This window comes from Phalacrocorax aristotelis, chromosome 13 (assembly GCF_949628215.1).
Source record: "Phalacrocorax aristotelis chromosome 13, bGulAri2.1, whole genome shotgun sequence".
Classification (NCBI taxonomy): domain Eukaryota; kingdom Metazoa; phylum Chordata; class Aves; order Suliformes; family Phalacrocoracidae; genus Phalacrocorax; species Phalacrocorax aristotelis.
This window is the reverse complement of record NC_134288.1, coordinates 579493-705004: the sequence shown is the minus strand read 5'-3', so window position 1 is coordinate 705004 and position 125512 is coordinate 579493. Positions and strand designations below refer to the sequence as shown.

The window sequence follows — 125512 nt, the reverse complement described above, 5'->3', positions numbered from 1 at the left end:
CAGGGATGGAGACTCCACCACCTCCCTGGGCAGCCTGTGCCAGTGCCTGACAGCCCTTTCAGTGAAGAAGTTTTTCCTAATGTCCAACCTAAACTTCCCCTGGTGCAGCTTGAGGCCATTTCCTCTTGTCCTATTGCTAGTTACTAGGGAGAAGAGACCAACCCCTGCCTCGCTACAGCCTCCTTTCAGGTAGTTGTAGAGAGCGAGAAGGTCTCCCCTCAGCCTCCTCTTCTCCAGGCTAAACCCCCCCCAGCTCCCTCAGCCGCTCCCCAGCACACTTGTGCTCCAGACCCTTCACCAACTTTGTTGCCATTCTCTGGACACGCTTCAGCACCTCAATGTCCTTCTTGCAGTGAGGGGCCCAAAACTGCACACAGTACTCAAGGTGGGGCCTCACCAGTGCCGAGCACAGGGGCCCCATCCCTGCCCTGCTCCTGCTGGCCACACCAGTGCTGACACAAGCCTAGGTGCTGGTGGCCTGCTTGGCCACCTGGGCGCTGCTGGCTCATGCCCAGCCGGCTGTCAGCCAGTACCCCCAGGGCCTTTTCCTCCAGGCAGCTCTCCAGCCCCTCCTCCCCAAGCCCGTAGTGTTGCACGGGGTTGTTGTGACCCAAGTGCAGGACCCAGCACTTGGCCTTGTTGAATCTCATACTGTTGGCTCCGGCCCAACAATCGAGCCTGTCCAGGTCTCTCTGTAGGGCCTTCCTGCCCTCCAGCAGATCGACACTTCCACCCAGCTTGGTGTCATCTGCAACCTTACTGAGGATGCACTCAGTCTCCTCATCCAGATCATCAATGAAGGTATTGAACAGGTCCAGCCCCAGCACTGAGCCCTGGGGACTCACCCTCTCAAATTAACCCATGATATTTATTCTTGTGGCTCTTGGATAATAATCACCGGAAATTATTTTGCCTTAAATAATGCTGCAGTGTTCTGTTGCACAGCAGTCTGTTTCAGCACATACATGGCACTGCCCTTTCTTTCCACATTCTTCCTGAAAAGCGATATTTCTGCTGTAGGTAGACTTAAGAAGAGCCTCTTGTATGTCCAATACCAAAAATATAGTACTCTACTTGCCATAAAATAATTCAGAAATTATCACCCGCTCTCTTGCCCTTATTTGCAGCTATTCCCCCAGGGCTGGTGAGTATGAAGTGATCAGCTCTGATTAAAACTGGAGTTTCTCAAAGTCAGTCCAGCGTCTTCCAACAGCGGCAATGTGTGCCTGCCTCTGGGACAGTGGTATTTGATCTGTTGTCTGCAGATTCCTCATGGCATGTGTGCTATTTCTAAGGTATCTGCAAGAGGGAGCCTAGAAAAGCGTGCTATTGCCAGTGGGCTTGAATTTGTTCTATGGGAGTTAGCCACCTATGCTGGGAAGACCTTAAAATGAAAAAAAGATTTAAACCACCTCATCTTGAGTTATCTTGGAGACAAAATAAAGATTTGCCATAGGATCTTCTCTGATCATAGCAGTCCTGCCATCTGGTCTGTTGTGTAGAATGGTAGCTGAGCCAGGGGCTGCTATTCTGGACAGCTTACCTTCCTTTTGCCACTGGGGAGGCGTGTAAGCAGCTCATAGCTCCTTGCTACTATGGCTAATGATTTTTGGTGTTTATGGCCCCTTTGATATAGTGGACTATACTCCTTGGCACTGACTCCAGGTCTCCTCCTCTTAGCGTATCTCAGTATGTAGAGTGAGAAGCTGCTTCCCTTTTGCCACCTCACAGGGTTCTGTTCTTAGGTATAAATGGCAGAGAGTCTGATTACTGTTATTGGTGTTAGCATGTATTCATCAAGTGTGAAATGAGTAAAGCTGAAGTTTTCCTCTTTTTTTTAATTCCAGTTGATAGGCAGGAATTCTGGTTTATATTGGTGATCTTGATGCTGGTTACATGTTAAAAATTGCTTAGAGGTAAACAAAGAAAAAGAATCCAGTCTCTGTGTAATCCAGATCGTTAAATGGGTACAGTGTGGTATGGGTACTGATACAGTGTGATATACCAAAGAGGATTAGAGACAGACAGCAGAATAGGTATTGCTAACTGTAATGTGTGATCTCTTACCAAAGTTGCATTGAAGCTTGGGAGGGTGGCAAATGTGATACATGTTCTAAACAAGGGTTTGTGGGAAGTCTAAACTAGTAGATGGACATATGTAGAAGGAAAACTAAAACTATAATGAAGGATGGAATTAGCAGAAACATGGATACATGATATTATGAGAGTATAAAGGTGTTTTATTGGCAAGTCATGTCTTACAAGGTGTGTAACAAGAACAAGAGTTCTTCAAAGGAGCCCATAGGGATATGGAGAAGGTCTGTTGTAATGTTATGTGTATTTCTGAAAGCATTTGGCAGGTTTTTGTGCCAAAGGCTTCTAAGGACCCTGGGTGAGTGATCCCATGAATGAGAGGGAAGCCCTTTTACATGCTTGAGGATGGGGGGAAATCAGAGTAAATGGTTGGATTTTTCCAGGAGTTTCACAGGGAGCTCCACTGGGAGCCACAATGTTCAGGAAAGGCAGTGCATTAACGCAGGGAAGTCTGCCCATACTGACTTATTCTGACTAGTAAGGACAAGGACTGACTTATGGGTTGATAGAAAGGTAAATGCAGCGAGCTGAACACGAAGTGAAGCATATTGTGGTTAAGAATCCAAATTTCACACCTGTAGTGATAAACTCTGAGCAGTGCAAGAGCACATTCTTGGCCTGAAGCTGTGTATTTGAACAAAGACATGTGCTCAGTCTTCATAACAGTCAAAAAAGCAAACAATATTTGGAGTTAATTAAGAAAAGAAAGCCCAAACAACTCATCATTATCCGTGAATCCATGATGCAACTTTATATTGAGTGCTATGTGTAGATTAGATGGAAGCATGGTACAGTGGTTACCAAGCTTTTCTGCAAATACAGAGTCCCAGGTTGGAAGGGACCTCAGGGATCATCTAGTTCAACCTTTCTGGGAAGAGCACAGTCTAGACAAGATGGCCCAGCACCCTGTCCAGACGACTCTTGAAGGTGTCCAACGTGGCCGAGTCAACCCCTTCCCTAGGGAGATTATTCCAACGGTGACTGTCCTCAGTGTGAAAAATTTCCCTCTGGTGTCCAGTCGGAATCTCTCCAAGAGCAACTTGTGTCCATTCCCCCTTGTCCTCTCCATGGGACTCCGTGTAAAAAGGGAGTCTCCATCTTCTTTGTAGCTACCCCGTAAGTACTGGTACATGGGGATGAGATCCCCCCTGAGCCTCCTTTTCTCAAGGCTGAACAAACCCAGCTCTCCCAGCCTGTCCTTGTATGGCAGCTTCCCAGTCCTCTGATCATCTTGGTGGCCCTTCTCTGGACCCTTTCCAGCCTGTCCACATCCTTTTTGTATAGCAAGGACCAGAACTGGACACAGTGCTCCAGGTGTGGCCTGACAAGCGCTGAGTAGAGTGGGATGATGACTTCTTTCTCTCTGCTGGCGATGCCCTTTTTGATGCAACCCAGCATCCTGTTGGCCTTCTTGGCCGCAGCAGCCACTGTTTGCTCATGTTGAGCTTTCTGTCCACCAGGACCCCCAGGTCCCTTTCCACAGAGCTGCCCTCCAGCCAGGTGGATCCCAGTCTGTGCTGCACTCCCGGATTATGTTTTCCCAGGTGCATGACCTTACACTTGTCCTTGTTGAACTTCATAAGGTTCTTGCTGGCCCACTCTTCCAGCCTATCCAGATCTCCCTGCAGAGCAGCTCTCCCTTCTGGAGCATCTACTTCCCCACCCAGTTTGGTGTCACGAGCAAACTTCATCAGGCTACACTTGATGCCGTTGTCCAGATCACTTATAAAGATATTGAATAACATTGGGCCTACTATCGATCCCTGGGGGACTCCACTAGTGACAGGTTGCCAGTTTGAGAAAGAGCTATTTACCACCACCCCTTGGGTGCAGCCTGTCAGCCAGTTCCCCACCCACTGCACAGACCGCTTGTCTAGGCCGTAACGCATCAATTTCTCCAGGAGGAGGCTGTGGGGGACCGTATAAAAGGCCTTGGAGAAGTCCAGGTAGACAATGTCCACTGCCCACCCCATGTCAACCAGGCAAGTCACTTTGTCATAGAAGGCCACCAGGTTTGTCAAGCACGATCTGCCTTTAGTGAAGCCGTGTTGGCTTTTCCCAATCACGTGCTTCAATTGACTTGTGATGGCCCCCAGGAGGATTCGTTCCATAACTTTCCCAGGGATTGAAGTAAGGCTGATGGGCCTATAGTGACCCGGATCCTCCCTCGAGCCTTTCTTGTAGATAGGGGTAACATTTGCCTTCCTCCAGTCCTCTGGGACATCCCCCGTTCCCCACGACTTCTCGAAGATCATGGAGAGTGGCCTTGCGATGATGTCAGCCAGCTCTCTCAACACCCTCAGGTGGATGGCATCAGGGCCCATAGATTTGTGGGGGTCAAGCTCCTGTAGTAATTCCTGTACTAACTCTTCCTTCACTGATGGTGGGTCGGTGTTTGGATCAATCGGCAATTTCATTCCCAAAGCCTGGGGCACAACAGTGCTGGTAAAGACAGAGGTGAAGAAGGTGTTGAGGACCTCTGCCTTTCCAGCATCGTTGGTGACAGACTTTTCTGTTTAACAGTGGGCCTATGTTTTCCTTCTTCTGCTTATGGTTGACGTACCTGAAGAAACCTTTCTTGTTATTTTTGACATCTACAGCCAGTTTCAATTCGAGTTGGGCTTTTGCTTTCCTAACTGTGTCTCTGCACGCTCTGGCTATGCCGTTGTAGGTCTTGGTGGATAATCCTCCACTTCTCCATCTCTGGTGTGCTGCCCTTTTGGATTTGAGTAGACCCAGGAGGTCATGGTTGAGCCAAGGGGGCCTCTTGCTCCGCTTACTTCCCTTTCGTTTGTAGGGGATAAATTGGCTTTGTGCTTCCAATAGAGAGTTCTTGAAGAACTCCCAGCACTCGCTGGCTCCTTTGTCTTCCATGGAAGCCTCCCATCAAATCTCTCCCAACTGAGCTCTGAGCGAGCTCATGTTTGCTCTTCCAAAATACATATTTTTGCATAATGCCCATCTACATTAAATTTTGGTTCTTCTGTAAACTAAAAACTCCAAAAGAAGCTGGGGAAAGGAGGAGTGAGATTCTCATGCTATTGCTGATTACTTCCCATAAGAACCTGCCTAGCAGTGTCAGAGCTTGCAGGTGTGGGGCTATGAGGTTGAGACCATGAAAATGACTGTGAAACAGTAAGGGAAAAATGACAACTCAGGTGAAGGGTTACAGAACAGCAGAATTAGAAAGGGCAGGCCCTTGGCATTCCACAGTTTGAGGTACCTGAAGCACTGCAACACTTGACTGACCCTTTTTATGTGCTTTATCTCAAAGGTGGCACTCTCCAGTGGCAATGCCAAAAGGTGTTACGGAATAGTCCATAAAATCAAGTTGTATGTCCTAGTGCTGGGTATTGCTATGCGGGGTCTCAGGATTCTTAAAAATAAAATTGCTGGACTATGAAGCTGTGGGTTACATACCACTGCTATATACCACCTTTGCTATCAGGCAGTAGAAGGCAGCATGTGACTGGGTATTATCAAGGGTTGTAGATATAGATCTGTGGAACTATAGCTGATTCCAGCTGTGCTGGACAAATAAGTCTGAGAAGTTGGAATCAAGCTCTGGGATGAATGTGACTGGATGGAGAAGAGCTGTCCAGAGGTTTTGGGGGAGCTCAAGGTTCACTGAAGAAGTCATAGGGTGTGTAGCTTTGGCTGCCGTAGTGTGCTTTGCTGTCCAAAATCTTTTGCCAGGATCCTTCATAGAGGTTTTTAAAAACCTGAGTCCTCATGGTGTGAGATGGAAGATCCCTTGAGGTTTAATGACTACTTATAAGTTAAGAACAACTAATCCCTTTTTCAGTGGAGGACAACATCTGTTCTGACCATAGCGATTGTGTATCCCAGCACATTTCAAACTTACCTGTAAAAATGAGTCTACTTTACTGGTCATGAAATTATTGAAAGTAGTCAAAAACTGGAGGGGAAAAAAAAAGTTTAATTAGAATATAGTGTATGTAATGGGCTGTTCGCTGGAGAGGCTGCAACTGCTGCTCTCAAGATGAACATGTGCCAGGACTCCCCTCTGGCTGTACAAGTGGCCTGTACTGCAGGGTGGTGTGCATCACACCAGGGGCATGCCTTGAAGAGCCTCTTGCTTATGGGATTGGAGTTGAGTACGCACTGCTGTTCCCTATGCCCCTGGGGTGGCAATGTGTCCTGGTGCTGCATTTCTGGACAGGAACTGGAACATGGCCACCTGTCCTTGCAGATGTTTTAGCCATGCTAATGGGAAGCAGACCGAGTTGATACTCTGCCAATCAGGTGCTGTGTTCCTATAGCCTGATACAGGACCCCAGCAAAGCGCTCAGCTGTGGGAATATTAAGGTACTGTCCCCTACATGAATGCTGATGTTTGTGCCTAGATCCAGGTCACCCGAGGACTGCACAGGTGCTAATCTTAACAAAAGAGAGATGATGTCAATGTGAGTAGGATTGTACTTGGGGGAAGGGAGTCAACTGCTCACCTACCTGCCCCAGCCTCCCCAGTGCCAACACTTGTAACTGTAGGTGGCCATTTCTCAGCCACTTAAACACCTACACAAATACCTCGCACCTCTGCAAAGCTCAGATATGCAACATCTGCATAGGAGCCAGTTACAAAGCAGTTAGAAAAGGCACCAAACTATTTCTCTGGTTCTTCGAAGCAGTAGCTCTTTGAGGAAGGCTGAATTTTGGTAATACAGGGCAGGCAGCCTGCCTTACTGCAGTGGGGTGCCTGGCTCTGCAAGGCAATACACAGCTGTCTGAGGAAACGGCTCAGCTTACTACGGACCCAGGCATTGTGCTGCCTGTACAGCTTGTTACTCAGTATAAGATTTTGAAGAGACCAAAAATCTACCTTTGGGCAGGAGGAAAAAAAATACAAACAAGACCAGGCATTTCTCTAGGTTGTAAATTTTTTTTTTTTAATGATGGCTGTTGGAAGTTCCTCAAAGGTTTGGGCTGTCACAGTCCCAGAAGAGTTGGCAGCGTACAGATGAGTTCGATGTGCCATGTGGCTGTGGCGGTCATAGTATGCATTCTACCACATACATAGTACACATAGCAATGTACGGCGTAGCATGGGGGGGCTAATTAGTAGCTCCGATTTCATTTGGTCCTTTGCACTCCTTCACCCATCATGAGACATTATCATATTTTTTCACTAACATTCAAAGTTTTGCATCTACTAGCTTCTCATTTTGTAATATTTTTTATGTTTAAACACAATAAACAGCTTGGCTATGGAAATCAATTATGAAGGACAAAATACAATTTGAGACCACATGTTATGCAGTCCTAGTGGGCTTCACTAGAAGTATCTATTTGTCTATCCTGCTTCACCATAGCAATATTTGAGCACTAGTTAGAAATTTAGAATGCTACAAACTGCCTGCTTCTTCATTCTTCATCACTGTTATTAGGAATATTTTTAGCATGGTTGTCATCCTTCAATTTTTTTTTCATACCTGACGCTATAAACCTGTACTTTTTCTAGACTAACTGGACATTCTGTGCATTGCACTTCCATTTCACTGAATAGATTCGGTTGTAGACAGAGAACGTACGCTAATCACCTATTCCTTACAGTTAGCGTGCAAAGCAGTTAATAGACTTACATGAATGGCACTTCTGTACAGGGCTGGACTTCACCATTACATTGCATTGCAAGAAACTCTTCTTCCACTCTTATTTAACATGGCAGAAATATCAGCATCAACAACAAAATGGGCTAAGTGTGTGGTTAGGACACAGCATCCTAAGCCATTCACAACTTTAAGAGGGATAAGCAGAGGCTACTGTTGTAGGAAGAGACTTGTGAAAAGTTACTAGCCGAAAGTTCAGATATTTATCCAGCCTTTATCTTATTTTTATTTTTCTGTCAAATGTGGCTAGTGATAAACTCATTCTACTGTTGGCATGCTTCCTTTGGTCCTTGCCAAATATTTGACTGTGACAAAGTGAGCAAAACCAAAAAACAATTTTCAAAGGCATAAAACGTTTGTCACATCTACATGGATTGGATTTAGTTTTATAAACAGGCCTAATTCTTACTGCGTCTTGACTATTTCAGCAAAATATAATGATGATCTCACTCCAAATAAACATTTCCATTCTCCTGAAACCCAACATACAGATTCCACAATCTAGTTATACATGCCACGTAACAACAATTCATCTTTTCCCAGCATCTTAACAAGGGCAGAATGCAGTCTACATCTATACATATTTTTCAGTATATCGGTAACCATTGCTTCATTGTTTCTTGCTGATGGGAGCTTAAAACAACATCATATGACATTTAAATATTTCTTTAATGAATGGCTCCCAAATCAAAAACATGTATTCCCATAACTGGTTTTTTAGACCCAATTACTTTGTCTTCAGATTGTCCCAACCTAGGGCTTGATGTTGCCAGGTAACATGGTGTCTGGGTTGGTGCTGCTTGAGCTTCTGCTCTGCACTCATTTACCTCTCTGAGGGCTTAGTAGTTCCTCATGCACTGTACTAAGTGGCAGCATTGATTAAGTATGAATGTACAAAACATCTGACCAGCAGGTATTGGAAAATTGTATCCAGGTAATTCCCTGGATTTTGTAATAAACTAAGAAGATCTTTGAGACTGGTTCAGCATCAGAATGTCTTCTGCTTATGATACTGAATTGTTCCTGTTCATAGGTTTCATGATCTTAATTAATTTATGAGACAGCTATTAAAAAAATGGTTCTGTTCAGAGGTGGTTTAGCTACACTGGAGAATGCTGGGTTTAACAGGGAGCATTGGTGCAGGGAGCTGAAGGAAGTTTTCCACGTCAGTTGAAACCAGTCTTGAAGCCTCTGATGTTAGTAGGGTGAGCCTGTGGAGGATGGCACACCGAGAGTGACGCACAGCTGAGGCAGTGAGAAAGAAAGAGGCTCCACAGTGCAAGGCTGCCTGTATTTTTTTCCAGTTTTCCTGCTTCTTTCGGTCCCTGGCTGTCCAAAACTTGTAGGTCACTGAAGTAGTTTTGTTTGGTAGTCTTTTGAATGCATTTTTTTCCCTTTGTTTTTTTTTTGTCCATAATCCTCATCAGATCAATGAGTTGAAATGTGCAGCGGACTGTGTCATACCCATTCCTGGACAGGTCTTTTGTAATACACAACATTTTGCTGCACCTCTTTGTTTTTAAATTGGAAGATTGTGTATACCAGGACAAGGATACACAGCGACAAAATGCAAGGGATCACAACTGCGATTGCATTTACAGTGCTAGGCACATCATTTATTGTCACCATAATATCCACATCATCATGGGGGAGGCGTCTGTCTTTACTTCGTTCAACATCCTTCTGGTTACAGCCCATCCAGTCTTTGAGGATTGACCTGGGGTAGCCTGGCTCCACACTCAGCCGTTGGTTATCGAACTTCCAATATTCCTTCCCTTTGTAAAAGTAGGTATAAACTAGGAGACAAAACAGAGAATATTTCTCACCACACCACTTCCAACTTGATAAGCTGTGCTTGTGTGAGGCTGTGCAGAGAGTATGAAAGGCTGGAGGTGGTAGCTGCCTTGGCCAATAAAACACATTAATCCAGGGCATCCCAAAACCACTGAAAAGTGAAGGTGGTTTTGGAGCTAGGAGGTGGTTTTTGGAGCTGGGCTTTAAAGGAGAAGCCATAACCCTGGCTTGTGGGTGCAGTGTTGCCCACAGAGTACCATTCCCCTTGGCCTAGACAAGCTGTGAATAAAAAAAACCCAAACCTAACTAACTTTAAAGTGTTCTGCAGTGAGATATTTTTTGTTAAAGCATGTGTAAATATGTGCTCATCATACCAAGCAGTTAACATAATTTAGCAATGATCTGGATAAGGGGATTGAGTATGCTCTCAGTAAGTTTACAGATGACACCACATTGGGTGAGATCTCTAGCTGCTCAAGGGTAGGAAGGCTCCACAGTGTGCCCAGGTGGCCAAGGAGGCCACCAGCACCCAGGCTTGTGTCAGCACTGGTGTGGCCAGCAGGAGCAGGGCAGGGAAGGGGCCCCTGTGCTCGGCACTGGTGAGGCCCCACCTCGAATGCTGGGTTTGGGCCCCTCGGGACAAGAAGGATATTGAGGTGCTGGAGCGTGTCCAGAGAAGGGCAGCGGGGCTGGGGCAGGGTCTGGAGCACAAGTGTGCTGGGGAGCGGCTGAGGGAGCTGGGGGGGTTTAGCCTGGAGAAGAGGAGGCTGAGGGGAGCCCTTCTTGCTCTCTACAACTCCTTGAAAGGAGGCTGTAGCGAGGCGGGGGTTGGTCTCTTCTCCCAAGTAACTAGCGATAGGATGAGAAGAAATGGCCCCAAGTTGCATCAGGGGAGGTTTAGATTGGATGTTAGGAAAAAAATTATTTTCTGAAAGGGTTGTCAGGTATTGGAACAGGCTGCCCAGAGAGGTGGTTGAGTCACCATCCTTGGATGTGTTCAAAAAGCGTGTAGATGTAGCGCTTCAGGACATGGTTTAGGAGGCCTGGTGGTGTTGGGTTGACGTTTAGACTTGATGATCTTAGAGGTCTTTTCCAACTTTAATGATTCTATGATTCTATAATCTGCAGAATGACAGTGTGTGCCTGGGTGCAGTAGTGTTCAGAAGAATACTTAAGGTTTCTGTTCACCCAGCCTGAGGGAGTAGATGCTGAAGGAGTCCTTTTCACCAACAATCCAGAAGATTTGGCCTTTGTTAAGGAGCAGTCTTGTCCTGCTGCTAATAAAAGGCTGATGGTTTATGCTACATGTTGTCTGAAGTACCCCATGTCTTCCCAGATTTCTCCTTTTCACTCTCAGGTGATTAGGGGAAAAAAAACCCAAAGAGAAAAGGAGAAGGGAACAGTGGTGGAAGCACTGGTTTCCCCGCATCTGTCCTCCACCTTGGCTGGCTCTCACTGCAGTCCTCCGGCCTAGCCCAGCCCTACACCCCTTGTCTCACACCACAGCCCCAAATTTAAACACTGCCTGAATGGCACAAGCCTCTTCTGTTAGTTCTTTCCCCATCTGGAAGAGGAAGGAATCAGAGAAAGAAACGTGTTGGAAGGAGCCTCTGGAGATCCAACCCCCTACTCAGAGCATGGCTAACTTCAAAGTACATCAGGCAGGTTGGAACATGTAACAGTGACTGAGCTAGCTTCACGTAAGAAACTAGGCGGAAAATAGAAGTTACGGCATCCTTGAAGTCAAGGCCAAAAAAAATTCAGGTAGGGACTGTTGTGACTGCAAAACCAGAAAAAGTCCCCTTCCCATCCCCCAGAGCTGGCATTACAATATGTGGTTTAGCTGTTGAGGAGGTACCTGGGGGTCAGGAAGGATCTCAGACTGCCGGTGCTCGCAGGTGCCTAGGACTTCTGAGACATGATTCCTATCTCAGGAAATATTTGAAACACCCCACATACAACCACCTAACCCCCAAGGTAGACAAGCTATTACCGATCTAACAGGCATAATGACTGCAGATACATACAGCCTTCTTTGCTGATAAAAGCTCCCTGGGGAGCCTGAGGGATTCCTCTCCACACTGTGATGGGCTTTGGGTATCCTGGATCTGTTACTCTCTTGTCCTCGTTGTACCTCCAGTACCTGTCGCCTTTGAAGAAGTAGGTTTTGCCTACTGGCTCCCAGCGCAGAGCTGTGTCGATGCCTTCCCGGGGCAGACAGCTCCCCAGTTCCACTAGACTGTGTGGGTAGCCTGGCTCTGCCGTCACTTCTTTAAAAACCCAGTATTTATCTCCTAGAGATGAATGGGGACACAAACAACAGAGGTGCCCAATTAGTCGTTGAATTGATATAAATGTAAAATAGCCACAATGAACCCACAGCATGTTGAGGACTTCCAGGCTTAAATGTATTACGTGAAAAAGATTCTCCTCCTCTTCATTATGAACCTGAAACCTCCTGATTTCATTTGATGCTCCTCAGCTCTTGTTTTGGAAGAGATAACAACCCTTTCCCATTTACCAGTCATGAGTTCAAAGATTTCTCTCATACCCCATCTTTGTCTTCCCTCATTCAGGGTGAGGAGCTTCTTGCAGGACGTCAGCCCATACTTTTTGATCCATTCTGTTGCCTTTCTCTGAGCCTTCTCAAGTCCTAATACAGTTTAGGGAGCTGAGGGAGTGAAGCTGCAGACATAAATTCAGATGACCAGATACTGTGTTTTTGATGGGGGCATGCTGATGCTTTCCAGCCACTCTTCTTGCTTACAACTTCCTCTCAAGTTACAGGATCCTGTTCAGACACTGCCACAGTGCAAGGAGCGAATGTGGCCCCCAGTGTAAGATTGGTCCTTTTGTCTCTTTAGGAGACAATTGCCTAGAAATATGGTTTGGGAGCGCCCTATACCTGGACAGGCCCTAATACCCTGCTGAAACATGTCAAGGAGATAGGCAGGAGACTGACATGCCCTGGGAAATAAGAGCTATTTCTTATTTTCACATGGAAGCCAACTGCCACTAATCAGTATTAGCTTTATACTGGCAGCTTTATACTGTCCTGGCAAGGCCAGCCCGCATTAAACTATATTTTAAGGATTAGGGGCTGCTTGGAGTGTCCCCTTGGACAGGGATGCAGTGTACCTGTTTTCACTATCTTCATGCCATAAAAGTGTGATGTGAGGCAGGTAGGCTTGTACTGAAATGTACTGTACCTTTGAAGAAAACAAATTTTCCATCAGACCGTTCATAGGCTGCATCAATCTTTGCAGGGAGGCCTTTCCAAAACCGCTCAATTTGCATGGGATATCCCTCCTGCACTCGGTTGTTGCGCAGACGCCAGAACCAACGATCCTGAGAAAACCAGAAGCATCTTCAGGCTGAGCATTTTTATCTTTCAGTCAAATTAGGCTGGAAATCTGGCAATAAGCATTACTAATCCCTGCCTATGCCCCTAACCATTAAAGACAGAAGTCCTGGTTCAGATGGCAGCCCCAACCCAGTCCAACACTGCATCCAGTGAGGGAAGCACTTCATGGGGAATATAGCAGCCAAAAGGGTGAGAAGTTGATTGCTGGTGCTGTGAAAGAGGGTGGAAAGGAAAGGGAAAAGGAGCAGGGGGAAGCAAGTCCACAGTTACAAGCGCTATGAACTCATTTGTGTATGACCTCTCTTGTGTGTCTCATCACTGAGGTGTCACACTTGTCCTGGTACAACTGCTGCTCAACTGTCAGACCCCTGGAGAGCCATACAGCTGTAAAATTACCTGGTGACTGTATAAAGCACTCAAATGTCCAAAGGCTCAAAGGAGCTATTAAACAACCCTTTAGATAGGAGATCATTAGTTAAAGCTGTAGTGGATGCTCAGGGATGAGTAAGAGCAGGACAGAGCCTGTAAGACTTCTCCCAGATACTGTCCCAGCCTGCAGCTCTTTTCAGTTCAGGAATTTTCTGCAACTGATGTGGTTTGTCCATTTAATGACCTTCAATATATCCCTCTCCACATTCACAGCCATTGGGCAGAGTGAAAGCTACAGGTATTTTGGGAATGGGACCATGGATTTCCATATTCAAGGCACTCTAACATGGGTTATTGAGCAAAGCCTCGCCTTCCTCCATGACAAGCAAGATTGACTCAAATTCCCCAAGAGCTTCAGGTAGGCTGAGTGCTCCCTGAAGCCCAGGGTTCGATGCATGCCATCTCTGAAGGCAATGAGGCTTAATCCCTGGTTAGGTACTGGTATTGCTTTCTGGCTTTCCAGATGGCTCCTCTCTGAGCTTGATGGTGTCTGAATTCTCTGCCAGTCCATCCAGTTCACACTTTGGTGCACAGTCTGCCGGGCATTTTGTGAATCCCATCAGGCACTGTTTCCAAATATTACAGAGCTAATCTGCTTACATTTTCTTCTAATATTGCTCATTTATCAGCCTCCTAGGAACAGAGCTATTTTCACAGACATTTCAAATCTCACTACCTTACATTTCTATTAATCTTTTCCAGCAATAAAACTAAAGAAAGACCCACGGGTAAGCAGGAATTCTTAGTACCTTGAAAACAAACATTTCTCCTCTAAAGAGAGCCACTGTGTTAAAGTTGCCATCACAGATGTTTGGTTTTGTGCCAGGAGGAGATGGCCTATCACCCAGAGGAGGACTAGGAGGTCTTGGCTGTCTCTCATGTTTTCTTTCTGAAGTGGAGTGAATTCGGCGAACAGGAAGAGTCGGTAAAGGTCTGGTTGGCTCCAGGGGCTCAACAGGAGGACCTAGAAGTGAAAGAAAAATGTTTAGCAGTGTCAACAAATTTGTATTTTCTGTGCTTCCCTTGTATGTTTTAAAAGGCAACAGGCTGGATGAATAGCAGTGTGAGGACTTTACATGCTCCTTATGCAGAGCTCATTCCCTAGAAATGGGGAGCAGAACAAGATGCATCTACATGTGAAAGATGTCCCAAAACAGATGAGCAATAAGAACTGAAGAAAAGCCAGTATGGTTTTGTAGGTGTTCCCAAGGAGGCTAGAGCTAAAAGGAAGGAGGAGCCACACCAATGACGTTCCCAACTGAAATGAAAGGTAATAACCCTTGAATAGAAATGTTTAGTAGACCATTAAAAAAAAAAAGCCAAACCCCAAAAACCAAAACCAAACCAAAACCAGAAAAAAGTTAGGGTGTGAAAATCAGTGCCACAATCTAAGGGGAACTGCAGGGGAATTTAGAAATTAGAAAGCAATTTATTACAGGTTATTCACCAATCTTTACCTTCAGAACACTATGGGAACTCTGATGAACAGCCATGAGGGACCATGGTCTCATTCAAATGATGCCCACCACAAGCATAGCTCTCCCCTTTGATCCTTACCCAGCTCCACTTTGAGATCTGACAAGGGCTGCAAGAATGTAAGGCGTTATAAAAATACAAGTGACTTAGACTTGGAACAGAGGTCTGCTTTTAAATCGACTCTGCCATAGGACAAATTCATTAACAGTTAGTGACAAAATCTTGACCAAATCTAATTAAGAGAGTCATAGATTTCTTGTTGCTTCTCAGAGAAGGCAGTAAGTTAAGTATGGCAATAAGCAGAGGCTACTAGAACCAGGAGATTTTTGCAAGTTTCATATCTGATGTAATCAGATGGGATGTGATTGTTTGTTTGCAGGGATTATGGTTTCAGTCTCCTTCTGAACAGTGCTTTTGAAGGGACTATGTAAAAAGATTGCAGGACAAACCGCCACCAGTGGGCAGAATGGGGACTGACTTTGATGGTTGCTGTGTCAATCTCACTATTTTAGGGGTTCAGCAGCACTGCTGATGTGCTTCGCACCAGCTGGTATTATTGAACACTTGCACTGGACAAGGCTTATCCTCACAGGCTGAGAGAGAGTTACTCTGTTGTGGGTGATTACCTTGCCCATACCCAGAGAAGGAATTAATGAGTAAGGATTTAGATACCCACGGAAGCTACGCACCAGAGGGATTAGAAGAGGACTTTTGCAAATTTTGAACATTTTGAACTATGCTTCCTAAAATGCTGGTTAGATCCCAAGTCCCTATAAACTTAGCTCTTAAATGTTACATTTTCAAAGGGTTCCTATAATGAATGAGTGCTTAACACATCCTGGAAGAGTGATTGGGTTAGTGAAAATCATCACAGCTAGTGACAAAGAAGTAATTAGAGAAAGCAATAATATTTAATTAAGGTTGTAATGGTAAGAACCTTGTATGTAGGTTTCACAGATATTGTGCTCAGAAAGCATCACTTAGATATAGTCCAACTTCCTGCAGTACCAGGTCAGAAAACTCCTCCTGTAAGTCCTGTGATGAGCCTGGTGTTTCTGGTGCATGTACAGCACATTTTCCAGTTTTCAAGCCATAGAAAATCCTCTATAATGCACAGCAAATTGTTCCAATCATTAAGACCTGTCACTGCTAAAGTCCTACCTATTTCTGAGTTTGTGCAAATTTAGATTCAGTATTTGTTTTTCTTATCTCATCTCTAGTGTCTCGACATTTAACTATTTACAGATCTTGATGAGGATGCCTTTAAATAAATAGGCCAGTTCCTTCTGTCTGTAGCTGCAACTTCTTTTGGTTTTAAGATCTTAAGACTTACTTTTACAGCTCCTTTCTATAACTTTTCAATTGTATCATTTTACTTCTTCAACATGACTTGGCCTCATAATGTGATATTTTGTGCCATATGCAATTTTTATTAGCAACTATTTTTATTTACTTTTATTCCAGAACTTTAATAAAAGGCATCAAATACTGCTCAGGAAATCCTTTACATGAGGATTCTCTGTCGATAATTATGCTTGGAAAGCTTTCTACATGAAATGGATAAAAATATTATACTGATACTGTGTATCTCTCATTTCCCTCCATTCTTAGCTGTTCAGTGCCCAGTATCTTAGCAGACCATAACATTCTTTTAAAGAAAATTCCCAAACTGTGACACTTCTGCTAGTGATCTGTGACTTTTCCCCAAATGGTATGCAGCAAAGGTCTCCAGACATTGCCTGTCATAGGAGCAACACGGTTGGACACCCTAGTTAGCCAGGCAACATGGATGCATCTACACTAGTGATTCAGTTTAGCTCAGGAGTGTGCTTTTGAAAAGGTGCACTGTCTTTTGCAATTTCTGTGCTTTGATTCACACTGAAGTTCATGAATTGCGTTCTTTTTGGACAAAGCTAAACTTGAAGATGCACTTCTGGAGCGCATCTAGGATACTATAGCTGCTAAGAGGCATCATAAGGCACAACTAGAGCTACTCCACAATAACCATCTCTTTCCCCAAAATACATACAGAGTAGGTGTCAAGTCCTCAGCACTCTCTTTACTTAACACCATCCCTAATTACTGCTGTATCTACAGATGTGCTACTATTATTCTTGCTAGCAGCCATTGTTTGCTAATACAGCCATAAGCAACTTACTGTAGTGTGAAGCACATGAGCTGTGCAAAGGCATCTCCTCCAACAAGCGACACACTAGCTAGCACTTCTGGTTCAGGCTGGAAAGGTAATGGAGGTAGGATTGAGTTGGTACAGTGGGATATGCTGCAGAGGACAGTATGGGAATGGGAGAAGAGGTCCCAGACAGATCTTACACAAAGAAAGCTGGGGATCTGGTTTGTTCAGATGGGACGTGGAAGCAGAGTGTTCAGTTCGTGCTTTGGCAAATTAAAGGAGCAGGAAACTGGTAACAAGTTTTGGCTGCCAAAAATGGCACTTGGTGCCAGTTATAGTACCAGAATAAATTAAGTTTGAAAACCAGCAATTTACATACTTGGTGAAGACAGGAAATGCTTGCATTAAGGAAAGGAAAGTCTTGACTGGGATCTAAGCAAGGAAACAATAAGCAGTGACTTACTGCATGCTGCAGGTCTCAAACAGCAGTGTGATCCTTTTACTCTTATGCTGCCACCCACATGGCTTCAAGTGGATGTGTTTTGTAAATAACATTGAAAAAACTCTAGTGCATGTCCTATATGATAGTGTTCCCCTGCCAACCGATACAAGGGTCTTCTTTGTAAATGAGACTACAGCATGTGGCTACAGAAGCGCAAAAGAGGTGTGGTTGTTCCTTCCCTCCCCTTTGCAAGATGCTAATGCTGTCATGCACTGACCAAATGAGATGCATTTCTGCTGCCATATATGGATCAGAAAAGCCTCTTTCGTGGTCCATTTAATTAATACAGTGGAGCAATTTCATCAGGCAGCTATTTGGTAGTTTGCGGAAGACCACCACCAGTTCCAGCACAGGATAGATCCCTGTTGTGAGAGACTGCTAGAAGCAAATTCACAACATGATAGTAAGGAGGACACCAAGGACCACAGCTGCCTTTAAACAGGGTGAAATGTGTAGGAATCTGCAATGCAGAGGCACACCTGCTGTCAGAGGGAATTGTCTGGGAGGGACCCAAGAAGTCACTGTGTGTTATGTATTCAAACTGCTTGCTGGAGAAACACAGAGTGCCAAATGGTGTGATTGCCAAGTTGGGGCGGTTCTGCTTCTCAGACACAGCAAACAGATACTCAAATCAACAGCAGTTCTGGATTTCCAGAAACAACAAGCTAAAACCTCCACACCTTGAGAGGGGAAGAGGCCAAGAATAAAGTTTTATAGAGATGACCATGAGCAGTAATATGAGGACATGACATAAATTCTTTCCCCCTCTCTTTTAAAGGAAGAAAGACTGAGACAGCAGTAATATCTAAAGAAAATTATGAAGAATGTGTCTGGTATGTCACAAAGACCCAGAGAATCTGATAGTAAGGTGCAGAATAGGGACTATAGTATTGTTGTCATGTGCTAGGAATTTAACATTTCGTGCATGATTAGTTATTAAAGATTCACTCTCTCTTCACACAGGAGTACCACTCATATACCAGGTTACAGCCCGCCCTGCCCCTGCTGCAGGACAGCAGTCATGTTCAACTCACTCACGTTTAACTTAAGTGCCCGAAGTCTGTCACAGTCTCCTGTAGAGAAGAGGAAAGTTAAAATAGCACCTGCAACTCAGGGGACTAAAGTAAAGCCTTTAATTAGCCCTAAGATGCCCCTGAAACAGAATGCAGTAAACGAGCAAGGCAGCAGTTGTACACACCGCAGGCAGGATGGTGCAAATTAGCAATGATTCAGATGAACCAGAGATCTGCATTAACTGAAACATTTGCTAGTGCAGTGGAAAGGCGTCACAGGTCAGGACTGTCAATAGAAGCTGGGCCACCGTCCATACTCACTGCTTTCAGTGGCCAAACTAGTGGTGGCATACTGCTCTGAAGGAGGTACCCAGCACTGACAAGGTTTTCCACATGTTTTGCAGGTGGTCCTGCAACTTGCTTGGATGCAGACTTTGTAATTTCACTTAAAATATTTCTCTTACTGTCTTTCCCTGCCAGCAATGGATTTTTCCTTGCTATCTTTTGCTTCCCTTCTTGTTTTTATGCATTCTGGGTGTTCTAATTTATCCTAATTGAAGTCTTGTCTCCTCCTGTGGTTATTCAGATTACATTTTTATTTTTAATTGCTGCCTTAACTTTCTCACTGAGTGAGGGTGAACTTACAGCTAAAGATGGAAGAATATCCACCTGTCTAGAAGGGGCAAGAGAATCTTTGTCAGCAGGCTGGCTAACTTGGTGAGGTGGGCTTTAAGCTGCAGGACTCAGGGGGCGGGGGCCAAATGGCAATGCTAATGCCATCACATCCAACAGGCGATTAAGACAGGCCAGCCAGACAGCGAGAAAGGTGCCTTAGCTGCCTCACAAGATGACAATCAGAAGACCAACCACCTCAAGGGTGTGCATGGCTATAGTGGGTCCTCGTGCACCCCTCCAGGGAAACCTGCGTGCACAATTACCTTTCTGAAATGCCTCTACACCAATGCACGCAGCATGGGGAATAAACAGGAGGAACTAGAGATCTGTGTGCAGTCGCAGGGCCACGATCTCATTGCAGTTACAGAGACATGGTGGGATAGCGCGCATGACTGCAGTGCTGTCATGGATGGCTACCAGCTTTTTAGGAAGGAGAGGCCAACAAGGCGAGGTGGGGGAGTTGCTCTTTATGTGAGGGAGCAACTGGAATGTATTGAGCTCTGCCTAGGGGTGGAGGAAGAATAAGTTGAGAGCTTCTGGGTAAAAATTAAGGGCCAGGCAAATATGGGTGACACTGTTGTGGGCGTTTGCTACAGGCCGCCTGATCAGGAAGAGGAAGTCAACAAGGCCTTCTACAGACCACTGTAAGTAGCCTCACAGTCGCAGACCCCGGTTCTCATGGGAGACTTCAACCACCCCAATATTTGCTGGAAAAGCAGCATGAGGCGTGCACAATCAAGGAGGTTCCTGCAGAGCATCGAGGACAACTTTTTGATGCAAGTGGTGGAGAAGCCAACAAGGCGAAATTGCTGCTTGACCTTATCCTAACAAACAAGGAAGGGCTGGCTGAGGATGTGAGAGCTGGGGGTAGCTTTGGCTGCAGTGACCATGAGATGGTCGAGTTAGGGATACTGCATGGTAGAAGCAGGGCAACAGTAGGATCACAACCTTGGACTTCAAGAGGGCCAACTTTGGCCTCTTCAAAGACCTGCTAGGAGGAATCCCATGGGCTAGGGCTCTAGAAGGCAGGGGTGTCCAAGACAGCTGGTCAGTATTCAAGGACCACTCCCTCCAAGCTCAAGATCCATGCATCCCTAGGAGGAAGTCAGGCAGAGGAGCCAGGAGACCCGCATGGGTGAGCAAAGAGCTTCTAGAGAAACTCAAATGGAAGAGGGAGGTTCACAGTACATGGAAAAAGGGACTGGCCACTTGAGAGGAATATAGGAACACTGTCAGGGTGTGCAGAGATGTGACAATGAAGGCCAAGGCCCACTTGGAATGAAATCTGGCGAGGATGTCAAGAATAACAAGAAGGGCTTCTTTAAATACATCAGCAGTAAAAGGAAGACTGGGGATACAGTGGGCCCACTGCTGGACAAGAGAGGGGCCCTGGTGATGCAGGATGCAGAGAAGGCGGAGTTACTGAATGCCTTCTTTGCTCCAGCCTTTACTGCTAAGGCTGCCCTCAGGCATCTCAGCCCCCAGAAAAGAGAGAAGTCTGGAGAAAGGAAGACTTACCATCAGATGAGAAGGATTGTGTCAGAGACCACCCAGGCAAACTGGATCCTCGCAAATCCATAGGCCCTGATGGGATGCACCCGCGAGTGCTGAGGGAGCTGGCGGATGTTCCTGCTGAGGCACTCTCCGTCATCTCTGAAAGGTCGTGGAGGACACGAGAGGTACCCAAGGACTGGAGGAAAACAAATGTCACTCCAATCTTCAAAAAGGGCAAGAAAGAGGACCTGGGAAACTACAGGCCTCACCTCTGCCCCTGGAAAGGTGATTGAGCAGTTCATCCTGGAAGCCATCTCGAGGCATGTAGAGGACAAGAAGGTTATCAGAAGTAGTCCACATCGATTCACCAAGGGAAGATCAGGCTTGATCAACCTGATAGCCATCTGTGATGTCGTGACTGGCTGGGTTGACGAAGGGAGAGCAGTGGATGTTGTCTATCTTGACTTCAGTAAAGCATTCGACACTGTCTCCCATAGCATCCTCACAGGCAAGCTAAGGAAGAGTGGGCTGGATGAGAGGACAGTGAGGTGGACAGAGAACTGGCTCAACAACAGAGCTCAGAGGGTCGTGATCAATGGAGCAGAGTTTGGATGGAGGCCTGTCACTAGTGGTATTCCCAGGCGTCTGTGCTGGGTCCAGTCCTGTTTAATGTATATATACATCAATGACCTGGACGATGGGATGGGATGGAAGGCTGTGCTGCCATCCAACAAGACCTGGACAGGCTGGAGAGCTGGGCCCAGGGGAACCTCATGACATTCAACAAAAGCAAGAGCAGGGTCCTGCCCCTGGGGAGGAACAACCCCCCGCACCAGTACAGGTTGGGGGCTGAACTACTGGAATGGTGCTCTGTTGAGAAGGACCTGGGAGTGCTTGTGGGCAGCAACCTCAGCATGAGCCAGCACCATGCCCTTGTGGCCGAGACGGCCAACAATATCCTGGTCTGCATTAAAAGGAGCGTGGCCAGCAGATGGAGAGAGGTTATCCTCCCCCTCTACTCTGCCCTAGTGAGACCCCATTTGGAGTACTGTGTCCAGTTTTGGGCCCCCCAGTTTAAGAAGGACAGGGAACTGCTCGAGCAAGTCCAGCAGAGAGCTACCAAGATGATCGGGGGACCGGAGCATCTCTCTTATGAGGAAAGGCTGAGAGATGTGGGTTTGTTCAGCCTGGAGAAGAGAAGACTTATAAACATCTGAAGCGCGGGTGTCAAGAGGATGGGACTGGACTCTTTTCAGTAGTGCCCAATGACAGGACAATGGTCAATGGGCACAAACTGGAACCCAGGAAGTTCCACCTCAATATGAGACAAAACTTCTTTCCTGTGAGGGTGCCAGAGCAGTGGCACAGGCTGCCCAGAGAGGCTGTGGAGTCTCCTTCTCTGGAAGTATTCAGAACCTGCCTGGATGTGGTCCTGTACACTGGGCTCTAGGTGTACCTGCTCAAGCAGGTGGGGTTGGACAAGATGATCTGCAGAGGTCCCTTCCAACCCCTACCATTCTGTGATTCTGTGAATCCTGCAGTTACGCATTCCCCATGAGCTGAGGAACATACACACAACATGAAAATCCTCTGGTGCAAGTGCTAGGCAGGCAGAATTTGGTCTAGTTAGGGATATGGAAAGCAGCACCACAGCCTGTCCACTGCTGAAGAAAGATGCTATCTCTTAAGACCTAAGTCATTTCAGAGCACAACCTGGCACGAAAGCAGAATTAATAGACCCTATATAATTTGCCAGTCATTACTATTTCCGGAATCTTAACACAGTAACCTGCCTCCAAAACAGACGGCTAAAGGCAGAATATAACAGGTTTATCAGCAGCAGAGATGACTGTTTGAACAAAGAGTTACGTAAGAGATGCTGGCACCTTGGTATTTGTTACAGGAAATGATTACACCCACCACTGATATAACTAGCCAGGCAGTATCACACGCCGATCACAGCCTCTATCACTATGTTTCCAAGCAACTTCAGAAAATCAGCCAGAGCAAGTCTCATTGAGAGAAATATTAAGTGTGAGAGGCTATTGCATGGGTGTGCAATTGGGCCTGAACCCGGTCACCTAGTTATTGCGTGTGATCCCAGCACCAGAGCTGAACCCACCCCCAAGGCTGAACCTGCAGCCATTTCCACAGGGGAAGCAGGTAAGAAACCTCCTGGAGCTGGAAACTCTACGTTCTAGAGGGAAGCAACTTGCTAGGACTTTACAGACACTGTGTGGAGAAGAAGGCTTTCTTCCTCTCTATCGCAACCAAAGCAAAGAATGTCAGAAAGCTTTTGGGTCACAGCAGATCACCTTCAGAGTGTGACTTCCACCACTGGCACTTAGCCTCCTCCCTTCATGCTTCCTCTGTCGCAGACCATCTGAATACCAAGGTGACCTGTGAAGATAACACAGAGAGAGGAGGCATTTAGGAGCCACTGTGTCGATAGTTGAGGACAAAAAATAATTGTACTGTCCTCCTGGCTATTGACAGAGTGTTCCCTCAACTGCACAACACCTGCCTGGAGGCTCAGCATCCTGCATGGCTCAACATCCTTCACAGCCAGCTCTGCGCGAGCCAGGCAGCTCTCCAAGACTGCCAATGCAGAGGACGCCCTTTGTTTCAGATCAGGGGAGAAAATGATCCACCTGCAAACAAAGGCCTGTCTTTATCTTCTTAACATTCACTCCAAGAATAAAACTATCATCCAGACTACAGGCAGGCAGTTATGCTTTTGATTGTCATACAGGGATTTCTGGTTGTAAAAAGCTGAGCTGCTGCATGTTTTCCATGCACAGTTTCCATGCATGTTTTCCAGGTTCACAGGAAAGGATCCTCAGTTTCAAATCATATGATCCAAATGATCCAGGGAGAGGGACAGAAACCCACCTACCTGCTCTGCAGGCAGGGGAAAGAGGTCCCTACTCATATTAAACGAGCTAGCTGCCAACGAGCTATCTCAGGAATGCGAGACAATCTACCCACAACAACTCAGAGCTCAGGAAGGACTCCTTTTCCTTGCTTGCTCGCTAAACCTGTCCACAGAGTACTTTGCACTTCTGGGGTTAGACTTCAGCAGTGAAGTGAATTAGCTATTTCAGTTAGCTTGGGTATCCTTGCCACAGTGCACTACAGTCTGCAGAACGAGCCCCAGCACCTATAGCATACCCAACAGTTGGGCAGTCAAGGCCTTTGTGGTCATCACTGGGTGGCAGGAAGGGTTTCTTGAGCCCTCCTCACATAGACGTTTTCCTCTGAATGACCAATTGCCACCCAGGTGAAAGAGCATTCACCTGGAAGACAAGCATCGATGGCTGGAATCCTTGCTCTAAGCCAAAGGGAACGCTCTCCTGGGCTCTCTAACAAGGCACTTCACCTTGCCGTTGGGTTCTCTGCTCTGGGTGCAAGAAAGCTGCGTCCAGAATTCCCAGGCTTAGGCAGGCAAATGATGAGAGTTTGGGGCTCTGCAAGACGCTCCAGCTGTGGTGCTTGCAGCCCAGTTCTCCTCTGGAAAAACTTTAAGCCTGTCGTCTGCTCCACTGCAAAACAGAACATTATTTTTTTTTTTTACTCAAAAAGATCTGTAGGATGAGAGAAGTATTTCATGCCCAGCCATAACATAAAGCAGTGTTTCTCCATCAGCTGAAAAACCTCCCAGGAGAGATGGGCTCCCCCTCAGCTTCCCCTGCATCAGGAAGCAGCCAATCAACATGATCAGCTCTCTCCTCTCACACTCAGTGTGTGCAGCTCCAGGGCTGATGTAGGCATGGGTGACTCCCTGTGTCATGGCAGGGTCCTCCAGGTATTAGGTGCACCCCAAGGACACAGCACTGGGAACACAGTGGTTACTCCCTGCCTGTTTTTCAGAGGAATGGGAATGGAGACCTGGCATACGGCAGGTGAGACTCAGTGGATGCACCAGAGGTGGAGTCTGGTATTCCGTGCTAGGTCCACCAGTCTCTGGACAGAAGAAAAGGTGCAACTGAAAGGCTGCAACATAGAGAGGGAGTCTGGTATCTCTGTAGCATGCCAGAGATGTGGCACCAGGGCAGATCCCTCCAGCTCTCTAATTGCCATGCATTTTCCTTCCCCTACCCTCCTATGAGCACAGCACCATGGGGCATGGATCCAAAAGTCCCAGATCTTGCAGCTTCTATAGATAAGGTCTTGGATGTTAGTCTATAATCCTCCCATGTTCAAGAGGACATTATCAGAAAACAGTCCTGTGCCTAATGTTTCCAGGTTCTCATGACAGCAAAGCTTGCTCTGATGAACCCACTCACAGTGGAGAATTTTGCATCAGGTCTTTCTGCTGTTTCACCACAAAGCCATCTCACACATACATGAAGGTTACAAGGATCTGGGATTGCTCTATGGGAAAAGGTGAGGGAGGTTATGAAACCTGTGCTTGCGGCACAGGAGTAACGAGGCCAGCAGAAGGTGTTACTTGCTCATGGATGCTGTGCCCTGCTGACCCCCTGTTCCTGGATGTCAGAGCTGGTGTTGCCTAGTTCCTTGGACAGGGGCTGGTGTGCTTTCATGACTACCCTGGACCTCAGCCCTCATGGGATGCAGCAAGTACACTGACTGGGAGCTTTTCTTGTGAGCTGCAGAAAAGATGTGTGAGGTTGACACATCCTCAGTGAGATTTGGGAGGACCCAGATCCTTCAGGTTGTCTCCAGGCTTAATGATTTGGTCTACCTTTGAGTGACTAGGAGACCTTTCCTTTGTGACCCTAGGCTTTGAAAGGACCTTAAAGGTAATGGCCTGGTTTACCAGCTTCAAGCATCTGTGTGGACATGAATTTTTCCTGCACATCATGTCAACCCCTCTGCTCCCCAGGCATAGTGTCAGAAGAGTCACTCCTAACATGAGAGGCTGCTTCAAAGCCTACTGCAAAAGGATACTTAGAGCAGACGTGAAGAACAGGGGAACCAGTGCTGAGAGAATGATCAGTTCAGGCTGTGTGACGAGACCATGGTTGAATGTCTCCCCTCTCCATCTGCACTGTAGCTGCATGTAGCCCTGACTTCAACACTAGCAAAATTAAAAGAGGCTGACAACAGGGCATGCCACTTGTGACATGGGCACACAAGTATAGAGGAGATATCCTTCTGGAAAAGGCGTGTAAAGAACAGGCCCTGGCTCTGTGACTTATTTTGCATAGCCAGTTCCTAATAATGTGTATTGAGCACATGCTGCTGCACTGTAGAGAATGTCAAAACCCCAAGAAAGCAGGAGGTTTTGATTTTTAGACAGGTGCTCTGGTAGAAGGGCTTTTGGCCATACCAAAGCACAACAAAGCATATTGGCACTGTGGAAATAAAACACATTAGTTGAATGTTCCTGCTAGAGCTACAAGAAGGATATTTCAGCAGTCCCTTCTCAGTTGTGAGAAGCTCGGATGAAAAGGTCTGTTCTCATATCTCCAGTACAAGGGAGAAACATAAGCTGCATTTTCCATCTTTCTTTGTGAGCCATAAGAGTCAAACTAGTTTTAAACTAAACTTCAGTTTTTGGACCGCAACTCTGTGCTAAGGGCCAAATCCTCTACCTGGGGAATCAAAACTCCTACTGCAGAAGCTGGTCCTTGGCCTCCCTGCAGGACTAGTTATCTCTACAACCACCAACACCATCCCCAACCCACTCCAGTTCAAAGGCCTCAGAGAAGAGCCTTGCGTGATTCCACGACAGCCAACAAACTCATTGCTAATTACTACCTACACCAGTTAGTAATTAATTCATACTGCTTTATTCAAGCTGAATTAAAATTTTAAGCATATTATATTGCATACAGAGAATCTTAACATCATATGTGGCTAAAGTTTAACATCACCACGTAAGTGAAAAATAAGCGGAGGTGTAGTGGTGCTCCTGCCAAGCCGCAGGCAGTGCAGTACTGAGCTCTCTGCTCTCTCTTAGCTGTGCACAAGACACTATGCAGTGCTCTCACAAATTGTCAGGGCCCTGAGGACACCACCAGGTCTTAATGCCCCTGACCAGCATCACCTGTTACCTCCACCCCCACCCATGGACTCAGGAGCTTCATTTCAGCTCAGCCCTGGTCACTGGGTCCCTGCCCAAGCTGTGCTGGGGGAGTGCTGGTCCCCAGCTCAGCCACAGCTGATATTGGCTTAAACCACAAACGTGAAGAAGCATGGCTGTCGATTCCTTATCTGCTCCCTTTTCATAAAGGTATCTGAAAACAGAGAAACCTGTAATTTTTTCTTGATTGCGCTTTCACTCTCAGCGATAAATTAGGATTTTTTTTTTCTTTCTGATTAGCCACAGTTCACAGGAACTATATCAACATTTCAAAATAGACACAGCGTAATGACATTTCAGCAGCTTTCAAAAATGAAAACTTAGGTATATTATTTATTGAAAGTTTAATACTTACTACCCCATCAGTTTATTTCAAAACCATCCAGAGTCTCTGTTATCCTGAGTATTTAAATGTAGTCTATGTCAGAGTATGCATAAATAATGATACCATAGGACAACTGCCATGCACCTTCATCCTGGTAATGAACAATAAAGAGAAATCTTCAGCTGCATTAATGGGAAGAGCCATTTCCCCCTGGGCGTACTTCAAGTCATCTTATTTTAAATGTTGGACCTTACTTGAATATCTGCCTTACAGTGAGGATGACCTGCATTCTACAGATGCTTGGTTTTTCCCATTGCCCAGATAGGAGTCAGGGAAACTTGCCCAGAAACAGATTTCTCTTCTTTAGGCATCTACATTTGAACAAATGAATCTCATTCTAGTCACAAAAAGAAAACATAAAATCAGACTAAAACAACTGACATACAATTTACACCTCTAAAGTCTTGCTGTACTAATTTAGAGTCTTATGGGTCTTGGCACAAATTCTGTTAGCAGTAATTTAAAATCCACTGGCAGATCACTGATGCAAATGTTGACAGGCATCAGGTCTGCCACTGATCCCAGCAGTAATCCCCTAGAAACACCAGTTTTCCCACTGACAACCATCTTATAAGTTTTTTTTTTCATGTCTAATTCATATAATATCTGCTCTACTGGTACTGGGAGGTAATATTTCACTCCAGATGTCAAGCAGCTGCAAATGTTACATAGCATAGTTGCTCTGTGCTACATTTATTAAGCAACCTCTCTGTCAAACTTGTACATTCCTCAAAGAATGAGATGAGGGATATTTGACAAAACCTGTTTTCCAAGGGCTGCCACAGCCTGTAACCATTAGCATCTTCTAGCTCAGCCTCCCTGACTGTGGCTCCTAAAACCTCCATTTCCCTCTGCTCCCAGAGTGCCCTTCAGCCAATAATTCTCTGAAACTCCCTGTCTTCACACCTTGGTATCCATGATCCCATCACATGGTACCACACCATCTCCAGCCCCTTGGTTTTCTCCCATAATCCCTCTGTGTCCTTTTCTCTCTCTTTTCCTTGAGCCCGTATCTTTGTGGCACATGTTGTACAACAATGTTCAGCTGGAGATTAAAAGAAGTGCTCCCTCAGTGGATCCAAACTTTCTTCCCCTACCTTCTATATATGGAGAAAAAAATGAGTGCATAAATACTTTTTACCTTTCCTTGATGTTCCATGTTCTTCGCATTCTTCCCTTCTATTTGCACTTGCTGTTCCTAATGGACAAACTTTGGGTACAGCAATTGCCTGTTTTTCCCGTGCTAGTGCTCCTTGATATTGGGGACATAGTGAGTGATGAGCAGCAGTGAGATCACAGAGGTTTGGTTATCCTGACTTGTGCAAAGATATTGCCACTGGGACAGTCGTCTGATATTTGGCTGTGGATCAAGGGCTTTAAATGGTTCCCCATTCAGCTATGGCGGGAAATCCAGCCCACCAACTGCAAGCGTTTTGGGGGCTGTAAAATACTAACTAAACTCGAGCTCAGTGTAAATATGTGAGTGGATAGTGTTGCTCACCATAGATTTTCTGAATTCCTTGGAGGTCATCCTGGGGCAGTTTGAAGTTGTGTGTTTCCATGTACTGGTAGAAAGGAGCCATGATAGCACTGGGATCATTGGAGTGTTCCAAGCCCAGCGCATGTCCCAGCTCATGGACTGCGACCAGAAAGAGATCATTCCCTGTGGAAGGAAGGCAAAGCCAGGTTAGTACACAGCCACAGTCTGATGCAATCCCAAGTCCCACTTACTCATATGGCAAGGAGCAAATGCTTTGCTGTCCTATTGCAAAGCAGACCACAGTGCCAGAGTCAGCTCCTGGAGATGGTTTTAGTCTTGAAAGTCTGTGCAGCTTTTACAGTCATTGTCACAGGCAGGAGGCCCCTAGCCCATGACCATCCATGACCACAAACACCCTCAGACCAGGTAAAACCGTCAGCTGCCTGGAGTGAAAGGATATTTGCTGTAGACTCTTTTGCAGAGTTTACCAAAAATGGCCAACAAAATAGGCTGCCCTAATGCCATTGCCTCCTTATCTGAGTGCTGCCAAGAGAGGTGAGAGACTGCTAGTCAACAAGCGTTCATGGTGCAAAGGGAGCTTTTTCCCCCTTCCGGGTCCTCTGGTGCCATGCTCTGACCTGACCTGGACCACCAAATCCTAGGGGAGATCTGTAAGGCACCTGGCAAGGCAGGAGGAAGGACAGAGAAGACCAGGGCTAACACCCATCATAGCACGTGTAGTACCTGCAACAACCCCATCTCCTCTAGCACAGGCTCCTCAACATGCTTTTACTTTGCTGGACTCCTGGCACTGCCATGTTGGCAGGAGGAGGTGAGTGCAGGTAGCACCCTCTTGCAGGAGGCAGAGCCACATAGGGAAAGTTGGGTTGGATCCCAATGGCAGGAGGGAGAGGGAGGAAGGGGGAAAGAACCTCCTGACAAGAAGAAAACAGGCTGAGGAGCCCTGTCTGGTCCAGAGGCTCATAGGAGTGTGAAGTACGGGTAGCTTCAACTCTATGTTCCAGACATACACTTCTCTTCAGTCCCATGGATCTGGAACCCTCATCTCCTTTATCTAGTGTGGTCCCTGGATGTCCTGCTCTGTGACGGCACCTTGACATGGGAGGTGACTAGGCAATGCTGTGTGAGTGGTGAAGACACAGTCAACAAGGACAGATGTAAGAGTCTTCCCTTGACAATAAAATGCCTTAGCCCTCAGTCCTGCCTGAACTGGGCTTCTCTGCTTTTTTTTGGCAAGGTGCAAACCCAGAGCACTTGCAGTCAGACGCAGGAGAAAACAGTTGGCAGTGGGAGCTCAGTGGCTGCTTTGCAGCATCTCCAAACAGTGTATCTCCATTCCTCACATCTCCAAACAGCACCTGTCTTAGAGGTAACAAATTTCAGTTTTGTGCACACAGCTGAGCTCTCCCTGGGAGAGGAGCTGCGACAGTGATTCATGTAGACCTATATCTCTACTTTTTCAATACTTATTGCTTCACTGTTACCCATAAAATGTGACAACAATGTGTCAGGGGTCTGCAAGTCTTCACAGCAGGGTGCTTTGCCAGGACCATAAGATACCTAAAGTCAGTAACAAACAGCGCTCAACTGGTCATACATACCACACCAAAATCGTTAAATTTTCTAAACAGTTGCACTGGAGGGCATAAGTGCCTGAATATGCAAGACATTAAAATATACAAATGCATTTCAAATAAATGTTCAAATACATTTGTTCAAATAAAAATACCCAAAATTTAGGCATATATGTATTTAAAATTCCAGAATTTCTGTATTTAGGAAATCCATATAGAGACTTATTTTTTTTCTCATCTGTTGCTGAAAGATCTGGCATGTGCAGAAAAAGTCAATAAATGTCCAACAGTATGGCATAAAATGCATTAAGTAGTTTCATGGTAAAGTTTGGAGGACCAACCACTCTTCATGGCTTTTCAAAAACATTTAAGCTTAGAAGATGCACCGTTTTCAAAAGGGACTCAAAAAGTCCTGTTGAAAATTAAATGGACTTAACTCTCCCACATCACTTAAATGCTTATGAAAGTATAATTTTCATTGCTACATCTACTCGCACATCAAAGTCCATTGTAAAAGCCACTCAGTACAGAGCTGACTTTCATGAAAAGGCTGGCCCTGTGGTAAGTGCTTGGAGACATTTTCCCTCACCAATTTGGTGGCATTTTCCTCCTTGCTGAAGTATAGAAAGAGTCTTTGTATTGACAATGTCTAGAACTTGTCTCTGTATAAGTCTACATATAAATCTATGTAAGTTACTTTCCTCTATGCGCTAAACTTGTACCAGGGCATAAGTTTAAATTTAAATTAATTTTAAATAGCCTTAAATCACTTGTTTCTGCCCAAAACAAATCCCAGCCCACTTTACAGCTGGAAAACAGAATCACACAGACTCACAGAATAGCTGACTTTGGAAGGCACCTCTGGAGATTGTCTAGTCCAACTCCCCAGTTCAAGCAAGGTTAAGTAAAGCAGGTTGTCCAGGACTATGTCCAGTCAGGTTTTGAATTTCATGTTTCTTATATTGGGAAGCCCCAGACATAACACTCTAGATGGGCTGAGCAGAAAGGAAGGATCATCTCCCTTGACCTGCTGGCAATGCTCTTCCTAATGCAGCCCCGAATGCTGTTGGCCTTCTGTGCTGTAGGGGCACACTGCTGACTCATGTTCAACTTGGTCTCAACCAGGACCCCAGGTCCTTCTCTGCAAAGCTGCTTTCCAGTCTGTAGGCCACCAATAAAGCTCAGATGCAGGGCTTTGCATTTCTCTTTGCTCACCTTCATTAGGTTGCTGTCAGCCCATTTCTCCAACCCCTCGAGGTTTCTCTGAATGACAGCTTCACTATTTAGTATACTAATCATGCCTCCAAATTTTGTATTGTCTTCAAACTTGCTCAGGGTGCACTCTGCTGCATCACTGAGGTCGTTCATGAAGATACTAAACAGTATTGACCCCTCTGATACATATCCTGAACACCACCATCTCATGGTTACTGCAGCCAAGGATGCTACTGATCTTCATACTACCCGCCAGTTCTTTTTTAAGTATGAGATCCAGTGGATCACCTGTCTTTTTTAGTTCCTTGACGACCAGTAAGACAGCTAGGAGGAGTTCTGAGATGATCAGCAAGCCCAGAAAGATGAAGGGTCATACCTGAGGAAGTATGCCAATAACCATGGTGGTCAGGCCAACCAGCTCTTCCGCTATTGAACAGAAATGCACCTTTTCCTAGTTATCCTTATGAAATATCTATACCTGGAAATACGGGCTGTGGGAAACAGCTGCTGTCCAGTTTTAAAACACTCTTTTGACTGACAGTGGTGCGTGAAGATGCCAAAGAGCATGGAAAATTTTGGCTGGGGAGTTCTGCTTCCTTGTATCTAGAGGTAAGGGACTCACTAAGAAATGAACCTTCCCAGTTCTATCACAGCCACAGAGGACAGGTCAACACTGGAGTGGAAAAGCTATCCTTCTAAGGGAGGATACATTGCTAGGAGGCCACTCAAACTGGAGTAGAGATGTGCTGGACCAGATGAAGTGGAGCTGAAGAGAATTTCCAGGAAATTAAGTGACTTCCACAGAAAATAGGACAAGAAGCTCCTCTTGCTTCTCAGCAAACACTATGATTCTGACTGAGGACAGGCACCCATTGGAATAATCTCCCCAGGGAAGGGGTTGACTTGGCCATGTTGGGCACCTTCAAGAGTCGTCTGAACAGGGTGCTGGGCCATCTTGTTTAGACTGTGCTCTTCTCAGAAAGGTTGGACTAGATGATCCCTGAGGTCCCTTCCAACCTGGGATTCTGTGATTCTCAATGCTGTGGTTGCTTCTCATTGCAAAGTCTTTGCTGAAAGGCAGAGGAATGGCACTAGCAGAGAAATTTCCCTCTCCTGCTCCCTGCCCTGGCCAAAGATTTCTCACCACTTTCATCCCTTCACCTTTCCTTTTCTTCTAGCCTCCTTCCCCACACATCCATCATTATCCTCCTTCCACCATGCCCATGTCATCTGCCATCTCCACCCTGCTATATTCTGTAAGAGGGTCCCAAGTCTGAAAGCAGCTAAGTCATCTGGAGAGGGCAAGTGGACAGCATGTATTTTGTGAGGAGACAGGAGAAAAAAAGTCTAAGCCCATTTTGTAAGCACAGAGTGTCCTAACCCCCAGCTACGGATTCACCATACTACTTCTCTTGAGAGGTCAGTTTATATCAATAACGTTAAGCAAGAAGTTCCCTTTATTGTTGTAAATGGTAGGGAGTTTCGTAGTGCGGAAGAGAACACATCATTCATTTTCTTTTCAAAGGGTGGGCTAGAATTTGCTCTGAAAATAAAATATCAAGGTATAAAACTATTGCCTGACAGCATACTTATCTTCTCCCACAGCCCTTAGCTTGGAGCTGTGATGGCTCTTTGTAGTGTTACCCACTGCTGTTTGTCTGCCATTTGGAAACTGTCCACTCAGCTGATCTGCAGGAGTCTTGAAAGGAGCCTGTACCTCTCAAATTGTTTCTGTTCTTGAACATGCAGTAAGGTCTCTGATGACCTTCACGTTCTCCACAGTTCTTGTCTGAACAGCACTCTTAATAATGTCCATCTTCTTGGAGCAAGATTCAGAAAGCAGAACTAATAGCCTAGTTTGGTATTTTGCTGCTCATATGGAAGCAAGGTCTGGCAATCAGATAAAGCGCCTTAATTTCCTGTTCAACCCCCTCACCCAAGACAAAATAACAAGTAAAACTTGTATTCAGTGTATACCAGCCACCTGGGTAAGACAGTAGGGTGAAGGAGGAACTAAGTACCCTTGCTTTGTATTTGCAGGGAAAGGTACCAAGATAAAGCCAACATTTTTTGCTCATTTGCACCATCTGTACAAAATAAACAGGTCTGGTCAGAGAAGTGCCTGAACTTTTTCCTTCCAATTCTCAAGAGGCATTCAAAAGTCTACCACTAAGCACCAGAGACAGGATGACCCTATAAAACCAGGGGTAGTTTTGTAAGTTCATTCATTGAGTGAAATAATTTTGATCTGCTATGCTAAAACATAACCATAGTTTATTTAGCTTTAAAATTGCTGATCTGTTTTCCTTACCAAAACAATGTTATCACCAGAGAAAGTTATAATTGAGGACACACCTATAACAATATAAAAGCATCGCCCACTATCATGATGCCAAACCAGGTGAATACACTGCTTATCTTACATTGAGTTTAATAGTTTTATACTCCCCGTGCACATGCTAGACACAGAATACACACCACTTGAAGCATACTTTTTAGCTACATTTTCTTAAGTAAAAGTGATCTAAATTTGTCTTCAGAATAAACCTTGTTAGCTGATGTATTCCCAGCTGAGATAAATTACTGAAAATGAATTGCAATATAATCAAAACCAGCTCTTTGATTAAGCATTCTCAAATTGTTTATAATATACAACTCCTCCCTGCAGAGATAAGAAACACATGCTTTTATTGCAGCAATGCAGAGAACACCATAGTCACAGATAAACTGCATATGTTATGTATGATCTTCTTTCTAGTCATATACCCCATCACTCATGCTTCTTTGATTTTCATCTTCAGCTGGAAAAACAGCTGTTAAATCCAGTCATGAACACCTTGAGAAAGGTTCTTCTTTGTGAAAATGCTAGCACATGCCTTCTTGAACAGTTTCGTTCATTTTAATTATGAAAATTGATATCAAAACCTTTTCTTGATTTGGCTAAGCAACTCATTGCATAGTAGGGTATCCAAGTGCTATAGGACAGCAAAAACACTCCTCTAAATGCGTATCAGTAGGTCACAGGGATACTATTATGGCAATGTTGTGATATTATTATTGGTATTTATCCCTGAGCACGACAGCTATATATATAGCTGCAGTGAGTGTAGGTAGACTCTGTAGAGCACCTAGCACAGTGGAGCGTAAATCCAGGACAAAGCTTCTAAGACAACAGAAATACAAATAAAATTGTATATCTGATTCATAACAGAAAAGCAATTGTGAACGTCTGATCTTTCTCATATTGTTTTTATACTTTATGAACTGTATCATCATGCTAACACATCTACATATTGCAGTTTACTCAGACAATTAAAAAGACATATGAAGGTTACATTTTTAAATTTTATTAAAGTAAGAATGATACTGAAGAAATCATATCATTGGTTGTAACAATAGCATGTCTAGGGTAATTACAGAAAAGATGGTGTGAAGTAAACGTGCTTTCAGTACACTAAAATGATCCCTTCTATTCCAACAGCCATGCAGAGATAACTGTTTTCCAAGCACAACTTAAAGAAGCTTTAGGGCTACTCTAAGCTATGCCTTGGTTCTTGCATCTTCAGACCTGGTAGGTCTGAACTGTGAAACAGAAGAACATGTGATTTGTCTGTACTCCTCCATTCACCTCCACAACATCAAGCTCTGCTCAAGAAATGCTTTTTGATCTTCTGAAGACCCTGAAGAAGTGGTAATACTATTCTTCGATTTGTTTGCATCAAATGAGATGTGGAAAACAGCTTTTCTATCTAGAAAGGAAGAAAATACATGTTGAAAAGAAATATAGGTTTCATTTTGTTCATAAACTATTATAATAAATGTAGCAATGAATATGATGCATCTTAAGGACTTCATGAAAACTCTTTACAGTGTTTTTAAACAGCTTCACTGGAAGAAGAAGAATGAGTGATATGCAGTCTTAGCAGAAATTGAATCACAGTCACGTTAAACTGATCCCCATGAGATCAAGTGACTAAAGAAGAACAAAGCACGACATTATTATACCAATCATCATGAAAGATAGGTAGTCTGCCTTATTGTCCCCGAAAGGCAGTGTGCCAACTAGATCTGTTAGTTGTGTTACAGATCTGATTAACGTTGCAAGCTTTGCTTTATGGCACAGTTGGCACTATGGGGACAATCTCCTGTATAAATTCACAAGCAAAATATAAAATACTTTTCTGGAACGCTGAGACCAAAACTGACTGAGTGATGTGGAGGCAAGAGTGGGCAGCCAGAGAGAGGGAAATTAATGACTGCTTGAGCTGGCTCAGCAGCCTGATATTGAATGGGATAAGAATGTTCTGCTGAAAAATTTTCCTGTATCTTTCACACACATAGGTTGTAATTCAATACAAAAGAATTACCAATCCCAAAATGAAAACTCATATTTGCCTATATTAGCATATCATTCCCTAATTAGGTAGAATAGATGATAAAGGAAAGAAAAATACTCATAAAAACATGGAAAATGTAGATATGACTTTCATTCCATCAATCTTGAAAAGAAACTATGCTGGTGGTTTTATTTTTTAAAAGTATTTAAATACAGCAGGGCCCATAGACAGAATTCAGTACTTCACCCAGCTGTAGAACAACCAGAAGGTAACTACAAAAAAACCAAAACCAAAAAAACCAAACCAAACCCAAACCCAACCAATCAAACAAAAAAACCGAACCAAACCAAACCAAACCCACCCAAATAGATTTTGAAACAGTTAAAAGGCTGACTCAGTGAGTTCCAAACAGATCCTGGCATAGACAGTGTGCACACAAATCAGCTTGTGCTACTTGGAATTCTTTTTTGCCAGTCAGGTTGAAATTATATTTAACTCCTGGGGCTGGCAACAGAGCAAGTGCTGATCTGGAAGCTATGAGAGTAGCTCTCTGCCACAAAGAGGGTGTTTTCTACCTGGGACAGGAGACCTACTGTCTTTGTCCTCCCCTGACAGAGAAGGTTCCTGATGGGGCTGTAAAGACTGAGTAGGACTGAGAAGTAAGAGAATGGGGGTGTAAGAGACATTCCACCCTCAAAGTGGTAATCTTGGTGGATTTAGGTAGAGAAGGCAATACTAGTTAAACTGTCTTCAAATCTTGTGCTCTTTAGAAACAGGAGAGAAAAAAGTCATTTAAACAACTCCCAAGTTTGCTGCTTGGTTGTGATGTCAAAATCTAGAGTACTGGGTGTCATTTCACTGCTTATGCTGCGATGACCAGCAAACTCTTTTCAAGAATTCATCTGCTCTTAATTTCTTCTCTTCCTGAATGCCTGTTATTTTACTCCTCTCCCCTTCAGCAAGTAGAATGCAGCAGATTTATTAGAGATACTGCTGCGTTTTGGCTCACTTCACATCATCTGTTTCTGCTTTACAAAGGAAGGGGGCAAAAAGAGACTCTCTGGCTCACCTTGCTTCTTATGACCTGCCTTTTTTATAGATGGGTTTTCTTCTTTCTTTTTAAGGGAATGACACATCGTTTTGATCCCTACTGGCTCCTTCCTACGAATCTCAGCGCATCTCGTTCTCTGTAGAAAAAAGTAAAATATTTTACTTTGATTATACAGAAGTCAATAGGATTCCAAATACCTACATAACTGTATTCATATTCTGTGTCTTAAACAATTACTGACAAAAGCAATGGATAATAATTTTCTTTATGGAACACTGTGAACATCAGGTGTATTTACAAGTACATTGTTTTGAAGGTGGAATTTGCAGGTGATCCTTATTAATGAATTTCAGCTGTAATCAATAACTAGCACTGTCAATACTGCAAAGCTTTAAAATCCAGACTGCACTAGCACAGCGCTACTGTAATGCCATTTCTATGTTTGTAAAATGACAGCATAAACAACAAATGAAAGCATTACTTACAGAGGTGCTGTCCAGTAGTGAAGAAGAATAATCTGAAGACAGAGGTCTTCCATGTGTGCTGGTAGGCTATCTCTCTTCACTTTTGTGGAAAAAAAAAAAAAAAAGATTTGCAAGTTCTCTATTTATGGCCTTCTGTGTTTGGATTGACATGACAGGGATGTAACCTCAAACTGTTGCTGATTCAAGCAGTCTGATTTGATTTCTTTTTACTGTGGCTGTCTGTCTCAAGACGTGTGTCTATATGCTTGCTCAAATTTACTTCAACAGTAGCATATGATTTTAGAGAACTCTGGCTTATGGGAACAAGTGTCTCTAAGCAGTTACAGGATGAAACCAGTGTTAAATAGATATGTTCTAGAGACTAAATACTGAACTGGTCGTCTTCAATGAACAAAAGTACTGACCAACAGCTGATCTGCTGGAGTGAAGTATCATTAAAAGGCCTGGTAGAATAAATTAAAATTTTAATACAATTTATGCCCCACTTGACTTCCAACATCTTTATGAAACAGTCTTTCATATAACAGGTCTCCATTAAAGGACACATGAGTAACTTCAAAGCAGCTCTGATTTTTGCTCTGAAAAACACTGATGCTTGTATTCAACAATAAAGTATCAGAAGCCTGAAAAATAACGCTGGATTCAAAATGCCATTTGTTAGAACAAAACTCTTTAGATGTGGAGATGTTCTGTACCTGAGAAATCAGAAAAAGAAAATTAAAAAAGTATTTAATAGCCAAATAGCACAAAGATGATATGCGTACTGTGTTGTGAGTACATGCACTGTCAAGTTGCTCATTATATTGATACTTGGTAGATTGTCTTTGCTGGCCTCAGCATTTCCATAGAAAACGAACATGAAAAAAAGTGGTAAAATAAAAAAGAAACAACACAGAAAGCAAGGCAAAACACAGAGGAAAAAGGAATTAATCAAGGATAAAATACTGCCATGTTCTGGGAATATGGGTGAAGGTACAGGAGTTAAGAGGAGCTGTATTTTCTTTTTCAGCAAGCATGCACTGTACCTGTAGAGGTCAGGTAAGTGGGTTGCGAGTAGATAGTAGAGAGTCAACCTAGAAAAGTGAATACCAATGCAAATCTCAAAGGAAAAAAAAAGCACCAACTGGATACTTTTCATTCCTCTTAGTCCCCTCCCTCCACCTAAAATATGATTGTATTCTAACAAATCAAACAGAATAAAGGTCAAATTATTTAGAGCTTTGAAAGACACTCATCTCTCCAAGATCCAGGATTCTGAACAGGGAAAGCCATACACCTATTCCTTGAGACAGTCTGTAGAAGAACCAGCTGTTCTAGCTAGACACAGTTCATAAAGTATAATGACATCGCTCCGTAACTGCATTTTTAGAGAAGAAACGTTCCATCTTGTACCTGTAATGGCTTCTAGGGTACTCAAGACAAGTGAGCAGATTCAAGTACTCAGATGTGACCGTAAAGGCAACAGGTATCAGAAGCATAGGACATCCTCCATCCTCCATCCTCCAAGATGGACCAAATGGATAAAGGCAAGGGTCAGTGATCTAAATGGGACAGACTCCAAGCACAGGCACTGCTGTGGCAGAAAAATCTGTAGGTGCCTGGGCAATTTTAAGAACTTTGTACTCATAGCAGGAATTTAAAAAGAGTACCAGGACATTCAGGTTCAAGCTCAAATAAATTTGGTGCACCTGAGTTCTTAACAAGAACAGCCCAAGCTGTGGCAGAATGGTTCTCTCAAAGCCTGGCTAAATGCCTATGCTTGTGCAACTGAATTCCGCTGTAAATGCAGAGGTGAGAGAGAGGATCCCATCTTTAGGAACAGGGATACAACTGTCAAAAGAATCAAGGTTTGTGATATTAATACTGCCAGGATAGAAAACAGTAAATCTCCAGTAAAGATATCACTTTGAACATGCTGACTGGCAGATTAAACATCAGCTCAAAGCTATGCATGCCCCCCACCAACAGGTACAACAGGTGGTTGTGCTCATTGGCTATCAGTAAGACTCTCCTCCAAAGTTAGCTTTACTTTCTCCTTGAGATCCTTACTAAATATTCACATTAGCCAGCTTAGACAGTATTTGGCTGTCCTGAAAAACCTGCTCAGGTTCCTGAACATGTGCGATATCCAGATGGTGGCTTCAGGAGTGCCTGCTCTGTTGTCCAAGTAGATGCTCACTGAAACAATGCTAGTCCTTGTGGTGGAATCACAGAGAAAAATCTGTGCAGTTCCTCTCCTCTGTGGCTAACAGAAGCCTTTCCAGAGGTGGTTCAGACCCTTTTCCTCCGGAAGTTCTGCAGAAGCTCCTGTGCTGATTTGGCACTGAAAGTGACCCATGAGGTCTCATCTCCCGTATTGGTTCTGTCAGCCTTGTAAAAACTACCACTCTTTTTGGTTGGCTTTTCTTCAGATGCCCTGATCAGGAAGCTTTCCAAAGAAGCCTCTGGAGGAACCCCCCAGGATATATGGGGACCTGTGTGTTGCAATGATGACAATATTTGTTTACTTGCTATTAGCAAAGCTCAGCATTTCTTGCCAATATCTAATTAGCAGTCACAGTGGTAACCCTACATTTACAAAGAGAACTTGATACAGGTGTGAAGCTGTACAGTGTGGGAAAGTACGTGGATGAGAGGCTACTGAAAGATTAATCCTGTTAACTGCAAAAAGATGAAACTTGATGTGAAGTTGAATTACACTAGAGTCGCTATGGGAATAACTTTTCAGCTGCGGTTGTTTCCTGAAGGAGTGGCTGCCCTTGGGCACACTCCCACGTACAATGCCACACACCCACATACAACCCAACACACATGCAGATCATAGGGACGCTCCTAGAGCTCAACTCTGGGCATGCTGAAAGAAAAAAATTCTGGTGATCCCTGGCAGGGCATGGATACCTTGGTACTTATTGTGCTTTAGCATTAAAAAAATTCTCTATAAGTCTCTCCAAATCAATCCTGCTCCACTTTAAACCTTCTACTACTGCTTCAGTGTATTTCCTGACCAGCATGGTGCCTATTACACATAAGCTTTGGAATGAAATCTGGATTGCATGGGAAGACTGACAGCAGGTTATCATAATTACAGATGGGATAGGCCCAGCAGTGGCAGTTCTGGTTACCCACCCTGCAGCAACAGCAGTGCTTGCTACAGCCATGGGTAGTTATTGCAGACATGGGTGCCGTTAGCACCAAAACTACTAAGACACAGACACTGCCATTTGCAGTGATGGTGACATAGCAAGTATCGTCCCTACCAACAGAGGAATATAGCTAATATCTATATACAGCTATATCTATACAACTATAAAGCTAATATCTGGAGTGGGTTGGCAGACACCACTTATTTAGTAGGATGGTGTTGACAACACGCATAACAGCAATGGTCTTTTACGTTTAAAAGACCATGAAGATTTACCTATGATTATTATTGATACTATATGTAATGTTAAACTGGAGATTAAAATTTACTTCCTGCAATTAACCTGGATTAAACAAATATTTGAGTTGTCAGAGGTGTGTAAGAGCAGTCATGTGTAACATGGATATTTAAAGTGACAGAACTTACTTTCAGCCACTCAGGATTCCTGTTTAACCTATTGTTGGGGATACATGCATATGTAATTATTATTTTCATAAAAAGGGCTAGGAAATACTTTATTTGGCCGGTTAATAATGGATTTCATGCAGCACCTCTATGCTTGAGCCAAGTTACGTAACATAATGAGACAGCTGAGGGAGAGAGATCAGAGCACAGCCCTCTTTCAGGCACAGGCTTTGCTGCCTACAGTGAGCAACGTATGTCAGCAGCTGTCAGTCTTGGGATGGACAGTTTAAAGTTTACTTGGCTGTTTCCACAGCACGTTTCAAGTAAAAAAAGCCCAAGACTTGGAGAAAGTAGAGCAAAGTCACCTTTGGTGTCCCTTCTGGTAACGCAAGCAATTGGGATACTGAGACTGCTTGCATTAACATGTAACTCAGTGACCAAATCCTGCACCTGCACAAAGAGAAGCAGCTACGCACAATGTACTGCTAAAAGCCAATGACTCCAAAATCGGCTTTAATTGCCTCCAAGTGCCCATGCATCAAAGCCTAATAAGCTGGAGCCCTTGCTGCCACAGGTCTGGGATAAGCTAAAGGCCAAGAGCTGCTTTCATCTATGTTAAGGAGCATGTTCCAGGAAAAACATGAGGTAAGGCCCTGCAGCTGTGATCATTCCAGCTGCTCTTCATTGTGTGGTTGTGTAGATGATTTATCTCTAAACGTAAACCCACATTCCTCCTCTTTTTCAGTTGCATCCTGTTTGCCGTATCATTTCTCTGATTTGCCTTGATCCTTCCAAATTCCAACATTCTGCATCATGCTTCTAGCTGCTTCCATTGACATTCTCATCTGAAAACTTAACAAATGAATTCTGTATCCATGATCCCAGCTTATAAGGACTGCTCCAGTTCAACCTCCTATCTGGTTTTGCAAATTAATATAATATAATATAATATAATATAATATAATATAATATAATATAATATAATATAATATAATATAATATAATATAATATAATATAATATAATATAATATATTCGATATATTATATTATATATAATATATAATATATTATATATAATATGATAATATAATATTATTATATTATATTATATATAATATATTATAATATTATATAATTATTTGTTTATTATTTATTATATAATATAATTATGTATTCTATATTTTATATATTATTATATATAATATATAATATATAATATATAATATGATAATACAATATTATAATATTATATTATACATAATATAGTATAATATTATATAATTATTTATTATTATTTATTATATAATATGATTATGTATTATATATTTGATATATTATTATATGTTATATGTTATATATCATATATTATATATTATATGATTATATTATATTATATTATATATAATATAATATATCAAATATATAATATATAATTATATTATATTATATTATATTAATATCTAAATTAATCTTTCATAGCTTGCTTCTGGAAATGTCAGAGCAGGCAATACATTAAGATGATAAATCAGGAATCATTAATTGAAAGTACAGTATCACTTGGCTAAAGGGATTGTATGCATGAGTGGAATGGTAACTAATATCCAGGGAGAAGGAAGCTTCGTATTCACTTTGAAAGCCTATGCACGATCATTCTTCACAGCAGAAGACAACAGAAGTGTTGGTGCACGTGCCCCTATTACCATAACCTCAGAAAGACAACCGACAGCTTCATAGCTATTCTGATTATACTAACAATTTTAAAGGACATGATAATGGCCATGCTGTCCACAAGGGGCAAAAATCAGTATAATAATGCAAAATGATAATATATAAATCCCAATTAATTTTCTGCTAGCTGGTGTGATAAAATTGCTGATGAATCCTAGCAGATTACCACAAAGCACCTTTACAAGATAGAAGCTTTCATCAATAGGATACATGACGTTCTCTGTACAAATCAGAGATGGCTGTTTTCACAGAAAGATCTGTTCAAATAATTTTTCATTTTTTCTGACTGGATGAGACTTCATGTGAAATGTTTTGCTTTTATCCATATAATTTGCACCGATAGTGAAGACTCCAAAACAGTTGTTCTGCAGGGCAGTAGCTGCATCCAAAGAGGGACTTACTGAAACTCTCCAGGGGCACAACACAGTAAGACAAATGTAGAACTACAAAAGCAAAGCTTCAGATCATACTGGTTTGTAACAAAACTATATGGACTAAATAGATCAGCGAAATATTCTGAGGACCTACGGCGCCAGTTTCAGCACCCTGCTCTGTTGACCAGAAATTCGCCTTTACAATTGTTGCAAGGCTGAGAGAGCTTTGAGACAGATTGTTCTAATTTTCCCTTCAACTAATACACATTCTTGTCAGGAATGTAATGTTTTACATGGTGATATTTTGCAGGTTGATGTAAAGACACTATGGCTATTTTAAGATTTCTATAATCATTGAATGGATGCTAAATGACCAAAACAGTTCCTTTTTTGCATATGAATGAGAGCTTTGCTACTGATCTACTGGTAGGGTATTTTTATTCTTTCACTGAGAGACCTCTTCAGTTCCCAACAACTCCATTGCCCCAGAATACATACCATAAGGACAAGCAAGACCACGTTTGAAGAAATACTTCCTGTTAAAAAGACAATATTGTACTTGCTAACACCTTATTTACAATGAAAAAGGCACACAGTGCAGGAAACCTCTGACCAAGAGGACACTCTTTAAGACCTGTTAACAGCATTTCAAATAAAGCACATCAGACGTGAGAACCCGGAGCTAGTGAGGGCTCCAATGACAAGAAATTGTGAAACAGAAGGAAAAACCCTCCTAAAAAGGCCTGGATTATCGGACATTTTCAGATTTGCAAACCAAGGCTAAGAACACAGGCAAAACCAAATTCCTCATATTTAACACTCACATCTATAATGCTCAGACTACAGGCATCCTGTCATCCTCAACACATGAAATTCCTTTTCTATCATCACAACTTTCCCCAGGTGGAGGGGACAAATATGACCCCACCATTCTCAACATCCTCACTGGTGACTTTTTAAAAAAGTTTTCAAATAACTGTGCTGCCCAGTCCATGCAGCACAGTCTTCTGAAAACCAATACACAAATGACATCTTCCAGAATGGAGATCTCAACTCTTCTATCAATTTTCACACTCAGAGTGCACACCAGCCCTTCAAATACCATTTATATGCATTTTGAGGACACTACTCATGACAGGCACTCAGCACACCAGAGAAATACATAATGGTTTTGAAAGAGCCACATGGATGCTGCATAAGGAATAGCTTTCATTTAAAAAGAGACTCTCTATTCATTGTATACATTGCTCTCAAACACCATCCCAAGAATTATACGAAGAAAACCCTCAAAAAAGTGATAATCTGTGTCAGAACATCCTACCCAACAGAAAGTTTTCCCCAGAGCCATCCCTGCTAGTCTTTAAGCTGCCTCCCAACCTTGCTAGGCTTATCATCAGAAGGAAGCTTTTTGTGCTGGAGAAAAGAAAACAAAACAACCTAAAACTTGTCAAAACCTTCTTTTCCACCTTGCTGTAAGGAACTTCTATCCCAGACACCAGCACTCCCAGGTCTCATACATGGGCTTACCCAGGAAGTCATATCCGGCACACAAGCTACCCTGACACCCCATAGTTGAGATCAAATAACAACTAAGACTGAACTTGCACAGATCACTGATAAAGCACAAACACACCTAACTGCTGCAAAAGCAGCTCTCACAAGATAATCACTCAGTCTCTGACTGTCAATCCTGATCTTCAAGAGAAACTTATAAACTGTCCTCCAGCCACAAACCTAGGAATAAAAATTTATAACATTTCAAGATAGTAAGACTGCTTCTCTGCCACATTGTAACCTCCCACACTTTCCACACTACCTCCCCTCCACATCCCCCAGGCTATAATCTCTCTCTCTGCTTACATCTCATCTAGTCATTTAATCATGCCAGGGAACATTCCTTCTCTTTCCCTGAGAAGACAAGTATCATATCATTTCTGCTTTCCTACAAATTAGCATTCCCACATTGAACTTGCCAGCTCCATTTCCTTTCAAATATGATCTAATAGACTCTGACTCAAAACTTCGAGGGATTTTCTCAATTTGCATTCCATTTGGAAAGTGATCTGACACTTTTAGGTCAGGCCTGAAGGTGGTTTGCATGCCTGAGAGCTTTTGCCCTTTTCAAACTATACTCTTTGGTCTAATGAAAGACATTACCTCTGCATACGTCCTTAGACATCATGGCCACAAAAATGCTACTATGTTTTTATACAGTTTAAAAAATCAAGCCATATTTACATTCCAAGTAAACTTCTAATCTTTATAAAATGTTTCAAAATGTGATTTTGATTCCCTAAAGGTTTAAAGACACTTTGTTCTTCCCAAATCACTAAGACTGTAGAAGCCTGAGTGATATTTTGTGAGGCCACTGTAAATTCTGTTTTTCCAACTTAAACTTTTTGCAAGTCATCGCTATCCTCAATCACTTGAAAGTCTGTTTGAAAATAGATCAGAAAGTGCTCATTGCCATGAGAGTAAGATAAAGCTAGAAAGACTATTGCTTAATATCACACAAACAGTTGTCCTACTCATCAGTCTTCCTTAACAAATCAGCCAGCCCCAACCTCTGATGGGAGGAATTATGACCTTACTCAGGCTGTGGGAAAACAAATACGGATCAAAACAACATTCAGATGTCTTCACTCTCTCAACTTTCTATTCACCATTACAACTAACTCTAATTGCCCTTGTTAAGTTTTCCATGAAATGTGGAGTTTATATTTCAATACTGTCTTGTTCACCTTTTCCCTCCCAGAGCTGTGGCTTCTGTAGCAACTATGGTCCAAATCTTGAGAAATGTAAAAAGCCAGCAGGCACACACTTCTGTTCACTCCTCAACATTCACATGTGCACAGAGGCATGCAGAGCCACAAACTTACTAATAAAATTATTTACCCATTTAAGACAAAATACATGTTTTAGAGAACATTTGAACCATTGTATGGGAGGTGAAAGCTCCACTAACCAAATACTTTCCAGTTGAAAGCCTATCAATGTGTCTACACTCAACTTATCGCTGTTTTGAAAAATGACCTGTGCTCTTACCATCATGATTAGAATTTCCCAGGGTCCATGGCTCATCTGAATCAAAGTGAGTATCTCCTCCTATTCCTGGTCCAGGAAAGTAAGCATGAGCTAGGAATCCACCTTCTCCATCAAACGGGGAACTGTCTCCATGGAAACCAGAAGCAAAAAATATCATAATATCTGCCTCCTTTCTGTCATTTTTAATTTCATGGTAAGGGACCTCTTCAAAGGTAAGCGGTGTCACTCTCTGCCAAACATCAAATGCCTGACGAATGGCTCTCCTTGTATCAATCTCGCCAACCTTGGGGGTATAGTTGTGTACACTGTGTGAATGAGAAAGAAGAGTTGTTTAAATTTGCAGAATACATTCAAGACTTATTTTAATTCCAATACATAGCTATATCTACACAGCTTCCATTTCCAAAGCATCTTTATTTTTTGCACACTACTTTGTGCATGCAAAGTTTTGCTGTTACAAATAAAGTTACCAACAAAACTACAGCCTGGATCTGAAGTCTACATTTACTAATAAGAATCTTCCCAATACTACAGCCTGGATCTGAAGTCTACATTTACTAATAAGAATCTTCCCAATACTTTGGTTGATATTGCATTGCTTCCTAAAAACTTCACAACCTTTCAAATCCTGGTGTAGACAGCTAAGTAACTTAGTCTAAAAATGTAAATTACTTCAGACTTTCTCTGAAATTATCATGCAAAAATGGAATCCAGTGCATGAAAAAAACTGACTACTAAAATTCTTTTTGAGAAACAAATGTTTTAGTAAACTATACAACCTTATTATACAAACAGCTTCCTTCTCAGAACTACTCAAAATATTTAAGAGCTCAGAGGAGTGATAGACCTGCCAGTTTTGTGCAAGCCAGTCCATGGCGGCTGATGAGAGAGTTTGGCGGGGGTGTGTGTGTAAGTTCAGCTGCACGTAAGTTTCCCATAATTGTAAACTTTAGCTTAAGAAGTGCTGTTCATGGGATGCTTTTTGTGTGTGCATATAACAGACTAAAGAGTTATTAAACTTGGCTTGGGGAATACGAAGTATCTGTGTCAGGGAAACAACTTTTAGTCTTTAATGAAACTGGCTCAATTTAATATAGTGACTGACAGATGAAAGACTCCGTAACACATTCAGTGGTAAAACAAGGTATCTATCACTTGAATGGCACAGTACAAATACTGAGATTGGAAAGTTAAAAACTACTAGTTTGACAATGGCAGAAGTGAAACCACCTGCCAGCCTGCTTCCTGTGGTTATGCACATGCTTAAGATATGTTTTATTTATACGATTATATACCAGTTTTCCCTAAGGTCCAGAGAAGGCTAGAAGCAGGATCTGACTCTCAGATCTTCACATACAGAAGGTGTCCCTTTACTATTTGAGTTAAAGGAATTATTTTTTGGGGAAGCTTTGAACAAGTCCCCAGAACTAGTCCCTCCTCCCAGTCTCTGCAGTCCCTCACTGTTACTTGAAGAATCTTCCTCCTCCCTTCTCAGAGCTCTCAGCAGAAGCAACAGAGTGCCCCAGCCCCTGATTCACTTTCCCTTCACAGCATCATATCTCCTCCTACACATTCTGGCACCTTCCCCATGCTGGTCACTCATATTTCTACCTCTTCACGACAGACTTTCTTTCTGTCCCAGCCTTGCTCACACATACCGTCTCCTTACTGTCTATATTCTAATTTTTAATTATTTCTAATTAATTAAATCTATTTTTTATTCCTCTGCAACCTCCTTTCCCCCTCCAAAAAATTGAAAAGGATATACTTTCAACTAGAAGGGGGGTTTAATTTTATTTTGAAGTGACATTGTTATTGTCAGAAACTTCCATTGGCAGCTGCCTTTCAAAAGCTAAGGGCCTAAATGACTCAAACAAAACACATCTCTGGGAAACAATTGTTGCCATGTAACACTCATTTGACATATGTAGCCCACTTCACATATTACCTCAGCAGGCCTAAGTCTGGACAAAAGCAAGAGTTCTACTACATGAGCAAAACTAAAACCTCTGCAAAAATAAATATTCACTAAAACATAGCAAGTCAGTAGAGTGAGAAAGCATCACGCCTTTAGACAATGACGTTCCTTCTGCTTTAATGGTTTGTTAAAGAAAACACATGACCTCAGGGTTAGAGCCTTAGATTTCTAAGCAAACAGACAGGGTCTTACTAGGATTTTCCTGCCAAAATTATACAAGTGATGGCTGGGATTTAGGTGATCAGTTATTTTCTAATTGACAACAGACTCTTCAGCTAATCCAGTGTTCCTAAAGTATTCCCCTCCACCATGTTCTGAGACTGAAAGCCTCAACTAGGCATTACAGGGAAAATCCAGTTTCTAAAAGTGCTTACAGAATTTGCATACCAAACAAGTACAGAACATGTTTTCTCTTAAACAAAAAGGGGCAGGGAGGGGGCTATACCTGTAGGTTATATGCTTCTGCCTCCACTTTTGTCCAGTTAGTGCATACCGCTTTTTCCTCCGGCTATGGCGTAGGTGGGGATGATCTGGAACTCCACATCGAGGCTTCTTCATCCACCTGGAAGGGAAGGAAAGAAAAAGAAAGCTAACAAAAGTTTGGAAAAGAGATTAAAAAGAACTCAGGGAGTGACTGGAGGACCTCTGATGGATGCCCAGTGCAGACACCAAGAAGGGCTCATTTTTCTCTCTCTCGGGTTTACCCTCTTTGCACAGAGCTGAACACCCCACCTCTGCTGGCAATCCACACACCTCAGCACACCAAAAAGAATTATTTTTTCCTTTTGGAAACACAGATACCAGATTAGGTGGTTCTTATGCTTGTCAAGAGCTTAACAATGGTAACACTACAAAAGAGACCCAGATCAAAATTGCATGTTCGTGTGCACTGGCATCAAACTTTCTTATCACCTACTCTATCTAGCCTCCATTTTTTAAAGTGCCCCAAACCAGTAAAGAAAGCTCCAATCCATAACTCACTAGATAAGACTGAGCAAGTGCAAATGTAACCCTCCCAGATAACAACTAAGGCTTTCACCTGTAACAACCAGAACAGATTACTCCAATCTGCAGGTCACAGTCACCAAATTCTGTTAGGTCCTCCCCATAACCCTTGACTCTTTTGATGTTACTCATGATGTAGGAAACTCTTGCCTCTATGGCCAAGTGAACTGGAAGAGCAAAGGATGCTGTGCCTTGTACCAGGATCCATGCACTATCATCACAGAAGTCAGGTTTCCTCCCCTACCTTTGTTACCTCCAGGCTTAACGGATCTTTTGCTTATTTCTTGCACTAGCTTGAGGGTGGTCAAACACTGGCACATTTTGCCCAGAGAAGTGGTAGAGTCTCCATCCTTGGAGGTATTCAAAACCCAATTGGACATGGTCCTGTGCAACCTGCCCTAGCTGTTTCTATTTGAGCAGGGAGTTAGAGTAGATGATCTGAAGAGGTCCCTTCCAACCTAAATGATTCTCTGACAAGGAGAGATAGACTGTACTCCAGAATACTATCTGGCTTGTTGGTGTGGGCACATTCCAGAAAAGTCAGAAGTGGCACAGAGGAATGAATCTGTCCCATGCAGCAGCAGGCGAAAAAGGAGACAGGGACAGAAACAGAGGAACTACTGCTACTGGTCTCCAAAGGTCCTAGCACAGCAACTTTCTGTCCCAGTCATGTTCTTTAGGATTTTGCAGTGCAGGCCAGGACAGCAGACCTGGGCCCAGGAATAATGGAAGCAGTCCCTGGCCACAGCCTCCAAAGCAGACTGGCACTGCCCTCAGCCTCCTGCTTCAGCTGCTGCTGGGGACATTGCCACTGGCATTCTTCAGGCATTTTATGCATTTTTTTCCACTTACTCTGATGGCAAAGGCAAGTGTCCACTGTGACACTATGCCTTAAGGCACTGTAGGACATGGAATGCAGAAACATGCCACTGCCTGGTCACACACGAGAGGAGGAGCATTGTAGCAAATCCTGGCAGATTTCTCAGAGAGGACTCCAAATTCTCTCTGCTCTTCTCAGCAGGGCTTCCCCCAAATACCTGCCTATCTTGGGGACAACTTTTGGCCTCCAAATGCAGACATTCCTCCATCAGCTGCAAGCAGCCAAAGGCAAGTAGTCCATATGTGCCCATGTGCTTGAGCCTAAACAATGTTCATCTTATCTATAAAAAATATTAGGCCCACACCTTCAGGATGGGAGTTTCTTCCCATCACCAGAAGATGGTTTACAAGACTTCTTTCCAGGACACCTTTTAAAGAAAAAACAAATAGACAGACACTCTGCCTTGTACAGCCTCATAAGAATGTTCTTTCACAGCACACATACCTGCTTCCCAGTTCAGGCAGTCAAGCAGCTGACCTTTCCTTAGTCCACTTCCTAGTTGTAAAACTACAGGTGCTTACAAATTTCAGTGCAGTCATCTGTCATCTTCTCCCCACCAAGAACAGAGCAAGTAAGAGTTGTTATACATATTGTACTGTACCTGACGAGAACCCAAGCTGTGTATATAAAGATCTTCTCACTGACATTACCTTACATTTATCAGTACGGTATGTCTTTCAGAAATCTGAACAACCTGTGGAAATCAGATCCGTCTTGCCCACACAACTGCTGCCACCTTCAAAGAAAAGAGGTACATCTAAAATTTGCTTTTAGAAAAGTCATATTAATTCAACCTCAATACAGTGTGTTTTGTTGAGTGTCCTTTTTTTTGTGTTCTTTTGCATTGCTTCTACCATTTTGCTAGAGAGATGCTAGGCTTACTGTAGCCTGGATTCTAGGTATTTCCTGAGTATTTTTTTTAAATTCCAGTCATATGAGACAGTACAGAGTTTTTTGCATAACCTTACATAGCTGTAGTGTGAATTAGGTTTTCATCTCTTGAGCTTCATGAGAACTCCAATACTCTGAACATCACCATCATCAGGCCCTGATTACAGTCAGAAAATGACCTTCTCTTTTATCTTTACTAGTATCATCTAGAAGACAAAAAGGTAACAGGGGAGTGTTACCAAACCAACACAGAGGTGTAGGACAAGTCACCAGGACTCTCCAGGACAGTGCTAGCTATGCTGACACACTAGCAATACATCGCCAAGTCCCTCACATCTCACCATCTGTTTCATGTATGAACACCAGCTTCCCCTTCCCAACACCTGCCTTATGCTGAGCAGGCTGCAGGAAATCAGTGCCCACACAGATTAGTCCCATGTTGTCAAAGCCAGTCAGAGCCCAACTACCTGGTTACAGGTAGGCAGTACCCAAGTTGTTAACAGCCTGTGCTAATGTCAAGCTGAGAATATTTATCTGGATCAGTTCCCTGATTCAATTTACTTCCCAGACATATGGGCCCTAGTCTAATCACATGGGCCAGGGTACAAGTCCAGCCATCTCTTCTTTTCTCAGCAGGGCAATCTATGGCAAAATAATCACAAAGCTGTAACTTGCTCTGCTGATGCTTTTTGACAGTCATTCTCTACTGAGCAGTTTGGATAGTCCCTTCTGTGTTCTAGGGGATTTATAAAAACATACCACATCAGAAACAACAACAAAAGACCATTACTTGAAGCAGGATTCAGATACCTATGGTTGCTTCCCCCCTCCCCCCCACTTCTGTTTTTAAAATGGGAGCAGCAATAACACTGGATCATCAAAATTTATAGTCAGCCCTGTTTACGCATAGACTATTGCATTCCTCCAGCTGCTTGGCATGCAGAAAACAGGTAATTTAAAAAGCAGTGACATCCAGCTGTTGTCCAGATACTGCTGCCTTCCCCAGTTCAGGCTCCAAGCCTTCCACAAGACCCTCCTAAATAGAGGAAGCTGTCACTCTCAATAGCCTACTATGGAGTTGGTGGGACTGGTATCTTTAAACACCTGTGTTGTGCATCCCAAGGTGAGGACCTACACAACAGGCTCAAGACAATGCACAAGACACTTCAAACACAAGTAAGACTATTTCTTGGTTCCCTCCAGAGCCATGTAAATGATTATGAAAAATAAAATAGTCACCACTTTTGTCAGGTGCTAGCATGCCTGGCACGCTCCCAGTAGTATATCCTTGCATAGCTGCTGAGCAAAATTACAATTTAACCCATTAGCTGCAAGCAGACACAAAGTTTGCTGAGGCACTGTCAATTGCAGGGTACAAGGAGGCTGTTTTACATATTCTCCCCTGCTTTCCTTACAGGAAACTACATATCCTCAACCTGTTACCTCAAGGCAGCCCCTCTGCTGAACAGACCCCAGTCCCACCTTCCTTTAGGTTACCAGTAAGCAACACCAGTGGTGGTGTTCCTTCCCATTTCCCACTCCCACTGGCAGTGCCCGCACGGTAGCTTTCACACACTTGGGTACCACTATTGGAGGAATGAACAAGCTCGGGATTTGGGGGCGTGTGAGGAAGGAGATGAAAAACTATAGGCTTCCATAATAAGTGTAAACAGAATATGCACAATTTATTGCCTAATAAAGAAACCAGAGAAAATAATAATTTTGCAATCTAACTGATTCTAAAGTCACTTTAAAGAGACAGAGCTTATGACACTGACAGAAGTGACAGAAAAATTCATAACTGCAATCTCAAAACTCGTAACACTGACTGAAATAACAGCTTAGCAAATGCATGAGTAAGTCAGAGCTCTCAAAGCCAGCCTGCCTTGCCAGCTTGTCTTTTGCTCAGCTTCCACGACCAGGTCTGAGGAAGTGACAGCCCAACAAGGCCCAGCCAAACATGACCCTTGTCGTGGTTCAGCCCCAGTCAGCAACTAAACACTACGCAGCCGCTTGCTCACTCCCCCCACCCCTGTGGGATGGGGGAGAGAATCGGAAGAGCAGAAGCAAAAAAACTTGTCAGTTAAGAACAGTTTAATAACTAAAATAAAAATAATAATTATTATGATAATAACAATAATGATAATATAATTAAAAAGAAAAAGGAAAAAGGGAAAAAACCAGAAACACAAATGACAACCACTCACCACCCACCGACTGATGCTGCCCGTCCCTGAGCCACGATTGCCGCTTCCCTCCCCCAGCCAGCCCCTCCCAGTTATCATACTGGGCATGACGTTACATGACCTGGAATATGCCTTTGGCCAGTGTGAATCCACTCTCTCAGCTGTGCCCCTCCCCTCCCGGCTGCTTGTGCACCCGGCAGCGCATGGGAAGCTGGAAAAGCCCTTGACTAGTACAAGCACTGCCCAGCAACAACCAAAACATCGGTGTGTTATCTCAGCATTGCTTTCATACTAAGCCCAAAGCACAGCACTGCACCAGCTGCAGTGAAGAAAATGAACTCTATCCCAGCTAAAACCATGACACCCCTCCAACTCAAAATACAGGCTCACTGCTAACGGCAATTAGGACCTCTTTTTCCTTTCATGTAATTTCCAGGTAGGTACTCCTGCTCCACTCTGCCATACAACATATGGTCCTACTTATTCAGGACAGATGGAAGTAGAGCAACTGAATGTGCCTGCAAATCACACCCACATTTGGTTGCAGCTGAGGTTTCAAGCCTTTGGAGACGTGAGTTTCCGAAGAGGGAACCATCTAGGTTTTTCATCCATCAACCTTTGGGTGTTCATGCACCAGTCAACCCCTGCCCATACATAAATTCAGTAAAACATGGGCAACACTCTCCTTTCCTCCAGAAAAATACTTTTACTTACTAAAGCGGGGATGCCCACATGCGGTTTTCTCCCTTCCCCTGTCACCCACAGGGCAGCAGAAGCACCTCCCTAACATTCCAGACTAGCATGCCAATATCATTGCCCCTTCTTTCCCCACCCCATTCCAACTCATAAGCACCCTGGCTGCACATACACAGAACTGCACATACACAACCTTGCTCTCTGGCTCTTCTGCCGCAGCATTGACCCACAAGCTGTGTTATTAATGGCAAAGAGTTCTTGGATGTAAAATCCCTACCTTTAAAAAGCACTTAATTTTCAACTAATTTGAAAAGCAAACAAAGAGGATTTCTCTATCCCTCAATGGAGAACAAGGGGCTTTTCCTGTGAGCTAGGGGAGGGAATGTTACGTTCACTGGAGAGGCACTGGAGAGTCCAGGATGATATCCTCCTGCCTAATTCACTAATTTCTTCTGTTTCTCCCTCTTCTTGCAGCCTGGAAGGTCTGAAGAGTCTGAAACCCCTTTGTTCTTCACACTATTTGGTTACTTTGTGCCCTCTCCTTTTATGCTACTGTGTCCCTTTTGCCAGCAGAGTGCTATAACAGCGGAGGTGAAGAACTAGGCAGAACACACTCTAGAAGTGTCTGCTAATGCAATAAGGTAAAGAGAAAACTCTCAGGCAGGGCCTAAGCAAGTTCTATTATTTGTGCTTTCTTTTTTTGCTCACCGTGAGATGCTTCTTTGTCCTAGAAAGCATTAGTAAGATCTTATCTGAATTCTACTTTAGTCAACAGATGCTCCCCTAGTCCAGACCAGACAGATTCAGCTAATACATGACATCCAGGCAATCAGAAGACAGGAAGCCAGTCAGGTAGCAGCAAACACCATTTCCACACCACACTTTGCAATACACACTGAAGAACAGACTAAAGGCAACAGCCTTCAAAGAACAAAGTCCCTCCAGCCTAGGTGACTTAGACCAATACTTCCGTGCTATCAAGACACTGATCAAAAACAACAAATAACACATGGTCAACATACAGCAGAGAACATCTAATGTTCAACAAATGGCAACTATCAACAGCTAAGTAGTCTTGACTATCATCATCAGACTACATCAACTCACTTCAACTCAGAACTATAGATCACCACAAACAGCATCTATGGAGATCCACAACTCCGATTCACTAAGAAATACATTAGAAGCCATTTCTGGAGTCAGATTTTAACATAAATCAAGACAGAAATGGAAATAAATGAAACCCTTGATGTTCTCTGCTTTCAGAAGCTCACAGGATTCACACTTTGCCTGCGCACCAGCAATGGGAATCTATGTACAAAGAACAACATTTAACAAGAGCTTCTCCTCACACTCACGAACAGCTCTGCTGGCAAAAAGAAAAGGTGGAGCTGTCCACATGTTTTTGTTAGGGACACCTAACAAATAATCAAGACTTCTCTGGCTGAGTCAGTCAAATATACCCCTTCTTGTAGCTGGAAAAATTATCCAGGTAATATGACAATGTGTTAAAAAAGGGTAAGACAAAATTAGCCTATGTTAATCTTACTCAATAGTTGTCTGGTCCAAAACTCCCGTTACTGGGATCCCATAAAACTGTTGCATAGTGGCAACTGCGGACTGCACAGCTTTTCCCAACTGCAAGGCAGACATTTGGCTGTCAGATGGAAGTAAGTAGCCATACGTTTTTAACCAGCCCTGAAAAAGAAAGAAACAGAGGGTAAGATGAAATGGTAAGTTTTCAACTTAACAGATCAGAACATTTCCTCAAAGGAAGAAGTGATAAACTAGCCCAAAGAATTCAGCCACCTCACTTTTTTTGGCAAGGGCTGAAGACCCAGCTTAATATTACCTGTACTGACATGACAATGCAGACCTGCCAATTAAAAATGGCTGTCATCCCTACTGAGTAACTGGGGCAGACTTACTTAGTATTTTGGAGCACCAGAAATGCCCAAGAAGCTCCGTCCTTGTTCCAGAGACCACCTGTGCATCCTGTCACATTGCCATCATCAGATTTCTCAGTCCCCACAGCAGCACACTCTCAATAACCCACTGCCCACCACCTACTGCACCTCTGGACCCTCAGTCCAAGCAAAGACCTTAACAGGCACGGGCAATCCCCACAAACACAGGTTCAGCTTTACACTTGCACTGAGCACAGGGATATTTCTTTAAAAAAAAAAACAAAAAATCCAACCCCGAAAACCCACAAATAAACCACAATGAAAACCCCAAAAATACTCTCAGAAAGTTTGCAGGGACTCTGGTTAGATGGAATTTTCCTCTACTAATAGCAGACATCTAGCAAATTGTCAGAACAGGAGAAAAGCCAACTTTCCTCAAGGAGATTTATCCCTTTTCTCTGTCTTCCTCCCCCAAAATTCAGACTTAGAAGAAACTACACCAAACTTGTCAAAATGCTAAGGAGGGCATTTTCAAAAGCATCCATTAATTCAGGATTTCTTTCCTCCTGTCTCTTTCCCCCTACTTCTATACAGTAAGAAAAAGGAATACTAATTCACCATTAAATCTAATGCCATTAAAACCTGAATGAAGGCTTGCTTTCATAAACTTTTCACCATAACTTTTAATGCAGACACACCAGTGTTTGTTCTGGCCAATACTCCAGCCCTACGATTCAATGCTTATACCAGGGTTACTATGAGACTGAGATATATCCTGTAAACTTTTTCCAGCCACAAGGACAATTCATCTGACCCACAGGACAGAGTCTTCAATGCACAAGTGCTGAAGAATCATCTGCTTGCACTGCTCTCACATTGGCAGCCCAGTCACTTCGAGCAGGGGGGAGAGGAATGGCATGTCTTCCCTTAACCTAACACAACAGCAGGAAAGGGGATCAACTCAGGAGGAGCATAAGAGGGAGAACAATCCCCACTTCTTTATGGCAACAAGAAGATACCAGAACCCATTGGGAAGACAGAAAGGCCTTGCTTCCAAAGCAGGAGAAAGAAGGTGTAAGACAACATCTGGGCAGGGCATATTAAAGTTGACCAAGTAAATGGACATACAGTGCTACTCAACACAAACATCACCAATGGCTCAAGACAAAGCCAAGCTGCAAAACTGCTTGGATACCAGGCATTTACTACTACTACCCTGGCATCTAGTGTTAGCCTCTGACAAACACAGACCTTTGGACTGACCAAAATAAGCTGTCCTTGAGCAGCAAACGGAGAGCACACTAACCAAAACAGCTCTGAGTGGGGATACCCTCGCATATCCCCTTTCCCTCCCCGCCGGACTTGGAGGTGGCAGCGGGTGGCGGAAGGGGACACCACACGATGCCCGCACAGGCACTAAGAGAAGCCCCTCCCGGGAGCGTGATGCTCAGGAGCACAAAGGAGGGGCACGGCTGCCGCCCCCGGCCGGTTCCCAGCCTGTCCAGGCACAGGCAGAAGAGCTGCCAGCGACTACGGCCACACACACCTGAGCCCAGCCCGATAGCTGCCATCAAGACCGGCCGCTTCGAAGAGCAGGACGACGAGGGCCGGCAGGAGGTGCAGGAAGGCTTCTGACGGACAGCAGCGCCCAGGCGCGGCGACGGGGCTGGAGCTGGGCGCGGAGGAGCCGGGGAGCCGCTGACCGCCCAGCTTTCCATCCCGCCCCTGGGCTGACACGATGCGCAACCCAGCCCCGGGCTTCCCGTCCCCCCCCCAGTACCCCGGTTCCAGCTGCAGCACCACCGGCCTCGCCGTCCCACAGAGCTGCCCGGCCTCGGCCCTGGCCCTGGCCCCAGCCTCGGCCCCGGCCTCGGCCCCGGCCCCGGCCCCGCTCCCGTCAGCGCCCCGCTCCGCCCGGCCCCACGCCCGCTCCCAGGCCTACCCGGCCGGTGCTCGTGTCGGCGGCGGCGCGGAGCAGCGCGCAGAGCAGCGGCAGCAAGGAGCCCGCCGCGGCCAGGCCCCGGCGCCGCCACAGCGCCATGGCAGCGCGGTGGGGCTGCGGCCAGCGCACGGCCCAGCGGCGCGGGGCTGCGGCTGCGCGGGGAAGCCGGAAGTGCGAGGAGTGGCCGCGCTACCTCTTCCTCGGCTGGGCAGGGTTGGCCGCGGTGGGTCGGGGTTGCCTGAGAAGGAGTTCGGCGCGGCTCTGGAGAGGTGTCACCGGCCGGCGGGAGGGCCCTGGCCGCGCCTTCCCCCGCGGGAGGGGCTCAGAGCCGGGCACCAACAGCACTGGATCGCCGTCCCTCAGGTTGTTTTCCATGCGCCCGCCTTTGGCTGCACGCAGGGAGAGCGCGGAGGTGCTCACAGTGGCCCCCGGCCCTTCCGCAGCACCAGGGCAGATGCAGGAGGGCCGAGGTCTTCCTGTACGGGCCTCTTCTCTCACGATGGCATTGTTACCTGTTCTCAAAGGTTCTACTCCCTGCCAAGGCTGCCTTGTGTTGTCTTTGACTGCAGCCTGGAGATCTTCAGCAGATGTGTGCATAGAAGCTGTAGGTGCAGGAGGTTGGCTGTATACACCTCATAACGAGCATGAGAAGAGGAATAGTGGGGCTGACAGTTTGTTGGCCTGTGGTCTTACCCTGAAGCTGTCTCAGTTTGAAAGGAGGTGGCTTTCTTCTGAGATGTGCACCCAGGTGGAGGCATGGGTTTCTGCATTACCTCAGAGAGACCCAAGGACTTTGTCACACTCTATTTCTCTCCTTTGTTTCACTTGGGACCAAAACTGATGCCTTGTGGTAACAGGTTGATGTTGGAGGAGGCTGTGGATGGCAGCCTGCCTAGTCCAGCCTCATTGAGTTCAGAGGGTCTGAGAGAGCAGTTGGCAGGCAGCACTTTCACACATGCTTAATTAATTAATTAATTAATTATTTTTAACAGAGATTTTGGGTGGGGAGAGACACTGTGCCTGCCCCTAGGCGAATCTCTTGCTCTGTCATTGGCTTAACCAGACTGACGCCAGAAGTTTAAATTCTTTATCAGCTGAGAAGGGAGCACTGTGCCTACAGCCAGCCTGGAACACTGGGCAGTTTGGATGCCAAATCTGAGCTGTGCAACAGGCGTCAGTGCACTGGTGACATGCTTAGAGCTGGAGGAGTCACTATGCCTGGGAATTGCAGGCCAGAAGGTGCTGCTGCTCCCCTGGAGAAACAGTGAGGACATTGGATTTTAGAAATGCAGGACAGGGATTTAATCTTTTTGTCAAAGCAGCTTTATGAACACACTCTGCTGCATTAATAGCCAGTGCTGCTCTTTCCCCTGCTGACTTAAGCTGACAGCAGCTCATCTCGCATGCTGCTGAGGCAGCAGCTATGCTCAGGATAGGCTGTTTGCCTTGCTTGCAGAAGCTGGAGGGGACCTCTTTGCCAAGACAAGCCAACTGAGCCCACCTGCCCTCCTCAATGCTGCTGATGCCAGGCCTCTTCTTTTTTTTTGCCCAAGGAGAGCTCAGGCTGTGATTTCTACTCCCTGCCTTGCTGTAGCAATCTTCCTTTGCCGGTGCCACTGCCATTTTGCCAGACCATCCTATTCGCCATTGCACCACATCTTTTTGGGAACTGGAGCAATTGTAGTGCTTTTTGCATACAATTTAATAGACTTAATAGAATAGAAATAGAATAGAATAGAATAGAATATTTTCAGTTGGAAGGGACCTTCAACAATCACCTGGTCCAACTTCCTGACCACTTCAGGGATGACCAAAAATTAAAGAATGTTATTAAGGGCATTGTCCAAATGCCTCTTAACTACTGACAGGCTTGGGGCATCAACCACCTCTCTAGGAAGCCTGTTCCACTGTTTAACCACCCTCTCAGTAAAGAAATGCTTCCTAATGTTCAGTCTAAAACCCCCCTGGTGCAGCTCTGAACCATTCCCAGGCATCCTGTCCCTGGACCCCAGGGAGAAGAGATCAGCACCTCCGTCTCCACGTCCCCTACTCAGGAAGCTGGAGAGAGCAATGAGGTTGCCCCTCTGCCTCCTTTTATCCAAACTAGACAAACCCAGAGGCCTCAGCCACTCCTCAGAGGAAACACCTTCCAACCCTGCCACCAGCTTTGTTGCCCTCCTCTGGATACGTTCAAGGACCTTCATATCCTTCTCAAATGGTGGGGCCCAGAACTGCACACAGTACTCCAGCTGAGGCTGCACCAATGTTGAATACAGTAGGATAATCACCTCTTTTTACTCGCTGGTTATACTGTGTTTGACGCACCCCAGGATGCGGTTTGCCCTCTTGGCTGCCATGGCACGCTGCTGACTCATTGAGCCTGCTACTGACCAGCACCCCTAGATTCCTTTCTGCAGGGCTGCTCTGCAGCCACTCTTCTCCCAGTTTGTACTTGTGCCTAGAGTTACTCCATTCCAGGTGCAGAATCCAGCATTTGTTCTTGTTAATTTTTATGCCATTAACGATTGTCCAATGCTCCAATCTATCTAGGTCCCTCTGCAAGGCCTCTTGTCCCTCAAGAGAGTCAACAGCACCTCCCAGTTTGGTATCGTCAGCAAACTTGCTAATGGTGCATTCAACTCCTGCATCCAATAGGATTGAGCCACGAGGAACAGCGCTGGTGACTAGTGACCAGTCAGATGTAACCCAGTTCACTACAAGCCTTTGGGCCCTGCCATTCAGCTGGTTCTTCACCCAGTGCACCATGTACCTGCTCATCCCACAGTTGTCCAGAAGGATGCCGTGAAGGACAGTATCAAAACCCTTACTAAAATCCAGAAAAACATCCCCCATCCTCAGGGATGTCAACTCAAAGCCTTTGGGGAATGACAATGTCTAACTGCATATTATTCAACTCAGCCAGATCCAGCAGCTCAAGGATCCTTTGCCTGCATCTGTGCACTGCTGCAGCACTCCTAGTTGAACAGAGTAAAAAAAATCTAGTGCTCGGACATTCTCCAATTGGACAATCGACACAGGCAATGTCACCACAGCAAATACATCACTATGAACTGATTCTTCCAACAATAGAAAATATAACGCTTATGCAGTGTTGTACACTGAACCCTCTATTCTACTCCCTTTACCTGGGGAAGGCACTCCATATAGTGATTGTGTAGTAGCAACCTGTGAAGCTGAAGAGGCTTGAAGAGGTTTAACAGATGTGAGGTTTCTAGATCCCAGGCTGGAACTATTTGTAGACAGGTCCCTGTATTATCTGAATGGCAGCTGTGTTATGGGTTATTCAATTAACTATGGTGAGTGGAGTAGTGGAGACCTCACCACTCAGTCCAAAGGTGAGTGCACAAGCAGCAGAATTAATTGTATTAACAAAGGCCCATCAGCTGGCCAAAGAAACAACTGTAAATATTTATATGGATTTTCAATATGTATTTGGAGTATGCCATGCTACTGGACAGTTATGGAACCTGTGTGGTTTTATACTTCTAGTGAAAGTAAAACATCAAATGGTCCTCAAATTTCTGAACTGTTAAAAGCAGTACAATTCCAGAGAAACTTGCTATCATTCATCAGCCAGCCCATACCAGCAGAAGGACAAAAGAACAGATAAGAAATAGTCTAACATGTATTGCCACTAAAGCCACAGCACGATGGCCGTATGAACCACTGGGCTTACAAACAGTCCAATGGTCCAATCTGATGTTGCCCACTCCTGAAAAGATACATTTGACTGTTCCTGCTGAAGAAATTGACTCTAGGAAAAGGTATGACGTGACAAAATATTCCCAGGGAATATGGAAAGCAGGTATGGAGAACCTTCCTATTTTACCAAAGCAATACCCAATTCCCATAGCAAAAATGCATCACAATCTAGGGCATTTTGGGACCGCTACACTAGCCCAGACAGTGCTAAAAATTGGTTCACGCCAGGAATTTATGCTGCAGCCAAATAGGTAACTGTGTCTTGCATGCACTACGTTTAGCCTTAATGATTTTTTATCAAGAACCTCAACAAACAACAAAACTGTCTCCCTATGAAATATTATTTGAAAGTCTTTGAAATTGTTTTTGGGCACCCAGATCAAGTGTACTGAGATGGGGTTAACTTTCTTCATAGCAGCCCTTGCAGAGCGCTCTCATCTCTTCCACCTTTCGAAGAAAGGTTCCCAGCAAATTATAAGCTTGTTCTTTCTGTTTTGGGATAAGGGTGCCCTCGTGTGCAGCAACATGGAACAGTGAATGTGTTTAACAAGCTAGACTACAAATGTAATCTAAATCATTTACATTTCGTATTCATGTAAGCTTCTCTCTCTGTAAGAGATTTAAGAGCCTTGTTTCTCCTATAATACTATACAGAGTCTGCTTACCAGGATCGTAAGGCATTTTGTGCTAAACAGAAAGATGAAGAAATTATAGTTAGGCATGTTTATTGAAGGAAAGAGGTCGCTCAGTACAGATTAAATTTTTAGGGGAGTTTGATGCGGCCTTTTAAGAGAGTGCACAGCTAATAATCGGTGGACCTTGTTCTCCGGTCAGGTCCATTTGGTAGAAAGCATATCCTGCCTCCAACGCAGTGTCCTAAACATCAAGTGCCTGCCAAACTTTGCAAAATCCTGTCACAAATCATGAAGTTGTTAAACCTTCTCATAACCTATTTATTTTTTACATTTGAAAAAATGCCCCTTTCTCAAAAATGGATGAATTATTTTTTCTAAAACTGTTTTTAAAATGATATTTGGAGGGAGAATTTAATCTCAAATATTTGAAGTGTGCTATAATGACAGCAACTGCATGATAGTTACATTGAGAAGCGCTTTGTAATATTAACTGGATATTGCTGTGAGCTCCATCTATATTGAAAATGACATAAGTAAAAAAGGAAAATTCATTCTCTCTCTCTTCTTTTTAATCTTAAAATGCTCCTTCAAATAGGTTTAATTTAATTTGTGTCTATAAGAAAACTTTGCTGGGCTATCAGGCTTGTGATTTAATGGACGAATTTCTGTTTAAAAAGATTAACTTTACCCTGAGACTTCGGTGAAGGCTTGGCTCATTGTGCTCTGCAGTAGGAGTACATTTCAGAGCTGTGGGCTTTGATGGAGAGCCACCTGCTCTCTGCTCCGGAGAATGCCTCTTGGGGGAATGCTCACCACAGTACTTTAGATGACAACCACTTCCAGAAAGCGTAATGGATGGTAGAGCAAGCGGTGAGATAGTTTGATCCATGCCATTTTGAAGGCTTTAAAATTGCTGACCTTACAACAAAATTACAGTTGGGTTTGTTTTTTTCCCCCTTCCCCTGTGTAGAAAATGGCATGCAGGTGTGCTGTGATCTTTAACAGAAAAGCTTGCAGCTAGGCATCCTGGAGCTTCTGTGGAAGGAGAATTTCCTGTGTATAGTGTGTCTTGGTGAGGACAGACATGTGGATCCCTGCCATGGAGCTGTTGTCATGTGAGAGATCACGCAGCAGAGAAACGGTTCTGCTTTTAGAAGGTTAAAAAGTTTTGTCTTCTGTCTCCATCTGGACAACCAAGAGTGATGAGGAGTCTGAAGTGATGCCTTGTGCTTTTGTAGGTATTCCAAAGTTGGTTTTAAAATCGCTGATCTAGGGCCAGTTGTGCTGTCGCAAGAACATGTGATGAAAGTCACGCTATGACTGACCATCTCCTGTGCGGCCACGGCTACGTCGCTAGTGCCCTCTCAGCTCTGACACATCTGCTAAGTTACAGACACAAAGGTGACTGCGGTGCTGACATGTCTTTTGGGTTTTCCTTGGTGCACAGTATAGAGACAGAATTATGTGAGGTTTGTACGCCTGCTTTGCAACAGTACTGAGAAATTTTGCTGACCTAAACACAAAATATACTCGCCTATTTTTTAGTCAGATGCCACTGTTAGAAAACTAGCATTTCACTCATGCATAAAAATGTTATTAAAAAGTAAAGAAGCTAGGCTTTGCAACGTAGATAGACACCCACCCATCTAGACTGGATGGATAAATTTTATAGTTGTTTTTGTGACTTCTAAGGCTTCAGCTTCAAGTGCAAAGGGTTATCAAGAAAACAGTATTAATCAAATTTATCCAATTCTGCAAACCTTTCCTATAATACTCTTTACTGGCATCATATAGATCTTCATAGTGTGACAGACAGAATTCATTTTTGGGCTTCCACTCAAAATTAATGAGGTTATTCTAAATTTGCATGGGTAAAATCTTCATACCGCCTCATGCTGCAGTACCTGCCTTAGTATGCAGAGAGGTAGATGTATATACACACATTCATCCAGTTTATTTCTTTATTCTTAGACTTACAGGGCATAAAGCTTAAGATCTAGTATTTTTAATACTTCAATAGTCCTAAAATGTTCATAACTATAAAGGTAAATGGCCTATAAAATGATATGCTTAGCATCTTTAAGGGAATAATGTGCTTAGAGATCCAATGAAATAAGAGTAAATCTGTCAACATAAGACCTACTTTAGAGAATGTGAAAATTTCCATGAAGTTATTTTTTCTACAGAATATCAGGAAGGCTGTTATTCAGTTAGCTTAAAAGCCCATTAGAGAGATGTAAGGGAGTGGGGGGAGCCAAATATGCGTTTTAATTACTCAGACATCAGTATGAAAGAAAACCTTATAGTAATTGGAAGAATAATATAGCAAACAGCAACAAGACAAAATATATATGCTATAATAGATACAGGAAGTCAGGCAGTTCTTAAATGTAGAGTTATCGCTTCTGCCTGAGGCGGCCTGAGATGTAAATTTTGAAACAGGGGAACCGCGCTAGGAACATATAACCTCTAGGTCTGCTCTGTTCTTAAATCATAGCTATTATCATGTTATCTCTTGAAATGGCTCTTGCAATGTAGAAGTTTTTTAAAAGAATCTTTTGACTTTCAAGGATAAAGTAAAGAAAAAATTTCGTCATCAAATTCATTTACCATAAAAAATCCTTGTTAGCTGTTGTGGACTGTTGCAGCTGGGGTTATTTAGTCTGGAGAAGAGGAGGCTGAGGGGAGACCTGATCGCTCTCTACAACTACCTGAAAGGAGGCTGTAGCAAGGCGGGGGTCAGACTCTTCCCCCTAGTGACAAGCGATAGGATGAGAGGAAACGGCCTCAAGCTGCGCCAGGGGAAGTTTAGGTTGGGCATTAGAAATATCTTCTTCACTGAAAGGGCTGTCAGACATTGGCACAGGCTGCCCAGGGAGGTGGTTGAGTCTCCATCCCTGGAGGTGTTTAAAAGAAGGGTAGACGTGGTGCTTGAGGATATGGTTTTGTGGTGCACTTGGCAGTGATAGGTTAGCGGTTGGACTCGATGATCTTAAGGGTCTTTTCCAACCTTAATGATTCTATGATCTCACACAGAGATCAACGTTATATCACAAACACCACACCAAAAGCTGCATGTTTTGCAGCCACTTATGAATATAATATCCAGGTAATGATTTAGTCATCTATTTCCCATAATTTTGTTGGACAACATAACACTTATTTATAGCACATATATAAAATTTACTATTTTGGCTGAAGCACCTTAGCAGAGCCATCTTTCAGCATTTCCTTCAGGCTTCATGATTCATCGCTTTGCTATTACTGTGGACTTATTAGCCTTTCCCAACAGAACGATGGTGCTAGAATATGACTTAAGTCCTGCAGCACTCCTTTTCACATATGGGATCACTGGGTTAATCTCTACATGAAACAGTTTGGTTACTGAATGGAAGAGCTGCCATGTGGGCTAAAGCTGGCAAAGTCAGTACATTTTAAGAGATTTAGTAAGACACATTCTTCAGAAGTAGCTTCACAAGAACTGTTTGGTCTGCAATAATTTAAATTTTAATTAAATAATCAAATTATTTAAATAATTTAATTAACTTAATAATTATTAATTAATTTAATTAATTAATAATTTAATTAATTTGATTAACTAATGTTTTAATTATTAAATTATTTAAAATAATTAAATGTATTTTAATAAAATAATTTTAATCTAAATTTTTAATAATTTAAAATCTGAATTACTTTTACATCTAATTGGAGTGCAGCTTTACTTTCCATCCTTTCCATTTGCTGGATGACAAAGCCCTAAAGTAATTGAGCGTAATCCTTCTGGGCTGTCACCCTGGGAGCTGGCAGAGCAGGGAGGGTGCTAGTTCAAGAGTTTTCCTGGTGTATTGCAGCTACTACAGAAACATTAAATGAACCCCAAGTTACTAACCTGTGGTTTCTTTGTCTTTTCTCTGACAGAGAACAGCAGCCTGATGCTGGGGCTGTACATGAAGTCTGCACAGGGGTCTGAGTTCGGCATCAGTAGGACCAAGGTTTGGTTTGGGAGCTGAGGTTAACCTGAGGAGGAGCCCTAAATCCCCTCCCCGCTGCCATTTGGGGGTTCAGCCAAAGCTGCACACTTGTGTTGGTTGTTGAACAACAAACTGGGTTTGTTCAGCCTTGAGAAAAGGAGGCTCAGAGGGGATCTCATCACCATGTACCAGTACTTAAGGGGCAGCAACAAAGATGGAGACTCCCCTTATACACAGGGTCACATGGAGAGGACAAGGGGGAATGGACACAAGTTGCTCTTGGGGAGATTCCGATGGGACACCAGAGGGAAATTTTTCACAGTGAGGACAGTCACCACTGGAATAATCTCCCCAGGAAAGGGGTTGGCTTGGACACGTTGGAAACCTTCAAGAGTCGTCTGGACAGGTGCTGGGCCATCTTGCCTAGACTGTGCTCTTCCCAGAAAGGTTGGACTAGATGATCCCTGAGGTCCCTTCCAACCTGGGATTCTGTGATTCTGTGAAACCCTGCCTGCTTGCTGCCATTTGAGTGCTCGTTCACCGCTAAAATTTTGGGCATCCTACAAAGTGCCAGAACTCAATTCTCCCCACAAATGCCGTGAGTCGAGTGCCCTAATGCACTAATCTTCATGTGAGTGGCTTCGTGTTGCTGACTGTCCCAGGCTGGCAAAGGGGCTTGCGTCTCTGTGCAGGGCTCCGGGGAAGTGCTCACAAGGGAAAATGTACATCAGTTGCTTGAGCATTTTCCGAAGGGACAGCAGCCCTAAATTGGAGTTGGATGCATGACTTGTGGCTGGAATGAAAGCCAGCTCCAGCTGAAAGCAGAGAAAATGTGATCCTCGTGTCAGAAAGGAGGTGGGCATTGGTGGACCAGTATTGTCGGTGTCAGCTTGCTAGATATTGTTTCTCAGAAATGGCTAGAACAGTCATTTTTATGTTTGTTTTCCCATTGAATGGTCGTTGGCCTATCCAGCTATACACACCCCTTATTGCCAGAAGGAGAAAACTGTAAAGCAATTATTTCGTTTTAAGTAAATAGTCTTTGCTCTTACGCTTGTCCACTCTGAAATAGTAGTTCAACAGCAGTCACTGAAGTGGGTCAAACTTGTTTTGCCTGATTTCCAAGTAAATTTATCAAAGTGGATTCAAACATCTAACTCAAACATTATTTAGTTTACCTTCCACTTATAAAGGGCTGTGAAAGAAGCAGCATGGTTAGAGAGAAAAGGAAAATCCTTTGGAAAATATGAAAAAGAAATGGGGGTGGGGGCCAAGCAGGAGTTTTTAGTCCCTGCCTGCCTATCTTTCCATAGGTATGCAGGCTGAGAGTGATCACTAGCTATCAGTTAAGTAGCCTAGGGACTAATTTTTAGCCAGAATGCATCTTTCTGCCTGTAGATTATATTTAGTATTCAAGATATCAAACATATTTTATTTTTTCCTTTTTCCCTCAATACAGACTGAAAATAAACATTAGCTGCAAGGGGAAAGTTGCCAATAAGTAATAAATCTTGCTATGTTCCTAACACCAAATTTTCATCTGCCCGTGTCTTGCCTGTTGTCTCACACCTCTTGCCTTTTCTGTTGCAGTTGTGGGGGCCTTCCATGAAAGCACCCACTTTCGTTTGCAGAAGGGGGTAGATGAGAATTTCTAATGGGGATTAAGGTACATCCTCTCCTACAGCGGCCAAAGGTGAGCAGAAGGAGGAGCCTTTGGCCCCTGCGGCTGCAATGGGGTAGGTGGGGGATGCCTCCCCCTGCCCTAGAGCCGTGGGACAGTCTTTTCTAAGGACTCTTCTTCCCCAGTCCCTCTACTCTGCTCCATTCTGCTAAAGCATGTGAAAGCGAGATGCCAGCCTGCTCTTCAGGAATTAATATGTCTGCTAGGGTAGCTGTGGGGGGCTATGCTGAAAGGCTGACAGGATATGTATAGCCAAGATACACAATTTCTACAGTTTTTACTTTTTTATTTTTATTTATTGATTTGTTACAGAGTAACAAAAATACCAAAAATGTCCTGAGATTTTTTTCCGAGTGTGGCTCCTGTTAGAGCTAATTTCACTACACCTGAAACATTGCAATAATTTCTTTTGAATTGTTTTTTTCCCTGAATATTTTCAGTAGAACTCTCTGTTGTGACTTCATTTTTTCCCTTTATGTTTGTCTCTCGTATGGAATGAGAACTTGTTACTATGCAGAGCAGGTGTACAAGAACAATTAGTCTCCCTGTTCAGTATGCAACGTAATTTAGTGCTCAGATTACATATTCTGTAATTGTGTATGTGTGTATACGGCCAAATATGTACTTTTCAGTAGCAATTAACTTCCTATGAACATATGATACTGTAAATCTACAGTGTTTGTATAACATGTAGCCAAATTGGTAAAATTCTGAAATCTGATGATTTAGAAAACTTGATGTGTTTTTCAAAACCATGCTAAGTGTGCGCAGAGGGGATCATGAGGTCAGCTGGAGCGCCGTTCCTCCTGGCTTCTGTGGATGCTTGAGGTGCATCTAAGCAGGGGCAATGGCACCGCTTTGCAGTGCTGTTGCCAGTTCTGCTGCTGTTCTTCCACCAGCTCTAAAAAAAGTATTTTGAAAACTGGCAGACCTCTGCTAAGTAGAGTTTTAGCCTTACTGGATCCTGTAAAGTAGTAGCGGCATTAGATGATGCTTTTTATATTTTGTCTCTAGCTTCTTGACTACTGCACTGAAGGCAGTCTGCAGATTTTAAATTTGATCTGATGGATAAAATTGTACAGCTGAAGAGACACGAGACGTATGGCAGGTTTGAGGCTTGCAATAGGCCTGTTCACCTCCCTGTGCTGAATGGCTGAACATCAGCCAGCAGTGAAACGCCAGTCCAGGTCTAGGTCTAGTGAGCTGGCAAACGGCTGCTCCTTGCGATGCTGAGAGATGGGAGTTTTTTGGTAGGAAATATTATTGTACTATCAATCTGCAGATGTTACTGCAATAGAGCTAGTGGCTGTTCTTTGGGGATTTAAATAGGAGGATTTAATTGTTCCACTTTAATTCATGTCATGCTTCAGCCTAACTTACAGAACTTAGAGAGAATAAGACTGGATGAATCATGTTTTATTATCTTCTTCTACACTGCCAGGTTTCTTATGATGGAAATTTTACCTGCCGTCAGGGGCCTCAAATCTAGACTTGATTTTTAACATTTTATTTGGATGAAAATGCAATTGGCAGAGGGAAAATACTGTCTAAAGGAAAGGAAGAAAAGAATTCTGGAAAAAAAAAATAGTAATCCTATAAGCAGAAGGAAAAAGCAGGAAAACTCTAGGGGGACTACTTGTTGAAGATAATGCTATCACAGTTTGAAAGGAAATTATCTAAAAAATAATCATCAAACGCAATTTCCAAGTACTGACTTTACCCAAGGGCATAAAAGGAGAGGAGCTTTGAAACTTTTACCTCTCTTGGTAAAATATCTTCATCAAATGTTTACCATTTTTAACCTTTAGAACTCTTGGTCATTAGAACTTTTGCCTCATGCCCATGAGAACCATGGAGCCATATTATTTATTGATTTTCCTATAATTTTTATCACAAGCCACTGTTACAGTGAGATTGAAAGAAAGAATGGAAAACCACTGTCCACACACCATACTATATGCTGTTTGTGGGAGGTGATTTATGAATAACGGTGGAGCATGACATGGAGAGGAATGCGTTCTTGCTGCTGTTGTACAGAGGAGGAGAAAACACTTCTGAGGTCTCCAGAATCTCTTCTCTGAAGCTCTGGCGTTCTGGCAGGATGATGAGCCGAAAGAGGATCAAACCACAGGCACTGTGGAGGCAACGGTCTTGGGCACAGTACCTTTGATGGTGTGCTGAGAGAACCATTTGGCTAAATATCGGACACATATCACGTAAGGGTAAACTCCCTTGGCTTCAGGGGGCTCTGTCAGCCCGTACAAGCAGTGCCTCTGGCTGTAACTGGTCTTTTCTGGTTCAAGCACGCATGCAGTTTCTTCCAGATTTATCGCCTGTGTTTAGAACCGGAAAAATATCATGCACAGAGAAGACTAACAAGACCCTTCAAATATCTTACAGTGCCTAAGGCCTTGCTTAGACCTTTCACTTTGCAGCTTGCGATGACCATTTTCTCCAGAGAGATTCAATTCACTCATGACATTATTAGCCACTGCCTCTGTGTCACACTGATGTTATAAAATCAGTTATGAGGTCCAGACGAGCAGTTGTGCATACAAAAATGTGCAATATACAAAATGATGCTAACTCACAGTGTTTGATTAAAAAAATGTGGTTTTGAAATTTTTTTTAAAAAAAATAATGTTCCAATGACTATTCAGAGAGCCCTGTTAAAAACAAAACGACAGAATAACAGAATACCTTCTCGTCATGGGAAGAAGTTGCTACGGTCCTGTGTTACAGAAACAGCAGTATGGACACTGTCCATCAGTCTGACATCCCTGCTCGCCTATAACTGCTGGGTGATCCTGTGATGTCCCCAGCTTCAGAGCTGTGTGATGCAGGCTGCGGGCCAGAGCCCCCTTACGTGCAACTGAAAAACCAAAAGGAAGTAATTGCGTGCATGTGCATATTGCAGAGGATTCCTTGCTCTGTGAAACTGAATAGTCTGGAAAAACATGGTGTGCAAGGACAGAGAGGATGACAAAGAACCGGCGAAGTGATTATATTTGCTATAACGCATGCCATGTATAATGTGATATAAATATCAAATTCTTACTTTTTTAAGACTAATATTGACATACTCTTTGGCTTTCTGTCTGAGCAGGCACCTTTCATCTGAGTTTTGGTGTATTTTGGTTGATACTTAGATTTTCCAGTTTGTGGTGAGAAAAACTATAGCAAAATGACTTTATGGAGGCTGTAAAATAGGTATTTTATTCTTTCTTTTGAAAGACTGCTCATCATTGTAGCTTTTCTTCAGGCTTTACAACAGAGAGGTCAGGACATGAAACATGAGGGTTTAAGATGACATTGCTGCGCTGTCGAAAGTCTTTGTAAAAGGGCAGGTGTAAGGAAAGTTTGATCTGTGATTACCCTAACCAGTCATATTTGTCTGCTGGCTTTAAAGCTGCTTTTAATCACAGGTCAGTCTTTGATGTACATGGTTACCTTTCATCCCTTTTCCAAAATTCTCTTCTCTATCTTCCTTACGTGCCAAAACCATAATTCTTGCTGCTGCTAAAATCTACACATCAGACATTTTTATTTGTGTACTCAGAAATAGCTTTTACAATTTTACCTTTGAATTGCTTCATTTCAGTTCTAGTCTTAGTCTAAGGAGTGACTGAACCCTCGCTTTTAACCTTTGTCTTTAAAATTTTTTCCTATATATCCCTAAGGTTTGTTTTTGTTGCTTATTGGGTAATTTTGTTTAATCTGCTCGTTGCGCTTCTAAAAGAGCTAGCAAACCCCTTTAACGACTTGCCAATTAAATACTAAGATCTTTCAAAACTATATGAAGGCCCTGCACGTGGACTGCATTCTGCCACTTGGACTAGCGTGCCGGGGATGCCTCTGCTGTGATGCTGATGCCCTCTCTTCTCCTTGTCAAGCTGCCATCTATCATAGCTGACACTCTTAATCTCATGCATATTGCTCTGATTTCCCAGGGACTGCTTTTAGAGTAAAATACGGTCTAGCATAAGGTAGGCCAATGTGATCTCATCCCTCACTCTCTGTCTAAGGGTACATCCAGGCAGCAAACGGAGCATATGTGCAATGAATCAGCATTAGGGGACTTGACTGCTGTGCCACAACCCTGCTGGGGCTTGCGATCAAAGCAGTGGCTTGATTTGATTTTGGAGTGTGTGGCATAAGGGGCAACAGGCTAGATAGCCAGTATATATATAGAAAGCCATACTGCTGTGTCTTTTACACCTATTTTTTATCTGAATTTGTCCTTCATTGTAAGACATGGACCTGCTGAGAGACTGCTAGAGCTTTTTAAAAAACTGAGTCTGCCAGCCCATACCATTTGTATTTTAATTCCTATGTTCTAATCATCCCTAATAACAGGAGCCTTAGAAGGTAACTGTCCATTAAGTGTTTATTGCAGCAGAGCAGAAGTTATGCATTTCATTACAAGTATTAAAACCTGGGCCTAAATCTGGAAAATGTACCTGCTCTGCAGATGTCTGATTCATTCATTCAGAAGTATTTGGTATCAGGGATCAACTGACGGAAATTAGAGAAACAATAGGTGGCCCATAGCTTTTTTATTTCCTTTCGTCTACCCAGTTGACAACAAAATCCTACAATAATAGAGTGTGCTACAAAGGCATCTAATGATTTTCTGGGAAGCAGGGAGTATACTTTGGCAGGGAACCAGCAGCCATGTCATGCTGATGCTTGATGTGCTAAAGTTTTAAACTTCAGCAAAACCCCAGCAGTGGGTGACTAAGGCATGCTGAGGACAAAACAAGTAACCCTGCACTTATTCACCAACTCGTGTTTCACTGAAACGCGTAACATCCTAATTTCAGAACACTGAATAACCATACAGAAAAGTGGAGAGGTTTATGCCAATTTTAATCCAAATGAGGATCACAGCCTGCAGAAAGTTATTTCTTGGACACTATGTCAGACATCTTTGGCTATTCAATTTAAGCAAGTTTCCTAGGCTGGGTTTTTTTTCAGTAATTTTAAATGCAAAACACTTAGTCTTTTTAAAACAAAACCTTAAACAGAATGTATTATTTCATGTGACCAATTACAAAAGAAGCTACGGAGGAAGAGAGGCAGACATGGCAGCCTTTCCAGGAGCTGCGCTTCCCAGACACCTCAAGCCTGGGGTCAGGCTCTGAGCTCTGCCAGCCATGGCTTCCCTGTGGCAGTTAGGTACAAGGATTCGCTCCTCATGGCATATGCTCGTTTCTGCAAGTCACCCACCCAGGATAGCTTAAACCTCAGGGCTGGTGCCTTGTAAGATGGCTTTGGTATGGAGGTTGCCCGCGGAGGTCTGGCAAATAAAACACAGGACACAGGCGATGCTGTGCCCCTCTGGGGAGGCGGCAAGAGGCAGGAGGTCTAACCTCCAGCATCCAAAATGATGCCAGATGCTTTTGTGTTGGCAGCCAGGGCACATATCTGGTTGTCTCTGATGCCTCTGGATGTCTTAACGCCATCCAAAACAGAGAAAAGTATGCTCCGGACAGTGCTACTTAGCTTAGGTCACCTGTTATAAGCCTGCACTTAATTCTGTTACCTTCTGCTAGAAAGAGGTCAGGCACAACATATTTACCAATGATCTCATATATTTACTTCTTCCTTACAGAAAAAAAAAAATCATCTTTCCTGTCTAGCTATATATATGCATTCGGAAATGTCACATTCCCCTGGTGCATTCCTCCATTTATTCGCCAAAGTTCTCCATCTGTATATCGAGACCATTACGGGGAGATACATTTCTCTGAGTAGCAGACAGACATCTCTGGATGTATCTGCAAATGTGGAGTGGGTTTTTTTTGCCTCTTTCTTCTACCTCCTGGGCTTAAATACAGCACACAGCTCTCAAAAGGATGTGGTCTCTATGCAGCACCTGCAAAAAACATTTGCTGTTTTATTAGAATGGAATGATACGGTAAATGATTAAAATATATTTATAAATGTTCTGATACACCCAGGTGTAAAACTGACTATAAATACATACTTTTTTATATGTAAAAGTTCAGGGTGATTTTTCTTGTGCTTGGCGGTTGCCAGATGTAATTTTCGAGTGTTTTAAGAGAGCAGCCTACAGCAAGAACTTGATCTCCTAAAACAGATGGTTTTGTACCTGCTATTACAAATATTATTACCCTGTGTATTAATTACCTGATTTAGCAAGTTTTGGGGGTGGGAGTGGCAGTTACAGTTCCACGCTGAAAAAAAAATACTGTTTGTGATTTTTAAAATTTGTTTGGCTTCTCTGTGAAGTGTCTTCTTTCCTACTTCTCAGGCATCAAGCAAAATGCCTGGGAAGTGTGGAACATTATGTACACAGGAGTGCCACGTTGGCTATAATTCTTAATATCGTAATATTCTTCTGGGTATTGGATCATTTTGATGTGCAGGAATTTGCATGCATAACTCCTTACACATGATGTTGATAATATACCCCTAAATTTTAGTGACAGATGGATGGCCCAGATTGATCCAATTTGGATGATGATTATGTGCTAATTTGAATAAAATGCCAGGTGTACTTCATGCATGATGCACAAAGGTTATGTTATATTTGTTTCTGGAGAGGAAATAGTCACATGGATGGTATCTCAAATACGTTTCTTATACATGAGTATGCTTTGTGAGGTGAAAATCTGCAGGAATGACAACACGTTGGTATGTAAGAGGTGTGTTAATAACCCTTTCACAGTCCTTATGTGTATCTTGGATGGGTAAACCCTTTGCCTCAGTTTCTTTATTTGCAAAAAATATATCTAATTATTCAGCTAGCCTTAATAACAGACTGCAAATGCAAACCAACGTTAAACACCTTGCAATTAAACAAAACGCAGCGTATGGGGTTTTGATACCGATAAAATGGATAAATCACATCATCCAAAGTTTAGTATATTTCTAGCTGAATTTATTTAATTTCTGGATAGATTTTTTTAAATAGGGAAGCGCACCACTGGCATGAAGATTTATTGCATCGCTTAACTCTTACATGTCTGGCAGCGTAGTAAAGTCCACAGAGGGAAAAGAAGCGTAGCCAGCCCGTAGGGAGGAGCTGAGGTGCCCACCCGGCGCATGGGAGACCCGTGCGCTGTGACTTTTGCCATTCCCCTGAGTCCCCGACAAGCACCCTGCCCATAAGCCACTGATACCCTTGGAGCTCTCCTACGTCCCAGGTTAACCCCAGTCTCCCAGGTGTCACATGGGTGTCAACCACCACTCCATTTTATTTTGTTCTAAGGAGAGAAAAGCAAAATCTCCACTTTCTGCACAAGTGGGCAAGGTGCTGCAGGTCTGTACAGAAAATTTGTCGTAACGCTCTGATTCCTTGGACAGGATTAGAGCTGACTCCTTTTGTCATGACTGGTGCTTGTGATCTGGGAACAAAAGCTTTTTTGTACTTAGGCTGTGTTAGAAGTTTGTTGGGCCACAGTTGCAAACATGTAGGTTAGGGAATAAAGCTAACCATGCAATAGCTGTGCACCCATCAGAAGCGCCTGTTAACACCACCTGGAACAGTAATGAAGTGTAAAATTGAGGATGTGGATGTTTGTAAATTGAGAGGTCATGGAAGTTTTTGTAGTGACAGCTTTTATTCTCCTGTCCTTCTCTTGTAGGTGACAAGAGCGCGGTAAAATATGTTTAAGCAATAAGAGTGAAGATAAATAAATAGTAAACCTGAAGTGCAAATAATTTTATAAAAAATACTGATATAGAAATACGATTAGAAGTTGGGACATCTCTACCTTAGAACACTTAAAAGTGGTGATCTGAAGAAGCAACCTTTTTGAATCCTGACGCATTATATGTGCTTAGGTTTCTCCTCTTTTAATTTCAATTAAAGTTTGTGGGAGATCTAAACTTTCATCTCAGTTAATCTGAAAGATCTTAACATTGTGCTTTAATGTGACATCAAAGATATAGTAACACTGTACATTTCACTAATGTGCCTTCTCAAATAGGAGTTGTATTTTGTCATATGATGTTTTCTGTCAGGAAATAGTAGGTTTCAGCAGATGAACAAAATGTTTTAAAATGTTTGCTTCAAAGAAATCCCAACAGAGGTAAAAAACTATACACGTAAGGAGCCCATTTCAAGTTACTGAAATGCAGACAGGAGGGAAAAAAATCCTGTGGGAAATCTACTTTTCAGGTATCCATGAATAGCATCTCAGCTTCTGAAACGGTTAGTACCTCAGTTTCCCATTGCAAAGGTGTGAATCACAATCCTGTTTCTGTTGACAAATGGAAATGATATGCTGATGATATCAGCCTTTCTTTCATTTGCTCAGCCATGGAAATCAGATCCGTCATACCTGCCGGTATGGGCAAGTGATTACAGCACAAGTGTGGGACGTGGTGTATTTTCTGAGCTGTAGGGAACATTGTGCCACTACTTACAGTCTAGTGTTTCCTAACTTTGCTGATCACGGGAAATATTTGTTCATAGGGGAAAAAAATGAAAAGCCGTTCATCTTCAACTGACTTGGCATAGTGAAGTTGGCAGGATCAGACATTTTCACCTCACCAAGGAAGATGCTTTAGGCTGAATTGGAAAGAGCGAAGGTTAATGGTTGGAAACAAAAGGAAATGCATCAGCGGATTTGGTTTGACCTTCATTTGTGTTACATGTTTATTTGGTCCTCAGAAGTTGTTCTGTTCAGATTGAATGATTTTGTGCTGAAATAGAAAGGCTATTTCATACACGGGCTTGACGGGTCCAGAAGAAGGAGAAAGGAGTAATGTTTTCTGAGAGTGTATTTCCCAGTGGAAGAGCGCTTCTGGTCCTGCTTAAACGCATGAGACTTGACTTGGTGTGGCAGGAATCATGTTCTCGAGTTGTACGGGCTGCCCAGTTCACCTAGTCTGCCTTTCACCAAGTTGGAGAGGAGAAGCTCCATTTAGTAATACTTGCAGCAGGCAAAGGTATAATTTTAATTGTGATTTCTTTGAGAATAAACAGCTAATTTCAAAAATTAATAAGATCCTATGATCATTCTTCCAGCCTTTGAAAATCTTAGGACTAAATGAAAGATAGTCCACATGTTAACATCTGTTTTCTGGAAGCCAGTATTATCACTTACTGAGCAAATTGGTTTGGTCAGGATGTGTAACTTATGTAAATAGACACAAAATAAGGAAAATCAATTTATTTGTACTGGTGATACTCTTAACCTAAATAATTAATGTGTCAGTTTTGAGTAACTGCGGTGGCAAGTGTCAGTAAAACCAAGCATCTCTGTAGAACCCAGCAGATATTCATACCAAACACATGACTTTTCCTAGGATTAATTGTTTTATTTCCCTTTTGTTTAAGTATTAGACCTATTGTTTGATATGTTGTACAATTAAGATAAAAAGGAAGACAAACATTCAATATTTAGGTAATATATGAACGTTGTCCTCTATTCTAGTGAGTAGAGAATGAATTTTATATTAGTAACATGCATGTCTCCATTCTCAGGATCTGGTGTGACGCTTCTCTAAGTAGCCTGATCCAAACCAGAAAAAACCAGCCTAGCCTACCTCCTGAAGTAATTTTACATTATTCTCAAATTATCCGTAACCTTATAATCCCTGCTTTATCACTGCTGTGCACAATTACTGGTGTAGCTGTGAAGTCTGTTTTGTTCCTTCATTTCAATTCAACAATGAAAAAATTAAAATTTTATGATTAATCAAGATACATTAGTCCTTCTATTTTGTTGTTATATCTTGCTTTTTTGGCAGCTTTAGAAGTGTTGTTAAGCATTTAAATTATCCGATCAGAGCATCTCTTGTTAGGTTTTCAGCATCAGTGCTGTGTCAATACCTGGTCAAGCATTAATGCTTTGCTGTTTGAACTAGCAACAGATGTTTATTTTCCTTTAACTGCCAAGTGCCTGGAGAAGGGCTGAACTTATTAACTAAATGGCTTAAGTAGAAGTTAACTCATCTACAAAGCGGTTTGGGTTCTTCCCAGGTCTTTCAGATTTGAATGCAAACAGGCTTTTCTCTTGCACTTGAAAGGCAGGCTGGTGGGTAGATACGGCACGGTCAGATGCCTGGAGGAACAGGAATTATCCCCCTAGTATTGTATTGCACAGGCTGTTTTCTAACACGATAGCAGAAAATGAAATCTGTTCTCGTTATATTTTTGTCACTACAATTTGAAAAGCTCATCTCTTGTGCTTGTCCACATAAAACCATCAAGCATTATAAAATGTTAATCTTAAAAGGGATAATTTGATAAAGGTTTTTTGTGGTTTCTTTAAAAATTAACTATAGTTGGGTTCTGTAGATCACTTGTATTGTTTGCTTTGGCAAGTGCCTTATACCGAGCCTACAGCTAATAATACCACTTCATTTCTTTATCCTGTTACAAGGAGTTTTTCTGATGTTGACCTAAATCTGCATCCTTGCCAGGTGGTGAAAATTGCCTTCTGCTTCCTGTTTGTCTCCCTCACTAGAGACCTGAGATTTTGAGTTTGGTAAATTTGCACATTGCTCTTTTATTCCTTTGATATTTGATGGCTTGATCACCTTTTGGATAGAGGAATATGCAAATTCTATGAAAGTATTTACTATTCTACTAGGTAGGCCCTTACAAACACCTGATCTTATGTGCTTTCCTCACCAGGGCATGATTCTAAGCAAGCACGTGGGGTACTCTGTCTGTGTTTTCTGGTGCTAAAATGGACTTGTGGTTTCTGTCAAGGAAAATACTATACATTGATGCTGTTATGTATCTGAACATCAAACTCTCATCAGCTGTCTCTTCTGTTGCAAAATGTTTTTCAAGGAAAGGAGAAAAGATACTGCAAATTGTGCTAAAAAGGGTTTCCATTTTCTTTCTGCTCTTATGTCTCTGGCAGAGTGTTTCTGCTGTCTGCTTTGGATACATGCTTTTGGCATATCCTGTCACATGAAGTGTTAACATTTGGTAGAGTCTTGTAAATTTAATCTGGTTTTCACATGGGATGTGGTAATTAATAGGGAAATATATCTGTGTTTACCTAAAATGTTTTAGCATCAAATAACAAAGGTCTACTGATAGGGCAAATGCAGGGCAAATTCAATAAGAAATGCAGAAGGGTAGCATAAGGATTTGAAAACATTCTCATGTTGCACAATGCTGCGTTAAATCCTATTTCATAATGAGAAAGTAATGCAATGATAGCTGCAGTTGATGTCCCACAAGGTAGGCGATTTAGGAGCAAGGTTGTCAATACTATTTCATCCTACTGCCAGTTCTGAGGAGAAAATATAAGCCAGGTCAGGGTGTATGTATGATTGGTATTTGGCAAAAGAATATTTTTCTGGTTTTAGCTGGGATAGAGTTCATTTTCTTCACTGCAGCTGGTGCAGTGCTGTGCTTTGGGCTTAGTATGAAAGCAATGCTGAGATAACACACCGATGTTTTGGTTGTTGCTGGGCAGTGCTTGTACTAGTCAAGGGCTTTTCCAGCTTCCCATGCGCTGCCGGGTGCACAAGCAGCCAGGAGGGGAGGGGCACAGCTGAGAGAGTGGATTAACACTGGCCAAAGGGATATTCCAGGTCATGTAACGTCATGCCCAGTATGATAACTGGGAGGGGCTGGCTGGGGGAGGGAAGCGGCAATCGCAGCTCGGGGACTGGCAGCATTGGTCGGCGGGTGGTGAGTGGTTGTCATTTGTGTTTCTGCGTTTTTTTCCCTTTTTCATTTTATCATTATTGTTATTCTTATAATAATCATTATTATAATTATTATTTTATTTTAATAACTAAACTGTTCTTATATCAACCCACAAGTTTTTTTCCTTTTGCTTTTTCTCTTCCAATTCTCTCCCCCGTCCCACAGGGGTGGGGGGAGTTAGCAAGCGGCTGCGTGGTGTTGAGTTGCTGACTGAGGCTGAACCATGACACAGGTGTAACTCTTCTTGTTACTTGCTACCAAGCTTATAGTTGTTTCATTTCTGGATTTGATAGAACTGATGTAGGAAATAACAGATTGGCTATGATGTTATATTCCAATTTAACGCTTTGTTTTCTTTGTCCATTACAATGACTGCAGTTGTTGTTTATGGACATCCTAAGGATGCATAGGTATGAAAGGTGAAGAGAAGCAGTACAACAGGGACAAATGAGAACTCCATCACATGCTGTTTTTCTGATTTAAACAGAAAAATAAAAAAAAAGAATTGCAAGCAATATAAATTTAATTACTTCTATTGTTCTTCCTCTGTAAAACGTCTTTATCCCTTTTCTTCTCCCAGCCAGTTCCATTTCTTTACTGAGGATCAGATTTGAGCTTTGCGAATGCCTGAATCTTCCTTCTTGAGTCTTCAAATGTTTTCTTGTAGCTGTAAGTGTCTGTTCAGATACGCACTCGGGCAGAGAGCGTTATGAAACTGAAACTCCTCCATAAAGTGAAATTAAACTGTTTTGTGAAAATGATTGGAATTATCATGGTCCACTTGGATCCAAGCTGGGAATGAAACTCCACATTCTTGGCAGTGCTCTCTTGCTCTTTTTATTTGCTTTGTTTGATTTAGTCTTTTGTTCCATTTATTTGTGTTTGGTTATACTGAACTGTGCCATAAAAGAGAAAATGAGTTTCAATATTGAGCAGCTATGTTTCTAGCAGTCAGTACTACAGCAACAGTAATGAGAATCTCATATATTATGTAATACCTTTGATTTCACATGTTCCCCCAGTGCTTTAGTAACTTAAACTTTAGAATAGGATTAGTTTGGCTCCTCCTGGATAAAGCTTCCACCAGGATTGAATAAATAATATCCTTACAGGTTTAAGACAAAAAAGGAAAGTGTATCTTATTCAGATGGGAACTTACCAGGGAATTTAGAGAAGAAAGGGAATTTATTTCCTTATTTAAAATTCAAGTATGACGTTGCTCTCAGCGCACACACTCTGAAAATGCCACAGATGGTTTTTAACGATCATGGAAGTGCACGTTTTCATGGGATGCCTTTTCCAACAACAGGGCCTTTCTACTGCGCAGAGCACCCATCCCAGCCGTGGGGCACCCAGCTGCTTGGCACCGGGGAGCGGGGAGGACTGCAGCCTGGCTACCTTGTGCTTCTGTTCAGTCTTTTAAAAGAGCACTATAAAAACCTAGGTAGAGGTTGAGCATCAACTTCAAAATAGAGATGTGCACGCTGATACGGGTTGGGCTGAGAAGCGTAATAGCTGCAAAAAGGCAATGTATTACAGAAAGTGCTAATACTTACGTATACAGAGGAGATGCCAACCTAAAATTAGGCTGAATTATAAAAGAATATCAAGCCTTTCTAAAGCTTTACATAGATTATTTTTCAATTTCTGACTCTTTCAGAACTGGAGACTGTACAACAGCCAGATACCCAGCTTGATCTGCTATTATTTCCTTAGGAGCCTTCTATTTGAACACAGCATCCTTCAACCATTCAACGGGAGACCTTGAACTCTGCTCCTTCTCATAGCAGGGGTTATGCTGAGAACACTTTTAATAACACTTCTTTTCATCCAGGGATGCTTCTGGAATATATACGCTACTAGTTTCCTTGGAGACTGACATGCAGTCAGCACAATGGCTCTATAGCACCTGTAAATCAAACTTCAAAAGAAGGGACTGTCCTTGTTAGTGGAAATGGCATGCATGGTGGTGAAAGAGTGTTTTGCTTTCTACTTGTCTTCCAGAGGATGAGATGGCAGTGGTCCCGTATAGAGGTGGAGGTCTAGGGACTGTGAGATCGCGTCAGATGATGAAGGCTGGGCAGACTGTCTGTAGCAGAGTTCAGACTGCCTGGAGATTTTATCAAAACACAGCACAGGGCCTCATTTAATTTGTGGACTACAAGGCTTTGTTTTGCAAATGGTTTTGTGGATGCAGCAGTTACAGAGTAACTACTGTCTAGATATGAAAAGATATTTTAGTAATTCTAATCAGCTCGAGCATCTCTTTAGCAACTTCTTCCATGCTATCACAGATCTTGCAGTCTTCAGAAGTCCCTTGTATCTAGCCTTCCTGCGTGAAGAGATAAGGTCCATTCACTGTGAGGAGATGAGTTTGGATCTGTTTTCTGCAACCCAAATGCTTTCCAGTGTGGTTAAGGGGTATGTCCTGATGGTGTCCTATTCCTTTCCCTTATGTTGATGTTTTAAAATGTTATGAGTTTTAGCAGTTAGAAATTTGGTCAACATTTAGCTTCCCAGATTTGCTCTCACACAGAAACATAATTAAAGGATATATTTGCTTTTAGATTAGCTACAGATTCCAAAAGGGCTGAAAATAAATAACTGGAGCCTCAACTTGGGAACAGACGAGGTGCTACAGGTGAGGGGAAAAGGCTTCCCATTGGAACAGACACATGGGAATTCAGTATAACACATAGTCAAATAACAATAATATATATAATCCTTATTATTCCCGCTTTAGAACCAGTGCTGTTCCTGCCAATGTCAACATGTAAATTTCCTGTGACTTCACTCTGAGGGACAAGTTCCCTAGAGCAAATCCACAGCTAAAAATTGCCAGCTGTAGATACAAACAATTTCACAAACATAGCAAATGGCCTTCACAGTCTGTACAGATTCTGAGACCGAGATTAGGTAGTGCTGGGGCTGCTCACTGGCTGAGCCTGCTGACCGAGGAGGAGGTCCTTTTGACTGGTCACCCCTTGCTTTGTGAGGGAGGTGGGCAAGGGAACCCACACAGTGAGAGTAAATAGTTATTCTGTTTTATCATGGCCTTTCCAAGTGAAAATAGAGGGACACAGTCACCTACTGTGTGATTTTATAATCCGTAGCTTCAGAACCTGGTACATCACCACCTACAACAATGAGCAAAGCTACAGTTGGATGAGATTTGATCAGATCTCATGTGTAGCCGTAGGGCAGTCCTGATTCTTGTGTTGTTTCCTGCAGCCTTCCATGCTGTTAGGACACACCCATCTTTCCTGCTCTGCTCTCCTACCTCCATCAGCCACTGCCGAAAGGCTTCTAGGATTTATGCAGAAGGAATTCGTTTCATCCAGTAAGAGGCTTTATCAAGCCTGCGTGATGAAGTTGCATATCTGCAAAGTGAGTTAATCCTCATTTTGCACTTCCTCCTGCACATGGCAGTTTTCAATATGCCTCGCTCCAGTTCATGTTATCACTGAGTGGGTGCATGTATCTTTTGTTAGCAGGTCACCTTTGTCTCAATTCCGAGCCTAGCAACTGTTTGGCCAGAGTGTTTTGGCCTACAATGCTATCCAAATAGCAGTGCTTCCCACGAATTACGTGAAGTGCATCGTAATTTGTAATGTACTGCTAAAGACCATCCAGGTCTCTCTTCTACATAGAGGACTACGTAGAGCCAGTCTACCAACACATACTCTACAACACCTCTTCTAACATGGTTTGGGGACATCTGGACACAGATCATGTAGCAGATGTACATCTGAGTAGATGCTTGGAGACCCTTTAATGCCCTTTCGATGAAAGCAGCAAGGAGAGGATCGTGGACCCCAGAAAGCCTCAAACACCTTGTACCCTTCTTGCAGCCCAAAAATGAGGCGATAGCAGAAGGTAGCCTGTAAGTCAGATGAATTGTTTCTCCGACTGATTTCCGCATGCTTAGCGGTAGCCATTCCAGCTTCACAGAAACAACACAGGACGCTCAGCTCAGCCTCTATCGAACCACTGAGCTGTCCCTCTTCAAATACCCTCCGCATGTCATTCAGTCCTACATACTTACTTTCACTGTCATTTTATTTTTATCACTGGTTGCTGCAACAGTCAGTGAGCGTGCACACCCCGCTGCTAAGAACTCTGGTGTGTGACACTTCCTGGGATACAACATTCTGCAAGAAAAAATTAAAAAATTAAAGGTGCCCACCACAAAATATAGTGTTCGCAAGTCATTGACATAGGCTGAAACCATAAAGCCCCGAACACAGCTTGTTTATTAGATGGAAATAAGACATAACTGATGGTTTGGAGAACCTATAATGAGTGTTGCACTGATGAAATGCAAGAAGCTCTCTAGAAATTAATTACGATTATATTGCCCCCCATGTCCTGATTTTGAAGCTAGATGAATCTGGGCATTTTGTAAACTTCTGTGCACAGTCTAAGGGTTTTTCCTTTCTAGTCGGAACGACAACTTCTATTAGTCCACTCCAAGTTTTCAAGTTGTTAGGTATGAAAATAATTAACACATTATAGCACACGTGAAAATCTTTAAAGAACTTTAATTAAACATTCAAAATAAAAGGGTTTTGTCTTGCCTTGATGTACAGGCTAAACTCCCGTTAGAATTAATCGCACTTACATGTGTTCGATGAAAAGAAGATGGGACCACAGTCTGTACGGGAAAAACTTGAAAGGAAGTAAGTTCCTTAATTATAAATAAGACTTACATTAATCGATGTTACAGATATGCCATGAGAAAAAAAAATCTGAAGCTCACATTTTATACTAAGCAAACAAATTATTTTCAATTAACTACTTAGATAGTAGTAGCTTGTTTCTAATGTTTTCATTTTCATGTATTCATCTATTTTGTAGTACCCACAGATCTTATCTAGGTGGAATCTTTGTTATACTGGGGGCTGCTGTATAAATAGGTAATGAAATCACTGCCCCAAAGATATTGCAGTCTTCATTTTATTTATAGCCCAAGAAATCCCTAAAGATTACTAGAACACTGATGTGCTGGTTTTGGCTGAGAAGGGGTTAATTCTCCTCACTGTGGGGGGGTGGCTGCCTTTCCAGCTTCCCGCGCTCTGCCGCGTGGCGGGGGTGGGGCTGGGAGGGGCAGGGCCGTGGTGGGGGCGGCTGACCCTGACTGGCCAATGGCAGGTTCATTCCATACCACGTGACACCGTGACCAGTATGTTGAGGGGGGGCAGTGGCAGCTCGGGAGCGGCGCGGCGTCGGGTTGGCGGGCGGCTGCGGCGCGTGCGGTTTGTTTCGGCGGTTCATTCCCCCTCTCCCCTCCCTTCCCCCTCTCCCCTCCCTTCCCCCCTCCCCCAGGGCTTTGCGCCTCTTGTTGTTCTCCTTTACGTTGCATTTCTGTTGTTGTTTCTTTTAATTTTAATTATTAAACTGTTCTTATCCCAACCCACGAGCGTTACCCTTCTGATTCTCTCCCCCATCTACCGGTGGGGAGTGAGCGAGCGACTGTGTGGGGCTGAGCTGCCGGCCAAACCACGACAACTGAGTTCCTAAGTAAGTATTTGCTATCGATTCCTTATAAGCTTGAGTGAAACACTGAATAAACTAATTTTCCTTACTGGGTCTGCTTATATGAGTTAAACACTAACATTTGTCCCTGTTTATTAATTAATATTACTAACGTGCCCTTGGATAATCCTGTATAGGGGGAATAGCATCTATCATTTAGCTCAAGGACGTCTATTACATATTAAAAGGTAAAGTGGAGAGAACAAATGCAGTTATTCTTATTGTTAGGGAAATAACCATTTTGATTCTTGCCATTTTTCGGTTCTGTGCTGCCATAGTAAAACACTTCTTTCTCATCTAACGAAAACTAGCTGAGCAGCACTAATGCACAAAGGATTTCAAGAGTAAAGAGAATCTGTAGTGTATTTTGCAGGACGTGACAAAATAAAATTCTGGCCCTGAACAATTCTAAATCAGGAATTTCTAGAATCTGAAAATATTTTTTCCATGACTGGAATCAAAATCTTGTAAAGATAGAATATTTCTGAACAGTAAAAAACTACTTGTCAATAGGTGATGACTGAAAGGACACTTTACTTCTGTAGTATGGAATACTTCTGATTTTTAGTATCTTGTGGAACAGCAATTCTCTTATTGCTTCAAATGCAAATGTTTTAATGCTGCTACAGTTAATGTTGCCATTTGTGTGTGTATATGCTGATTTACATAATCCATGGAAGGACATCAAACCCGGACCCATAATCCACATGAAATAACGTACCAATTAGCAACACGATTTACCACAGTGGGACGTAAATGTATGATCCCACTTCGATTTTTATATCAAAGGACGGCGTGGTGGGTTGACCTCTCTGGTGGGGCTTATCGGTGAGTTCCAGCTGGGCAGCGCTGACCCTCCGGACGCACTGAGGCGGCTCCTGCAGGGACGGGACAGGCGCGGTCTATGCCAGATGCGGGACTTTCACACGTGTTTGCGAAAGTGTGTAAGGGACCAGAAACCTGTCCCGAGAGGGCCGGCAGGACAGGTTTCACCACCAAAGCTCAATCACCGCGGCAACCGAGCGGGACGGGCCGGTCCCCGGGGCCGCCCGGCGAGCCCTTCCCCGCAGCAGCGCGCGTGTCCCGCGGCCTCTGGAGCGCGCGCCCTCCGCGCGTGCGCCGGGCCCAGCACCGGCTGACCGCGGCCCGGACCCTCTAGAACTTTCCAGCGCCCTCTGGTGGCGGTACTGGGCATGCGCGGCGCCGCCGGGCGGGAGGCGGGGGAGGGAAACCAGTCACTGACTGTGCAAGAGGGCAACGCTATAAAGAGGGGAAATCAGCTGCGACCATGAGGAGTGTTTTGGAATGTGTCTCTGCTGCTGGGTTTGGAGTTACGTCGGACGGACTGTGCGGGGGGACAGACTGCCAGGAGGGACCGACTGCCCCAGGTCCGTGGTGGTAGCTATTGCAATGCTCGCTTGCTCGCTTTTTCTCTCTTTTTTTTCTCTCTTTCTCTGCTTTTCTCTCGTGTATTTCTCGTTGGCCAAATGAAGTGACTTTGCACTTTGATTCCGTTTTGAGTCTTAATTCTGTTCCCGAGAATGTAAAAGGAGACTGGTCACGATAACACATTGGAGTCAGTCAGAGGTTAAGCCCAGCTGCCCCCAACCTCCCAGAACTACCTGAGGTCGGTTGGAAAGCAAGGGGGTTCAACCTCTGCCAAATTGTTCAGCCCAACAGTGGATCATCACAGACTGGTGGGAGCAGCAACAAAGAAGCTGTTTTAGCAGTTTTTCTCCAGCAGGTATGCCCTGCTGCAAGGTCTGGCCTCTCTGCCCAGCGACTGGACTAGAAGCAAATAAAGAGGAAGCCTTCAGCTGCTTCTGTTTTTAAGAAATACCAGGTCAACAGTTGCTAAGCTCTTCCTGTTTCTATCTCAGGGTCTTTCAGAGAGCTTGACATCTCCGCGTGATGCACGCATGGCTTTGGCTACCACACTTGCTGTGCCTCACAGCCTCGCAGTTAAATTCCCCTTTCTGTGCTGCACCTGCTTCGTGCAGTGGCCATAAGCTGCTCTGTTCCTCCTGCGTTTTGCTGGCGAGACAGCTGTATGAGGGCTGTAAAATGTGTTCATCTGATTCGTGTCAATATGGAACAATGCTAGAGTCACACAGTGAAGTGTGACCCTCTAGCATTTGACCGTTCTGTTTGTGCTTGTGTAACCGAGGGCCGTTCAATTGACTTGTTAACTGTCTTAATGGTTGGAATGTTGATTGGCGATTTAAGTTAATTGTTAAGAAAGAATTTTAGTTAGGAGTAGAAACTAACACCTGAGAATTTTAACAAGATAATAAATAATGCTTAGGACAGTCAAGAGGGCGTTAGCAATGAATGCTGCATTGACAAGAAGCCTCCTAAAAAGATACAATTCAGTAGAACTTCAAGGACTAACAGTGGAAACACCCTGCTACAAAGGAGAGTGACCAAAAAGACTTGCCCCCCCCCGCCCCCCGTAAAGAGCATGCGGGCTAATCTACATGGCAAGCGTGGCTAATTTAACTACGGCTGACCAACAGCAAGTGGGATGCTTATCACTGACCAATGAGTGTAAACTTAGGCGTGTTTTTACTGATTGTTATTAATTAAGTAACTGAATATAAACCCTGTAATTTTGTATGACGGTATGCACGTTAGGCGGAAGGATCCCCCGTGCATCCAGCGCTGCTTGCTTGTCTCTATTCAATAAATTGTAAACTTTGATTGAAATTCTGTTGAAGGCTAAATTAATTATAACAAGGGCGATGCTGGCGGCGCACGCCAGCTACGGGGCTGCTCCAGTCCTCTTCTACACCCTTCCCAGTTCCCTCTTGCTCCTTCTAGCAAGAGGTTATAAAAGGAGCAAGCCACTTGAGCAACTCCTCTCTAGCATGCAAGTCCTATCAAACCAGTAGTATGATACACCTTAAAGTCTCTGTTCCCTTATGGATTATAAAGCTGAGACAGAACACCAGCAACACCACCATCACCACCCCCCAGCCACGACAGAAAAGATTCGATTTCTTTACAGCCAGCCACCAGATGAGCCAGTAACAGGTGTGTGTGCCACTGGGTCACTGAGGCCAGCAGTGACTAGGCTCCATTTCTGAGCAACTCTGACCTGTATAGAACCAAACCCGTTCCTGTTTTTCAAAAGCTTTCAATATTAGACATGAAAAAAGTGGTCAGTAAGATACCTAAAAAAGAGGTTCTTTCTAAAAGTGCTCAAGGAACTGAGCTTCTAAAATGTTAGTATTCGTGCCCTTCCTGCTGCTGGTTGTTCACCAGAATCAAGAGAAGCTAATTTGCCCAGTATTTGCTGGAGACAGAAAGTAGTACATGTAAAGTAAGAAGTCCCACCAACCATTCCTGAATTCCCACCAGATTAGATATTTTTTGCACCTTGTTTATGCTGTTAATTCTGATGCCAATTAACTGAACTGCAGAATTCCTACTGATGCTGTTTTAAGTAATATTTTCCCCTCCGGGTATGCATATCTCGGTGTTGTGAGCCTTGGCCATTGCTTTTTTTGGTCTTATTCCACAGGATGACTCACGTATTTATTTAACACTGTTTGGGATTTTTTTGCTCACATTGTGAGCATGTTTGCATTTAGCTAGACATGGTGAAGTGCAAGTTAAACTGAGCTTTTTAAAAAAAGAAATAAAAAATTGGGCCTAAATCATTGTGATGCAGAGATTCCCTGTCAGTTAATGAATCTATATAGCTGCCAATTTTCAGTATGGCTATTGAAATCACAGCTCACTAGCTGACCTGCTTACAAGAACTTGCTCTTTAAAAGACAAAACTTCAAAAATGGGTTTGGATGATGAACAAAAAGGATTTCAAAAACATTATTTTAGCAAATGGATTCATGACCCGAGGTACCACAGAGGCCTTTTACGCTTCTACAAAAGCAGTTCTTATATAAAAATTACAAGCAAAACAAGCTGAAATTAAAAATGGAAAAAAAAAAAAAGTGGTGGTGACTCAGTGTTCACTAGTCACTGCAGAGCAGGCTGTCAGAAAGCATTTCTTTTGAATCATATTCGGGTGCTACTTTTCTGGCTCACTGTGCCTTGTAAATGAAGAAGGAAACATGCGCTATATGCGTAAGTGCCGTGTTATTTAATTCCAGCAATGTCTGGAATATTTGCTCAGCGACTGAGCCCTTTGAAGTGTTAGACCCTTGCTTAGTAGTAATAGTAGTAACGCATGACAAAGTTGCTGGTGTTTTAGATATAACTGTGGGAACAAGTGGCACACTTGAGCAATAATAACAATAACAGCAAGGTAGTAGTTTATTATAACAGAAAAGAAATGAAATCTACGGCTCCTTTACATAGCTTTCAAACAACTAGAGAAGCACATACACAACACAAAAAAGGGTTTTAGTAGAAGGCTTGCCATGAAAATAATTTCAATCTGGTGCCATTGTGAGTGCTTGGCTAAATGAACAGGGCAACACGTAACTAGCCACCCAGTGAGCAAACATTAAATGTTATTTGTTGTGAGGAATGCCATTTGTTTCAGTACCAATGTTAGCTTTTTTCTAAAGCAACTTTATTGATATCACCTTTTTACATCAGAAAAAGAGAGTTGTAGTTCTGTGATAGACATTTGTTGAGACGAAATATAACCTCTTCACATGTAACTCAGGCTTTAGCTATGAAAGTTTTTCCTGGTGGCTATCATTGCAACATCTGCTCACACCTGGGGGATGTTGAGCATGGCAAGAAGCATCACCCATGTGGAGCAGAGAGAATTCGGAGCTCCTCCGGAGGAGGATCTGGGCCTCCTCAGATCAATTTTGCAGTGTCCTGCCTAGAGTAACAGGGAATTTCTTTGCTCTAGTTTCAGAAACTGCTTATCATTTTACCACAGAATTGTTGGAGATAATGTGCGGAATTTCCACTTTGCTTTTGAAAACTGGCTAGTTTTTGACATTGGTGTTTGAAACAAAATGGCTCTGCTAACGACTTGTATGTTATGTTGGAGAGACAGTCAATGCCTGAGTAGTAATTGATACGTATTTCTTTAAAATTTTCCCCCGAGAACCCTATCAGTTTTTCTCAAGAGCCTTTTCTTTTTCCCCCCACACAAACTCTCCACTTCACTTTAATATTTTTGTCCAAAGTTTAGACTGTTGTCCACAATAGCCAACATGCTGGAAGACAAATTTTTAGGCAGTTTATTTCATTTTGTAAATTCAGTGTATAGATGGAAACTGCGGAACAGATGGAAGAAATGCTCTTATGGATTTGTAAACAGTGCAATCAAAGACATAGCTAGTTAGTACCTGGCAAGGTTTTGGCTATGGCTCTTGTCATTTGAGAGATCCCTTGCTAAGGATGGGTGAACTGGTTTTAAAAGTGAGAGAAGAACTAGCTCATATAAGATTCTTCATAAGAGCTCTTAAATTCTTTTCTTGTTTGTTGCCTATTGTCCGTTACACCCTACTGAAGTTCAGTGCAGTGGTTTGGTAACAGATAGCAACGTGCCACAATACAGACCAGCTCCGTGAATGGAGTAATTTAGCACAGCCTGTTTACTACAGCGGAGGATGCAGCTCTGAGGACCTTTGGTCTGTTTTCTGTTTGCTTTAGTATTCCCCTGGTGGTGAACTGGGCTCCAGACCGAACATTTCAGAGACTAATCTTCTGAGCCTCCCCTTCTGCACTATGGATGGTTGGGGTTTGGTAGGTTTTATTTAATTTTGTTTTCCAGTAATTTAAGATAAGTAAATTTAAATCTGGGTAATGCGTGTGTGTATATGTATTTATAGCTATTTATATTAAAAAAAAAATAATTTGGGAGCTGTATTTTAGCCTAAGACTAGGATGCAAAGCGGAACCTGAAAGGTAGTATAGATTAACCCTAAATTTGTTTGAATCTCATCAAGACTGAATGCACATTTTTTTAAAGTGCTCTTGAACTTTGGAAATTGACTCTGCCCAATTCTTGGCCAGTAACTTCCACACACAATGTACTCAGTTTAAAATTAAGGCATATTTTTAGTTTGTAGCTTCCAGGTTCTTTACAGTCACTTTAGCACAAAAAAGTCCATCCGTCTTATTTTGTTTTTATTGATTATTACCGATAATCATCATGTCCCTGCTTAACTGTGGAGCTACGTTGTCTTCTGGTCTCAGTCCCTTCTTATCAGTCTGTTCTCTTTAATGAAAAAGCATTGATGTAATTAACAGGGATTTAGGAAAAATAATTCTACAGCTCACACATGCAGACGCACACACACCCCCCCCAAGAAGCTAGCTCTGAGCAATATTGGTTCTACAGACATAAAGGCAATAATAAGAGGCAGCAATCAGCCATTTCAGGCTGAGCAAGAAATTGTGAGAGATTGGAATTGGGACTCTAGAATATGTGTGTTCTTAGCAGAATGCAAGGGCTTCCTGAGGATAGATAATAACAACTGCAGATGTGGAGCTGCAGAAGAATAAGTTTTCTACAAGGATGTTCCAGAAGAGCAAAACTAAAATTCCTGGAGGTGAAATACTTCTCCTCAGACAGTTTGCCTGACATGTTCATAAAGCATTGTTTACTCATTGAAGTTCCTTTAGCTTAGCATTGGAGGCTGGTTTAGTTCCCCAGCACTTCTCTTGAGATTAAATAAATACATTTTGCAGAGTGGTTTTTAAATACCTGAGCAGCAGGATCTCGAGAAGTTGCTTCACTTCTTTACTTAACTGAAGTCGCTTCAGTTACTTAGTTTTGCTTTTGCATTACTTAAGTTCATAAGTAATATGTATTACTTAAGTTCGTAAGTTTACTTCTCCCCAAATCCTTCTTTGCCTGCTTCTGTTTCTGTTAAGAATATATGCAAATGGAGCACATCTAGGATGTTTCATGGTGAGAATCTCATAGGGACTAGTCTCTTATTTACCTGGCACAAAGCATGATTTAATCATAATCTATGAAAACAATAGTTTAAAGAAAAGCCTTAGTGCTAGTGTGGAATTTAGCAAAAAATCTATTCTTTTGGTTTGAGAACTGATGCCTTTTTTCATGAAGAGTATGGTTTAAAGTATTCGTGTAGTGCTTAAAGAATTTCAGCTCTCTTGGTCTGTGTCATTGCTCTAAATACATGGATATTTCTTTGGTATGATGGTGAACTTTGTTCCTTATGGATTACAATGAACTCTGTATGAAAATTAAGCGAAGGAGCCTTTTTACTGGTGTAACTATTTAACTTTTTACAAAAGGCTTTACCATTCTTTTCAGCAAACACTTAAAAATTTGGTAGAAGCCTATGCATTCAGACAGTCAATGTTCATGGCCTGTTTTCTCCAATAGTGATTGAATTGTGGTTGTTTGTGGGTTTTTTTTTTTACAGTTGATGCCAGTTCTTTTGGTTTCAGGAACAGTTATGCATTACTTCAATCTAAACCACAGATTCTGATACATGGTGCATAGGTATAACCTGTAATGTGAATTCTCTGTGGTTATAGGAATGTCTCATAACGGGGAACTTGCCCTTTGAGAGGACAATTTTAATCTTCCTTCTAACCAAATTCCTATTCTAGGTCTCCAGAATGGTTGCACACTGATGGTCTTAAAATGATTCTTCTCCCCCCATATTGGGGAAGTGGCTTTCCCTGTGAAATCTACCTCCTCTTCAACATACTTGCAAACTCGTTTTGTCTCTTAAAAAAAACCACAAACAAACACTGAAACAAACCCCAAGCACCCACCGCAACCAATAAACCACAGCCCCCACTGCCAACAAAAAAGCAACAAACCATGCAAAACCACCTCCCCACAAAAAAACAGCCAAACAAAAAAAACACCCACCCACCATCAGCTTCTCCTTTGGCAAGATACCTTTGATAGAAGGTTAGTGCTTGCTGATAAAAGGCAAGCAGAAGCTGCTTATGATCCATCTTCAGTGCCTGGGCTTCAGAAGTTGCTTTGACTCTCAGCTTCTTCCTTTGGGCTCTGCAAATAATGGAGAAGTTACTGCTGTGCTAGGGCTGTCTATATTCCACACTGGATATGTGGAAGGCCATGGATGCATAGCCTTTGCCCGTGGAAGCAAAAATGCCAGCATTGCTACTGTCAGTAGTCTTTTATGCTGAAATAAATCTTTGGTTCTACCACTCTGACACTTGAGCTTTGGCTTTCTAGTTTTATCTGACTTCACCACTGACTCTGAGACTTCCTCTCATAAGGGGTGAACTGTGTGGGACCACACTTTGTTTTCTGCTGCTGAAAAAGTTCATAGTAAAATGTCACAGTGGAGGTTTTTAACAGAAGTATCGTTCAATGTGATGAATAATAGAAACATCACTGCTGGGAAGACAACAGCACTAGAAAGGGTGCTCATGTTTAAAATGGAAAAAAAATCACACTGAATGCAAATAGCATTTATTGGAAACAGGGAGTCTTAGCTGTCTTGTTAGGCATTTCTAAAACATGAGAATGAAATAACTTTGTCATTGTTGGTCTTAAGATGTGAAGGTTGAAAATAATTGAGATAGAAAAATATCCTAATACAATAATTCTGGTATTTTCAGCACTTGTCATAGTTACAAAGAATTAGACCAAGTAAGGAATTAAAGCTCGTAACTAACAAGCAAGAACACCCAAAAGGCAGGAGCAGAGTTGAGAGATGCGGGAAGCTTGGAGAGAGATGTACTAGGACAGAACAGGTCCAGATGGCAGTTTTGTACTCTCTGGGATGGAAGTACAGCTAAAATGGTTGGCTAGGGACAGGTGACAGAACTAGTCAAGGACAGAAAGGTAGGTCAGACAGAATTATTCAAGAATGTGAGAATTCTAACAGCCAGGGGAAGCAGCACTGCTTCTCGAGTAATTACTCTTTGGTCACTGAGCAGCATTGCCAGGCATCCTGCAGCAGGGGTATGTAGATTACTTTATTTTGTCTTTGGATTAGATGAAGTCATCAACAGCACAGAAAACCTTTTCATGTTGGAAACAGTGGTGCTCTTTCCTCAAACTCCCTTCACCAGTGCCCCGCACATCCCATATATTGCACGGGTTTTTTATTATTATTTTGGTCAGCTTTTCATAATTTGTGCTACAGTGGAAAATCAACAGCTCAGATTGCTGTCTGTAAGAGAAAGAGGGGTCAGCTCATGGTCAAAAGTTGCTTATTTACTCAGCATTTCAATTTAGAAGTGTTATTGCTGCCAAGAGAGTGAGTTTTCTCAGAATATTCACATTTTCTTTTATGATTCAATTCTTCTAACACCTCTGTGGCTTAACCCCAGCTGGCAGCTAAGCTTCACCTAGTCACTCGCTTGCTTCCCCCTGGTGGGATGGGGAAGAGAATCAGAAAAGTGAGAAACCTTATGGGTTGAGACAAAGACAGTGTAACAGGGAACGCAAAAGCTGCGCACACAAGCAGAGCAAACCAAGGAATCCATCCCCTCCCCCCGACGGGCAGGCGTGGTCAGCCGTCCCCAGGGCAGCAGGGCTCCATCACGCCTAACGGTGCCTGGGGAAGGCAAACGCCATCCCTGCCAAAGCCCCACCTCCCTCCTTCTCCCCCAGCTCCGTGTGCTGAGCATGACGCCGTGTGGTGTGGGAGAGCCCTGAGGGCAGTGGGGGTCACTGTCCTGCCTGTCTCCCCCCAACCCCTTGTGCCCCCCAGCCCCTTGCTGGTGGGATGGGGTGAGGAGCAGGAAAGGCTTTGGCTCTGTGCAAGCCCTGCTCAGCAGGAGTGAAACCACCCCTGGGTTATCAGTGCTATTCCCAGCACAAATCCAAACCACAGCCCCATCCTAGCTGGTGTGGAGGAAATTCTCTCTATCACAGCCAAAATCAGCACACCTTGAACATTTGAGGCTTTTCACAGGTACAAACCAATGGACAAGATCCCCATTTGTCTACTGGCTGAAACATGCCTGGCGCTTTAAGCATTATTTGCAAAAAAATGTAACTGGCAAAATACAGATTTCTTGCAAAATGTCCTTTTTAAGCTGAGGACTAGTTTGGGAATGGAAGAGTGGTTTTCACTGTCAATTTCTATTGGTTTTTAAACACACTAGGGATGGTTATTCTCCTCTCGGTGGATATTGAGTGAGAAGCAGTGGCAAGTAACACAAGGTAAAAATGTTTGTATGACACCAAGCCAAAAGTGCGTGTGCATGTATATCTTAAGCTGCCTTCTGCTCTGCGAGGTTAACTCTTCTTGCCTTTCCTGCAGAGAAAACCTGTGCCATTTAGAAGGTCTGTCCAATACTATTGCAGGAAAATTTTAATGGATCGATCTCTTTTTCCTGCTTCCCCCTTTCCCTGTGCAACCCCCACCCCCAGGAGTAACTACTGTAGCTTTTCAAATCTGTGGCCACAAAAGTACCATATTGCATACTGCGAAAGTGTACTACATTTATAAAAGTATAATATTAAATTTATCTTGCAATATCCATGGAATTTTCTCTTATACTTTGTTATTCCTCATACTGGAAAATTCTATGGTATATCTTCAAAGACTCCTGTTAAGAGAGATGACATTGATATAATTTCTGGTTAGGTGACAACCAGTGGTCAGTGAACACAGTGACATTACTAACCTAATGTCACTCTGTAGAGATAATCCTCATGGAGTGTCATTAGAGACAAGTTTTGCCTGTAGAAGTGTTTTTACAAAGAATGCTTTTGTAGGCTGTGAATAAGTGACATAAACGCATCACTGGTGGGTGACTTAACAGTTGAGATGGTAATAAATAATGTGGAAATCACTGTCAGGGAATTCTGCATCACTTGTTGCACTCATGTATGTGACACTGTGTTAGTTTGTTACCCTCTGGCAGGAGTAACTTAGAGACCATTCTGTGTCTAGCTTTGTGACTACTCTCAGTCATCTTATTAATTGTGCATTCCTTGTTTCGTGCTGCATCTTAAGCTGGACAGATACAATTACACGGTGAGATTTTAAAGCCCCCTTGTGCTGTATTATCAGTATTTTTTCATTGTTGAGGATTCTTAATTTTAGGTCAAAGACCGTGTTACTCTGACATGGTCAATGGTTAGCTAGTCAATTTTTGACAGCAAAAATAATTACCTAGACCGAAGGTCAATACTACAGAAGTAGTATAGCTCACATTGCCCTGTCCTAATCAATTGAACTATACTAGGCAATTCAAGGTTGTAATAATAATCATGTTTAAGATGTAAAGAAAGTAGAATTTGGGAATTAAGCTACATAACTGTGATGGGATAGATAATTCTGTGTTTTATTCAGGGGTGTGAAGAAAGTGCAAGTAGACTGCCACAGCATCCTGCTGTAGACTGTAATTGCACACAGGCATTGGCCAAAGACTGACAGCCCTGCCAGTATGTCAGTGTGTCGCCACCGGCTGCAGTGAAATTCCTACTAATTTGCACCGGCACGAGTAAAGGGGAATTTGACCCACGTTTCTTGGTTAGTTAACTAGTCTGCTACTTAAAGGCTGTTGCCTGCCCTGTTGAATTCGTTGCTGCTGCACAACAGTAAGAACTGCTGTTATATTTTGTTCCCACAGTCTTTAATGACTAGTTGCTTGTTACTGCTCTTGGGTATTAATCTACGGTGGGCCTCAGTTAACTTCACAGCTGCCAAGGTGAAAATATTGCTTGCAAAAGCAATTCTGATGGTTATGAAAGAGCAGTCACTTCTTTTAAATATATTTAAAACTTTTAATTTCAGCGGAAGTACAGCAATTTACTTCAGCTGAGAATTTGGCTAATTGTTGTATTTGTGTTCTATTTGTACAATCAGAAAGAATGCTGCAGTACCGTGTCTCGGGGAGAAAGTAAGCCATCCACGGGAAACTTCCATGCGATATTCCTTGAAATATTGTAAGAACATTGTTTCTACTGTTCTGTTCTTTAAGAACCACATGTTTCAAAGACCTCTCTAAACTTTCTAATCTCCTTATGTGGAGAAGCTTTGTAGAGCTTTACATTACCTGACTTTTGTGTAGAAAATTCATTTAAAGCATACAAAAATAGAGGGGTTTCCCTTTTTTTTGCCAGTGACTTCCTTCAGGATCCTGTGTTTCACTAGTTTTAATACTGTCTATGCATCGCTGTTTATCTCTTAAAGCTGGCTCTGATATATAGCTTGCTGCAGACAGATGCAGATTACTTAAACTTTTCCCTACTAGTATTTTCTAACAGCTTTTTATGTTCACTGCGAAGTCTGACTTGGCCTCAAACCTAGAAATTACAAGAGTCAAGGAAGTCATCAGCTGACTGTCAGTTTTACGTATGTGTTTGCTGAAGCTCGCTCTCAAAATGAAAAACAAATTATTTTCCAGGTATCCTGCTTAATAGTCATTTGCAAAGCAGTAAAAATAGATGCCCTGTTTAGAAATTAAATAGCTCCAGAGTCTGGCCTGGCTTTACAGACCAGCATGCGCATGAATCTTCAGGTAAACAGAATAACTTAAGTAAACATCACTTCTCTGAATGGGTAAACTTCAAAAAATTAATTATAACCACAATGTGATTTAAAATTTTTTCATGTTGTTAAAATAGTTGATATTCATACCTTAAACAGTGATACTTGCTCCAATCTCTTGTTTGCTGTTACTCAGGGACCCCCCACTTAATTGTGTTGCTTTGTCAAGTGTTTTCTCCCAGTTTGTTCTGTAAATGAAACCTATAGTGTACAGCCTTGCTTACGTCTGTAGTGTCTTGCCAATATGTGAGGCTTTATTTATATTATACTTTTCTTTCCTCTGAGAGATTAAATCTGTGACAATTAAAACTGATGCCAGCTTTGGTCTGTGGGTTAGCTGAGGTGTTTGAAGTATGCAAAGGGAGGTGATACACCAAATGGCCAAGCTGCCAGGTAGCCTGTTCATTGGATGCTGTGGGCCTGGGTTCCAGCATCCATCAGAGGAATCAGAGGTCTCTTAATCTCTTAATCCCGCTCTTCCCCACCCCACCTACTTCTTGTGGAAGTGATGGGGAATGTTTGCTGGCATGAGTTTCATGTGGGAGGCATATATCTTAAAATATCACTTTAAATTGTATAAGAAATTAAAGGGGAACAATTACTCGTGAAGTCAACATCAGTTTTAGATTTAAGTCTGCCATAATTTTGAGGAACTCAGTTTTTTTGTTTGTTTCCTTCAATATGGACTGGAGGTGGAGTGATAAATGTGAACTCGTCTATTATTGGGGAGGGTAGTGTCATATTGCCTTGAAACTACGTAACGTTCTTTAATTTGAATTATAAGGAGATATTATTTCTGTAGCTATGATTTGCTCTCCTTCCCACTATGGATGCAGTATGTGAAGACCCTGAATCTACCTGGAAAATCACATTATAGATCAGAGTTAAGCGCTTTGTTACCTTTCACAGAGACTTCTGCATTACGTTCAGTCATTGTTCTTCATTGTGTTGCTGTGGGTTGTGTTTGTTTTTTTAGTACTGTGAAAGATTCCAGCGTGCTTTTTGGCCACTGGTGAAACTGGTTAAGCTAATTAGTGATGAGTGGTTTTGGTTACTTGGATTATTTATATCTTATTGTACAGATATAAACATAAAAGCTTTTAAGCCTAACACCTCTGTAATAAAAGGATCTTGATTTAAGTAATATTTTTAAGACAGGGCCTCCATAGTTATAAAGGAACTCAGGGGTAAGAATTGCAGATGATTCTTTCTGTTCTAATAGGAGCTCTTCTAATTTTTTGGACAGAGTTGCAGTGTAATCATGCAGGCAGGTGCAGAGTATGCTGGCATGTACATAAGGAACCCATTTACTGAGTCACTGTCACTTCAACAGCAGGGAGCTTGACTCCCTGAGGTGCCTCTAAAGCATTTCAGGATCACTGAGTCAGGACTAAATAACACCCAGCTGCGTAAAGACAAACACCTGTCAGATAATCCAGCTAAGAGCTGGCTTAGTTATCAGTGCCCTTCTCTATCTGCCTCCTCTTCCCCTTGCCTTTCTGAATGTATGATGCATTTCCCACAACATCATGTTTAAAAGCCCCAATAATCCTGTAATGGCAGCTGATGGACACCTTTTATATGTTGATTCCTTTTTGCCGTGGTTTCAGAAAGATTGTGAAAGTTTGCATGATGAAATCTTGGTTAGAATGGCTTTTTTTGTGTGTGCAGGTGTATTTCAGGTAGGATTTCTACTCTTTGGAGGGGCATAATTCTAACAGTCAGCATTAATGTAATTGCTTCTGGAAGAAATGTCATCTTTTTCCTCTGTGAGAATGCAACTATGGCATTAGTGTAATTGCTTCTGGAAGAAATGTCATCTCTTTCCTCTGTGAGAATGCAACTATGCAACCGATTTTTTCTGTGAGTGTGCCCATTTCATAAATACGTCTGTTCTTCATGCCTTTAAGGTCAGTGACACAAAGGCATGAAGTTGCAGAGCATGAGCATGTCCACAGCAGACTTGTGAATATTCATATAGAACTTTATAATATGTTTCTTGCTCAACCAAAAACCTTGCCTGTTGCTAAAGGCCTGCTTACATGGGGAAGTATTGCTGCTGTTTTTAAAGGGAGTTGGACCAAATCTCAAGACTGTTAAATAGCTGCTATTGTTCCTTATTAGTTAACACTGGTAGTGTTTTAAAATACCCATGTGGCTCCATAACTACAAACATTTTATTACAGGGTTCTGTACTCCAAATCAGATTTCTTCATCCTGGAAGGTAATTGTGCCTAAAAAGAAAAAAGAAAATCAAGTTCAGGGGTAGAATATAAACTTGTATGTTTAACAGTAAAGGTCCAGAATGGCCACACTTCTACACATAATTAACTTTACTTACAAGTATGCCACAAATTCAGTGAGAGTTTTTTTTCTTCCATGTCTTCATTTAGCCCATTCTGTTGCTTCCTTGTCTCGGAATGTTTAACTTCACAGGCTATGCTTCGTGGAAGATAACATTGATACTGAATTCCATATAACAATCTATAATATAGAACAAACCTAATTAAATGTTCAAATAACTGCTGCTATAAGGTAACTTGGCATGTTTCTATTGATCTAAAGGTGATGACACTCTACTTCATAAACAATGCTAATCCAGAAATCTTTAGAGGACTTTGGTCCCCTCAAAGGAGATTAAAGACTGTCTAAATATGCTGTGGTATAGCATAGGTAGGAGAATCTTTCAGATAACATTGGGTCACAAACTAGTTCCAGATATGCATGTTCAAGGTAATACTGACTTGCTTTTGCCACATTGTTTCAACATGTTTTCAGAAACCCTGAATACTGTTGGCATCCGACTTACCAGCCTGCGGTTGTCAGACCTATCAGTCTCATATATCTGCACTGTACTCGCTAACCTTTAGATAGCTGGCCAGTCCTGAATGTAAATTAAGACTGCCTTTAACTTCCAAGCCTGCCTTTGCAGTTAGAGTGACTTGCATCCTTGCCCTTGCCCAGGATACAGGTCAAACAGCTTGTGATCAGCTTTTTGTGAAGTTGCCTCAAACATGTTCCCTATTTTCTAGGTATACAGGCAGCCCTGATTCTGGTACTTGCCAAGTTTTGAGTCAGTTTGCAATCTTCCTGCTGTCCGAGCATAGTTCTGTGTAATATATTTATCTTTTCATTTAGCATATTTTTACATCCTGCTGTATCTGGGTGCAACAGGGTACTGTCAGCTTTGTCAGTTTGATCTTCAGTGCTGCTATAAAGTACTTAATTCTTGGCTAATCAGACTGCTTAATTAGCTGAGTATTCTTAACTTGGTAAATTTAAATAGAGGGGTTGTAGCATCCAGTGTAACTGTACTTAAGAAAACCGCCTTAACTATTTTCAGTCTTTCTTATCAAAATTTTATCTAGACTGAAAATCTGTCAGGTTCAGCCTGAATCAAATCAACATAGTTAATGCTTAGGCTAGGATTTTTCTCTGCTCTGTGCTAAAATACTGTGTGCAGTTCTTGAATTTGGCGTCTGATTTACAGTGCAGAAAGTGGGCGGCTTTGAGCAGACCATAGGCAAATGCGCACAGCATTTGAAGGGGAGGAATACCTTGCTGTCGTCCTGTAGAAACACTCTCTGGGAAATGAGAAAGTGGCATTAATGGGTTCCAAGAGACATGATGAAATCATGTTGTTCTGCTGGCAGAAAGGAGGTGGCAGTAGGAAAGATCAGATGGTGGGTGTAAGCTAAAAGGTATCGCATGACGTTTGACAGAGTGGAAGGCGTATATTGTAGACTCATGGAAGCAAAGAGGAAAAAGCAGTCAGGAATCCATTGTGTGTAGGTAATATGCTAGCAGGCTATGATGATCCCATTGAAATGTCTTGTACACCTTCTGGATAAGTTTTCCTTTGTAGGTTCTACTAGTTTCCCATCAGAAGCAGGACTTCCAAGAAAACTTCCTTGGCACCTTTGCCCTTCAGTCCCAAGAAGTGTGTTGCTACCTGGCCTCTTCATACCTGAGTTCAAGGCTAATGCTGGTTCCTGTCTAATGCTTGTTGACTATGTCTCAGCTCCCCAGAGGTACTTCGGTGTCTGTCCTGCAGCTGGATCCTGTTCCATATCTTTTCCTTCAAATACATGTCAATAAGAGGTTTTGTACAGTTAGGTTTCAATAAGCAAAACATATCTTTAAATGTAAATCCTCCACAGAGGCTTATTCTGTAACAGCAATAATGCAGGAGAGAATAAATGCGTCTCTGTGGCAAACTCTGAAGTCTGCTAGGCAATCCCCCGGAAAAGAGTCTTATTAGTGCTTTTGGAATAAAATGTTGCCTTTACTGTGACAGAGCTGTGAACTTGGAATTGTAAGTGGAAACCAACTGTGTTTGTAGGACCTGGGAATTTCAGTTCTTAACTCATGGTGACAAAGGAAGCAGGACTGGGTTTTCTGGGAGCCAGTGTGTCATGAGCAGCTACATGCCATTACTAATTAAAAGGGCCTAAAAGGGGCAGGAAATAAAGCTGATAGGGCAAGTGACTTTCATTTCCAGGATCATGGGGAGTCTAACTGGGTAGTTCTGGGAAATCAGGCTGGTAGTAATGCCTATGATCATCTGTAGCTAATCTGCAGCCACTGTGATGCTTTGGAGTTAGAACATTTTGCTCTGTTGGTATGAAAGTAAAAAGATCCCTCTTTTCAGGGTGGAGTCTGGGATCAGCTGTTACAGGACACTGCACCTCGCCCCGCCTCTCCTCCAAGTCATATGATAACGATAGCAGTATATTCAGGGCTATGAGTTTCAGTGTTGTGGAATTTAAGTGATGTGTCTCTGACAATCCCACAGACAAGGTGAACTTTTCACAAACAGTTAATCCTAACACAAGTTACCAGGCATCTGCTGTGGCTGGCTGGGCATGCATGTGAACATTGACTCACATGTTGCAACTTCTTACTCATGCACACACACCTGTATTATTGTCATTATGCCAATTAAAGTGTTCAAGTTGCAGAAATCATTTATGTTCAGCATGTGCACACCTTGAAATCTCCCAAGTGCTATAAACTGAAGGTATCTTCACTTCTGGAAAGCTGCTAGTTAAAGACATTCGGCAAAAAGTGAGACTTGAAGTTAGTCTTGATCAAGGCTCTGGGCTCATGTATTCGCCATGCTTGGAGAGACACAAATTTTTACCATTTTCTGATACATCCTCTGTGACACATAATCACTGATTTGTTGTCTACTATCTTCAGGATTTAAAGATACATAGTGAATCTTAAGAAATAGTAAGAGTTGAAAGATGCCACTTCTATCAAACTTGGTATTTCACTGGTTAGTAATGCTCTTCCTCAGTTTACCTTCCAAGTAAGAGGCTGGTGCATTGGCTATAGGCCCCAAGCTCATGCTGGGATGTGATCGTGCTTTTGGAAGAGTCAAGTTTAAGGTGTGACACTAAGTTACTGTGCTCCAGAAACGAATAAGAGGAGGACAGTGGAGAGGTGCACAGCTCTTACCTAATACACCTGCAGAAAAGCTAGAGCTGGGCTCTGAAGGGGTTTGTACGCTAGGGAGGTGTTGGCTTCCCAAATTCTGTGCCGGAAGGTGTCTTGTAGTGAAATGGTAATTGCATTGTGTCTAGGTGGTGGCTGGAACAAATAGAGGCATCCCCTCCTCATACAGTTGCTTTGCACAGGAGTTTAAAATAGTGGAGGTGTCCTATCTGTTGCAGGGTGATGTTGCATCAAAATGCCCTCTTTGAGTTTTGCTATGCAGTAGCACTGCTTTTCATTGGCTTGATCTTCTAGAGAAAGTGGATTTTCTTGTTTTGCCTCAAAGGGATGTGTTGTTTTATAATTAACTGAAAAATTAAGACGAAGAATTTAAATCTGATTTCCTTATTAAGAATATGAGTTTGTATTGGTTTAAGTATGACTTTTCAAGGAGATAACGAATTGGTAGTGCCTGTTTTGCAGTGGGGTACAAACCCATGCAGATGACTCTTGTTTCACTCTCTGTTACTACTAACTGCAGGGCGACTTAGAAAGCTTTAACCTCTCGTCGCACTTTTTGTAGTCTTACATGAAAGTCTATTTCCAGCTGTGCTAAGTAATACTTCGTTTTATCCAGATATGAGTCAGGCTTATTCATTGCACTTGTTCTTTAGTCTGTCTTGACCTGTTTCAATTTTAGTCAGCAGCAGAGTTATTGCCTACATGCTGATAGCTCTGTTGTCATTTTGCTATTGACTTCTTATTTTTACTAAAAAACCCCAAACCCAATCTTTTGTATTAAATTTCATTTTGAAGCCTTGAAGTATTTCCCCAGGTGTTTTGAGGATCTCTTGTAAAATGTTTATCTTGCAGGATTCTTACAACACCAAAACGAAGGGCTGGGTTTTGGGGTCTGCTGCTGTGTGTACACAAGTGGGTTTGCACTAGTTCTCCACAGCACTGTTACGACTGTTGCATGAATGTAGAGACCAGGATGCTGTAGCTTTCAATTTTATGGAGGGTCTTTCAGATTCACAAAAGATACCTAAGTGCCCAGATACTGCTAGTGGTCTCAATGTGCCCAATGTGCCTTTGGAGAAGCTAGTTAAATTGTTTGCAGGTGTCTTAGTGAAGCAAGTTTCCATAATTAAACACAAGCCTTCCTAGATGCTCCCTTTACTCTGCTGTGTCCATTCAGGAGCTGAAATTACATGTATCTGGGCTAGATTTCCAGCAGATCTTCCCAATTTCTGGGCTTTCTCATTTCAAAGTATTGATTAATTAGACTTGTGATACCAGAGCACTTTGTGTGCAGTAGAGACTGTGTTAATAATTGTTTTTCTAATTTTTTTGTTTTTGCAGTTGAAAGCTGCTTGGCGTTGCTGCTGATGGCTGCTGCTTAGAGCCCAAGGATTAAAAGTTCAGAGAAACTGATTCCTAGCTCCGTAACTGAGACTGAAGACACGTTGCCACAGCAGTGTGTGGTATGGGTTGCTAAATATTTGGAGTTTTTTAGGTGTTTTCCCTGTTGCCAGTAAAAAGCCAGACACACTGATCCTGTAGTGCGAGGCCCTGGGAGCTGTCTGGGCTTGTGTTGGTCGGAGCTGGTTGGGGCTTGTTTTCCTGTGGCTTCCTTGGGGCTGGTGTCACAGCCCTGGGGGTCAGTATGTGGCAGCCCACAGCCTGGTGTTGGCTGCGGCTGGAGGAGGCGAGTGGGCGCCTGCCTGGCTCTGGCTGGGATCCGGGGGGAGGAAGCAGTGTGTGATCAGAAAATGTGTGAAGATAAGCCCCTGTGGTCAAGGCTGAGCAGGAAGAGGTATTTCCCTGCCTGAGGCAATTGGACTGTAGAGCCAGGTGGACATACCAGGATGCTTTTGTGTAACACCTGTGTAAGCAATGAGGTTTTTCTTATTTAATAATATGACTAACAATAAATTTTTAGCTCCCTTTCAATATTGTTCCCTTTTACCCATCATAAGTCTTTTATTGCCTTTAGAAACTCCTCTTTAATTGCAGAATGCTGAAGAAATAAACGGACTTAAACCAAATTCTGCTAAAATTCAACAGAGCTGTCTTGTTTAACTAATGCCAGGCTGCTCGCAATGTACCCTCTTTGCACATATCCAGCCCTTTGGACCACGACCAGTAGTTGAACTGCATTATTTCATCAGATGAATCACCTAATTATTTTCTAGTTTCTAATAGAGGTGATTCTTCCATGTTTCTCCTTTTTGTTTTGTGAGACAAACTTCATATAGTTTAACTTTCTTTCAAATAGATTCTAATGAAAGCTAAGAGTTATCAAAGGAGTAACAGTCCTACCTTGTCTTTTCAGGCTTTATTGTGAAATACGTTTACATAATGCTGAACTGTTCGTTCATTAAAACTTTTTATAATTATATACATATATTCAAATTTTTTTATTTACTGTATAATCACGAAGACATAGATTTGAGGGAGGAATGTTAGTATTTCTGTTGAACCAAATCTTTCTTAACCCCAAAACCCAAATGAGTTCTTGAAGGATTTAAAGATTTGGATTATCAGAATACAAAAGGATGAAAGACAGGGTGACAAATACTAAGGGTAATAATGAAGAACTGCCTTTTTAGCTTTTCAATCCAAGTCTGGTTTTAAGCACTTTATACATCCTGCTGTGAAACAGATACTGCTAGTGTATAAGAGTATTTCAAGACAGACGCACAAATGATCCTTTTCCTATCTATTGAAACGTTGAAAATATCTGTGTTTTTTTAAGTATTGGCAGAAGAATTTTGAGTGAGCTGCTGTGACAGGAAATTACAAAATGAACCACAGCCTTGAAATGTTTTCTTTAAACTAAGGTCTGATTCCTTTGCAGAACAGGCCCCTTCTAGCTTTGAGCAGGAAGCCCAGGTGGGCTGGTACGCACCATGGCACCCCAGTTTTGCTTTACATGTGTGTACATGTGCAGAACAGCTCTACACAGAGCACACAGCAGTGAAGAGAGTGCCTCTTGGAAAGCATTCATTACTGAGCGTGCTGATTTAGTGCACACATCTGCTCATGCAGTATAACCCTTGCAAGAAATGTTGATCTACTGGTTTTGTGCAGAGCCCACTCCAGGTGAGTATGCTTCCAGGAAGTATTCACCTGCAAAATGTCTGTGAAGCTGATTTATCTGCACCTGTGCAAGTCTGACACCTGAGGGGTGTTCCATGTTCCTGCCTAATCTGTGCAGCCCATGTACAAGTTCCTATATATGAACCTGTGGATGGAAGTAAAATGGAAGCATCAGCAATGCTCAAATAATGCTCTGCTCGTCTGTTCCTCATGAGAAGTTCACCACCAACTTAGCAACGTACCTTGGAGTAAGTTGTTATCAAACACACCATTTACTGTCAGAGCGCAGCAAGAGAGTCATACCTCCTCATTCAAAAAGCAAATGAGAACTCACTTTGATGGTAGGTAACATGCTCTGTCTTGCAAAGAAATGGGAAGTTGGGGAGTGATGTTTGTTAGCAAGAATTACCCATAGACCTAAGGAATGGCCAAAATACATTTCTGTGAATAGTCATTGTGCAATAACCCTCTCTGGTTGCTGTTTCACTTCTGGCCTCTCAAATCTTCGTACAGAATAGGTCCTGGCTACTGCTTTACATTATTGATCTATGTACATTCCTGTAAATATAAATGTTTTGGGGGGAGCCTTGTACCATGCGCAGATGTGTAGCACAGTTGCTACGCCACTGATTTTTTTTTTTCTTTTACTTGAAAATCACTGCTTCAGAAGTGAAATCTAGCTTTATTTGTAAGCAGTCTCCAGTGATGTGTTTATTTTGCCTCAAAGATTGTGAATCCTGTAACTGTATTTGAGCGGATAACAGCAGCATAATCCGTGTTGTGTGCTCCTACTCCCTACATCATCTTGGTACATTCACTCTGTAACTCTAAATTAAAAAATACTGTAGAAGAGCTGACACCAATGCTGTGAGAGCATTGTGTAGTAATTGCATAGTGTTCTAGAAAGTCCCCTGTGAGGTCTGCGAATGAGGAGGGCAGAGCTCTGTTGTGGTGGCAAAATATGGATCCAAGCAGGGCTTTCTGCAGTGGCAAGCTCTTGTTTGTTTCATGTATGAGTAAATTGTACAAATTGGTTTGTGAAGCCAAGATTTCTATTGGGCTTGTTAACTAAAAGAAATAGAGCAGAAAACAAATAAGCATATTCTGATTTACTGGGTGCACTTCAGTATATGCTCTATGTTCCTTTGATTTGAAAATCTTTGGGGTGGCAGTGTTCCTACTCCCAAGCGAGTAGCAGACCTCCTGCTGTTTGTTATGTTACTGTTTATATTTTCTTTCTATTTTAAGTTGGGACAGTGCATGTCAGTCCTCCTTCACTAGTTCCATAGCTTTATCTAACTAAAGATGAGGATAAAACCAACTTTTTTTTATCAGTATCTAAGAAAAAGATGTGAATGAGATTTGGTACCTGTCCTGTATGCATACATGCAGGCTGGACAAATGGGCTGACAGGAACCTCATGAGGTTGAACAAGAAGTGCAAAGTCCTGCCTCTGGGAAGGAACGACCCCAGGCACCTGTACATGCTGGGGCCACCCTGCTGGGAAGCAGCCTGGCAGAAAAGGACCCGGGGTCCTGGCAGGCACCAGGCTGACCATGAGCCAGCACTGTGCGCTTGCTGTGAAGAAGGTGAATGGTATCCTGGGCTGTTAGGCAAAGCTTTGCCAGCTGGCCAGGAGAAGTGATCCTTCCCCTCTACTCAGCACTGGCGAGGCCGCACCTGGAGCACTGTGTCCAGCTCCAGACTGCTCAGTACAAGAGATAAGGACATACGGCAGAGTCCAGCAAAGGGCCGCAAAGATGATTAAGGGACTGGAGCACCTCAGATATAAAGAAGTGTCGATTAGAGCTGGGACTGAGCCTAGAGAAGAGAAGGCACAGGGGGGATGTTGCTGATGTGTATAAATACCTGAAGGGAGGGTGTAAAGAAGGTGGAGCCAGGCTCTTGTCAGTGGTGCCCAGTGACGGGACCAGAGGCAGCGGGCACAACCTGAAACATGGTAGGTTCCATGTGAACATCAGGAAATGCTTCTTTTCACTGTGAGGGTGACTGAGCATTTGAGCAGGCTGCCCAAGAGTTTGCAGTCTCAGTCCTTGGAGATATTCGAAAGCTGTCTGGACATAGTTGTGGACAACCTGCTGTAGGTGACTCTGCTTGGGCAGGGTGGCTGGACCAGATGACCTCCAGAGGCTTCTTCTACCCTTGGCCACAGTGCGATTCTGTGATATTAAGGTGGTTGAACAACTGACAGGCAGAGGTTTCCACTCTTATTTAGTTTTTGGAAATAAGTAACTGTTTTACTAAATGCTGTAATCAAATGTTATTTGACATTCAAATTCAATGTTGATGGTAAATTTCAGCATGTGTGTCTTGTTTTAAGTTTCTGACTGTATAATATATTTGAGCTTTCAAACAAACGCTGTATGTGCTGCAAATACATGACTTTCTTGGATATGGATATGTTTGCTAGTGCCTGAACCTCCAGATAATAGCAATGATTTCAAGTCCCTCAGGCAGTTATGCAAGTCTTATTAGGTGTTAGCGGTAATAAATGCTCTTAATGCATGCAACTAACCTGGAAAAGCTGAAAAAACTCATGCAGGGTATTCCTGCCTTCAGCTGACAGGAGTGATCGCAGCTCCTTTATAGATATTGTTGTGGTTTAGCGGCAGCTCAGCCCCACACAGTCGCTCGCTCACTCCCCCACCGGTAGATGGGGGAGAGAATCAGAAGGGTAACGCTTGTGGGTTGGGATAAGAACAGCTTAATAATTAAAATTAAAAGAAACAACAGTAGAAATGCAATGTAAAGGAGAACAACGAGAGGCGCAAAGCCCCGGGGGAGGGGGAAGGGAGGGGAGAGGGGGAATGAACCGCCGAAACAAACCGCACGCGCCGCAGCCGCTTGCTGCCCGCCGACCCGACGCCGCGCTGCCTCCGCGCTGCCACTGCCCCCCCTCAATATATTGGTCATGGTGTCACATGGTATGGAATGAACCTGCCATTGGCCAGTTGGGGTCAGCCATCCCCACCATGGCCCTGCCCGTCCCAGCCCCCCCCGCCACGCGGCAGAGCGCGGGAAGCTGGAAAGGTAGCCGACCCCCACAGTGAGGAGAATTAACCCCTTCTCAGCCAAAACCAGCACAGATATCTAAGTCACATTTTGTTTAACTAGATTGATAATAAGTTAGTCACAGCACTGGGGGTTCTCCACAGAATGCGTGACCCTGACAAAATATTTGGACACTTAGTCTGTGGTTCAAGCTGTCATGATGAGACAGCTATCGGGAGTACAGCTGGCAGAAGCAGTTGACTCGAATAGAGCATATAAGCTGCAGCAGCAGCAGCTTTTCTAGTCTGTGTGGTGTTTCCAGTCACCTTGACTTCCAGGGTGGGCTGTCTGATAGTGCAACTGGAAACAGCTCAAAATAATCTAGAGGAGTCTAGAAAATGCAAAAGGGACAAAATTTTTAAACTGCAGAAGAGATTTAGGAGCCAAACTCTCACATGAGCTTGAACCCATGAGGAAATCCCCATGTTACTTCTCATCTCAGTCATCTTCTGTTTGCCAACAACTACAGCCAAGCCTTTGTTAATTTAGGTATATTTCTTAGATGGAAAGGTCTACAGGGGAAAATATGGTAGTAGTTCCAAGGCTCATCAGCTTTCCAGCTGTTCATCAGCTTTCCAGCCTGTCTGAAGGGTCATGGAAACAGTTTGCTTAATACTTTGCATGGGACAGGGCATAGTAGGTTCCAGTTAGCTGCAAGTGTTGTTAATTCTACTAACAATACAAAGCAAACCTGAAAGCCCCTGTTAGTTGTTATTTTTGGGTCAAGGTATTCACCCTTAGGATGCATTCAATCAAGGAAAAATTCTACAACCCTGAGCAAAATTATACCACTTGAATATTTATTCTTTGAAGGATTTCTGCTGAGTTTAGCTTAAATTTTGGAGGTAAACAGTGCATTACTAGACTTGACATTATGCCAAATTAAATATTTATGTTAAAGTTAGTTTGTGTACCTGCATAAAATATTGAATTAAAGCAGCCTTCCTCTGGCTTAGTCAGTAAACACTTATCTACCAAGTAAGGATCTGTGGAGGGGGAAGGGAAGTTGCAACTTCATCCCACTGAATAGGACTTTTGCCAGTATCATTTGACAGTAGGACTAAAAAGGGGTAAACGACAGGCCTTTTGCCCCTGCGTTGTCCTGGCAGAGCAGGGTCGTAGGAAGCAAAGCAAGATATGAAAATATGGCCCAGACTGAGCAGGAGGAGATGTTCCCCACTAGATCTGCCTGTGGAGGCCTGAGGCTGTAAAGTCTTTAACCCTGGGGATGTAGAGAGGAGTGCAGCGCCAGAGAACACGGTAGATGCCAGGAAGTTTTTTGACTAAATTATCTGTATTAGTAATGAGAATTCTTAATATTCATACTGGCAATGAGGTTAGTTAGATTCCTGTAATGAGACTGTAATTTTACCAGTCCAGTAGTCCAAACGCTATTGAACTACCTGTATGTTCTTGGCTCCACTTAAACGATGAGTTGCCTGTTGCATGGTTCTGAGTGTAGTGAATCACAAGAGGTATGTGACACCATACTGAGAAAAGTAGTTCCTGACTTGCACTCAGTGAAGCTTAGTATTTGTGACTAACTTTTGCAGCCCTTCCAAAGGTATGCGGAATAGCTACTCTGTACTTGAAAGGTCACTCTGCCCTGTTGTCATGCGTACTTCTGAACTGAAAAAGGAACATTTTGTTTATAGGTCCTTTCCATTTAGATTGAAAAATTAAAGCCGATATCCTATTTGTTCTTATTTATTGTAAGAAAGAAATACTGTGAGCAATATTTTTTGTAAGTAAAGTAACTTTAGTACTGTTACAGTCTTAGAAACTATTAAAGCACAGTATTAGCATCAACTGGGCTGCTCAAGCTATCATGTGTGTTAATAAGTTCCTGAGAGCAGACTTCAATTTATGTTTGTAAAGCTCATTATTACGAAAAGGAATTGAAATTCTGCCACTCCTTAGTCCCGCTCTCATTCTCATCTGAGCAGCACCTTGCAGTCACGGCTTCCAGTAGAGTTTGCAAATGACAGCAAAAGAAGAGCGGCGATCTTTTACGCTACTGTAACCTTTACAGTATATTTGCTTGGAGTAGGCAACCATTCCCTCTCTCTGTTGCTCACAGAGTATTAAGGTTGCAGGCAGAGGAAATAAAAGGAATGGCCAACAACTGCAATTTGAAAATTTTGAAAAGGTCAAAGTAGTGTGGTTTAGGACTGTATGTCTTCATTTCAGCGGATGACAACTGACCAAATACACAAATAAACCACAAGCTGTATGTATTTTTAAATATCAATACAAAAAAATGTTTCAACAATCAGTTGAAACGACACTGTTTTTCTGTTAGGTTTTCAGTTGCCAATACCCAGAAGTTATTAAATTTAATAAAGGCATTTTGGTTTCTTTAATGCTGTGGGGTTTATTGCACCTTCATTCTCTTGGGCCTGCATGTTTCTCTATGGCAGGTAGTTATTGTAGCAAAGACTTTCGGGGTTTACTCGTAACAATATGTACGGAGCTCTGCTCAGCAGAAAGCAGAGTGGTGTTACACCTTTTGTTTGCGAAGCATCTATTCTCAGGCTGGCGAATCATCAGAAGGTCGCTTGCCCATTCAAATACTGTGCTTCAGTTAGGCACACTGACCCATATGAAACAAGCTCTTGGTGTACACATTCACATGAGCAATGTTTTCAGGGGGGAAAAATAAGATTGTCATAAAATTGCTGCAAGATGAAGCCTCACTGAAGATATCCCTCTGCAGGAATGTAGGGTCCGTTATATCCAACAGATACAAAAAACCTCAAAGGGTGTGGATGCTGTAATGACACCAGACAATCTGGTGACTTTTCTGTCACTAAGATCACAATGGTTTTGCCTTGATAGCTAATCTGTGTGTCTCGCAACGTTGGAATATTTCCAGTTCTGTGCCTGGTGGTCTGTGAAAACAATTTACTTCCTTCGTCTTGGCAGTTACCTTTTGTCTTGTTTCCCCATGGTCGTTTCTCCTCCAGGTGAAATCTGTCCTGGAGCCGTGTGCATTTGTTTTCTAATGATTGAAGTGTGATGCCACTGCAGTTTCGCATCTGAAACTTTGAAGTCTCCTGTTAAAGTCTGTCTTCCAGCCTTCATGTCCTTTTATCAGAAAGAAATAGATGCCTTTAGGAGGCAGTTTGTTGCATTTCTCTGGGGTTGCTGTCTCTTCATTGGCTGCAGAGGTGGACTAAAACAGGAGCAACTTAATTCTCAGACCTTTTGGGATGATTGTACTCATATGAGAGGAATTCCCATAACATAGCTGGATGTGTATGGAGCTGGCGGTGTAGGAAGAATGCTGTTATGGATACCTTAAAGCTAATGGCCATAGAACACAGTTGTAGACCCTTATCTTTATATTGCTCCAGATTCTTTTAAACCTGGTAGCCTGAAACAATTGTTAATTAGTGAATGTTACCCCTTTAGATGTCCCTTCTCTGAAAGTCCTACGAAGCATAATATGCTGTAATTAGTTCTATGCCACTTAATCAGTTTACAGCTTGGCATATCTTGGGAAAGGGTTTATTGCTCCCTTCCATTTAGCAAAGCAGTCCTCTGACAATGTGAAGGTCTCTGATGCATGGAGAATTGACACATTCTTCCCAACGAGCTGTGTCCAACCCTGCTAAACTGCTGACTTTAGTTTGGATGTGTGACCTTTTACCTTCTTCAGTGTCTGTTCACTTCTGCGATGAGACGAAATGAGAACAAAGCCCTAATAACAGGAGGACAATAAATGCAGATGGCCTTCTATTTTAGTACAAACACCTGTGACAATAACCCAGCTCCTATGGAGGAGAACCGTGCTGTGGGGAAGAGGTTACCTTGGCAACAAGGTCACCCGGCAGGGCCTGCGGTGTGAGGAGAGGGACGGGCAGCACGTGATGGGAGAGCCGCAGTGATGATGGGGGAGCAGGAAGTCAATCCCTCGCACTTCTCAGTGACTTCCATCAGCTCAAGGTGAGCTACTCCAGGAGTTTCAAACCTGTCTTTCTGAATACAAATGGTCTGTGAATTGCCAAGGGCTTGGAGGACCGGAGGAAAGGACTTTACATTCAGGAATTGTTATCATCAAAGGCATGTGTGATGCTTTATATATTTTTATTTTTTTAATAAAAGATGGAGGAGTAGAAGTTCTTTGTGAAGCTCCTCTGTGGCTACCTGCTCATAGCTATTTCTCCCAAAGAACTGAAGTGTGTTCTCCTGGAGAAGGATCACATACGTTAGGTGTGGAGAACGGAGTCTCAGGATGTGGCCCAGGGTGTTGGGAACAGGCGAACTGACCGTGGGTTCTGTTTCATAGGTGTCGGTGCTAGACAGGCGTCCTTCAGGGCTGTGTCTAGCAACCCTATGATGAGTTAGAGCGTAGGTGCTTGAGAGTGAGCTCGTGACAAACCAACACTGCTTGAGCAATTTGTCAAATTCCTATGGAAGCTCTTGAAGCTAGAAGAAACCTGAATGCTCTTGAGGTTGGTCTGGCTCCCAGTGTGCTAGATGGGCCTGAGGACAAAGAAAGGTAAAGGCTGCGGAGAAGTTACTTAGCACAGCTGGCAGATAGTGATTCTTAGTCCTTGCAGGATATACAGGAGATAAAGATGTAGAGGAGATACAGACCAGAGCAGAGTGTTTAAAGCTATACAGGAAATGAAGGGGATTGAACCTAAGGAACAAAGGAGAAAAGCAAAAAAGGAAAAGGTATGGAAGATAAAGCATGTGGTTTGGAAACAGCAGTTTGCACTCTTCCATCTTTCTCTTTTTTTTCCGTACTGCAAGAAAAATTAAATAGGGAAAGTAAAAGGCAACCTACTTAAAGCAGATAAATAAATAGGGTGCTGTAATTAGCAGGTGGATCTTAATCACTCCGTATGTTCTCTCTTCTCTGTTTTTATTTTCTTCACCAAGCCGTTGGGTTTGTCTATTGCTGTTTGATTGCTGGGCCCTGTAAGAAATTCACTGCACTGCCATCTTTGAGGCACTTTTCTCTTGGTTCAGGATTTTCATTCAGCCAGGTAGTGTCGTTGCATTCAATCTCTTCATAATTAGTATGCCTGCTAACCATGTCTGCAGTCTAAACTAAATTGCTTAGTTGGAAGCAAATGAGACAAGGGATTGATGTTATTCTATATTCAGTGCTCACGTTTGGGTCTGTTTTTCAGTCAAAGAATTGCCAGCTTTTTAATTTCCAGAGCAACATTTTGCAAATGTGTAAATGACACCACCTCCTCTCTCACATTGTGCAAGACTGTACGTCTAACTGCAGTGAAGAGAGAATCAAACCTGTGGCTTTGTTAGTGAGGAAATGATGTTCTTGATACTTTTCTCAGTCCTCCTCACCCCTCACCCCAGGCAAAACTAACCTCCTCCTCCACAGTCCTCTCGTTAAATGGAGATACAGCAGAAAGACACAGTCAGCGCCGATAACAGGGAAAGCAAACACAGTTTAGGAACTGTGACGTTTTTCTAGACTGCTCTTAATTTTTAAGGTCTAGTTCGCTTTTGTGCTGGAATTTGTGATGTAGCTAAAAAATCTCGTCCCAAGATCAACTTATTCTTATCTAGTGCCATAAATGTTTCTTTTTTCAAGGCTGTGGGACAGCAATGGCCGTATCTTCAGTGATCTGAAGAAGCCACCTCAAATGTCTTTGAAACTGTCTATTTTCACTCCCTTGCTTATACTTTTGCTACACTTTAAAGGAACAAAGGAATTGTGGTATCACCAAATTGACACTGGTTGATGTGTCCCTGAAGATGGTTTTACCCATCCATGTCCAAAGATTCATGTATTTTCTTTTATTTCCTCCAGGTTTGTTTCCTGAAAAATATAGCTGGAGATCCAACTGTACGTGCTCTGTGCACAAATTGGGTAGGAGTTGAAGTTACTGTACATGCACCTCTGGGTTCATTGATAAACCAGAGAACATTGAGGAATACTGTGAAATTCACACAGAAAAAGAGAATGCTGGAAGCTCTAGAAGGGGAGTTATTACAAAGGAAGGAGGAGTTTAGGCTCAAGTTCTCAGTTTTCCTTTTGAGCTTTTACTTCACCTTTCTACCTCGGATGTTTGTACATGTTAGTCTGAGAGCGCTCAGGCTATAAGTGTATTTAATGGAATGATGATGAGGGTATTCAACTTTAGGCCAGTCAGTTTAACAGCTGTCAGTTAACTGAGCACTCTGTTAAAGACTTGAAGTAATTACAGGCAGAGGGCATAACCCAAGCTCTCAGGCACGCCTTGTCCTGCCTTTGTCTGCACTGAGAATTCAAGAAACATTAGGAATCACAGAAGCAGCAAGTACTATCCAAGTACCTGAAACCTGATTTCATCTAAGTAGTATCTTCTGCCTCCGTATGCGGGAGGAGGAAAGGTTCGTGGATTAAAGAATTCAGTCTGAAAAAAGGTAAGTTGTGACTGTAGTTGCAGCAGCAGGTGTACTACGGCTAAAGAAATGACTGGCTGTTAAACGTGGGTGTAGATGTAGGCTGCTCTTTCTCCAAATGAGCTGCCGCTGTTGTCCTGGTTATAAAGATGGCAATCTCCTCTTAAGTGGCGTTTAACAAAACTGCTAAAGCAAGATAATACGATAACAATTTATTACTAAAATACAAACTGATATTTTGAAAAGCTGTAACTTCCTTGCTTAAGCACTTTTTTCAGATGTTAATTAAATATCTAGACATTCTCTTGCAAATTTAATTTAATAACTTAACATATATTGCTTTTCCAGTTTTTGGTAAATGCTTGACTGTGTTCTCCAATATACTATTCATCCAGAGGATGTGACTTTCTAATAATTGGTGGCTATGTTCCTGTGCAGTCAGGCACTGCAAAGCATTGCATCAGAGGTTTTGTGTAAGCGCCCAAACCACGTGACTCTCGGTAAGACTGACAGCCCAACCCAACTGTGAAGTTGCCACCCTACTCCCAGTCATCAACCGCATGGCCAGCTGTGCGCCGCCTACTGCAGCCTGCCTGGTAGTAGATCTAAAATTGCAATAAGTAATTTTCACTTTGGGCAAGAAAGAGTAATACTATTTCAAAGTACAAGCACTTAAAAGGCCCAGCATCTCCCACCTGTAGCACACTTTTTTTCTTTGAAGCTTCTTGCATAAGACCCATCTAGGTGTGCTAGTCAGAATGACTAATGATCTTCCCATCCATGTTACTTGTCTGTAACTCAGGCTTGAAGCATCCGTACCACACTTAGGAATTCAGTATATTTTACAGCCAGCTGGCTCATGGCTTGTTTTGTCTGTCTGTCCACTTGAGCTGGTCCATGCTGACATGGGGCCTGTGCTAGAGCGCTGCTCTCCCTAGAGCTCTGGTGGAGGCGGCTTCGTAACGCTTGCTCTGGGACTTGGACAGTGACATTGGGTGGCATGTTTGGGAGAGGGATCAGATGTTGCCTGATGAGTCGCGTGCTTTTTTTTTAGGTGGTTAGGATCAGTTTTGCTGTAGGTGTGTGTGTGTCTGTATGCACATGAGGGAGGTTTAAGAGAACAGTATCACGAAGACAAAAGCAAATATGGGTTGTTTGTTAAGATAATGTTATCAAGATGAAGACATTTAGTTGTAAATGCCTCAGAAAAGTAAAAATCAACATTGCCATGTAAAAGAATTTGTAACCTTCTCCTATGCCCCCTTTTGAATGCTCAGCCTGAGTTGTTGCATGCCCATCTCTTTGTAAGCAGCTGGTGAAATTGTTATGAAGGGCCTAGTGCAGGAATGCCTGAGGGCTGGGTGGCAAGTGTAAGCATTAATTTATGTAAAATTTATAACAACTGATTAAATGTTGTCATTTATTATGGGTGGGGAACTGGCTGACAGGCTGCACCCAAGGGGTGGTAGTAAATAGCTCTTTCTCAAACTGGCAACCTGTCACTAGTGGAGTCCCCCAGGGATCGATAGTGGGCCCAATGTTATTCAATATCTTTATAAGTGATCTGGACAACGGCATCAAGTGTAGCCTGATGAAGTTTGCTCGTGACACCAAACTGGGTGGGGAAGTAGACGCTCCAGAAGGGACAGCTGCTCTGCAGGGAGACCTGGATAGGCTGGAGGAATGGGCCATCAAGAACCTTACAAAGTTCAGCAAGGAGAATTGTAAGGTCATGCACCTGGGAAAACATAATCCGGGAGTGCAGCACAGACTGGGATCCACCTGGCTGGAGAGCAGCTCTGTGGAAAGGGACCTGGGGGTCCTGGTGGACAGAAAGCTCAACATGAGCAAACAGTGGCTGCTGCGGCCAAGAAGGCCAACAGGGTGCTGAGTTGCATCAAAAAGGGCATTGCCAGCAGAGAGAAAGAAGTCATCATCCCGCTCTACTCAGCGCTTGTCAGGCCACACCTGGAGTGCTGTGTCCAGTTCTGGTCCTTGCTATACAAAAAGGATGTGGACAGGCTGGAAGGGGTCCAGAGAAGGGCCACCAAGATGATCAGAGGACTGGGAAGCTGCCATACAAGGACAGGCTGGGAGGGCTGGGTTTGTTCAGCCTTGAGAAAAGGAGGCTCAGGGGGGATCTCATCCCCATGTACCAGTGCTTAAGGGGTAGCTACAAAGAAGATGGAGACTCCCTTTTTACACGGAGCCCCATGGAGAGGACAAGGGGGAATGGACACAAGTTGCTCTTGGGGAGATTCTGATGGGACACCAGAGGGAAATTTTTCACACTGAGGACAGTCACCATTGGAATAATCTCCCCAGGGAAGTGGTTGACTTGGCCATGTTGGACACCTTCAAGAGTCGTCTGGACAGGGTGCTGGGCCATCTTGTTTAGACTGTGCTCTTCCTAGAAGGTTGGACTAGATGATCCCTGAGGTCCCTTCCAATCTGTGATTCTGTGATTCTATGTTGGGGTTTCTGGATAGAGACTTCTTTTTCTAGTTCTAAAATAAAAAAAATTATGGCATTATTTAATGAAATAAGAATCTTAAAAAAATTGACTGAAAACTTGTATTAATAATGATTGTGTCATAGCTTAAGAGGGATCATAATACTTCGCCCTTTTGAACACTGTCAGCCTGTGTCTTAGGTGGTTGTTCTTGCTATTTATATTTATAAAAATATTTTATAGAATATTTGAGGAATGCAGGAAAACAAAAAGATGCTACTTTAGAATGTAATATTTCTCACCTTAGTAAGTGTTCCAAGTGTCTTTTTTCATTCTGTGGGAGTTTGAGGTACTTAACTGATTACAATAAAGTAATGATAAAATGGTAGCAGTTGACAGATGTGCGTTTGAAGTTCTGTATTCATGTTCTCCCAACGCTGTTAGACTCCCATCTTTAGTCATGGAAACACTTGATGTTATGCAAGACTGGTACTAATTTGTTTTATTTTGCTGGATGCGTATTAAATGCAACTGTACAACTTAGATTTGTGTAAACATATTTGCAGTTACCGGTGGCTTTAATTGTTCTTATTACATAATTACTGAAAACAATTTGAAGCTTCAAATTGTGGATTCCAGTGGATTGAGAGAGCCTGGAGCGATTTGGCCCTTTGAAGAGAAAATAGTGCTTGCAGGCAACTTTCGAATATTTCTTTCATCTGCTGTTAGCTATGTTTTTGCTCTTTTTTACCTTATTAACATTCCCCATTTTCATAACTGCAGCTGTGACTGCTGTTTCAGGAGCAGAAGAAACTTCCTTCCTAGGCTCAGAGTAATATCTTGACTGTTGACAATGAATTACTGTTCTGTCACTTGTGAGTGCTCTTTTCCCTGTTGCAGGGTAGTGCAGCGTATCTTCATTCGTTGTATACACCCTTAATCTTGTTTTGAGAAGCAGGCCTGTGGCTGTTAGGGATCTCCTGCATCTTTCTAGCCTTCCTAGGGTCTGGGAGACTCTAAGGAGAGGAACGCAGTGGCCCTGCAAAAGTCAGCTGCATGGGTATAGGTTACCTGCTTCGACTCTGACAATGTGCTTCGTGAAAGACCTTTCCAAGACTGTTTTTATTCCTCCTTTTACCCCACAATAAGACTTCTTTTTTCTAACTCTTTCTATGTCTTCTGAGCCATACTTCTCTGTTCAAAATGTCCTCTATTTCTTACCTCAGTTATAATTTTTATCTTATTGGAATCAGCAGTTGGTAAAGATTTGGCCTTCAGACAATTAAAAATATTTGAATAAAAAACATTATCCACAACCAGTCAACTATATATGCTTCCAGATCATGATTTGAAGTAGAAACAATTACAAACATTTATTTTAAGCAGAAGCTATCTTTTTCTGTCCTCTAGCAGTTATGATCCCGGGAAGTTACTGATCCTAATTTAATTGCACAGAATGGAGCAATATTTTTCATTATGAATGAGCTAACCAAAAGATTTAAGTAGTTGCTTATGCTGTTTAGGCTGTATTTCAGTTTTCGGAAGAACAGGATACTAATATTGAAAATTAATAAATGTGTGTGCAAATAGACTATGTAGGAAGGCTAATTAAAACAATATTACTGCGTTCTGTGTACATGAAGCTTTTTTCCTGCAGTTCATCATTTGGGGGAAAAAAAATCTCAAAATTAACAAAAATGAACGATAAATATTCTCTAGAGCACTGTATATTGCAGGCCTGTACTTAGGGTAAGTTCTACAGTAAGATCTGCAGAATTTGGATTATAATTCAAAAAGACTACACAAATACACACAAGGTAAGATTTAGGTCATTATGTACAACTTGATCAATGTTTTATGTACTACCAGGAACTAACACTGCATATCTTTGAGCTAAAACTTTAAGTGTTTAAATCAGTTCAACAACACCTGTAGGAAGAGGTGCTAGAAAAAAGTCTATGCAAGTTAAAATTTTATTTCTAACCTCAATTCTGAGGGGACAAATACTGTTCAATAATACTGTTAAGTGCAGTGCAACCCACTTCCAACAAGGGACATAAGTCCAATTTAGTTTGCAACAGTTCATTCCACCTGTGTGGCAGAAGGTCTTGCAGGACCAGCCTCTAAAATGCCTTCCAAGAGAACAGGGAAAACTGACTCTTTGATCTATATTGTAAATATAAAGGTCATTATTTTCAAAATAAAATTCTGAGGTTATAGTACCAAAAGCCATATTTATGTTTTTGAAAAGCATCTGGCTTTTCAAAGGGTTTTAGCTCTTGAGATCTTAGAGGGCAGAATTAGTTGAAAATATCAATTCTTTTTGATATGGAACTTAACATTGTTGTGGGACTTTTAACTGAGTAGTGGAGGAGTAATATTAGAAATACGTGGCAGCATACATGTGTTTTTTGTACATTTCATTTCCCACTTGCCTCTTAGGGCTTGCAGGCAGAAAGAATTGCCTAACTGATGAATCAGCTGTCTATTCCGAACAGTCTGTTTAAACTATGTACAGCGCTGGAAGTACACGCAGAATAAGGTAAATTAAACAAGCTACCATTAATGAGTTTTTCAGGCATATTCTACCTGGCACTCAAGTTTTTATGTGCTACCACTGCTGAGCCACTAGTTTTGTTGCCTTTAAATCCTTTTTCATGAGGCTGCCCAAAGCGGTCCCTGGGAGCGCTGTCTTGGGCTGGCAGGGCTGCTTGCGACCGAGCTGCAGGTGGCTGGGCCCCTTTGAGGGAAGCGCCGCTGTCCCATAGCGCACCCGAAGGGTGTCCGGAAGGGCACTGCTCCCTGTGGATGAGCCTTTGGGGAAAAACAAGTCCAGACACGGACCCAGAGTGATCCATGTCATGGATAAGTACAGGCAGGATTGGCGCAACAAGCAGCGGTGTGCGTGGGGAAGCATGAGTGTGCAGGTACGGCAACGGAAGGTGCGAGGCTACCAGGGACCAGATTCAACACGCTTCGCTCCCTACTGGTTTCGCTGATGCACAGAAACATTATTGGCAAAGGCTGAACTTTCCTTGATGTTTTGTACCTGGGTTTTGGTTTTAATTTTATGGGCCCTAGTGAGGTAATGCGGTGTGACTCATCAGGCTGGCCTTCTGCAGCCAAAAGTGGGCCTGATGCATGCTTCTAGATTGCTGCTCTCCAGGGTGTTCTCTGATGGCAGGACTGTGGGCTCTGCGGTTTTCTGTTGGGCTTCAAGAAATCCTTCTGCAAAAGTGTTTGCTTTAGAGTATGTTGCTCTTACCTTTGCTAACATTAAACAATTCTTCTGCTTCCCTTTCTGCCTTCTGTTCTAACTCCTTTCTTAGTGGTTCCATTTTTGAGGCCACAAATGGGATATGCTTTTTATTCTTCATGGAAGCTGCAGCTAGAAGCCATAGAGTGGCTTGGTTTACATGTTGAACACTGATGCTACATATGCAGTGTCTCTGCATAGGTGCATGCATGCAAAGACCTACCTATTCCCTCCTAATTTTGGGTGATGATCTAGGACATGGGTTTTTTTGAGCTGCATCTAACTTTAAGTTAACCTGAGCTGGCTGTGGTAAATGAAGCAGCAGGAGCCGCTTGAAGCGGTTCATTTAGCCTGTGCTTTGACTCCCTCTGGGCATTGCTTGTTTTTCTCGATTTGCTGTGTATCAAGCCTAGGGTAACTTCCTACCTACATACCTTAGACAACACACTTATTAGTTATCATGTATTTTAGGCTGAATTAATTTTCTTACACCAAGTCTGAAGCATCTGGGTTTGTACTCTAGCAATAAGAAAAGAGAAGACTATGTGTGTGGGGGGAGGGGTTGAACCAATTTGGGAAACTTGAAACAAAACTGGCCTAAATATCTCTCTACACTTTGGCCATGATTATTTTGTTTTGATTCAGCTAATTACATTTCTAACTAGGATAACTGAAGATCACTACATTGGATTCTCTCTGATTGAATGTTAACTGCCTTATGAATTTTTAATTTTTTGTATTATTGGTTGCTTCTTCATACTGTAACTGACTGATAGGGAAATTTGAAATAATTATTTTTCAGGCCAAGGATCAGAATGCGTTTGAGTACTTTGAGTTGTAGTCGTTTCAAAAGCAGTAAGTGATTTTGTCAATATTCAAATGGCTTATCACTCTCAATTTTCAGAGGATCGTTTACACTTCCAAAAGTAAGGTCATTTGAAAGCCTTTAGAAGCATCAAAGTAGGCCATTTGAAGATTCCTAGTATTCAAAAACTGGCAGGAAAAACCTGTGTGCAAAACCCACGTTGTCTCCTCTGCTGGCATGCAGCAGTTCAGGAGCAGTAGAGGATTGATTCATCCTCTAATAAAATCCTGATCACCCAAAATGGTTTTCTTTTTAATTGTTCTGGATTTCTGTAAGATGTCTTAGTGTCCTTGAAACTTTTTAAAAAACACACAGCTGCGATGCCCTGACTTTTCATGTAAATCGATTGCAAGATTTGTGGGAGAGTGTCAGAAATGCAAACTATTTGTTCAAGATGTTAAACAAAATGTGTGAAGTGTTTAAAAAGGAGAACAAATGCTCAAGGCACTGCATTTTCACCGCTTCTGAGATATGTGGACTTCATTGCTGTTGACCTTGAAGCCGACACTTCAGGAAGCAGCCTGTGCTTCTGTATATGTTTCTTTTAATTTTTTTTTTTAATGCCATATTACCACAAAAGTTGTCTTGGGCTTGAGCCTGAAAACCCAATGACTGTATTGTTAAAGGACCGATTTCAAAGTACTTCCTGGTATGCAAAATGACTCGCACAGCTGCCGCTCTGTCCCTAAAGCTGGAAGACTAGGTCCTGGTGCTTAAAGGGGTACGGGCACTAAAGTCATAAACCTGAAGCAAGTACCTGCACACATAAGACACATACATTGTGTACATATTGTACACGTTACGTACCTATGTATTCCATCTAACCCAGCTAGACTTAATTATAGGGCAATCTTAGTTCTCTGTAACATTTTTAGAATACTTTAACAGAACAGTTGTTGCTTATGTCAGTTCTGTACCCATTTTGTGAAAAGCTATGTTCAGACATTTGTATTCTGCAGTTCAGATATATTGAAGAGAGAAACAGAGAATATCTTTTTATACTAAATTAAGGCTTGAAAGAGCTTTTTGTCTCAAACACTAAAACGTGAGTTCAAGCAAAACCGAGACATTAAGTCTGCTGTCAGTTGAAGAATAATTCATGCTTTATTTATGACAAAAAGCAAATATGCTGATTGGAAGATTATTCAGCTTGGAACGAATATTTGATCTCTAGTGTACCTTAGGTCAGGCAAAACTCTTCAACTAGAAGAATCCCATCAAAGTGAAGGCCAAAAGTTTGACGTTGGGTTATAGTCAAACATGTAAATGAGGTGTTGGTAAACTCTCTTATGTCAGTAAGTGGTATTTTTGTCGGTTGTGCTGTAGGTTGTATTTGGATGATTCGAGAAAGCAACGGTGCTTCTTGTTACTTTGGACATCTGCACTTCAGAATGCAACTGTTAGGGAGTGCAGAGCTTAGCTGTAAAGGCAGCGAAGGCAGTAGTTTCTCCCTCTTGGCCTTATTTGTTCCTGTGTACTGTGGTACACCACCGCCATAAGTGAAGGGCAAGCGGCTGCGTTAGCCCAAAACTAAACAAAAGAGCCCTCACTAGGTGAGTACACAATACGCAAAATGTGGTTCTATGATGAATGCTCCTTTCCAAAGACTGACTGACCAACTGCTAGAACCTGCCTACCAACAAACTATTTTTTGTCCTTCGCTTATGTATTGGTACACTTTTTGATCAGCAGAGATGAATTTTGGCTCCAAGTATGAGCTCGCTGCTGGACTCCCAGCTGCTTGCATGCTGGCTTTGATGCTTGCCAATGCTGGAAATGAGAATTTTAAAAAGTCTGTTAGTTGAAGGGATGCTTTTCCAGTGCTTACAGAAATAATAGGATTTGTTTCTTAAAACATATCATTGTACTTCTCCATGAAGCTGTGCTTTGCAGGATGCCAGATCTCTTCACGTGGTTTGAAGAGAACATCTTTTTAAATAGACCCTAGAATACAAAATGTCTGGTTTCTATCTTCTGTTTTATGTTTCTGTGGGATTGTAGCTGTTTGTGAGCTGCTGTTCAAAGGATTTAGGCATCATTTCTCCCCACTCTCCCTCCATAGTCACAGTTGGATTTGATGATCCTAGAGGTCTTTTCCAACCTTAATGATTCTATGACTCCATGAATGGATATCAAACAGCCTTCACGTAGATGATGTGGATTTCATGTGCTGTGCATGAATAGCAGCCCTTCTACACATTTGGCTATCCAAGAGTATTATTTGTGAAAGGCCAGAAGTTCATGTATCTTAAGGAAAGAAATAGAAGCTGATACATTCAAGATGAGTGTGTCTGTACATATCAATGAACTGTAACTGGTGCAGGTTTGAATCCAGGCACTTGTGCTTCTCGGAAGTTAAACAGTTAAGCGAGTAATTTATAGTGGATAATCTCTATGATAAATTTCTCCTCTTTGCCTATTAACATATCTTCTCTGAAAGCATCATATATCTTCTCAGATGTGCTTACTGTTTTAATTGATCTTTTGCATTCACTCTGGTTGTTGCTTTTGAGCCATGAATTGCTTGTGGGTTATTAGTGTTTAAAATGCATTGCTGGATCTCAGTTTGAACTTTGACTTTGTTATACAGAAGGATAATTTTTTGATGTCCAGGTGGAGACGAAATTAGTTTCTGGTGTGACCCTGCAATCTGTAAGATGAGTTTTAGTGTGTGTTATGTTCATGAAACTTTTGGAACCACTGTAATAGATGGCATAAACAACAAATATGCAGTAGCCTTCTGCCTCACCTGCTTGTTAATTTTTTCTAATCCTTTCTTTAAATGTTTAGGGTCACTGGAGCAAAAGATCATTGTACCTTTCTGGATAGCTTTCTGTTGTTGGGGTTTTCCTCTGGGTGCGGGGGAAGTGTTACTTTTCCAGGAATGAACCTGAGAGGTACGAAATAAGCAGAACAAGATATCACCTGTTTAGAAAATTTTATCAAGCGACTCCCAATAATTTTTTTTTTCTTTTGGTAGCACTCTACACATTTTGCTATTAGGGAACAAACTTTGTTTTGAAGCCATTTATGGATTCAAAAGTTTTATTCAGTTCTAATGTTATCAAGAACCCATTAAACTTAGGAAAATCACTAGGGGGAAAAATAGGGAAGTGAGAACAACAGTGTATTATTTCATCTGTGTAAACAAAATAAACCAAAAAACCAAACCAATGAATACCAACAAAACCCTCTTCACACAAACACAGGAAAAAGAACTTTAGGTAAGAAACCTACATTGAATATAGGACTGGCCCTTTCATACTGCCCTGGGAATGCTGGGGTAAAAGATGAAGTAAGAATACAGTGCCAGAGAAAAATAATTATTCTGGTGAAGTTAGTTTTATGGACTGTAGTAGTCCCTAGCATATTCCCCTCTGCCTCCCTCACTTGCAGACAAAGGTGCACAGTCTGCAGAACTTCAGAGCCCACAAAGTTCATCTATTCCCCTTTCTGCTGAAAATGCTGGCCAGAAATCAAAGGGGAATAGAGAGTTCAGGCAGGGAAGCTCCATCTGTGACTTACTGTTTTCTATCATGTACAGCATGAAATATCATCCTGAACGAGAAGCCTGAACATCTGTACTAGGAGTAACATATGTGATGTGCAGACACCTGCATCCAAATACCTGAATTTGCTGGCTGTTAGATATTTTCATTTGTTTAAAGAAAATGTGATGCAGTTGCTTAGCTTTTTGAAAAATTAAATTAACGATGTCAACACAGAAAAAGTGCTTCTGTTTCGGCTTAGCAACTTGTTAAGCTAATGGGACTTTTTCCTAGTGGTATTCTTCATATGTATTCTCAGCATATCCCACTATAAAGTCCCATGGAACCGTTATAGAGTGTGCTGCAGATGTTTATTGCCAATATGATAAGTCGTGTAACAATGCTCAGACAATCAAAATGGATTTCCTAAACAAGTTTAAATCTTATTTTAACAAAAGCTCTCCTGCAACCCTCAGAAGTAGTAAACAAATCTT

The 125512-nt window shown here is 42.7% G+C and overlaps 1 protein-coding gene across 1 annotated transcript; it reads right to left on the bottom strand.

Moving 5' to 3' along the window:
- Window positions 1–9119: 9119 nt before the first annotated feature.
- On the bottom strand, window positions 9120–57587 carry MMP24 (matrix metallopeptidase 24). The gene is made up of 9 exons (XM_075109048.1): window positions 57380–57587; window positions 55080–55228; window positions 48318–48434; window positions 45895–46199; window positions 28538–28699; window positions 14061–14275; window positions 12728–12866; window positions 11546–11812; window positions 9120–9520 (listed from the first exon to the last, which is right to left on the bottom strand). The coding sequence occupies exons 1-9, from the start codon at window positions 57476–57478 to the stop codon at window positions 9183–9185; spliced, it is 1791 nt and encodes a 596-aa protein (XP_074965149.1). The 5' UTR covers window positions 57479–57587; the 3' UTR covers window positions 9120–9182.
- Between the last annotated feature and the right edge of the window lie 67925 nt (window positions 57588–125512).

Bases quoted from the DNA above. Each gene is read 5' to 3' on its own strand.
- MMP24 (XM_075109048.1), bottom strand. From the start codon at position 57,478: ATGGCGCTGTGGCGGCGCCGGGGCCTGGCCGCGGCGGGCTCCTTGCTG. The intron at 55,229-57,379 runs GTAGGCCTGGGA...TTTCTTTTTCAG, and splicing joins CCGACACGAGCACCGGCCGG to GGCTGGTTAAAAACGTATGG. The intron at 12,867-14,060 runs GTACTAAGAATT...TGGTTTTCTCAG, and splicing joins GAGAAATGTTTGTTTTCAAG to GATCGTTGGTTCTGGCGTCT.